The sequence below is a fragment of the Schistocerca cancellata genome, chromosome 8 (assembly GCF_023864275.1).
Source record: "Schistocerca cancellata isolate TAMUIC-IGC-003103 chromosome 8, iqSchCanc2.1, whole genome shotgun sequence".
Lineage (NCBI taxonomy): Eukaryota > Metazoa > Arthropoda > Insecta > Orthoptera > Acrididae > Schistocerca > Schistocerca cancellata.
The window spans coordinates 521,182,588-521,326,766 of NC_064633.1; the positions used below are offsets into that span (position 1 = coordinate 521,182,588).

Below are 144,179 nucleotides of genomic sequence, written 5' to 3' on the forward strand. Positions count from 1 at the left end.
ACGGCAACCACAGAGGGCAACGCGCAGCTAGTGCAGCAGGTGATCCAACAGCGGCCTCGGGTTTCCGTTCACCGTGTTGCAGCTGCGGTCCAAATGACGCCAATGTCCACGTATCGTCTCATGCGCCAGAGTTTACACCTCTATCCATACAAAATTCAAACGCGGCAACCCCTCAGCGCCGCTACCATTGCTGCACAGGATTGATGACGGCAATATGCATGTGGGCAGCATTTGGTTTACTGATGAAGCTTATTTTTACCTGGACGGCTTCGTCAATAAACAGAACTGGCGCATATGGGGAACCGAAAAGCCCCATGTTGCAGTCCCATCGTCCCTGCATCCTCAAAAAGTACTGGTCTGGGCCGCCATTTCTTCCAAAGGAATCATTGGCCCATTTTTCAGATCCGAAACGATTACTGCATTACGCTATCTGGACATTCTTCGTGAATTTGTGGCGGTGCAAACTGCCTTAGACGACACTGCGAACACCTCGTGGTTTATGCAAGATGGTGCCCGGCCACATTGCACGGCCGACGTCTTTAATTTCCTGAATGAATATTTCGATGATCGTGTGAGTGCTTTGGGCTATCCGAAACATACAGGAGGCGGCGTGGATTGGCCTCCCTATTCGCCAGACCTGAACCCCTGTGACTTCTTTCTGTGGGGACACTTGAAAGACCAGGTGTACCGCCAGAATCCAGAAACAATTGAACAGCTGAAGCAGTACATCTCATCTGCATGTGAAGCCATTCCGCCAGACACGTTGTCAAAGGTTTTGGGTAATTTCATTCAGAGACTACGCCATATTATTGCTACGCATGGTGGATATGTGGAAAATATCGTACTATAGAGTTTCCCAGACCGCAGCGCCATCTGTTGTTGAAAATTGTAACTACTGTAATTTCGAAAGTTTGTCTGCCTGAAAATGTACTGTTGTCCCAAGCATATTGCAACAAACGGTGTATTTCTATCGCTGCTCGTTTAGTTTTTATTGCCATTTCAAATGTACCGGTCATTTTTGAAACACCCTGTAATTTCCAGACAAATCCTTTAAATAAATAGATAAGCTATGTTCCACACACTGACTTGTATCTCATTTATTACTTAAACAGACAATATTTCACACATTACCCTGTCTACTGGAAATTTTGTAAACAATATTTCATACACTAGGTAGCCAATCAGTCAATATTTCCAGTAGAGGGCATTATCCTCCAAGGAAATCTGTCCCACATAAAAGGTTATCGATTTTGTTAATTAGTCAATAAAACTGATAGAGTGGGAGAGGGCTAATCGAATAACTCGGTCCTGAAAGTGTGGTTGTACTGGTGAGGGGGAGGGGGTAGGGTTGGAGGTTTCCCAGAAGGGTGGGGGAGCTGGAGGGGGAGGGTTGGGGGGGGGGGTTCTCAGAAGGACAGTTTATCCCCTGGTGGTCATAAATCAAGTAGCATAACAATAGGTTTGCCCCTGAATGTATGCTTGCTTCTGAATGTATGCAGCCAACAATATGGGGTGACACCCTCTTGCCCTACTACTCCTGTGGTCATCCACTGTACACCTCATTCCAAAGAAAGAGGGAGTTTGGCGCCCATATGGTGATTATCATGTACTCAATGTTAGAACTGTACTTCATCACCATCCCAGGCCTTTGGTATGTGACTACAATTACACTTTACATTGAGTTACAATATTCACCATTTTAGAGTGCACCAAAGCTTACATGCAGATTCCTGTGGCGGAATAAGACTTTCTGAAAACAGCAGTTATCACTCTGTTTGGACTTTTTGTGAGCAAGTTCATGACTTTTGGTTTACAGAATGCAGCTCAAATCTGCCAAAGGTTTATCAATTCTGTCCTGTAAGTTCTATCATTTTGTTTTGCCCATGTCAATGATGTACACATGTAGTCATCTTCCAAAGACCAACACCACCAGCATCTTAAAGAGGTATTTAAACATTTGGAGCAGTATGGTGTGGTGCTGAATGCGACCAAATGCATGTTTGGGTAACCTGAAGTCGCATTCCTAGGCCACCAGATATGATATGCAGGCTCCTTACTATTAACAGAGAAGGTCAAAGCCATCCCGTAAACACTAAGACCGACCACAATTAAATAATTACCGCAGTTCTTCGGGAAGGTAAACTTTTACTGCTACTGTCTACCACATGGTGTGGAACTGCAGATACCTTTAAATGTGACACTTACCGTCCCAAAGGTCAGAGGGGGTACCCCAGTAGTGGTATGAGAAGATGTGCTCTGCTTTTGAGGCTGCAATGCAGGATATGGCGAATGCAGCACTCCTTGTACACGCAAAGCTTGACCCACTTTTGGAATTGGTGGCAGACAGAAGCCAAACAGCTGTTGGCATGGTATTACAGCACTTGTCAGATGGCTCATGGCAACTGCCTGAATACTTCAAGTGGAAATTGTCACAAGCATAACAGAAGTGGAGAGCATATGACCATGAACTGCTGACTGTATACAAGATGGTTAAATACTTCTGGGCACAGATTGAAAAGAGAGAATTTACGGTTTACACAGACCACAAGCTGCTAATCTATGCTGTCAGGCAGAGTAGCAACAAATGGTCTCCTAGGCAATACAATCACTGGACTTTATAAATTGGAAATTTGTGGTAAGTTCCTATGGGACCAAACTACTGAGGTCATCGGTCCCTAGGGCTACACACTACTTAATCTATCTTAAACTATCTTACGCCAAGGACGACACACACACCCATGCCCGAGGGAGGACTCGGACCTCCGACGGGGGGAGCCGCATGGATCGTGGCAACGTGCCTTAGACCACACGGCTACACTGCGTGGCTAGAGTTTATAAACCAATTTACTGTGGACATTAAACACATTTCTGGCATCGACAATGTAGTAGCCAATTGTCTCTCGCACATTAATAGTGTGACAAGAACTGAAGACTTTTCAGAACTGTCCAAGGCTGAGTGGGACGACCAGCAGCTCCAGACCTTTATCAGAAACGCCACATCAGGTTTGGAATTACAACTTTTCAATGTTTCCGGTGACGATGACCAAATATACTGTGATGGTTTGCAAGGAAGATGGCGCCCATACCTACGGACCGTGATTCTACAGCAAGTTTTCGACAATTTTCACAATCTGTGCCATTGTGAAACCCATCCAACCTTCTCTCTAATGTCGCAATGGCCTAGGATGGAAAAAGACTGCCGGGAGTGAACACAGATGTGTCACTAATGTCAGCATTATAATGTGACCTGCCACGTTCACGCACTACAGTCCGCGTCATGTTAAAAGGCGGCCCAAATTTCAGCCGTTCTGCGCATCCCCCTCCACTAGCCACTGGCAGCCAATAATATTCACTCTCTTTCCGTGCGGCTAGCAGCGAGTTACAGCCATACAGCGAGAATCTCGCGCCTACGTGCTGCACTGTTGCTGTACTTTGTGACAACTGAATTATTCATTCAACTGACAGTTCTTTTTTGTATTTTTTCTTCTTGTAGCAGTATAGGTGTGAAGGTGTATCTGTGAATGTTTAAGTGGAATTTAAAAAAAGCCAGGTGATGGCAATAAATGTGAAGTACTCACAAGCAGGCGAGGGGGATTATTTACCGCATTTATGCCTTTTTCAAACGTGAATCTGAAAGCAGGTCTTCTACTGTTGACATTTGAAGACGCAAGAATGGACTCCAGAACCAAGAGAACTGTAAAAGAAAGTTTCAGAGCTCTAGGAACCATAGAAAAAGTTGGTTTCCTGTCGTCTGGAAAGCTTTGAAATCGCAAGGAACCTGTAACACAAATGGATAGTTTTAATAACGATGTTTTAAAATGCTCCATGTGACTGATGGATGCACGACATCACAAAAACGTGTTACAGTTATATAGGAGAAAATTACTTCAATCGTAAGCGCTTCTTCAACGTAAAGAATTTTAAAAAAAACGTGTGTTCCTGATATGTTAAGACGAGACTTTTAGTTCAAAGAAGTGACACAGGTGCAGCACGAACTACATCCCATATAAAGATTCATGATACAAGAGAAAGAGATAATTCAACAGTATACACTCCTGGAAATTGAAATAAGAACACCGTGAATTCATTGTCCCAGGAAGGGGAAACTTTATTGACACATTCCTGGGGTCAGATACATCACATGATCACACTGACAGAACCACAGGCACATAGACACAGGCAACAGAGCATGCACAATGTTGGCACTAGTACAGTGTATATCCACCTTTCGCAGCAATGCAGGCTGCTATTCTCCCATGGAGACGATCGTAGAGATGCTGGATGTAGTCCTGTGGAACGGCTTGCCATGCCATTTCCACCTGGCGCCTCAGTTGGACCAGCGTTCGTGCTGGACGAGCAGACCGCGTGAGACGACGCTTCATCCAGTCCCAAACATGCTCAATGGGGGACAGATCCGGAGATCTTGCTGGCCAGGGTAGTTGACTTACACCTTCTAGAGCACGTTGGGTGGCACGGGATACATGCGGACGTGCATTGTCCTGTTGGAACAGCAAGTTCCCTTGCCGGTCTAGGAATGGTAGAACAATGGGTTCGATGACGGTTCGGATGTACCGTGCACTATTCAGTGTCCCCTCGACGATCACCACTGGTGTACGGCCAGTGTAGGAGATCGCTCCCCACACCATGATGCCGGGTGTTGGCCCTGTGTGCCTCGGTCGTATGCAGTCCTGATTGTGGCGCTCACCTGCACGGCGCCAAACACGCATACGACCATCATTGGCACCAAGGCAGAAGCGACTCTCATCGCTGAAGACGACACGTCTCCATTCGTCCCTCCATTCACGCCTGTCGCGACACCACTGGAGGCGGGCTGCACGATGTTGGGGCGTGAGCGGAAGACGGCCTAACGGTGTGCGGGACCGTAGCCCAGCTTCATGGAGACGGTTGCGAATGGTCCTCGCCGATACCCCAGGAGCAACAGTGTCCCTAATTTGCTGGGAAGTGGCGGTGCGGTCCCCTACGGCACTGCGTAGGATCCTACGGTCTTGGCGTGCATCCGTGCGTCACTGCGGTCCGGTGCCAGGTCGACGGGCACGTGCACCTTCCGCCGACCACTGGCGACAACATCGATGTACTGTGGAGACCTCACGCCGCACGTGTTGAGCAATTCGGCGGTACGTCCACCCGGCCTCCCGCATGCCCACTATACGCCCTCGCTCAAAGTCCGTCAACTGCACATACGGTTCACGTCCACGCTGTCGCGCCATGCTACCAGTGTTAAAGACTGCGATGGAGCTCCGTATGCCACGGCAAACTGGCTGACACTGATGGCGGCGGTGCACAAATGCTGCGCAGCTAGCGCCATTCGACGGCCAACACCGCGGTTCCTGGTGTGTCCGCTGTGCCGTGCGTGTGATCATTGCTTGTACAGCCCTCTCGCAGTGTCCGGAGCAAGTATGGTGGGTCTGACACACCGGTGTCAATGTGTTCTTTTTTCCATTTCCAGGAGTGTATTACCATGAACAAACATGGTCAATTAGAATAATTCCAGGAAGATCTGCTGGAAAATGAGTGATGATATTGGCAGTTTTAAAGTTTTCATACGAATAGGTTCTTCGATAATTATTCTGCATGCTCATTCTTCTTCTGGTTTTGTTTCTGAGAGTAAACTTGTAAGCCGGCCGCGGTGGCCGAGCGGTTCTAGGCGCTTCAGTCCGGAACCGCGCGACTGCTACGGTCGCAGGTTCGAATCCTGCCTCGGGCATGGATGTGTGTGATGTCCTTAGGTTAGTTAGGTTTAAGTAGTTCTAAGTTCTAGGGGACTGATGACCTCAGATGTTAAGTCCCATAGTGCTCAGAGCCATTTGAACCATTTTTGAAGTAAACTTGTATTTACGTGTAAGAAAAACAGCAGTGACTACCATTCGAAAATGAGAGCTGTCAGTTTCGTGACGTGATTCACAATTCTTGTCATACCTTGCTTTGAAGTCGGTCAAGGCCAGTTATAATTCTACTGCTACAGAGAACACATCAAGTATAAACACCAGAAAAGCGGATATTTTTCCCTAGCTTAAAAATAAAAATATTGAATACAGTATAAACCAGATTGGTGCCTATCCCTTGCAGCTCGTTAATTTATACAAGTCAAGTGCAGAATGTACAAACTTGACTTCCTTGCACGTAATGGGGCCACAGAATTATGCGTTTAGCCGTGTGTCACTGTCAGTTTAGCCCTATTGAACTAATTTTGGCAAAGGATATGGCTGTATTGGAGGGAAAAAACCATTCAAGAAAACATTCGCTGAATCGCTTGTGCATGAGGCAATAAGCAACATCCCACCTGTAGCGTGGGCACAATCTGTGTGGCATGCTGAAAAGCTTCAGAAAGAATAATTTGACAGGGAAGTGATGATGGATATAAGCCTTGAACCTATCATCGTAAATTTACAGTCAGATTGTTCGGAAACAGATTCATATAGAAGTGACGGTGGTATTGTGATGCAGACTTTGGAACAAAGTAATAATATATCTTAGTTTTAAAGACATATGGTTTAACAAATGTGTTTGTGAATATATCTGTTGCGTACATAAAAATGAGAACTTCCTAGCCTTTTAGATTGGGACTTTGTATCCTTTGAATTATGCAGATTATAATGTTCAACATATTGTCCAAGGAGACGTTTCCCAATATGTTGTATTGTAACTAACCTGTTACTACGGGTTATTCCTTATTATTGGGAATGGAAATACTTATTGCTTATGAAATTAACGTGAGAAGAGTAGGGTCGCCACCGACTCTAACCATACAACTAATCAAAGATTTGGTCGAGTCGGAAAATAAATTAATTTGATCACAGACCAAAAACTCACAAAAATGCATATGTTGTGATGTCGCTCATAGGGGATACGATGTAATTAATAGTGTTCCCCGTGCATTGTTCACGATAATCAAACATTTAAAATAAAATAGCACATGCAAGAACACTGTGCAGAATATCAGCTCCCAGCAACACACCTGAAAATAAGACTTAATCTAAAGCATTTGCTATAAAATACAAGGGGAGACTAATCACTGGACCTGTGCATAAGGAAACGCATTGGATGTGCTAACGGGAAAGCTACGAGGTGAGTGGCTTAGGTGCAAAAACGTAATCTCGGAACACAAGAGAAAATTGTAGATAAAATCATTTATTCCTAAGATAAGGATGTGAGGCATGTACACGATTCCTGATAACCCATGGTTTGTGGAGACACAATTTCTAGGTATAGTTCCAAAATTCCAACAATATCACATCACACAATCATGTTAACATTATCTAAAACAAACATGCGATCGGACAGTTAGTGATGCCAGTAGCCCAACAACTATAATGTTCTACCACGTGGTTGGCTCCCCACGGACGAAAGACACATAAAGCAAGGAAAATTTACTCGAAGGCAAAGCTCTAAATATTTAGAAAGGTGAAAGCTTATGCAGCCACAGCTGAAGGCAAACAGACATTCATACAGAAGCGAGTGCTCACTTCTTATCGACAACTTTGTGTGTGGCGCTCTTCCGGCGGATCCAAGTCTGCTACAGAAATTTGCTAAAAGAAAAATCTGCCAAAGTTTTGCATTCCTTGCTGCGACAAGGCAAAGCAATCTTCCAGATTTGAAAAGCGAGACCAAAAGCTAGCAGCTCTCCCCTCGCCAAGTAACAGCGCGCCATGCGGTCAGTCTAACTCACCCTTCTTCGACTGGAGCACAGCTGTGGACGCTTCCCGTACCGGCGGCAGACTGCCTCCCGCTTCTCCAGCCTCTTCCACCCTCTGCGTGGCCCGGAAAACCCAAAGATGCCATTTCCGCCACCAACCTAACGCAGGTGGATTTCTCACAAGTAGCGAAAACCTCTTTGCCGACTTGACCACTACGAGAGTTGGCTATTCTGTACCACTGCTGCTGAATCTGTACGACTATCGCAGACTTTCTGCAGCAGACTACGCCACCGTCTAGCAACTTGACACACAACCACATTCATTCAATCACACCACTATGATAATTATGGGAAAAGAGAAACAAGGAAGGAAAGAGAAATACTAGCGAAAATGGGCTACCGGAGTAATGAAATCTGGGTACAGGACCGTTTCAGTATACTCTATTAATGTGCGAGAATGCAGCTGGATGAATTTGTCAAAAGTCAGATATTTCCACATGTAAACCCCTGTCATTTTCAAGGCACAAACTGGGTAAGGCCCTAACATGACAGTAACTGTTTATCGGTGGTTTTCGATGTTATCGGTCATCATTCCTCCAGAGTTATTCGCAGATGACGGTTAATTGTTTGCTTGTTCAATAGAGTATAACTTTGGTCTCTCACTGTGATGTCGGACCAGTTAGTTTACACTCATTATGCCTGTTGATAGCAAAAATATGACAATTTACTAACCATTTTTATGGCAGACTTTTCATTAGTCTTTTCTACCGCAAATTATTTTTTATGCGCAGTGATTACACTAAACTACAGTCAAACACATCAACACACACACCTTATCCACAGTTTTAAAAATTCTATTGAGTAGAAACAGTTGTCAAGCAAATATAATGACTTCGGTTTGTACTTGAAGTTAATTTTGTTGTGCATTAAATTTTTACTTATAATATTGTACTTGAAGTTAATTTTGATGTGCATTATATTTTTATTTATAATAAAGTTCATATCGCAATAAATGATAATTATTACAAACAGTTTCAATGATCTTGTCGTTAGACAATTGTCATTTTGAGAAAAAATGTACTTCACGTCTTCACAAAGCTGTGTCAGCTGTTCACGCCTCCCGACTTCAGGCACACCAAATCTCTGGAGCAGTGGATGCAACATTGTCACAATGCCAATTAATATTTCTCTGATGACGACTGATCGAAATTGGTTTCAATATTTACTGTTCGCCCGCATCTCGTGGTCGTGCGGTAGCGTTCTCGCTTCCCACGCCCGGGTTCCCGGGTTCGATTCCTGGTGGGGTCAGGGATTTTCTCTGCCTCGTGATGGCTGGGTGTTGTGTGCTGTCCTTAGGTTAGTTAGGTTTAAGTAGTTCTAAGTTCTAGGGGACTGATGACCATAGATGTTAAGTCCCATAGTGCTCAGAGCCATTTGAACCATTTTTTGATTTACTGTTCCCCTCATAGATTTGATCGTATAATACGATGTACCATAGGCAAATGAGCCTACCTGTTGTTCACAGCAACGCAGTTTGGCAACGTGGACTTTGTTCGCCCGCTATCTTTAGCCACACATGCGCAGTTCTCGTCCCTTCACTGTCCCTTCACTGTTCTTCTTACGTGATGCATGCTGTAGTCAACGATTTTCTGGAGGGAACTGTACGTTTTGCGTATGAACACCTTGACATTGTAGGTTTGCTTCCTCTGTCAGATGGTTAGTGGTTTTTGGTGACCATGACTGATCACTTTATGGGCTGGCCGGAGGCAGTGCTGGTGGACAGTATCTCTGTGGTAACCTTAGCCTCCAAGTTTGCATCAGCATTGTTAGCAAGAGTCGGCTGCCCATTGCTCTTAACTACTGACTGCAGCTAGCAGTTCGGATCTGATGTGTTCACACAGCTGGCAAAGTTCTGTGTGTATATACTTCACAAGACAAACGCCTACATCCTGCCAGTAATACTATTACTGTTAGCATCGTTCCCTGAAGGCGGTGCTCATGTGCCATCAAACCACCTGGACGTCTGCCCATCTGACAGATCTCCTTGGCCTACAAACCACTTGTAAGCTGGACATTGACTCCTTGGCTGTGGAACTGGTCTATGGCGAAACGTTGCTCTTTCCTGGGAACTTTTTCGATGCTAATTCTCTACAGAAGTCAATGCAAGACCAAAAGGATTCTCTTTGCTGGCTAAGAGACCACATTGCTCAGATCCAACATCCCAAGGCCTCCTGACATGCTACGCCAACCACTTATATGCATCGCGATTTAGACAACTGCTCGCACTTAACGCTCCAAACTGCCAGTGTCACGCCACCTCCACAACCCCTCTCTCACTGCCCATATCGTGTCTTAAGAAAAAGATACGCAGACACTAGACATCGCCATAAAAAACAAGTCCACAACTGCATCAAGACCGCATCATCTCCCTGCACTAGCGCCATAGCCTCCACCAGAGTTGCAAACACTGGCAGCTAGCTGACAAAGAACAACGACAAGCTTGCACAGCCCAGTCCTGGTGACGTGTGTTTTCCTGCCCATTTCCAAGACAATGCACTGCTTACACGAAAGAAGGTGATGTAGCGTCTGCTACGTGGGTCGCAGCGTCAGACAAGATTCACGCCAGCCAGTGATGCTACGTGTATTCAGTGGTGTAGTGTCACATGTGCTCGGCGACAAGTAAATAGTGACGAGATAAATCTCGCGTGAACAGCCTGGTGTGAGTGTACAAAGGACACAATATTTAGACAATCGACCTTGTTGCCATCATCAGCACAACTGATGATGGCAACAAGGTCGATTGCCGAAATATTGTGTCCTTGTGTCCTGGCGACATGTGCGTTTTCCTGCACAACTGATGATGGCTACAAGGTCGATTGCCGAAATATTGTGTCCTTTGTACACTCACACCAGGCTGTTCACTCGAGATCTATTTCGTCATGAAATACGCCTGGAGAAATTGAAGAATCACAAGTGAATCGTAGATATCAGGCAGTTCCGCGCCTGCAGCCAGGGGAACTGTGTTTTGTATATGCCTTTATGATTTCTGCATGTTGTTAATTCTTGATGTGTGAATTTTGATATGCTTTTGTTTGTTCCATGTGTAGTTGCTCTGTACTTATTATCTGTCGTTCCTCGTTACAGTAGTAACAACTCTCCTGCTTTTCATGGAATATTCTTAAGCTCAGGAACGTTATTGGTATCACTGAATCGTTTGTGATCTTCTGCTGACCTCCTGTTGCGATTGTTTTTCGAGCTAGTAAATATATTCAGTTATTCATCAACATAGAATTTTAATCCAGTTCAGTTACTACTCTCAGACTGAATATGTCATTTCAAAGGTCAGTCGGCCCAAATTAAATTGACCCTGACAAGGTTTTCATATATCTCCAGCTGATTTTGGAATGTTTTGTATTGAATGTCCTCTTATTCTGAATGCAATGCAGTAGATCGTCTGGGAATAGAGTATTTGTATGTATATCTTACAGCCGCTGCTGAAAGACTATATGTATTATGTGTTTATCCATCATAACCAGAGCTAGTTTCACTTTGACTGTAACTGTTGAACATTAACAGCTGCATTTTATTTTGTAGTTGCTTTGGACATTATCTGCCACTACCTTATACCACGGCCGTTTCTTTGATGACGTAAAACATGTCAGAAAGTTGTCTGGTTTGCTTCTCTGTTGCTTCAGTGTTGTCTGTCTGTGGTATTCTATTTCTTTGGGTATATCAATTGTGAATTAATCTTGGGTCAGTTGTTGCAGCATATACCTTGGCTCCTCTTGGGGACAGAGGTAACATCATACTGTAAAATCTACAGCAGAGTCGTTTAGCTAAGATCTTAAACTACAGTATGGCATAAAGGTATTGTAGTACTTGTATCACTTCTTGTACAAAAAATGCAGCATAAACAAAATAATTTTCGTAATGAAAACTTGTGGGACATGTGTCTTTTTGGACGAATCATCACTACCTCAAAATATTTTACCACCTTATTAGCATATGGGAGGTATTGATAGAATATAAGAACACTTTTAAAGACAAATTAAAATATCTTTGTTTGACAACTGTTTCCTCTCCATACAAGAAGTTTAATTTTTCAGTAGGTAGTCGCTCTTATTGTTAATTTATCTCTCACTCTTTTTCACGCCCATGATATTTTTATAAGGAAAACCTGCAATCAAAGCAATTGTGTGCAGAGTATGGAATCATTTTATGGCCACAAATCAAGTGAAAACAAATTACTCCTATAAAAGTAGACAATAGACTCACAGATCACAGTGCCTTGCAGTTCAGTGAAATGTGTGTTTGTGTGGACAGTGAACAGTGTTGTGATACAAATGAATAAAGTTTGATGATTTTTATAGGATAATATTCTTGTATGGATAAAGTAGATTTTTAAAAATTGTTTCCATTTTTAATTAAGATAACATGTTTGACATCATTTTGTAAATCATCTATGGATGGATTAACAACTAACTAACTACAAGAAAGCCAAAACAGACTTTCAGTGTGGTTTTCGATGCTGTGTTAATGTATTTATGGTGAATCTCTGATAGTTCTACGAGTATGATTGTAACATTTGCTATTTTTAAGGTTTTTTATCAAGCACTGGACACATATGTGGCTGAAGCTTCAAGTTGCAGAAAGCTATTGAATCTTAAAGTAGAGACCTCATCACTGAATAATGCTAGCTGTTGGGATGTAGACACAGTGCCAGACTTATCCGTACACAGCTACATAATGGTACAGCAATTCCAAAGACTTAATTCACTGAAAAATGTATACTTTAGTGCTGATACTACTGTCAGTGTGATTATTTTAATGCTCTATTTGGAGAAGGAACATGATCATAAATTGTACGAAATTCAGCCACATTAAAAATTATGCAAGAAAAGGAAGACTAAAGGGATTCTTCCAGTGATATTGGATGGTGTCTCTGTGCTAAGCTCAAAGAGATAGAGAGTCCATAGAGAGGCTGTGGCATGTTATTTAGCGCTCCCTGCGGTGTCACATGGTACTAGTTGTAGTAATTTTTCAGGAAGCCATTCTGCAGGTGTTTTAAATGTTAGAGAGTTCGTTTATGGTTTCATAAGCTACACAGTTGCTGAGTTTCTTTTCAGAGTCGCGTGTGCAGTGTGCACAGAGTATAAATGGACGCATATATATATATATATATATATATATATATATATATATATATATATATAATATTGAAAATTCAAGTAATTATTCTTACGATTGTGCTCTGTAACTTTTGATTTCGTGTACAGTGATGTATTTGTTTACTTGTGTAATAAAGCTCGTTTCATCTAAGTTCTTCAAAGCATATGATATTCCGAAAATTTTGTGATGATGGAGAAGCTAACAAAGGCCTGAATCATACTTAGTAACATTGCTGATACGTCAGGACCATGAAATTGTACCGGTAAGCATTTTTGTTTTGTTTTTTGTGACTACTAACTTAGTTGCTGGTTGGAATGTGTGGTCAATTACGTCCGTTTTACATGACTCAGTTTCTTGACAGTTGCAATGGGCATTACTGCAGTAACTGTTTTTGTTGCTTTCTGAAAACTGAAACATGCTTTCAAATTAGAAAATATAGATTACAGGAGGCAAGCTCTTTAATTCCCTGTGAACAAACAGTTATTTGTTTTAAATTATAGCTTCAGCTTATAATAGAAGCCCTTCATATGCAAGTATAAAGTACAAATTACTCCATTAGTAAATATTGGTGCGACTTTATACAGTGATAGTTGTTCTCCAACGCTTCGATCTATAACAGGTAGCTAGATATTTTAATTTATAGCTTCCAATCATTATGTAGATAAGGTACAATGTGCAATGTGTAAATTAATCTGGTACTGAATCTTAGAAATCGATATGTGGAAGGGTAGTCATGGGACTAAAGTACGATATTCGCCCCTCACCCTCCCACTACCTCCCTCCCTGATAGTGAGACTGACCTGTAGCAAAGCTTGATTTTACATTCACCCCTTATTTAACGGCATTTTGCCATATTTAACGCATTTTCCTCATAAAAACTAAAACTGCAGTGCAAGTACGGAAAACGTATATTAGATAATGGGCAAGTTTCCAAGTGTTTTGCTGCAATTATAAAAATATATCAAAAATAAACTACGAAAAATATAAGGGGAGTCTTCTACGCAACTTCGCAAAATTTGGTTCTTTACGTAACTTCATGTAAGCAGAGTAATCTGATTCATGGAAAAGAGAAAGGCGTATTTTGCCTATTATTTTAGTAAATATACATTCAACTATAAACTTCATTGCGTATTCGACTGCCTGTGTGGCTTAGATCGCAGTATACCTACAGTGTGGGGAGGTGTCTCCATGCTCAGTGCAACACAGTTTTTACTGTGAAAGTGAAATGAACAACACATACGACCGAAATTAACGTAATATTCTGTAGAACGTTCTTCTCTGAAATGACTGTTATTCTTCGAAAGCTCTCTGTAGAAAAGGCTTCACTGAAGCACATGAAGATGGATACTAAACTAAATTTTACAGACCGCATCTCTTACTTGTAAATGCTCTGCTAGTGACCATCTGGGTTTTCAGTATTTAAATGCAAGTTACAGACACTGATAACAGATGATGTGTATAAACTGTAATTGCGCTATACGTAAAGAAAATACTGTTAATAAACGCTAATAGATGCAAGTCGTAATTTCCTTACGCACTGTCATGTACCATGCCCTTTCATTTGACTTCCGGAAACATGGCGGAGCCTTCATCAGTTTTCTTCATTCTGGTCGTGGCATTGCCTCTTTACGGTATTCTATCTCCATGGCTAAGCTCTACTGGAAAAATATTGTTTCAAAGACTGGAAATTCAGACCATACGAATCTTCTCTGAGTCACAAGGTGGTTTTCATACCGGATATTAATTCTCGGCTGTCTTCATATGGAATGCCATGAATATGATTTATCACTTTGGCAAGATGGCGGCGACTGTAAAAGTAATTCGTGTATCCTCGCGAAAAAAAGTAAATTTCTGTAGTAAAAAGAATACGACTGTAAATTGTAAGGACGAGATCTCGAAGCTAAACGAACGAATATCCAGTTTACAAATTATAGTCGGTGTAGCTGGACATAAAGAAACTTCATGCGGAAAAATGTGAGTCGCTGAAGAAGCAAGGAGACTGGACCTCTGGAAACAAGTGGCAAACAAAGACGGGAGAAAATTGCACTCAGAAAGTATAATCCCAAAATAGCAGTGAAACTTCAGTATGTATAAACAGTGGGGATAAAAACTGCACTCAGAAATTACAATCTCAAAGCAGCAGTGAAACTTCAATGTGTATAAACAGTGAAACTTTAATGCATAAAAACTGTCAAACTAGTACATATAACGACCTTGTGGGAGTATTCACTACAGAAGATGCAATGAACACACCAGCCGAAGTCGAAAAGTTACGAAATGAACCACAAAAAGTGAACAAACCGTTGCTCGATGAACTTTCGACTGCTAACATTGTAAAATACGGAAAAATATGTGTGTTAGGCGATAGCCACGGCCGTGGAATTGCCGCAGTGCTGACGGAAAAATACAATTACAGGGCAAACGGTTTCGTGAAGCCTGGGGCTCCATTAAGTGAACTGAAAAACCTTACAAAATTACCTGGAGTAAATAGTCTGTGTAAGGATGGCTTTGTTGTATTACTGGGAGGATGAAATGACGTATATAGAAATGAGTCGTTCAAGGCTAGCACAGAATTGAGAAAATGCCTCAATAATTTATCTCACACGAATGTACTCGTTGTAAATATCCCGCATCGTCACGATTTACCGAAGTGGTTGTGTGTAAACAGTGAAACTCATGCTGCAAATAAGAGTTTCAGTGAAACATGTACTCACTTCGTAAATGCAGACGTTATTGACATAAACAGTTTGGAGCGAAGGCTCCATACAGTTCACAGTCTTCATTTAAATGCTTTAGGAAAGGAGGTACTTACGGAAAAAATTTTTACTCGTATTTTGCGGTGCAATGAAGTACCCAGGACAAGTGGAAATCGATCACAAGTAACAAAGCGTTCTTTTCATGCAGCGAACAATATAGCCATCAATCAGTGTCAAATCACAAAATCGTTTAAAACCAATAGGCCAGAAAATAACATTCAAGCTGGGAAACAAACTCAAATTATGAAATGGTTCAAACCAAAAAGAGATGAAGCACAAATTTTGCAAGCTCCAAAAATACTGAGAGACAAACAAGCTGCTGTATGTGTGTCTTCCAGAGAGGAACAGTGACTTTTTTATGGCTGGCACCAGGGAAATCACTTCAGCACCATCTAGATCCAGTGCCATCAAGAATGTAACTGTGGATGTAAGTACACAATATCAAAGTGACAAAGAAATGTACAAGCCAAGTGAGCAAGCTGATGGGCTGCTACAGAAGAATCCAGACCTACCCATTTGTGTAGATGGCTCATTATTAAATATTAGGTCTTAAAAAAATAAAATTGATGATCTTAGTAGTAACTATAGAATGTATTGTAATATAAATGGTTTAAGTGCTGAATACTCATATAACAGGAGCTCTAAGTTTTTTATCTGAATTTCTAAATGTTAAAGTAATTTGTTTAAATGATCACTGGCTTAGTAGTGATACCATAAAAATCTTAAATAATATTGAAAACTTCAAGGTAGCTACCAGCTTTTATAGGATAAATAAGTCACGAGGAGGTTCATGCATGCTCATCCATTCTGATTTAGATTACCATGTAAGATGTGACTTCAATTGTTTTAATAAAGAGTGTATTTTTGAGAGTTGCTGTGTTGAGTTAAAGGACTTAAATGTTGTTATAATATCAACTTATAGAATCCCAGTGAAGAGTGACAACTGAGCATTTCCTACATAAATTTCAGAGTTTGTTAGAATACCTCAGTAAAGAAAAGAGGAAAAAAATTATAGTTGCTGCTGATTTCAACATCAGTGTGTTGAATGAAACATGTGAGGTATCAAAATTTATTTAAAAAAAAATATGGCTTCAAATTAAATTTTTCTGAATCTACAAGAGAGAATGCTCAGTCAGCTACATGCATTGACAATATTTTAACGAATTATGTATTTGAAGATGGATATAAATTTTGTCTAGATCTAGGAATTTCTGATCATTCAGCATTATTCATTGAGCTACCCAGAGCAGGTAGAGAAGTCCCATGTAAAAAAGCTTATGTAAAAAGGATCTTCAACCAACAAACTTTGACTCTCTTCCATTATAAGCTGAAGGAGACAGAACGGCACCTTGATAAAAAGTTATCATGCACAGCAAATTTTGAAGCATTTCTAAGGGATTTTCTAAGTGTTTTCAATAAAATGTTTCCACAAATAATTATTTTAATAAAATGAGAAAATTAAAATGGATCACTAAAGGTATAAAAATCTCCAGTGCTAAGGAAATACAGCTACCTAAAGAACTAAGACATAATAAAAAAAATTGAATTTATTGAATATGTTAAACGATACAAAAGTACATTTAAGAAAGTTGTCAAAGCAGCAAAGCAAATGACAAATAATAAATTGATCTTAAAACATGAGGATAAATCAAAGGCATTGTGATCAGATGTAAAACATAAATTAAGTATCAAAGCCTCTAGATATGGAATTAGTATAATTAAGCTTGAAGATGAGATCATTGGAAATCTGGCTAAAATTTCAGAATGATTCAATGACTTCTTCATTAATGTAGTGAAACCAGAGATTAATGTTGCAGATTATGAGAACAATGTATGACGATTTGAACTAAATCATAGTTCTGAATGCCTCACAAAATTAAAAACAGTTTCAACAATAGATGTAAAAAAAATTATATTAAAACTAAAAAACAAAAATTCTGCTGGTTGGGATGGAATACCAGCAAAAGTCCTTACATTTGTGTGTAAAATAATAGGATACCCACTATCTAAAATAATAAACCAATCCTTTGAACAAGGAAGCTTCCCAGAGGTGCTGAAGTATGCAGAAGTAAAACTGTTGCACAAAAAAGGGTCAAGAGAGGATATGGGGAATTACCGTCCCATCTCCGTCCTTCCAGTTCTATCCAAAATCTTTGAAAATGTAGCTGCTATGCACATTCGAAATTTTATGGAGAACTATGATATTATTACATAAAACCAATTTGGTTTCCAGCGTGCCAAAAGTACTATTGATGCAATTAACAAGTTTATCGACAAGATCAGCACATCATTAGACAACCATAATAAAGTTGAAGGAATCTTTTGTGATCTCAAAAAAAACCTTTGACTCTGTAAATCATGCACTGCTCATCTATAAGCTGGACACATATGGGGTCAAGGGTAATGTTCTAAATTGGCTTACTTCATACTTATCAAATAGGAAATAAAGAGTGATTCTCTCATCAAATGCAGCAAATTACTATTCAAAATGGAAAACAGTAGCCCAAGGTGTCCCTCAAGGCTCGATTCTAGGACCTATTTTGTTTTTGTTCTATGTTAATGATTTGCCGAACAATATAAATACTCCATCGATTTTATTTGCAGATGACACATCTGTATTAATTGAAAACCAGGAGCCAGAATACATCTGTCTCTACATAATAAATACAATGAACAAACTAGAAACATGGTTCCAACTGAATGGTTTAAGACTGAACATCCCCAAAAACCACATGGTCCAAATCAGAACAAAACAGTCAAAGCCCCAAGAAATTAAAATAACTCATAAAAATCAGGATATAGAAGAAATGAACTCTGTGAAGCTTTTAGGGTTAAACCTAGATAAAAATTTAATTTGGAATAAACATGTTGACTACCTGTAAAACAAATTATGTAGCTTTGCATTTACTATGCAAATATTAGCTGCTGCAACAGACATGAATACAAGGAAAATTGCATACCACAGCTACTTTCAATCAGTTGTAAGGTATGGTATTATTTTTTGGGGAAATTCAAGCAATATATTGTGCATATGAAAGTTACAGAAAAGAATAACAAGGGAAATGTTTACTGCCCATCCAAGGACATCATGTCGCCCACTATTTGAAAAACAACAGTTATTAACAGTTCTCTCCTTATACATCTATGATATTATCATCTTTCTACACTGCAATTTTGAGTTCTTCGAGAAAAACTGTTGCAATCACACTTTTAACACGAGAAACAAAGACAATTTTAAGCTTCCCACTCATCGCTTAAACCTCTATACGCAGTCTCCTTAGTATATGGCAATGAAAATTCATACCAAGCAAAAAGGAAAGAATGTTCTGAGTATGAACCTAGAGACACTGAAAACAAAGCTATATGATATACTTGTCAAACGCTGCTGCTACGCTGTTGAGGAGTTCATGAAGGATGAACTGAACATTGAGCAGGATAAATTTACATATAGTCTTATGTAAATGTAGCTGTCCTTCTCAAAAGTGAGGAAAGAAAAACAAAAGTTTATATTAATGTTAAAATTCTTTGTACCAATTAGGCCTAAGTTGTGTGATCCATTGTTTGATGTGTCTCCTGTACACTAATCATATGATTAGAAATTGTATGTTATAAAACGAATAAAACACTATTCGCTATTGTTTATGACATTCGTATTTTTCATTGCAGTTTTTGATAGTGTTATCAGGCAAAGCCTTTACAGTTTTTCCATTCAATATTATTCCTCATTGTTACATAAGTCCTCTTGTCATGAGAGCTGAAAGACCCAATATAGTGTCATCGCAACAGTTCTGAAACAGAGAAGACGCTGATGGTCCATAAACACTCATAAATGGGATACAGACAGTCTGCCTTATGGAGCTGAGGTCTGACAAAGTGAGCCCACAAAAAGACACATAGGCAATCTGTGCCTGCAAAAAGACTCATAGGATGCAGTGTCCTCAGACTCAAGAGTGAGTCACAGAGTTTGACCGAACACAAGTAAATGGAAGAAGTAAATCGCGCGACTGCTGGGATAGCAGAGCTGGATGATATTTGGCTGCACAGTTTGATGGGTACCCTTAAACCTCACTATTCACGTGCGGAAACATTATAGAAAATATCGTATTGCCATGAGATTGACCAGGCACAGTCATTAATGTGGCAACTCCAGTAGCGTAAAGAAGCTGTGTTCAGGAAATGAATATTACGATGACTGTCGTCAACAAAAAACTTATATTTAATTCTAATTACAAACAAAAACTTCTTAAAAGTGTAATTTTGCGTTCCAAATCTATAGTGTAGCCTTAAATTTATCTTGTAAAATATTCAGTCTGAGGACGCTGGTCACAGTAATAGTGAAATGCCAAGAGTAATATGCCGGCAACGACTGATAGTGACTGCGTCAGCGATTACAGAGACGCACAGAACGGTACAACAGTCACACCCTACTACTGTCACTGCCGAAAACCAGTTATTGTAGTTAGAAACAAATCAACATTTCCAATTAACATCTAGCAGTGCATGATACACTACATGTGCTAATTTGTTCGAATTTGAAACATTACAGTGGGCTACTACAATGCAATTGAAAATACCGTACGACAACGAAGTAAAGGTACAACTCACTGGAGAGACAGTAGAAATGCAGAGAAACTGCAAAGCACATTATGGAAAATCGGATTAACTGGTGGAATTTGTGCTGATTAATATCGAGTGCCTTCCGTTAATCGTTTCTAGGACCGGTACATTTTTACTAATATCAGTCGAAATTTGTATGACCTGCGATATTGCTGCATCTTTGTTATTGTATAATGTCTGTGGCTGTCAGCCATCGATTTGGGAAGGGAAGTGGTTGTTATTTATAGTTTTGTTTTAGTGTCACTTGTAATAAAAATTAGTAGTTTTTTAAATTAGTGTAGCTAAAGAGATTGTCATGGAAGTAAACAATACATATGGCACAGTGAGTAAATGTTACCTCAAATCCTTATTTCGGAAGCGAAGGTTCCTTTATTGAGCTTTCGTGGCTATCAAATATTTACCATATCTTGTCCCCATATCTATATATGAAACATTGTCAACCTATTGTCCGCCCATATAAATGGTTTTCTAGTTGACGTAACTTGCTTGAGCGATGCTTTGTCTTCGAACAATGTATTGTATTTGACACAATTTCTTTCTAAATACCAACAGGCTTCGGCTCCTAGCGACGCTCAGCATCCGACAGTACACATTAATTTGAGTACTTCATTACCTACCAGTAATATATTACATGATGACACCACGCTGAATGCAGCATCAGCACCGCTATACAACGATGATATGGTAAGGTGTCAACCACTTTTCTTCATTTGGTTATTTTAGCTGCACATGAATCAAGACGTATCTAGTAAACATCTATATAATGGAAAAATATTAAATGAATGTATCAGCTAAACATATCAAGTTTTCGAAGCACATTGTGTGTAGGAATAGCTCATTCATTCACTCATCGTGTTCTGTAAATCCTATCATGAAGAACAGTTTTTAAGGGATGTGGCACAAATTAAGTTATATAGTGAAAGCCAGGCAACTATAGCTTGCTATGTCTGTAAAGTATGCTCACAACAGATGAACTGACTAGCACATATGTACCCACTAATCATGGTAGTTAGGTAGGCCTACATACACTTGTTCGTCTTCGCGCATACCACCATCAGCTGTCTGTATACTGATAAAGTCAGGATATCGCTAATACAAATATTGGACTTGTAATTTATATTCATCAGTATTCTGATAAATTTTAGGAGTGCTTAATGATCTATTCTCTTACTTTGTTTTTAAATATTTAGGGATATTCAATTTTCTTTCTGATTTTCACTAACAACCTGTTATATATTTTTGGGTCAAACTGAAATGTTGAATACTGCTTCATCAGCCGACTGTCAAACTGTGACATTCCAACCTAACCGAGACCAAGGCTATTCTATAGATCAGTCTGTCATTAGAACCTATGTTTCAAAAAGTAATATAGATAGACACAAAATAAGTTTGGCCAATGTTCAATTCTCTTTATGTTTGCACACATGTGGCGTCACAAGCCACATCATCGTCTTGCTTTGAGACAATGCCATCTTCAGGTATTGGCAGGTCCAGACAACCTAATTTTTGCATCTGGATACAAAACTCCATTTTGAGAAAGAGACACAAAGTCTGTATGGAAGTTATTCCTACTACTAGTATTGAGGTTGTGAGTTACTGAGTTCATCCTAAATTCACTCTTGTTATTAAACACAAATAGTATTAGGGACTTTACCGAACGAGGTGGTGCAGTGGTTAGACACTGGACTCGCATTCGGGAGGACGACGGTTCAATCCCGCGTCCGGCCATCCTGATTTAGGTTTTCCGTGATTTCCCTAAATCGCTCCAGGCAAATGCCGGGATGGTTCCTTTCAAAGGGCACGGCCGACTTCCTTCGCTGTCCTTTCCTAATCCGATGAGACCGATGACCTCGCTGTCTGGTCTCCTTCCCCGAAACAACCAACCAACCAACTATTAGGGACTTTAAGTATTGGTGTGCAAGTGTACAAATCCCTATGTCACCTAAAAGGCTTCTGCAAGATATTCAGTTATCAGCTGTGCACAATATTCTTATTGCATTCTTCTCTCACATAAAAACTCTCTTCGCATTAGCTGCAATGCTCCAGAAGATTGTCGTAAGACAGAACTCAGAGCAAATATGCGAGAGATTTCGGAGTGCAAAAAGGGGGAACTGAGCTTTTTGGTTAACTTGTCCAGATGCTGTTGCCATGTATGTTTATAAGTGGAAGCCCCTGAAGTATGTACATGGAGCCTCAACCAATGTGTGCACATTGATTTCTACTTTTTTTTAAATCTTTTTCATTTGTTTCATAAAACAAAGGATTAAGCTGTTTTGCTGTGAACCAGTTTTAAATCTGTTTCATTATTCTCATGGCAGTATCAGTTATGATGAGTTCAAGTCCTTTTTGAATATAGCGTACCTATCAGCAAGTTTTTGAAGAGCCCTCCAGTATCATGGGTAAATCATTTAAGATGATCAAGAACAGGAATGGGCCAAGCACCAAACCTTTTGGCACACCATATGTAGGCCTAATGTTTCCTTTCTCTGAATTGAATCTTATTCCTGTTGTCATTTGCTAAAGTGACCCTGTTTTTTTTCAGTTGCTAAGAGATGACTTGATCCATGCAAGGGCAGACATCTAATGCTATAGGCCTACCATATTAGTTTCATTATCCGAATTCCATGACCTACCATCGATTTTACAAGATCAAAGAAAATTACTTTTTTTTATTGATTTGTAAGATCATACATTGCCTTATTTCTTTACAGAAGTGAAATTAAGCTGTTGTTAGAGGTAATTCTCAGAAAGAAGGGTCGGGTCAATCTAAAGTTTTCTGCTTTGACCCATGATGTAACTGTGTTATGTTGTGTCATGCCATAATGACATGGTGTTTTTCAGACAGATTGTATTTGTAAATGGCGTGTTGTAGTATTTATGGTGCTCTCTTGTCTTGGATGTTTGTTTCAAATCTTTTTGTTAGGTATGTTGGCGAGTCATTTGGCGTTGAGAGTGGAGTGTGTCAGGTCATTATCAGAAGAGTTAGTGCTGTTTTGCATGTGAGTTGCTTCGATTTTGCATATTATGGCTGATGGATTCATGTTTGAGTTTGGAATGATCAGTGCCATGTGTTTCTTATGGTCGAAATTTAATGTTTGTTTTCTTTTTTTTTTGCCAGTCACAGATACTACAGAAATTAACTTCTAGGTTGGCCATTTGTGAAGCTGTTTTCGTGATGTATTATTTTCGTTATTGTTCTTTTTGCAGGGAAGTTTGCTTGCAATTAATTGTTTTTAGGGGGAAATGGGGAGGGGGAGGAGAGAGTTCTGGTGGAAATAGATGCGTCACAATTTGGGGAAAGCAAATTTGGGAGAGATGGTCCTTGTATGGATTATGGTGGGGTGGGGAGCTACGTCAGGGGGCGGGTTTTCAGATGTTTTTCAGATTTAGAGATAGACTAAAAGGGTATTAGTGGGTTTGATTGAGGATTATATTTAGAGGGGTAGAACTAGTTTCTGATGATGGTTTTTTTTCTTCATTTCTAGGTATTTAGGGAAAAGAGGGTATCAACAGTTAGGAGTTAATCACAATATTCAGTTGAAGGATTGCAGTACTGGGGCTTGTACAAATATATTAGAGGGGTATTGTGGGTCTGTTAAACCCATTGTAGAGAAAGGGCAGAGGCACTGTTCCACTTTGCAGTCTCATCTAGTTGAATACTTTTGGCAGAAGAATGTTACGGATGATTTTTGTCCATTTCATTGAGTACTAAGGGCTATAGGGTAAATGTTTAGGCCAAGGGTCATTAGTCGAAGAGCTTTTTTTGTGAGGGGGGGGGGGCATATAATGTGGTTAATGTGGGAAGAGGGTGAATTAGGAGTGATTTAGCTCTTCTTTTGTTTGGAGGGGGTTTATTCGGAGAGCATTGGGTTTGGAAGTATGGATGTAATTATGGATTTCGTTTTGCTTTTTAGATTGGGGTAGGGAGGGGGTTGACCAGTCTAGATTTGAGATGGTGTCTTTGGTTGGTAAGTATTTTTGTGATTTTTATTTTTTATGTGGAATGTATAGTGGGTGTGTTTATACTTGTAGTTGTACGTATACATAGAAATGTGATTATGCAAGTTTTCATGAATTTCAGGGTTTTGTTGTTAGTGTTTGGTAATTGTGTTGGATTGTGGTTGGTAGGTGTTGTGTACATTGGTTATGATCATTGGTTACATTACTTTTTGTCATTATGTGAACGACTTTTGGTTTATTGTACTGTAGACTTCGTTTTAGATGGGTGGGTGAAGGTTTCAGTAATGGATTTGATGAGTTAAGTGTGTTGGTTTGTGGTACTGAGGGCTTTGTTTTAACTGTCATGGAAGTGAAGTGAAAATTGCAGTATTGTGTTTTGTGCAGGTTCGCAGTATCAAGGGCTTCATTTGACCTATACAGACCAAGTCAAATTAGCAGCTCTGGGTTTTTCTGCTGTGTGGGGGTTACTGATATCGTAACCCACATATAAAGGGCATGCGAATTTCAGAATACTTACCTTTTTTTTTTCCAAGAACTTTGAACACTGTGCGCTTTATTTTTTGATTATATTTGTTTTGCAATTGTGTCACTATTCTTATTGTCATATATTTAGTTTCTCCCTGCCCAAAACCCCCTACTGCCCACGTAGTTGTCCTGTTAGTTTCATTTTTATTGCTGCGGTTAAATATTTAGCATGTTATTTATGTTTGTTCATGGGTTTAATGAGTGACGCCATGTTCATCATATTATATATGCTTCGCACTATTGATGATGTCAAGAGTTGAAGATCATGGGTGGAACTGCAATTTTCGGGTTTGCTGAACATTCAGTATTCTCGTGTAAATTTGTGAACACAGAGGGCTCACCACCTGGATAGAAAGGTAACACAAGGGTGTTACTACCAAGTCAGCATAAAATTGTAATACTTCGGTTGAGATATCATCATAACCGGTTACTACTCTAGAGTATTTTTGTGATATCTTTCAACAGGTGGCGTGGCAAATCTGATGTTTGGTGATGGAGTATGCATTACGTGTATAATTTAGTTTATGGGATCTGCTTTTGATACCATTTTCATCCATGTGTTATAAATTTCTGTTGGGGAGAATCCACTGAATTTAGCAGCTAGTGATTTGAATTTCATATCACCTTAGGATTGACCATTTCCTCCAGTTCCATTCATTGGCGTTGACCTATGTCATAACTCTTTTGTGTTGTGTGATGCCAAGGAGGTGCGATGTTTTTGAAATAGTTCGTGCTTGTAGAGGGCGTTTTGTAGTAAGCAGTGGTGCATTGTAGTGTGGAATGTTTATCTTCCTAAATTGTTTGCGAGTGGTATTAGGGTGTCATTGGACCTGAATAAGTTATTTTAATGCCATTATTTATTGGCTACTAATGTTTTTCCATTTTGAAATTATTAGTTCATTGTGTTGTTCATTGTTGGAAATTTTTTACTAAGTATGCATCTTACAATAAAGTTTACTAGTTGTTCATTGTTGCTGCTGCTGGTACTGATATGGTATCTAAAATAAAATATCTCCAGTTATATTGTCTCTGGTTGGAATGAGTGACATATCAGTATTGCGTGGAAATTGTGAAACTGAGCAAAGTCTTTGCATCTCAAACCAAGAATGAGTATATATCACGGTGTTCTCATTGAGTTTCAGTAATTATATTTTTGGGTTTTGTGTGTGTGTGTGTGGGGGGGGGGGGGGGGGGGGGGGTGCATGCATGCATGTGTGCCCCAATTAGATTCATTTATTAGGTGATTTTGGGTGTAAGTACATTTTTATGCACTTTTGGTCCTTATTGTAAAAAGTGTATTGTGTTTCTTTAAGTTCATAATTTTCTTTGAGATGAGATGTGGGTATCAAAATTGGTGTTGGAGTACTTTTTTTGATTTTGTGGTTTGTAGCTGAAGTTCATATTTAATAGTTTACCGTGGTGCATATTGTGGAATGTGTTGTTATTATTTTGTCTTGTTAGTTTTTTATAATAGCTTTGCTACTTACGGGTTGTTGGTGCGTGGTCTTCATTTGAGCTGAGCTACATTGGTGAAGCAAAATTTACAGTACCAGGTTTTCAAGCTGTGTGGGAGATCCTGGTATCACTTTCACCATTCGAGCTGTATAGGTCAAGTGAAATTTCAAATTATGTTTCTTGTGCACTCTTTTTGTTTGGTTTATTCTTGAGGATTTCTTTTTTTGGGTTTTGGGTTTGTTTTGGAGTGATATTATTCTTATTGGTATATTTTTAGTTTGTCATCACACCAAAGTCCCTAATTCCTACAGTTCTCCCTTTAGTTTCGTTTTATTGGTAAACTGAAATACTCCAGATGTTACTTATATTTGTTTGCGAGCATTACGATCTATCTTGTGGTTGCCATCTCAAATGTGCGTGAAACCTGGGTGGCCACCGTGTTGATGGCATAATGGGACAAAGCATGCAGGTAGATTTGTATTGCAGTTACTGTCAAGTTGGACTTACGTTCATTTGTGTTCCACTGTTTCATGCCCAATAATGTTCCAAAATGCTTGAATTTTTGGTGCATAGTACGTGGTTTTTTGTCTTTCTGATGACATGCTGAATGTTGTAAATGAGAATCTGTGCCTCTGTAAATTATGTATTCTTTGCAGTTAATTTCCATGCATGTTCTTTTTTCTTGTATATATGCATGTGTTCTGAATATTACATGCATGCATTAGTACAATAAACTTATCACTATTGAAAAGTACCTTTCCCAGCATCCTTCGGACTCCAAATCTGCTACCTCATTCCTCATATACCTTAATGCCTTTATCCTAATTCACAACTACTTCTCCTTTGAAGGGAAGGTACACAAACAAATCTGCGGCACAGCCATGGATGCTCAGTGAGACCCTACTATGCAACCTGTTTATGAGCTATCTAGAGGAGACCTCCCTAGCCTCCCAAAACGGCAATCATGTAGTCTGGTTCAGGTTCATTAATGATATCTTCATGATCTCGACTTGGGGCCAAGATGTCCTATCCTCATTCCTTCACAATCTCAACACTTTTTCTCGCATCTGCTTTATCTGGTCCTCCTCAACCCAGCCTGCTACCTTCTGTGACATGGACCTCTTCCTCTCTGATGGCTCCATTCACACCTCTGCCCACATTAAACCCACCAACCACACCTGCATTTTGACAACTGTCATCCCTTACACTCCAAAAAATTCCTCCCATGCAGCCTGACCTGAATGTCTGCAATGAAGAACTCCATTGCCCAGTATGCTGAATGTCGCATCAGGGCCTGCACAGTCCGCAAACAGATCTTCTGTGCTATTGCCTCACACACCCCCAATCCTTCCATGAACCAGCTACAGAGGAGTGCTCCCTTAATCACCATATACCACCGTGGTCTGGAACAAAAGAACCACACCCTTCATCAGGCCTTTGATTACCTATCACCACCTCCCCTCCTAAAATTATGTTTTGTCACCTAACTAACCTCCACAACATTCTAGTCCCTATGCCAATCCCAGTCCCTGGCCACAAGGATGACATCCCTGTGGAAGACCCACAAGCAAGACCTGCCCAATTGACGCACCCAGCACTTCCCATTGCACAGTTGGGAGTTATCATTACAACACATTCTCTGCTCCCGAAATTATCCCTGCCTCAACCTATGGTAACCTACTGTCCCAGCACCATCCACCTAACAGTTTCCACCCCGTCCGTCCTATCACCTCCTCCCTATTCTCGTACTCCCATACTTTTTGTGTGCCGCCATCATCCAACGCACCCTTCCCCATTCCTTTCCTTTTGCCCTCCCTGTCCCCCCCCCCCCTCCTCCCCCACCCCATGCCCCACAGCCTCCGGACACTGCACCTGTTGGCAATCTAGTCACTACATGCTTCGACAAACAGTGCTCTTCTCTTTCCCCACCCTGCTATCACTAGCTCACCCCCTCCAGATTGCTGCTTCCATTCTACATCACAGTTGCATTCTGGTCTGAGCTGCCAGAGATGGCAGTCACATGTGCATGAGGGGTGTGTGTGTGTGTGTGTGTGTGTGTGTGTGTGTGTGTGTGTTTTCCTTTTCTGAAGAACGTTTTGGCAGAAAGCTATTATGTAAGTGTCTTTTTTTTTTGCCTGTCTGCAACTCAACATGTCACCTTTATGTGAGTAGCAAACTGTCTTTCCTCATATCGTTAATATTCCAACCTGGAGTTACTTTTGTTAGATGCAGACTTAGTAAGATAGTGGAAAAGGGACATTTCATCGCCACTGAAATGAAACTGTTGATTAATGATAAACAAAAGAAACTATTTGAAACAGCAATGCTTGATAGTGGCATGTACAAATTGGATAAACCAGATAATTGTTTAGTGAAAGTCACATGCATATCACTAATGAACAATACAAACTTGTGGTATAATAGATTAGGACATTTAAGCCCTGACAGAATGGAAACTTTGCAAAAAGGTGTGGCTGAGGGCAGTAATTAGAGAGTAGCTATTGCTTTTCCATGTGTTATGTGCTTGGAAGGTAAATAGAGAAGATTACCTTTCGAGCATTCTGCGTTGAGAGCAAAAGGTATCCATGAATTAAAACATTGTGACTTGCGTGGACTGGAGGAAACAATATCAGTTGGAGTTACTAGATATTTCCTGCATCTAGTAGATGATTATTCAAAGAAGATATTTTTATATGTACTAAATGACCAACATCGCATACCAGAAAGTATTAGTAATTTCAAGGAGCCAGGGGAAAAATAGACTGGTTGTAAAATTTACACATTGTGCTCAAACAACAGGAATGAATAGGTGAACCAAAAACTAGCATACTTCTTAAAGAATGAAGGAATAATTCATCAAACTACAATATCCTAAACACCGCAATAAACAGACTAGCAGGAAGGTGTAACGGAACATTAGTAGAAAAAGATAGGCACTTGTTATTTGCTGCAAGCGTACCATTAAAGCATCATTGAGAGGCAGTCACAACAACTGTTTATTTCATTAATAGATCACCTAGAAAATTTTTAAAAGGCATGACATCAGAAGAAAATCAAACCTTCAGCATTTAAGAATATTTGGCAGCAAGTCCTTAATCAGTCTACTTAAAGCAAGTATGCATAAATGGGATAAGAACAACATTGAATGTGTATTTTACTGGTAGGATACTCTGAACAGAGCAAGGCATGTTGGCTATTTCAACCCAACTAACAAAAATTAATAAAGACATAAGAAGTGATACATAACAAAAATATTGTACAGTGCAAGTTCTTAGGAGCAGTTATTTCTGAAATTAAGCAGAGTGAACTAGAAGTAATTGAATCTGAACCCATTACTGATGAGAATATGATGGCTCAAGATGTACTTTATCCAATCAAAGCAGCTGAGAAAATTGAAATTCATGAGAGACAAATAAAAATTCTGTTTCTTCGCAGCAAAGTCAAATTCTTAGAAGATTATCAAGAATTCCAAAACCAATAAGAGTGAATCATTACTTGATCTGCTATCCTATGGACACAATTGGGTTCAAGCAATTAAAGAAGAATTGCAGTCACCTGCTGAAAATCGGACATGGAAATGGAATTTTTACCCTCAGATATAAAGCTAATCGACACCACATGGTTTTTCAAAACTAAAAAGACTCTCCAAGGATACATTTTTAGGTATGAAGCACAGCTGGTAGTTCAAGGATGCATATAAACAAAGGGTTTAAACTGTGGAGAGACGTGTGCTCCAGTGCTCCACAATAATTCAGTAAGCTGTCTGTTTGGTTTAGGTACTAAACATGACCAAAATATAGATCACTTAGGCATAAAGAGGAAGTTTATATCAAAAGCCAAAGAAATTGATATTAACACTACAACTGTTCACGATAGATGTATCATGAGGCTTAAGAAAACAGATTAAGGATTACAACAAGGTAGTCGCAACTGGAATTTTAAGCTAAATGAAGCAATCTTAAATTTTAACTTTACAAGTAGTATATAATGGAACAGTATTACTTCAAATTGTTCACAGTGTGTTATAATAATACACTCCTGGAAATTGAAATAAGAACACCGTGAATTCATTGTCCCAGGAAGGGGAAACTTTATTGACACATTCCTGGGGTCAGATACATCACATGATCACACTGACAGAACCACAGGCACATAGACACAGGCAACAGAGCATGCACAATGTCGGCACTAGTACAGTGTATATCCACCTTTTGCAGCAATGCAGGCTGCTATTCTCCCATGGAGACGATCGTAGAGATGCTGGATGTAGTCCTGTGGAACGGCTTGCCATGCCATTTCCACCTGGCGCCTCAGTTGGACCAGCGTTCGTGCTGGACGTGCAGACCGCGTGAGACGACACTTCAGCCAGTCCCAAACATGCTCAATGGGGGACAGATCCGGAGATCTTGCTGGCCAGGGTAGTTGACTTACACCTTCTAGAGCACGTTGGGTGGCACGGGATACATGCGGACGTGCATTGTCCTGTTGGAACAGCAAGTTCCCTTGCCGGTCTAGGAATGGTAGAATGATGGGTTCGATGACGGTTTGGATGTACCGTGCACTATTCAGTGTCCCCTCGACGATCACCACTGGTGTACGGCCAGTGTAGGAGATCGCTCCCCACACCATGATGCCGGGTGTTGGCCCTGTGTGCCTCGGTCGTATGCAGTCCTGATTGTGGCGCTCACCTGCACGGCGCCAAACACGCATACGACCATCATTAGCACCAAGGCAGAAGCGACTCTCATCGCTGAAGGCGACACGTCTCCATTCGTCCCTCCATTCACGCCTGTCGCGACACCACTGGAGGCGGGCTGCACGATGTTGGGGCGTGAGCGGAAGACGGCCTAACGGTGTGCGGGACCGTAGCCCAGCTTCATGGAGACGGTTGCGAATGGTCCTCGCCGATACCCCAGGAGCAACAGTGTCCCTAATTTGCTGGGAAGTGGCGGTGCGGTCCCCTACGGCACTGCGTAGGATCCTACGGTCTTGGCGTGCATCCGTGCGTCGCTGCGGTCCAGTCCCAGGTCGACGGGCACGTGCACCTTCCGCCGACCACTGGCGACAACATCGATGTACTGTGGAGACCTCACGCCCCACGTGTTGAGCAATTCGGCGGTACGTCCACCCGGCTTCCCGCTTGCCCACTATACGCCCTCGCTCAAAGTCCGTCAACTGCACATACGGTTCACGTCCACACTGTCGCGCCATGCTACCAGTGTTAAAGACTGCGATGGAGCTCCGTATGCCACGGCAAACTGGCTGACACTGACGGCGGCGGTGGACAAATGCTGCGCAGCTAGCGCCATTCGACGGCCAACACCGCGGTTCCTGGTGTGTCCGCTGTGCCGTGCGTGTGATCATTGCTTGTACAGCCCTCTCGTAGTGTCCGGAGCAAGTATGGTGGGTCTGACACACCGGTGTCAATGTGTTCTTTTTTCCATTTCCAGGAGTGTATTATTTGATTGATTTATGAATATTTGATAATGCTAATATGTAGAGAGAGGTAATCAACACCTTGTGAAACTATAAGATGATTTGATAACATCTGTTTATCTATTGTTCTAGCCGTAAGCATATACACAAACATTAAATGTATAGCAGCTATTAGGCTGGAAGGCAGCCAAGCCATTCCCCTTCTTGTTGTGTTCTGGAGCACTTTCTCTACAAAGAGAATTATGTAGTAGGTTGGCACAGCAAACAGCGCTGAGAAAGGGTAGTATATAGGCCTTCCCACTTTCAGTTTTGTGAATACCATTTAGGCAGTATGTGGTATAGTGCAGCCTTGAGCTGTGGGGAGTAGCCTGCTGACAGTGATAATGGCAGGTCATGTGACATGTTTTGAAAGACATTTGTGCTGTCCTTGGTACAGTTGATGGCAACATGGGTAGTAACCAATATTTCTGCAAATGAAAGTTGTCTCTCTAATATCGTTATTTTGAGTGCAAGAGTTTTCCCGGCAAAATAAGATGTGTCTAATGTAGCACCATATTGCTTCAAGTGTGCTAATCAAGGGTAGCTATTATGGTCTTTTGATTACCCTGTTTATTAGAGATGAGAAGAATATGCAGGAATATATTAGCACCATGTCCTCATCTGCACTACATCAGCAAAGGAAAGGTGCAGACAGTTTACGCTATATTACTATGTAGGAGAGCCAGACTCATGCTGATTAAAACTGTGTGAAAAGTGATTTTGATTTAAATACATAGATTGTGAACTGTAATGAGTGTTACCATTTTATTTCAAGCACCTATTTCATTTCATTTAAATCCTGTGTTAAAGTTACTAATTTTTGGTTGGAAAGTTGCACCGTTTGAAGCAACAGTGTTGGTGTGCATTAATGCGAGAAAATGAGTCTCACAAATTTGATGGGTCATATTGTTTCATCCTTTGCCTGACTCTTATTGTCTTAAATTCATTCACTCAAAATTCCATATGAAAGTAAATGATGCCTAAAGACCAGTAGTAACTTCAGTTTTGCTTTCAAGTTTTTAAAGTAATTTTGTATGTGAAGTAATTTAGTCTGTAGATTTCATTTTGGCACCACAAACATCACTTTCATGAAACAGTAAATTCAGTATCGGTTCTAAGTTGAATTAATAAGTTGACTCTACCCAATTCATGCCTTCAGGACTTTGTGACTCTTTGTAGCAAGTGTTCAATTGTTTTTCAGAAGGACCATTCGCAAGGTGAGTCAGTATTGATCCTAACCTAATAGTGTGTGATGCACTGTACTTTAGTGGAAAACATCATTTGTCGAAACAATTTGTTTCACAATGACTCGTAGTTTGTCCAATTAACGATTCAGATGCAGCAAGTTTCCATAGTTAATTTTCAAAGAGGTACAAATGCAGTTAATTACAGTATGAGTGTGCATGTTATATGAAAGTAGTGTTCAAAATGTATGTATTGTTGGTTTAGTTGCAAGTCGAAAGTTATGGGTTAGGAAAGGTAACCAAAGTGGTGACACGGTCACACTGCTTTGCAGGAACAGCCAAAAACTCGTCACATAAGACGGTTTTAGAACGCTATCTTTTACAAATAGGAGGAGGTTGGTAGGGTTGTGACAAGATCAGCAGAGCCACATGTTTATCTAAGGAATAATGGAATAATATATTAATTAAATATTTTTGGAAGGTGACTATCAACAGCCATCAAGTAATGTATAAAATGCATGTTTGACCGTCAGCTGCTTTTATTTTAAACCCAAATATCAACCAATTTCAGTCATGGGCCATCTTCACAGATAAGTGTTACAATGGTTTAAGCCACAACATTACATTTGTCACTATTTAAATAATGTCTAGTGCATGTCATGAGTATCAATGTATCACACAGGACTTTTAGAAGCAAACATACAAACACTAGTGTACACAGAGCAGACTGCTCTGTGTACATCTGCTGATTGATTTGAAGAACATTCTGGACAATTCAAGCAAATGATTTGGCCACCCGGATTGCCCAACGTGAATCCCATCGAGCATTTGTGGGACATAATTGAGAGATCAGCTCATACACAAAATCCTGTGCTGGCAACACTTCCGCAACTATGGACAGCTATAGAGGCAGCATGGCTGAATATTTTTCCAGGTGACTACCAACGGCTAGTTGAGTCCATATCACATAGAGGTACTGCACTTTGCCGGGGAAAAAGAGATTCAATACGATATTGGGAGGTGTCCCATGACTTTTGTCACCAGACCAACTTAAAGACAGTGTATGGGGCCAGGTCCACCAACCAAGGCAGCAAGAAACAAGACTAATTGAACTCCAAAGTATGACCTGATGCTACAGAGGCAGATAGAAACTGTGACACTCTAGTAGGCGTAGGCATGCTCTACAAAGTTGACATCCACCATCCAAATTCGGTGAGTGGACCTACATGGCTTGCAAACTGGAAACTCAGACTACTATCCAGACAGACACTTTCACTAATGGTCAACCCACAACTGACCTCTGCCGCCACCTACCGTGACACCACACAAGCCAATGAGAATGTATACATGGCTCATTTCTCCCCCCACTTCCCCCCTCACCCCCCCCCCCCCCACACTCCACTCTCTCTTATACGAAAATGGGGGTGGGAGGGGGTGATAGTGGCAAGACCCCAAAATTTGAAGGTCTACCTGTGTTTCAGCATCTCAATCACTGGGATTACCTTTGCGCTAACTTAAATGTGCCATGAACTGTCTCTGACCTGAACAAGAAACATGATTGAGCAGATCACCTTTGATGGTGTATGCCTCCACAAAGTGAGGGTGCATCTTAGTAGTAACTGTACTACTTTGTAGGAGCCCAGAAATTCTTTAAGAAAATAACACCAGCCTTTAATGAGGAAGGCTGCCTGCCCGTCATACCCGATAGTCTCCCTCTGGTTTGCAAAACAAATGTTGTTCCTTGCAGCATCCCAGTTTTCTCTAATGACATTGGGATTAATGTCCTCAGGAAGGTGGTCAATAATCGACCACAGGGTTTGATATAGGTGAGTTAACTGGAAGCAAAAAACATTAATTCGGCAGGTGCTGTTTTGTGGGTTTCATGCATCTCTGTATTAAATGTGAATTTAAAGCTAGATGATTGACTGCTCCCACTTCAGCTGAGACTGTGCACGGAAAATAATTGGGGGTGATTTCGAGATACAATAACTTGTTACACAAATTATGGCTGTGGGTAATAGGTGGTGATCATGGTGTGAGATCACACTATTAAAAGAAAAACCATCTTAATTCAGAGGACAAAAATATTGGCACAGCTCTAGATTTCACATTGTGTCTGTTCTTTTGGACATATCTGAAAGAACAGACGGCATACATCCATGTAAATTGTCAGCAGCTTATCGCTTACTGAACTGAAAATATTTTGGCCAGGTGCTGAATAGTAACTGCAGATTTCACAGATTGAGTCGAAAGCAACCGAACAAAACGAGTAAATGCATCAACCACAACAAATATGTATCAGTTACAGTTTTTAATATGGGGAGAGGCCCCAGATAGTTGATAAACACTTTATCCATAGGGTTTAGGGTTTTCTAGCTGACTGGAAGCCAGACTGCAGCAGCAGGTACTACAATTGGGTTTAGCCATTCTGCATTCTTGATGTTGAGTGATTCACTTCCCTATGTCAGCATTTAAATTCGGCCAAGTTAAATGCCCTGTAATGCTTATGACAATTTTTTGGTACCTAGATATCCTCACATACAGAATAGTGAAAGCGCCTAAAAACTGCTGGAACCAATTCCTTCAGAAGACAAATCTTCACTTTACCATCACAGTGGGTATGGTAACACAAGAAGCTTTTAGTGATGTAATATTTTGACACCTGTTGACTGTCAAGTTGTTGCTTTGTGTTATTTAATGGAGCATCTTCATCTTGTTTCTCTGTTAAGTCGTCAAATAATCTAGGTTTCTCACCTAGGACTGCAGAAGCACAAACGTGTTGGTGGTTAATTTGTGGGGGGCTCAACAATTTACAGGTCCACTGGAACATGCAACTAAGAGCGTCAGCAACTTCATTGTCTGCGTCTCTGACATGCTTCACTTAAAAATGGAAGATGGAATTTCAGACTGCTCGGTGGACAATACTGCTTGTTTTACAAGGCCTAGCCAGTACCCAGGTCAGAGCCTGGTTATCCGTTTCGAGCTGGAATAGTTTGCGCTCGAGGTAGCACTTAAATTTCTTGAGTCCAAACAAGACAATCAAGGCCTCCAGCTCATATAAAGAGTACTTAACTTCGCAGATAAGGACTTTGAAGCATAGGTGACCGACTTCAGCTGTACAGCACACTCTTGGGGTAACACAGTAGCAGTCTGCAAGATAAACCCGTGACTGAAATCAGGAACAACCAAGTCAGGAGCACTAGCCAAGGCCATTTTTAGGGCATCGAACAAAGATTGGTGGATGTTGGTCTAATGAAATTTTTTGCCTTTTCTGGGCAAGTGATACAAAGGTGTGGCAAATTGGGCAAACTTAGTGATAAATTTGTAAAAAAAACTTACCTTTCCTATAATCCTAGTCACACTCTTCTTGTGACTGGGTGGAGTGAACTGACACCCTTAGTGCAATCCTGATCAATCCCGATTCCATTAGACCCGATTTCTCCCAAAAAGGAAATCTACTGACAGTCCAAATTTGCCGAGGAGGTTCTGCAGTCAGTCTGGCTGAGGTCAAGAATGGTAAAATAACAAGCTCCTGAAAACTGGGTAAAATACTTATGAAGGGCAGATAAAGCCATTGATTCTAATACCGCCTTTCAAGTAATGGAACGCTAATCAACCACTGATTAATAACCATTGCCACTGAGCCCAGGAACTAGAAAAATAGACAAGGCATATGGTGACACTGATGCCTAGTCACACCACCCTCCAAAAGTTTATCAATAATCTTACGTAGTTTCTTCATTTTAAGAGGAGAGAATCGATGGAGCTGTGGTCACCAAACTTTTTTTCACAGCAGGCCAGATAACTGACAAAATTATGAGCGTGTGTCACATCATCACCACATGTAAAATACTTGCAAGCCTAAAAGAAAGTTCTGGGAAAAAGAAGAAAAACTGAAGTTCAGCATTCCATGTTAATCATGGGTGAAGTGGCATGTAATGCACAAAAAACAACTAACATATTTATTTACTAAAATAGTTGTCAAATAAGGTAAAATAAGCAAAAGGATAGTTACATCAGACCTAGTATATGCATATTCGAATATCACAAACTATCCAGCAAAAAACGTTACTGAGATTTGTGAACCTGTGTTTAGCTTTTGAGATGTCGTCAATGGTTGGTTTGGTATTGGTGCATCCAATCAAGAGAATTGCTCTCAAATCTTCATCATCAATTTCATTCAATGTGCCGACTTCACATACTTCATTTTTAAAAATGTTTGCTCAGAGGCATAACTTGTTCCAAATGCTGATACCATACCAGCAGCAAATTTCTTCAATTTAGGAAACTCAGCATCAGGTAAGCAGCGATAAAATTCAACAAATTTTCTTTGTCTGTGCTTATCTTTTCAGTAAGTTGTTTGCTTGAAAATCAGTCAGCTCTACCTGTAGGTAAACTGGCACATCAAACTAATTGTGGAACAGAAGAATGTTATTCTCAATTTTGTTAAGGTCTAAAAATGTCTCCAAATGCTTCTTCAAGTCACATGTTTTTTAAATTCAAGATGGACGTATTAAGGAATGTAGCTACAAACTCTTTGAAACAGTGAAAATAGAAAAGTTTTCTCCTTCCAGTTGTTTTTCAAACAATGACAACTTTCTCCTAAATCCTTTGATAATTCTGCAGAGATCAAAGATGGCATTACCCTTTTATAAACGAACCCACCAATATCCCATTTCAGCTACCTGTTAAATTCTTACTAAACTGATCATGTGGAGCCGAACACAGAATTTTTTTGTAATTGGTATTAAACTTTTTAATTATGAAATAACAAGTATGAGTTGATTGGAATTATTTGCTTTTGCTTGCAGCAACGTTTAAATATTGCACAGGATCACACTGTTAATGTCTGGAAACACAGTCTATCTTGCTGGCTGTGGCTTGCAAATCAGTTGGGACAACGTGTGGTTCATCTGCATGTGTGTTGTAACAAAAACCACTGTTTGTGACATACACTGTCCCTCGTTTCAGGGCTTATGATAGGTCATCAGAACCCTGATAAAGAGCTTTGATTATCTATTATGGTGTCCTGAAATGAGGGACATCCTACCCAAGATTCTCCCCCCCCCCCCTCCTAAAGCGGTGTACTGTTGCCCACCTAACCTCTGAAACATCCTAGTTCATCCTTGTGCCAGTCCCAATCCCATCCTCTTGCCGCAGGGATCATATACGTGTGGAAGACCCATGTGTCAGACTTGCCCAATCCAACCAGCCAGTACTTTCTATTCCAGCCCCGATATAGGCTTATCCTGCCCCATCAGAGGCCCTCCGCCTGTGAAACCAGCCATGTCATATACCAGATCTACGGCAATCATTGCAGAGCTTTTTATGTTGGTATGACTTCCGACAAGCTGACATGCTCAATATCAATAGCTGTCTCACAATCTGGATCATCTCGATCCTCCCCTCCTCCACCAGGTTTCTGAACTGTGCAGATGGGAATCATCCTGGCCTCATACAATTACCTACTGTTTCCACACCAGTTACTGTTCCCACACCTTTCACCCAACAGTTTTCACCCCCGTTTCCTATCACCTCCTTCCAATTCACATCCCCTCACCCTCATTGTGGGCAGCTCTCTGCCAGTGCACCCAGTGGTCTTTTCCTTTCCTTTCCAGCTCCCCTTTCCTCACCCACAGCTTTCTGACACTGCACCTGGCAGCCTTGTCTTGCCACCTTCTACTCCCTATACAGTCTGATGGGAGCGCTCGCTTTTCTCCCCCCCACCTGTTTCCTGCTATCTCTCCCCCTTTCCCTCCCCACTCCAGACTGCTGCTCCCATTCAACACAGTTGCATTCTGGATGGAGTGGCTGGAGGTAGTGGGCATTTGTGCGTGAGAGGTGTTTGCATGTCTGAATATATGTGCATGCTTTCTGAAGAATGCTTTGGCCAAAAACTCAATGTGTAACAGTCTTTTTCATCATTCCATGGAGGAAATTCAAGTAAATCTTCCACTAGCCTTTTTGATTTTTCATTTCTCAGTATCTTTTCTGGAGTAAAACCTGTACTCTCATTGTTTAAAATATACTAATAATAAATCTATAAAACTGTCGCGTCTGTCTTGTCTGTCTGTCTTTGAACATGCTAATCTCCAAAAGTACTTGATGAATTTTAATAGCATTTTCGCAGGTAACTTGAGTGTAGTTGTGCACCATTTACCAAAATCGGATCAGGTAAAGAAAGGTATTCATACATACTATAAAAATGTATATATGTTCCACATCTACCCAAAACCTCTGGTCTTATTTCAGTCATATGTGATACGCGTATCACTTACTGTCTGGAAAGAATCACTGTGGTGGTGAGGACCACCTACCTATCAAAGGGGTAAGGGTGGGGGTGAAAAAGAAGTGTAGGCCACGGCACATGAATACTCAGGTTTCCTGCATCCAGTATTTGAGAATGAGAGCACTTGGTAACTTGTAACAAACACTACAAATATTTTTGAACCTTTACAAAACTTTTTTTCATGGGTGCCACCACGTAATGATGAAAGGAAACAATTCTATCAGGTACTACATTGTTCGCATCTGGCATGGCATTTTAATTTATTACTCCTTTACTATTAAGTGTGTTCATGATGCAGTATGCAGACAGTGTTCGCATATACCACTGAGTGTACCTTCAAGATTATATTGTTATATCAGAATAACACAACAATATCCAAAATACTAAAATGATTTATTCACAATGGTACCGGTTCACAATAGCACTTCACAATTTGTAGCAATTACACAAGTCCAGGGCACTCCAGTTCACACCCAAGATAGTTGAGACAGTATCCTAAGTTCCACAGGCTTCGTAGTACGTGGGTTCACTAGTCACAAGACATAGGACTGCCTGTACGGTGCTGCTACAGTGGCCTATATATCATCCTGGTAGTCCAGGAATACAGTATGTGGTGGCACCAGGGGCCGAGTGGAGGCTAGCTTCCATCTCTGCACGCTGGCCTTGTAGTGCTCATCTCGAAATGGACTACACTGCCAGTCGGGGAATCTTTATGCCTGGCCCGCGTGTATTATTTTTGCAGCTGCACGGCTGGCCTCGCGTTGGCACCTGCCGCTGTCTGCCGTTGGCTGAGTGATGGTGGATACCATATATATCATTGTAAGACACATAGTTCAGGAAGCACTAGGTCATAAACAGTGAGATGCGTGAAGAACTACTGCATCATGCATCATCTTTAAATGTATTATTACTAACTTGCTCAACCAATTTTGATGATATTTGGTAAGGAGATAGCATGAACCCTTAGAAACTTTAGAAAGTTTGTGTCACAAGGTATTCATTGAGTTAAAGAATATTACATGAACTAGAAAAAAATGCTTCCTCTTTGAAAAAGTATTTACTCTTTGAATTTTGAACTTCATTATATTTGTGAAAATGCTTTTCTTGGTTGATGTGTGCTGTGTGATATTATTCAAAATAATAAATACAATGCTTATACAGTCTTCAGTGTATTTAATCCATGCTTTTACAGTAAGAGTTCCACACTTATTTGTTGCATAATGTAAAACTTGCACAATGTATAGCTACTACACAGGCTACCTAGTATTTGAAAGAGAGGCTACTTAGTGACTTGCAATAAACTTTACACACAATCTGAAATCTGTAGGAAAATTTTTCCCCCTTACAACTCAGACAAAATGATTAAAGAAAAAATTGTATCACATATTACATTTTTGCTCTTCATGCAGTAAAACTGTTGTATCAGGCATGACATTTTAATTTATTACTTCTTTACTAATTACTGCATTCACGACACATTTTGCAGACAGTTTTCATATATAGCACTGAATATATATGCAAAATATCATCGTACGGCGCATAGGTCAAGCTACATGATGTAATAAACATGAATAGTTTGAAAAACTATCGCATCGTGCATGACATTTTAATTTGTGACTTCTTGGCTACGAACTGTATTCACTACACATTTAGCACACTGTATCCACATATGCCACTGAATGTACCTACAAAAGGGGGGGGGGAGACAGAGAAAGGGCAGAGGAGAAGATAAACTAATAGAATTGAAATAAATAAATAAATACCTGGGCAACACCGGGTACTCAGCTAGTGTGTTCATAATTTTCACAACAGTCTTCTTGTCTTCCGCATGTATCTCTCTGCTGTATTACTTGAAGGACAGTAAACGGATATATGAACAACCTGTACATGGTTATCAGCCTTTCCATCTTTTAGAGCAAACTTGAGTGCCGTTAACAGATAACACACTCTGAATTCATGAAGTAATCCATGGCCAGTTTACTACATACTGCTCTATCAGTTGCTTTTGTCAATGACTACAGTTTTATAAATTTGGAAGAGAGCTCCAGAGCTACTAAAGTATATGAAAAGTTACCCAATGCCTTTGTTAATGGGCTGAAATTATCCAAGGTGACCACACACTAACATCATCTAGTGTAAATTGTTTGCATTGGCCATCTGTTGGTAGCATTTGACAGTTTGGCCTTTTTGACAAGTGTTGCATGATCTAATTCTTTGCACGTTCTCATCAAATTGTTAAATGTTATGTACTCTAGAACTTTTTCAAACTTTTTCAGGGCATTTTTAAGCACCACAGTGCGTATACGCCAAATGAAAATGATCCACAATTTCATTAACAAACTGTGAAGGCCATCAAATCCCCTATGTACCAGAATCAATTGCACTCTTTAAATACAACCCCCCCCCCCCTCCCTCCCACGTATAAGGTACTCTAATATTGATGGCATCAGCATTGTCAAATTTGACCTTTACCGGTTTCAGGTCCTTTTCTGCATTCTGGTATCATCTCACATTATGACAAAAATCCATGATGACATCCAGCCATTCTATAACTTTAAATTAGCTAAGCTGGAAAGTTCTGTCATTTTCCGCAATCTTATATGGCACATCAGCATATTCCAGTAAACTTTATAATGCATAAGGTACATAATTGTCAATACTATTGTTATATCTAATTTCCACATCAAACTGTTGAAGAAACAGCGCCCATCTAGTGAGTCTGTAGCACAACAGTCAACAATCCTTTAAAAAAGTCAGAGCCCTGTAGTTGGTATGTATGATGATCTTATGTCCCATGAATTATTTATGAATTTGTTGAATCCCCACAGTATAGCTAAAGCCTCTTCCTCAGATCCTGCGTAAATCTTTTTAAAATTTACTAAGGATATGTCTAACAAAAGCAATCGGTTTATGTTTTGCCTTTCCATCTGTTTCTGTTTCCTGAAATACTGAAATTACCAACCCATAATCTGAATTATTTGTAGCCAAGTGAAATGGTATCCTTAAATCTGGATGGAATAATGAAATACCCTTAGCCAAACTATCTTTCAACTTTTTGAAAGCTACAGTGCACTACTGAGTCCGTAAAAATGCACTGATCTTTCTGAGAAAATTACTAAAATTTGGATCGTGAAATACTTGGTGGTCTATATACTTGTGATAAAATGAACACATGTCTGAAAAGTTTTACTGTTGGTTTTGAGATTTTTGTCTCTGACAGTTTTATATGGCTTTCAGCTTTTCGGGACTTTTTTCAGTACCTTTGATGGTAACAATGTATCCCAGGAACTTTATCTCTTTCCTTACAAAATCACACTCCTTTAATCTGTGTGTCATTCCCCCTTCTATTAGTGCTTTAAATATCTTACTCAATAAAGTTACATTTAATTTCCATGTGTTTATTGCAGTTCTCAAATCACCAATATACATGGAAATTTGAGAGTTTATTTTACTATCTAAAATTTGACTCTATGCTTTAATACACACAAATAGGGATTTTTACCTTCAGCTAGTAGTGCCTTTGCTAATATGCCTGCAAGCCACTTGGCACTTGTAGATCATCCAACCAGTCAGATGTAAAACCCGAAATGGACCCCTGCCTTCCATATGTTTCATCAAAAAAGAATATTAATACATAATTATAGACCCATTAACCATAGATCTAGCCGTTGGTGGGTTTCAGTAGGTGCAAGGACAACAGTCTGGATGATTGACTGATCTGGCCTTGTAACATAAATCAAAATGGCCTTGCTGTGCTGGTACTGTGAATGGCTGAAAGCAAGGGCCTTGTAACATAAATCAAAATGGCCTTGCTGTGCTGGTACTGTGAATGGCTGAAAGCGAGGGGAAACTACTGCTATAATTTCTCTTGAGGACATGCAGCTGTACTGTATGGTTAAAGATGATGACGTCCTCTTGAGTAAAATATTCCAGAGGTAAAATAGTCCCCCAATTGGATCTCTGGGCAGGGACTACTCAGGAGGATGTCATTATCAGGAGAAATGAAACTGGCGTTTTACGGAACGCCCTGTGAAATGTCAGATCCCTTAATTGGGCAGGTAGATTAGACAATTTAAAAAAGGAAATGGGTGGGTCAAAGTTAGATATAGAAGGAATTAGTGAAGTTCGGTGGTAGGAGGAACAGGCCTTCTGGCCAGGCGAATAACAGGGCTATAAATACAAAATCCAATAGGGGTAATGCAGGAGTAGGTTTAAAAGAATAAAAAAATAGAAATGCGGATAAGCTACTATGAACAGCATGATGAAGGTATTATTGTAGCCAAGATAGGCACAAAGCCAACACCCACCACTGTAGCACAAGTTTATATGTTAACTAGCTCCACAGATGAGGAGGAAATTGAGTAAATGTATGATGAGATAAAAGAAATTATTCAGATAGTTAAGGGAGACAACAATTTAATAGTCATGGGGAACTGGAATTCAATAGTAGGAAAAGGAAGAGAAGGAAAAGTAACAGATGAATATGGACTGGGGAAAGGAATGAAAGAGGAAGCCGCCTGGTAGAATTTTGCACAGAGCGTAATTTAGTCATAGCTAACACTTTGCTTAGGAATCATGAAAGAAAGTTGTCTATGTGGAAGAGACCTGTAGACACTAGAAGGTTTCAGATTGATTATATAATGGTAAGACAGATTTCGGAACCAGATTTTCAATTGTAAGAAATTTCCAAGGGCAGATATGGACTCTGACCACAATTTATTATGAACTGCACAGTAAAACTGAAGGAATTTAAGGCGATGGGACCTGGATAAACTGAAAGAACCAGAGGTTGTCGAGTGTTTCAGAGGGAGCATTAGGGAATGATTGACAATAACAGGGGAAAGGAATACAGTAGAAGAAGAATGGGTAGCTTTGAGAGATGAAATAGTGCAGGCCGCAGAGGACCAAGTAGATAAAAAGATGGGGGCTAGTAGAAATCCTTGGGCAACACAAGAGATATTGAATTTAATCAATGAAATGAGCAAATATAAAAATGTAGTGAATGAAGCAGACAAAAGGGAATACAAATCTCTGAAAAATGAGATCAGCAGGAAGTGCAAAATGGCTTAGCAGGAATGGGTAGAGGACAGATGTAAGGATGTAGAAGCATATATCACTAGGGCTAAGCCAAATGCTGCCTACGGGAAAATTAAAGAGATCTTTGGAGAAAAGAGAACCACATGTATGAATATCAAGAGCTTAGATGGAAAACCAGTCCTAAGCAAAGAAGGGAAAGCGGAAAGGTGGAATTATATAGGGGCTTATACAATGGATATGTACTTGAGGGCAACATTATGGAAATGGAAGAGGACACAGATAAAGATGAGAAGGGCGATATGAGGGTTGTACCAAAAGTAAGTTTCCCATTAAGCTACAGCATCAAGGGAAGGTGCTAGGCTAAATCTGACAACAGTTCCGTGTACAGTGGTTCCCCTACTTGAGCTTGCTCATCCACAATTTGCTATGTTGCTCAGTGTTGGATTGGCAGCCATCAGAGATGGAAGTGTTGATTGCTGCTTCCTCCAAGTATGAGGTTCGAGCAGTAATCCAGTTTCTCCACGCAAGGAAGTTCCCACCCATGGAGATTCATTGGCAACCAACTGTGGTTTATGGTGGAGAGTGCAGGTCCATCCAACATGTCCGCAAATGGTGCAGGGCTTTTGCTGAGGGTCGCACAGAAGTTCAGGATGAAGAATGGAGTAGAAGACAGCCGGTTTCAGGTGCGATTGTCCAGAAGGTCAACAGTGAGCTGCTCAAAGATTGGAGGGTCACTGCCTGTGAACTTGTTGAACGCAATGCTGAAGCTTCCCATGGCACAATCGAAAGAGCTTTAACAGAAATGTTGGGTTATTGCAAGGTGTTTTCTCGCTGGGTCCCCCAGATGCTGACTGACGGACACAAGGAGCAATGCCTTGACTGTGCTCGAAGTTTCTTCAACAGTGTCAGGGGTGAGGCAACAAGAAAAAGTTGTTGGACTATATTGTCATGGGAGATGAAAGGTGTTTCACCACACCCCCAAAACAAAACAACAACAGTTTCGTCAGTGGTGTCATTCTGGTTCAGTGCCACCAAAGAAATTCAAACAAATGCAGTTGGCTGGAAAGGTCATGGTGACTGTGTTTATGATCGGAAGGGGGTACTCCTCGTCGATTTCATGCAACCTGGGATGACAATGAACTCAGACAGATATTGTGAAACATTGACCAAACTCCGGCGAGCAATCCAGTTACCTGAGAGGATGACTGCAGGAGGAAATAGTGCTTCTTCACGACAACGCTTGACCCCACGTCGCTCGTCGAACACAGAAGCTTTTGAAGAAATTTGGGTGGACTGTTATCCCCCGTACAGCCCGGACTTAGCCCCCAGCGATTATCACCTCTTCCCCAAGCTAAAGGAACACTTACGTGGCTAACACTTCAAAAGTGACCCTGAAGTCCGTGCAGCGGTCACTTGCTTCCTCAACGGGGGAGAGCAGGGTGTATACGATCCGGGAAAGACCCGGGAATTTTTCGTTGTTTTAGTTTTCAGTTAAATTTTTGTAATTTTGACCTGTAACTACTGTATCCCGCAACTGCAGAATAATACTGCAGCAATAAAACACGAACGAGAAAAAAAGAAAATAAAACATAAATTGAAAAGGACATGTGCCATCCATATACAACAACAAAACACAGTGCTCATACAAGTGTCTGCCAACAGTGAAATGTGTCAAAGGCATTAGGAAGACTATGCAATGCTTCATAACAACAATTTGGTTCCGATTAGCGTGACGTCACAACTGTTTACATTAGATTCGTTTTAGCAGTTACGAGAGGGCGCATGCGCAGTTGAGTCGCGTATGAGTAGTACCCTTTCCCGCCTCTGGCTACTGGAATGTGGTTGTTGACTGTGTAAGCAGCTGGATACAACCGGGAAAATTTTACTGCCGCGCCCAAGCTACCAGATTCACGCATGCGCAGCAGGCCCGTATCTATGAGTGAGGGAGGGGTGATGCGGGGGGAGGTCCCAAATTCTTATTCTTGAGGAGAAAAAACCTTATTTCACAAAGCGCCTAGCATCAAGCGCACGTTGGTCTATCGATTGGTCTTATGATTTTTAAACGCATCCCTGTTGGTTTTTGAATACACTCTGTAAGTCGATTTCTGAATTAATCATAAGTTGATTTTTGAATGCGTGCGTAGTATACGTGATGCCCCTATGAAGGGAATCCTCGTCGCATCTAGAAATAAATTTTCCTGCAGGCAAAAGGCGGCCGGCTATACGAGCTGAGCGGAGTAAATCCGAACGAGTGAACGCCAATCGCTGTCTGATTATGTGGTTGAATGGGCTTGCGAATGATCAGCGTTGTTATAATTATTAGTGAAATCCATAGATTCAGACTACCAGAGTGGAAATAAACGACTAACAGGAGTAACAGGTAAGAAAGATTACGTATTATCTTCTCGGTGTATCCAAGAAAATGAAATTTTGTCAGAAATTTTTTGAGCTGCCGCTATCTAGTATCGTCTCGGTTCGGAAATATCGTGGCTGATGCGCAGAGCAGTGAGTTATAGTGGGGAAATGTGTAGTCTCCACGTGACCCCTGTTTACATTTAGTGATTTTGCTGTTTCCTCTTCGTTTACTGCCCTCACGTCAAATGAAAACAAAACGGATTTCTGTGACTGGGAGCTATCAAGTGAATTAAAATATAGTCACATAATTACGGAAGGCTAATATATGTTATTAGTTTCAGATTTTATTTTATTTCCACGTTTCTGACAGTGATGGATTAATCGCCTTGTAGAACAATGAAGTTATTTTTGTCGGTTTGCTATAGAAATCTGGTTTTTATTAATCTTTTACGCTGAGGCAGTAAATGTATTTGAAACGAAGTGTTTATTTCCACACTATTGGCTAATTTCAACTGCTCGTTGCATTCCAAGTGCACTTTGTCGTTTTCTAGCAAGTGTGGCATAATAATCAAATATGAGTTAATACAGTACTGGAACTGCAAGAAAATTTACATCTCGAAACCCACACTGAAAAGCATATATCAGGTCGAGGCCTACTTCATACGGAATCTGGAAATACCAATGTGCTCTTTTAGTATGCACTTTAAATGTGCCATTTTAATATGTTTCAAGAAATTCCGATGCTCTTGGATGATGTCTTTTTTCTTTTATGACGTAAGATCTTTTAATGCTTTACACGTACGAACATACGGGCTTCCTGGGTCATAGTAGCTCTTAAAGCGCGGTGGCGCCTGTTACCTAGCGCTCTCTCACAACTACTGAAACGAACCTATTTGCCGGCCGCGATGGTCTAGCGGTTCTGGCGCTGCAGTCCGGAACCGCGGGACTGCTACGGTCGCAGGTTCGAATCCTGCCTCGGGCATGGGTGTGTGTGATGTCCTTAGGTTAGTTAGGTTTAAGTAGTTCTAAGTTCTAGGGGACTTATGACCTAAGATGTTGAGTCCCATAGTGCTCAGAGCCATTTGAACCATTTTCGAACCTATTTCTAACAGGGCGCGGGAAAATATTGCGAATGGTGGTTTGAAAATCGTTACTTTCAAAGTAAATTTCCTTTTACGCAAATTGAAATATGGCGCGAATGTACGATGAATTTCTTAAATCACAGAGCGTTTGATGACTAGCCATTTAGGAGTATTTAGAGCCCAGAAGATAAGACATTCAGGTTGTTATTATGAGCAAATTGATGTAGTGCTGCGGGAAGCTCGCTCTCTTCTGCGGTAGTTAATTTATTTGTGGAAAACTTTGAGGACAGGTCCCTGGACTCGGCTAAAGATTTTACTGGCACATTTGTGTGACTTACCTTGAAGTGTAACGCCGGCCGGAGTGGCCGAGCGGTTCTAGGCGCTACAGTCTGGAACCGTGCGACCGCTACGGTCGCAGGTTCGAATCCTGCCTCGGGCCTGGATGTGTGTGACGTCCTTAGGTTAGTTAGGTTAAAATAGTGTACAGAAACCAGATGGCAGTTATAAGAGTCAAGGACACAAAAGGGAAGCAGTAATTGAGAAGGGAATGAGACAGGGTTGTACACTATCCCCCACATTATTCAATCGGTATATTGAGCAAGCAGTAAAGGAACAAAGAAAAATCTGGAGTGAGACTTAAAATCCATGAAGGAGAAATAAAAACTTTGAGGTTTGCTGATGACATTATAATTCTGTCATAGACAGCACGGGACTTTGAAGAGCAGTTGAATGGAATGAACGGTGTCTTGAAAAGATATAAGACAAACATCAACAAAACCAAAATGGGTATAATTGAATGTAGTCGAATTAAATCAGGTGATGCCAAGGGAATTAGATTAGGAAATGTGACACTTAAAGTAGTGGATAAGTTTTGCTATTTGGGAATCAAAATAACTGATGATCGAAATAGGGAGGACATTGTGTCAGAAAGTCCTTTCTGAAAGTAACTGTATGGAATGTAGCCATGTATGGAAGTGAAACATGGATGATAAACAGTTTGTACATAGGTTGGAACTTAAATAGTGGCAACACTGCTGTGGAGACACTATGCAGTGTAATCTATTATTGTCGCTGATAGCACATGACGTTGACATACCTACCTCACCTCCGAGCAAATGGACTCATGCGTCCCATGTCCCCGGCAATCGCACAATCGAGGGGAACACAGTCACTTATGAGCGAGCCGTTTTAACGTAATGGGTGTCACTATGTTTTCAAAACAGGAACAACGAAGTTGGCTCATGATTGAATGTGCCACAGCAGATCGTCAATGCAGAGTATTACTGTTAATTTTTGGAGCATCACCTGCAACCAGCTTTATGAAAGAAGCAGCAACACTTTCTGCGCAACCCACCCATCATTTTGCACGACAGTGTGCGGGCGCATACAGCACAAGCTGTGGCTGCTCTGTTTGGTTGATGGGACTGGGAAGTACCGTACCATCCACCACACTCCTCGGACTTAAATCCTTGTGACTTTGATTTGATTCTGAAGATGAAGGAACCACTTTGTGGCATTCGCTTCAGAATTGTTCCAGAGATTTGACAGGCAGTAGACCGCTCCATTCGCACCATCAACAGAACAGGCTCTGCTAACAGTATACTACACCTCCCACGCCGCTGGCAACAGGTTCTACACAACACTGGTAACTACTTTGATGGACAGTAACAGGTGCAAACAGGTAATTCTTTTGTATTGGTTGTGAATAAATAGTTGCCACTATTTAAGTTGCAACCCTCATATAAGAGGAGAATATAAGTTTTTATATGTGGTGCTACAAAAGAATTCTGAGTATTAAATGGATAGATCACATAACTAATGAGGAGGTACTGAATAGAATGAGGAGAAGAGAAATTTGTGGTACAACCTGACCAGAAGAAGGGATCGGTTGATAGGGCACATTCTAAGGCAGCAAGGGGTCACCAGCTTAGTATTGAAGGGAAAATTGCAGAGGTAGACCAAGAGATGAATACAGTAAGCAGATTAAGAAGGATATAGGTTGCAATAGTTACTCGGAGATGAAGAGGCTTGCGGAGGATAGAGTAGCATGGAAAGCTGCATCAAACCACTCTTTGGATTGAAGTCCACAACAACACGAATACAACAACAACAACAAAAAAACAGTGTTAGTGATACATACTAAATTGAACATTCATGATATAATAGTTATTACCAAATAGTTGTTTATGCACCTTCATTTATGTGGTATTATAGACCTTAAACTGGTCTGTAAAGTCTATATTTCTTTGTCAACTTTCGTGTTTGCAGATTTTTTAAAATAGATTTTAGGCTCAATTTAATCTGTTACCTTGCACTTTCCCTGAAGTTTCAAGCAAGGTTCATTCATGTGGAAGCTAGTATCTAACAGGTGTGCACCAGCTTTATCTTTTCCAGTGAGAAAAACACGTATTTCGTTTCGGACCTTATAAAAATGGAACAGGACTTTGTGGCAGCTGAGCCTCCTCACTGCATCATGATAAGGCAAGTCACAGAGTTCAAATCAGTTTCTTCAAGAAAGGCTTGGAACTGATGGTGATTGAGTGCCTATTTCTGAATGTAGTTCACCACTGAAACAACTGGTTTCACTATGCAAGAAATATCTCAGGCCTTCTCACAGAGTGCTTGCTGATGTATGATGCAGTGTATGAACAGACAACCTAGAATTTACAAACCTTCCAACTGAGTTCTGATCTACCCCACCAGACCCTTCCTCACGACAACCATTTTTTTGTTCATCAACTGTAACATCTCAAAGCTGATACCTTTTAATTTTATAGTTTTGCATTTGTTTTTTTTTTTTTTTTTTTTTTCTTTTCTTCCTTAAAAATGTGTCTTTCCAGTTGTCATCCCACACATGCTGCAAATAGATGCCAATTCTTGTATTATCTGAAATTTAAATTGACACCATGAACACGAGAGGTTGTGACATACTTGAGAGGTCAGCAGACATAAACAGTGTCAGAGAATATTCAAATAGTTCCTAACTTCCTCGCATATCTGTAGCATAATGTTCTCTCCAATTTTCTGTATTCTCCAAACAAGTTAACTTGCCGGAAGCTGTCACTTTCAAACAAACGGGCTTTCTTAGGACACACATGTTCTGCTTCCATCACACACTCTATGATGAAGTGGCCATCAGTAAATGGTTTTCCTCATTGTGCCATCTTGTGCACTATTTTGTAACTTGCTCAAGCAACGGATTCGTTTCCAGCAAACTTTTTCATCAAGAGAATTTTTTCTTTTTTAGTTTTGTTTCATAGAGGACATACGTTCCGCAAGGCATAACTTTTGAAAAATCTTTTAGTATGTTGATAGATGCCAAAGATTCTTCAAAGCGGCAACACTTTTGCTGCATACCTCGTAAATAGTTTTCTGGTCCTTTGTTTCCTCAAAAAATTACTCCACTCATCATTCTTCATTGAAAAAGTAACACTTGGTGCCCACTTTTCCTTTCTTAGGAGCAAAAGTGAAGGATGAAGTAAATGCAGTCTGAACATGCAAAATACATTGCATTATGAATGTAATTAAAGTCTTGGGAAGGAGCAAAATAAGCAAACAGTTCTGTGAACAAGAAAAAGTAGATATAGTAATTAAAAATGTAACACTGTAAGTTTAGGCATGTAGCAGCTGGGAGGTTCTGCTTGTATGAAGCTCTCCTAGTATTTTAAATGTTATGTTTAAATTTCAGTTGTACCACAGTATCTAATGTTCCATACATTTTATTAAGCAGATTAAAGTACCATTTCAGGTTGTACTTTGGTGACCCCTTTCACTAGGGGAGAATGGTGACAGGTAATTGATCAGTGAGCTGAATTTTGACTGAGTTTTATCCTTGACCCTTAATTTATCAGTAAGGACATCAGTAAATTTTCCAAGTACTTGAAGACATTGATGGGCCTCAGTTTTGCTTAGATGAGCTACATTAAAAGTAACAACTCCGTCTTTTAACATTACATGCCATTCAACAGAAAATATCTTTCATTAGGCTGAAACTTAAAAAGAAACTCTGTACTTGGATAATCCAAAATGCATTCTGTCTTCTTTCAAAAATCATAACCAAACAGTACATTAGTTGACAGATCCTTGACAAGTGGCTATGACGGCATGTGAATCCCTAATAAACATGAATCTCACCTAACACAGAAAACAACTCACCAACAACCATGCAACATTTCTCAGTTACTTCCTGTGAAGAAGGAAGTTTACAAATGTGAAGATGCTTGCTATACCAATGATAATCTAGCAAAGAGATAAAAATGGAAATGAACGTGTGGCACTGTTGGCCAGGAGGCCCCATCCGGTGAAGTTCGGCTGCCGAGTGCAAGTCTTGTTTCCGTCGATGCCATATTGGTTGACTTGTGTGCCAGTGATGAGGATGAAATGATGTTGAGGACAACACAACACCCAATCCACGAGTGGAGAAAATCTCCAACATGACTGGGAATCGAACCCGGGCCTGCTGCATGGGAGGCAAGCATGTAACCAACCAGCTAAGCAGGTGGACTAGCAAAGAGATGTTTCTACCAGAGTCAAGTAAAGCACGTGTTGGATCATGATTTACAGTGGTACAAACAAATGGTAAAGTTGAGCTAGAAATGCCATTTACCTTATTGCAGCTCTTGAACTGCCCACAGCACTTCTTACCGAGAACCACCATCCAATAGTGTCAGTTTCATTTGACCATGCTTATGGTACTGGACAGTCTCGCACTAGGTGAACTGGTTCATTGCACCAAAAACTAGTTGCACTGTCAGATGCTACATGTTTTATTATCAGGGTGCATGTTTTTGCTATAAAGATCTCCAACCTAGGTTCGCGAATGCTGCACTTTCATCATGAACTGGGTGTTTTCTATACTCGCCACTGCTTTATCTAACCCAGCAAAGGTCTCCAGTTTATTAGTGAAGGTGCTACATGGCTAGACTTCTGAACACATACCTGTAGAATATTATTTGCTGCCACCAATATTGAAACCCTAAAGCAAAACTCATTTTTAATTCTACTTGAAAAGTTTCCCTCTAGCAATTTTTTTACAGAAGCCAACAAATGGCTCACCCATATCAAGGGGCTCAGCTACTATTCTGCTCCATTTACCACAAGCTAACAAGAAATTAATTTGAAATATGACAGAATAGGTAATTTGCGGGACTTTTGCCTGATTTTACAAACAAATGGTTAACCATAAAATATCTACAATCTCACTGTTCATGTCTATTAATAACTTATCAATGCTCTGTACTATTGGCTGAAGTGCATTATTTAATTTGTTAAAGATTTTCCATTTACCCAAACAATTCCTACCTGATGTTTCTAACCTCTCACCGAGAGTGAGGAAGCGAACCATCTTCGTTCCGCAAAGTAGTATCTTGCCAACTCAGCAAACTGGCATCAAGTTGTAACTGAATGATTTTACTATGCAGCTATTCAATAAGAGGGACTTGTTTAGAATCTGTATTTATCATAGTGAAAGCCTGAATGCGCTTACACAAATAGTTCCTATAGCCCTGAATTCTAAAGACCTGTGAACAAGAAGGTACAGTTCCCTGCAGTAACTCAATATTTGCCTGCAAACCAGACAGCAAACTACCACATAAAGTTCAGGCATCACCCACCTCACCAGTATTGAGGTAGTAGTCCAGTGGACTGTGCAAACATCGACTTAACTTGGCCACATTGCTTTGTACAGGTAGGCAACATGTCGTGAGCTCGTATTGGATTTTGCCCTTGATCAGATAAGGTATCCCCAGTACAGTTCTCATGTCCACAGCCAGTACCACCTTAGTCATTTGAAATCAACCAAACAAGAAGTACACTTTGCCAACACTGAACGAAATTATTCCCCACTAAAAATTGATAATTTATTTATAATATCAGCACTACATTCTGCTATCATTGAAATGGCATGGTGCTTGGATCTGGAAGTGATAAGGTGCTGAGAATTAAGAAAGTGATCATTTTCAGTATTTTTATTTGTCATAGAGGCTGAATTGAACATGAACAACGACAAGCTTGCCACGGAGGCCAAATGTAACGTAAAAATGGTGAACAGTCAAGCTCAAGGAAACACCACAAAAAGTTAGCAAAACCTTAAATTACTGTCCTTTGTATATTCCAGAGAATTCCCTTTTTATTTTATAACAAATCAGATCATCTCAATTTGAAAAGCATCATAAAATCAGGCACTCAGTGGATTTAACAATTATTTTGGCTGCTTGAAAATCACTTCAGACATTTAATAAAAAATTTAATGAAAGCAGAACATGTAACTTTTATATTATTGACCAACAAAGGATAAATTCAAAGAAAATAAAGGAGCTAAAATGCACGGATTAGGCAATGCACGATAGCCAGCTTTCGCATCCAGGCCCCAAATGATTGGTCAGTTCAGTAAAGATTTAAAATACACACATAGAATATATTAGATTTGCATAACAAATAAATGTAAAATAGCACATGGGCCTCCAACCATGACAGAGAAAATCAGGGTGACAACTGAGTGTGCTTGACCTTCAGATACTTTCAACAGAGTTAAATTTATACAACAAAATAAATTACAATATTTACATGTGACTTTTAATACTGATGGAGGAACTCGGAAATAAGTAACTAAGCCTGTTTTTCCTACAAGTTTTTAAAGTTAACTGATGATGAAACATATTAAAGATGCCTAAACATAGAAAATACGTGCACCAGTAATGCAGATAAAAGCAAATCTTCCTGGATCAGGTACTCACAAACCAGAACTAGGTAAAATGCAAGACCTGTTATAATCAAATCCATGTTCAACTCAGGTATGCTCTTAATGCTGAAATGCTGATCCACATTAAGAGCACTGGCCACAATAGTGGCCGGTAGTATACTAATATTTTTGGAGCATCTTTCATATAGTACTTCATTATAGATAACTGCATTCTCTGCAAGGTGTTTGATTTTACTATTAAGTAATAGGTGAATATGGACTGGGGGTGCGTAATGAAAGTGTGTGGTAGAATTTTGCACGGAGCATAACCTAATCATAGCTAACACTTGGTTTAAGAATTATAGTTGGTGGTACTTTGTCATTTAAATATTTTATTATGTGGCTGCAAAATTGATAACTGAGCCTTGAAGTGGAAAAATCTTTCAGGACCAATTGCTTGGTCTCAAATACAGTGGTGTGATGGGCTGGACTTCATCATATTATTTGGGATGTTGGCTATAGTGACAAACTGAACTATAGTGTGGCACAAGTCTGGATTATGTTGAAAGGAGGTAGTTTGGGTGGGAGTCAGCAAAGCTACAAATCTGTTGATGGGATAATAACTATATTATTTTTATGCCATCCATTTTATGCACAGTGAATTTCAGTGAGTTGTTTAGGTCACTGTAATATCGGCTAGAGCATATGAGTAGTGTTGGCAGATTCTACATTCACTTAACTTAATATATGAGAATGAGCATGTACTTCGTAGACCTAAAAGAGAGTTAAGAGTCAGGGTGAAATAAACTTTATTGCATTAGCAGTGTTACTTTATTTGAAAATATTTTACTTCTGTTCCAGATTTTTATGTGATAGATTGCTTTTCACACACTAATATTGTGATAGTTGTGTGTAGCTAAGTGTTTAAGTGTCATAATATAAATCCAAGGGATGAGATTTGATCATCAGTTGGCCCTGTTCTTGCACTCCTCCCTCCTATTTCTACATATTGCTTCTTTCCCCTCTGGAAATGACTTTCATATGTGAAAATGCTGAGTTTTATTTTGTTTCAAGTCCACATTAAACTGTAGGTCTCTCTTTAACTGGCTGAGTGAGTCAGTTTTAAGGTAGAAATATGGCTACATCATACCACATAACCTACAGCAGGACCATGCCTGGTGAAGCACTGGGGTTTTCAGGCCAGCTTTTGCCTTGAAGACAGCCTTCCCTTACTAGTGTTGATGACTGTTTCAAAGTTGTTGGTTCCCAGTATACCAATGTGAAGAACAGGCAGTAAAGTGTGATGCAAAAAGAACACATGGATTTCAAACTAGTATAATTGGCTGTATTTCGCTCACATACAATATGTACTCACATCACTACAGTTGGTAATGTACCCAATGTACAAATTGTCACTTTTTCACATTTCAAAGATAATGCCAGGCAGATAGAGACCTCCTTCCTGAATACATGTTAACAGTCTTTCTTCAAAGTTCACCATCACTTTCGTCTATAAATAATGTGAAACAGCAGTAATTTGTTGATGTATTGTAACTTTCAGGTCATTGCATGTGTGAGGTTTGTTGCAGTACACTTTATTTTTTAGGTAACCCCATAAGAAGAAGCCACAAACCAGCAGATCTGGTATGCGTGTTGGCCAGTGGACATTGCCTAAACATGAGATCATGTTTTGGGGAAATGTTTCTTGAACAGCTGCCATCAAATCATTAACCATGTGAGCTGTGGTGCCATCTTGTTGGAACCACATGTCTACTATGTTTATCCCTATAGTGTCCAGTTGTGGTCACACAAAATTGTGTAGCATTGCAACATAACATGCAGCACTCACTATTACACTAACACTGCCTACTTCAAAAACATAATACTCAACGATTCCCACTTTGGACACTCCACACCACACTGTCACTTTTGCAGTGTGCAGTATTTTTTACTGCACTTGTTTTGGGTTGTCTGCTGCTCAATAGTGACAGTTTTGTTTGTTTACATAACCCCATACATGAAGGTGCGCTTCATTGCTCATCATCAATACATCATCAGCAGTAATAACAACAAGCATTCTCTCACAAAACTGTCTCTGTTCATCATAATCACAATCGTGAATCTTCTGCATGATCATAATTTTGTAAGGATGAAAATGTAACTCATCCTTCAGGATGTGGTGCAGTGAGTGACGAGACGAGCCCAGAGTTGGAGCTCGCTGCGTAGTGGAGCAGCAAGGACTTTCGAAAAGAGGCAAGCCAATGCAGTATTGTGTTGCGATCAAGTATCGAACCATTTCACAGAACATGTGAAGTGCGTATGGAAAAGCCATTGAACTGTGATCGTGGACTCATTACTTTTGAAGAAATGTTCAACAGCAAAGAGGTGGTAGTGAACTCTTCATTACGCCACTGTTACTGAAACTGGGCACTGTAACCTACAAAACAAGACGTCGCACACCCTGCCATTCCACTCCCACCACTGGTACTACGCAAGACAAATTCGTGCATTCTTTTTGTGCCACCGTGTATTTATTTGTAGTATGAGATCTGCTGGAGAGGACATAGACTTACTAATTTTAAGTTCTCTTTTGTATAATAATATTAATTTTTTTATGGAATCATTTTTGTCAGAACATTCACTCTTAAGAAGAGTTACTGCACATAGGCTAAGGGAAGTAGCTGTACCAATAGAAATCGAATTGCCTTGGTCAATGCTGACAGCATTTTCGGTGCAGCCAATGTAGTAACACATATTTAACAGATATGATAGTGTTTCCAGTATGTCTGTGTACTCTTAAATAAAAGTGAATGTAATATGAAAAAATCACAGAAGTGTTGCATGTAATTGAGTTTGAAATAGTTTAAAATTATTGATATGTGTAATGAAGTTACTATTTGCCCACAATATTGAAAACTAATGTTGGTAGGGAGCAGAATCAAATGAATATTGATCTGAAATAGTCTTTCAACTTTTATCACAACATCTACTACTATGAGCCACCACATAATGGCAAACAAAGAGGAATGTTTAGTATTAGTTGGCAGTTTTGACCAGTGACACAGGAAACATGCAACAAATGTCGTAAAGAACATGGTTATATAATATGATATCAGTGGTGATTTTTTCAAACAGGGTAAACTGCAGATCAGTCTGTCACTGTAACTAGGCAATTGGTTTTCACATTTATTGGCTTTGCCAACTAACAACCGAACTGTTAAAGTATGCACCAAGAGATGACTTTGCCACATTTGTTAACATTACATCACAGGTCAAAGCCAGTGCCTGTTATTAGATAAGCCTCTTGACCCTTGTGGCTATTCTTAGTGAACAGTTAATAATTACTTCTCATTGCAGTCTGAGCTCAGCCTATATTAATTGAGCTTTTCTTAAGGGTCTGAAGGTTAGGTTGACCCAGATCTCGATTCCTCACATTTCTCAGTTAACCTCTTCACAACATAACAGCAGTATCCCACATCCTTGACGATTTGCTGTGTGTACTCATATCACAGCCTGCTCCTAATATTATATCAACCATTCCTTCAACTACTATTATGTCTATCCATCCGATCTTTAAGTCTCCTGTAAAACTATATTTCAAAGCCTTATAATTATTTCATTTATGAATTTCTCACTGTTCATGTTTTAAACCCATGCAGAACTATGTCCCTAACACAATATTTCAAACCATTTGTTTATTATGTTTCTGAATGGTATGAAGATATACAAGGGAGACATGATGAAAATGAATGAAGGTAAGTGATCACTGAAGAAATAGTCATTGGAACTTAATGAGGCGAAGGGGTTGACTGAATGCAGAGAAGAAACCAGTTGATAACAAATGGGTCTTCAAAATTAAACATAATCAAGGTGGAGATACTTAAAGATATCAGGTAGGCTTGTAATCAGAGGCTGTCCTGAGAGAGAGGGTTATGATTATGATGAAATGTGTGTGCCTATTTCACATTTGGCTGCGTTAGAACACTGGTGTTAATCATTGTTGAAGAGGATCTATATATACACCAAATGGATGTCAAAAATGCTGTTCTGTATGAGGAACTAAATAAAGATCCCTCAAGGTGTCACAGATAAAAAAAAAAGTCTTCACACATTCAAAAAGGTCATATATGGTTGAAACAGGTTCTTCATGCATGGAATGCAACATTTGATAATTTTGTCAAGAGAATTGAACTGTTTGTATATATACAGCTTGGAAGATATAAGAGTGCAGCTTCTATTATATGTATGTGCCATTATAATTGATTAGATTAGATTCAGTTTTCATTCCGTAGACCCAAAAAAATGAGATTATTCTCATGGGGTGTGGAACATTGCGGTGGCCCAGTGTAATGTTAAGCATTTTCGTGGACTTACTTGTTGAAGTATGCTGGTTCTGCTTTCTTGCAGCACCGATGTCTTCTACTAGCACTGGATGCTTCTCCGAAGATTTCACTGCTAGGAAGGGGAAATTTTCACTCTCTCGCTCTCTCTCTTCTTATTTAAAAAATGCGCTACTCTTGGAATATCCTTCAATGCAGCAGAACATATTTATTTCCACTTTCTACAAAAAACAACTAAACTTTATAATGTAAGCCCACACATTACCAGGCACCCAGAATCAGTTAATTACCCATTTTTGAACACAATTAATACATAAGCTTTTATCGTGACTGACTACCCACGTTCAGTCCACGTACTCTCAACAGCAGTTCAACGTCTAATGAACAGTCACTATCTCGAGTCACTCCGTTTGTTTTTCAACGATACAAAGCTACATTACTCTTTGCAGCCGGCCACGGAGCTTCTGGGCCATATTTAATTATTCTTGGCAGGTTGCGCTGAACACTTGCCAGCGCCGATGAATTATCTCCCTTCCAGTTTCGCCTGCACAAACAATAAATGGGTGCAGTATCCCATGCTCATCCTTACGCCCTGCTTTAAAATAATGCGTGTTCGAAACGGCTTGAACACAAGTGTCTTCAGACTTTCGTAAAATTCTGGGGGCACTACAACATGTCAGAAACTATAACATAAAAACATAAAACATTTAAATATAATACTTACTATCCTGATCGTTTGTCAGGAGATTGTCAAAATAGGTGAATACTATGCGGTAAACTGGAACAGCTAATATTTACAGAGTAAGCATGCTGTCAGAACAAAACATTGTTATGCACTATTAATAAATCTATCATACACAAAATACCCGTTGTGAAGAAGTGCTGTCAAAACTGAAATTTTTACTTAAGCTGGCTTAACAGTCTCTGTTAAGGTATTCATCTATAGAGTAGAAGGAGTTGCCTATCAAAACATCTTTCAAACTCTGTTTAAACCATGCTTTATCTGAGACCAAGTTTTTAATGGTTGCCGGCAATTTATTAAAAATGTGCGTTCCTGAATATTGGACCCCTTTTTTTGACCAGGGTAAGTGATTTTAGGTCTTTATGTACATTATTCTTATTCCTAGTATTGACACTATGTATTGAGGTATTGGTTGGAAATAGAGATATATTACTTGCAACAAATTTCATTATGGAATAAATATATTGAGACACAGTGGTTAGATACAAAGTTCCTTGAACAGGTTTCTGTATGATCATCTTGAATTTACGCCACAAATTATTTTTATCACATAAAATTGGTTTGATGAGTTACCCCAGAATATGATCCTGTACAACATAATAGAATGAAAGTAAGCAGAGTATTCGAGTTTTTTTATATTTATGTCTCCTACATCTGACATCATTCTCACTATAAATACGGACTTGTTTAGGTGCTTAAGCAATTATGTAATATGCCCTTCCCCAACTGAATTTATTATCGAGTTGAAATCCCAGAAATTTAACACTTTGAGTCTCTTTGATCTGCACATCTTATGTTATACACATGCTGGAAGGAAATCTCTTACAGATTCTGAACTGCATATAATGGGTCTTTTCAAAGTTTAACGGCAGTGAATTATCTTCAAACCATCTAGTAATGTTAGTGAAAAATTGATTAGCAGCTGTTTCTTAATCTGTGTACTTGAGTTGCTACTTATTTCAATGTTAGTATCATCTGCAAGTAACTCTGATGAGAGAAACAAGAATAAAAATAATCTGGAAAATAAGTTTTCTGTGTGAGATAAGAGGTAACTTAAATCATTTATGTAGTTTATTGTTGGTTATCAAGTGTTAAAAGTTTCTTGAGCTCATTCAGAAATCAATAAATTTTATCAGAAGTTCATCATATAAATCATTATTACTAAAAGTAAAATGGTAATTTGTGTGCTGGAGAGCTGCCTGCAGCTTTCTAAATTTATCAGTGTCTGTATTGAGTAGTGTAAAATTTCTTATTTGTTACATAAAGAAAATACATGCCTGCAGTTTTTATATTTTCACATTTTTAGGAGTACTTTCTAAATTTGTGATCACGTGAGAGGAAATATCAGTTGAACAGCAACTTTTGGTTCACTTCTCCCAATATCATCAATTGTAGGTAACTGTTTCGTCCAGCCATCTTTTTGAGAAGCTTCTACCACTGTGTTCTACAGGGGACTCTCACTGCAAACAAAACTAGAGCAGTACAGTTTATTGTTAGCAAGTTCATAAATTTGCTTGTGTTACATTATCAAACAGGTGTGATTATAAATATACAAAAGTGAAAAGAGAGAAGATTTTGTACTCTCTTGTCAGGAAGCAGTAAGAACAATATTCATCTGTTTGTACCTTGTATTTGCAGTGCAATTATTATTCTTTTCAGACTGATGACATCCCTCCACCAAAGGCTGATTTCTCTGCGCCTCCTCCGTATGATGCAGGAGCAAAGCTACCTACATATGAAGAAGTTCAGCGAGAGAAAAGTTTACAGGGGGAATCCAGCAGAGTACCTTTGGCATTTCTTGCTATTGACACTGAAGCAGCTGACAACGAAAATGGGTCAGGTCTTCTTGGAACAGACTTCATGTTTTTCACATCTTTCTTAGGTGAGCTGTACTTTTCATTGATATCTTAGACATAGTGCTTGCATTTTGATTAGTAGTTGGAGACAGCTGCGAAAAGGCTGAATATGTTGACTGCTGACATCATCGGAAGTTACCGTACTCTTGCTGTGCTCACTTGTGCTATAGTATTGGATATCATGCTTTTGTCTCTTCATCTTGGTTTTGTTCATAAATGATACCACAAATTGCTGAAAGAATTTTCATTAAATAACCTTTTTACCAATAAGGATTCAGCACTGTTAAAGGAGAGTATTTCGATACAGCAGTTCATGATATTATTTGATACTTAGAAGTAAACTAGGAATAAGGTAAAATGGTTCTTTATATTGCCTTCCAAATATTGTTTGCAGTTTTTGTGTATCTATATTTTCTCAAGCAAATAACGTCTATATTTGGACAATATTCTCCCTGTTTGTCTTCTCATCCATTAATGATACAAACTTTGTAAAGAACATCCATTTTTTAAGTTTTCTTTGGTCATTAAGAAACTGTTCTTATTTGTTTCAGCATATTCAGGCTTTTGGTGCTGTGGATGGTATCTCGTGATGTCACTTTCATCATTTGGTACTGAGCTAAACAAGGTGGCATCTTGTTGACATTTCGTCTTGTATGAGCACACCTCCCTTTGATGATGACATTGCCTTCCATTTTGTTCTGTTGATATCCAGAGTGAACTGACATTTAGTCTTTCTGTTTATCATAGTAGAAAGCAAACATTACCATTTCCACTCTCAGCTAGTCAGTCTTCAGAGTAGCTTCAAGTGCATACTTACCATTGCAAAAACAGTGATGACATCCATATCTCTAGTATGAAAATAGTTTTATTTCACACTTTTATCCTAAAAATAAAATAAAACACTGAGCATTACTTATGGGATATCTACTATAATTTTGGCAGTTGTTTTTCAAAATTTGATGTGCTATATCTTAGTCATATTTCCTTATAATTTTAATATTAATGATCAATGAAAAGCGTGATAACCCTACTGATATACATTTATTTTGGCACAACCTGTATCATTCATTAGCTCAACATGAGGTAGCCTAGTTATGTCAATACCATGTCATGTATAATATTAGAGGCAAAATCTGGAAAAGACAATCACACAAACATTCTACCAACCTGCTGGCAGAAGTATAGCAGGCTCACAGAGTCTGGTGTATACAACATGCCGTGTCACACGCACCTACTGCTCGCCATGCTTTTCCAGGCAGTTGGCAGAATATTATAGGTGATTGTCACATAGATTTTGTGTCTGATGTTACACAAAAAGGCTAGACCTCTTAAAACATGGTTTTGACACAACTTGGCAACATGATGATGGTGGTGGTGATGATGATGTAACCAATGAAAGCAGTTGCGACAATAAATGTGTATTAATATGGCTATGGTGTTTCTCATTAATCATTAATATTAGTACCTGTCAGCTGTGGAGCTCAAAATGATCAAGATTATTACTCGTTTTATCATATAACCAAACACAATTCAAAAAATGGCATGAAATGCTCCTGCTTGCAGAGATATGTTAACTTAGATAATGCAGCATCTGGTTAATGTGAGGATACTGATCTTACAAATATCTGTATTTCTTACTATAAGACGAACATTCCTAGCATCATTCTAAAGATTTTCTCTTCTGGAAGGTAGGTAATAAGCAGTGCATGGTGCTATAGAAAACAGTTTTCAGGAAAATGAAAAGGAGAGTAAATGCTTGAAAGTAATTGGCATTTATGCAAATTATAGGCACACATTCTATGCACAGCTCCAGGACATAACAATTGAATTGACTGTTTCCCTTGAGTCCTCATAACAAGAAACTGTGTGAAAGAAACTCTCAGCTGCTGCACAAAACTGAATCTGACCATGATTTTCATTCTTCCATACTCTTGTCTTTGAATACAATGCACAATTTTGACAGAGCTTTGCATTTTGATAGAGCTTTGCATTTTGATCGAGACATGTCACCAAACTTTTGAGGGATTCCAAGTCCTGATGATGGTCCAAGATAGAACAGCCAATGTGGTTTATGCTCAGGTCACTGGTGACATCTTTTATTTGTGTGACACAATTCAGGTACTGTCTGAGATAGACCATTCTGCAAGCCATTGGACATTGTTGGTATCCAGAATGTGTGTGCTGGACCGTGACTCATAACTGGGACCTTTGCCTTTCACAAGAGAGTGCTGTACTGACTGAGCTACTCAAGCATGATTCATAACTTGTCCTTACAGCTTTACTTCCACTAGTACCTTGTCTCCTATCTTCCCAACTTCACAGAAGTTCTCCTGCAAAACTTGCAAGACTAGCACTCCTGGAAGAAAGTATATTGTGGAGACATGGCTTTGCCTTAGCCTGGGGGATGTTTCCAGAAATGAAGTGTTCATACAAGCTGTGACCAATGTAGTAAAGTTGTTAGAGGCAGGTTCATAATCTCTAACATGGGTGCAAAATGAAACATCCCACACGCTGTGGCTAAGCCATGTGTCCACAATATCCTTTCTTCCAGTAGTGTTAGTCTTGCAAGTTTTGCATGAAAAATGGAAATGAGCATGTGGCATCATCGGCCAGGAGGCGCCATTCAGGAAAGTTGGGTCGCCAAGTGCAAGTCTTACTTCAGATGATGCCACATTGGGCGACTTGCGCGCCAGTGATGAGGATGAAATGATGATGAGGACAACACAGCACCCAGTCCCCAAATGGAGAAAATCTCCAACCCACCCAGGAATCGAATCCGGGCCCGCTTGCATGGGAGGCGAGCACTTTACCACTCAGCTAAGCAGGTGGACTGTTTTGCAAGAGAATTATGTGAAGTTTGGAAAGTAGGATACAAGGTATTGGCAGAAGTAAAACTCTGATGACAGGTTGTGCGTGGGTAGCTCAATTTGTAGAGTACTTTACCACAAATGGCAAAGGTCCACAAGTTTGAATCTCAGTCTGGCAGACAGTTTTAATCTGCTAAGAAGTTTCATCCCCGGGGTGATGTAAAAGACATCTGCACAATATCAGTGACTTTTAATGGGAGGGGAGTACACCCAGCATCATTATCTCATTCATACTCTGCATCAACTTGCTCTCTCTCTCTCTCTCTCTCTCTCTCTCTGTCTGTGTGTGTGTGTGTGTGTGTGTGTGTGTGTGTGTGTGTGTGTGTGTGTGTGTGGTTTTTTTTCTAGCAGTGGTTACACACACACTGAAGGATTCTGTGACTCCTGCACAGACCTGAGATTCCATTATGTTAATCATATGGATGATGAACAGATCTGGTGTCAGGTAGTGTGCTGCGTTCTTAGTCCTTGTCCTTACAACCGGTGCGTCAGTATCTGTTCATCTATTCCATGGGCACATTTCCTTGTTTGGTTTTGTGTGGTTATATGTGCTATTGTATCCGGTCAATTTTCATTTTAGTTACTCTTTTCTGTATGTTATGATTGGATAATATTGATGATAGTCTTACTGTTTTGTATGTGGAGCAAATTTGAGAAGAAGTGTTCAAATAAATTGTGACCTATGTAGTAAAGTTTTTAGGAGTAGGTTCATAATCTCTAACATGTGTGCATGTTATTACATAACAGTACAAACATTTCCGTTTCAGAAACCATTAGTGGATTTTTCATTAGCACACTGAACTCGCATTTGGGAGAATGAAGGCTCAAACCTCCTCCATCCGGCCATCCAGATTTGTATTTTCCGTGATTGTCCTAAATTGCTCCAGGCAAATGCCAGGATGGTTCCTTTGAAAGCACATGGCTGATTTTCTTCCCCATTCTTGTCACAATTCGAGCTTACGCTCTGTTTCTAATGACATCGATGTCATTGGAACATTAAGTTCCATCTTCCTTTCATTTTTCTTTCCTCACAACTGTTATTTCTTTCTTTCCCATATATCTCATTCTCCTCTTTCCTTTCAATCTCGTATATGCACTTTTACACAGTATCAAATGTTTCTTTATAAATGTTTATGCAGTTAATGGATGTTTATTGCAACAGAATACTTGTCTTTTTCAGTTGCTTTTTTATTCAACTGGATTGGATTTTTGTTGCTGATGTGCTTCTGTCACACAATTGCTGCAAGATATGGAGCTCTTTCCGGTTTTGGTCTTTCACTTGCCAAGTGGACCTTGATTGTGAAACACTCAACAGACTTGGCTTCACGTGAGAATAGTTGGTTGTGGTGGATAATCATGACTTTTGGTAAGCTACTTTTTGTATAGAGTTTGAATCTTTCTGTACTGTTAAATAGAATATTGTAGAAAAACTGTAAAATTCTTTGATTCCATTTAATAGAGAGGGCTGGAGTAATTTGTAGCTTGTATTACCCAGGATTTGCAGTGCTTCAGATACAGTAACTGACAAAAAAAAGTGGAGCACCCAAAAGACATGGCTGGATGTTAACATAACTTCGTACAAGTACACACTATTGTCTGATATGTAAATGATTAGAATTCAACTCTCTGTGACAGGTAGAACATCCACTGGAGTGGATTATTATTTCTAATGTTTAGTGTTGTTACCAGATCTGGTAGGGTATATGAAAGGCAAGAACAGTGTCAGATGTTGTGTGGTCATATTGAATGACATGGAGATGCCACATATTTGTGTAGGATATAGATAGTGAAGTTCCAGATTCTGGTACCAGACAGGCAAATCTGGCCCGTGTCATCCTCTGCCAATGGCATCATCGCCATTGGCATCATTGGATGCCAATGGCATCATCGCCATTGGCATCATTGGATTAGGTGTGGAGGTGCATGTTCAGCACACCGTTTTCCCAGTCATTGTCAGGTTTCTTGATGTCAGAACTGCTACTGATCAGTTGAGTAGCTCCTTGTTGGCCTCATGGGGCTGAGTGCACCCCTTCCCACCAAGGAAAAAATCCCTTGTGGTATGGGGAATCAAACCAGGATCCCCCATACGGACATGTTTGTTTATGACTGCATTATCAGCACCTGAGAGAGTTTGAAGGGGCCCTCAAACTGTGTCTCCAAATGGTCAGAAATTGTCAGCTGGTTGAATCATGAAATATGCCGATCTGTGGGGCATTCAGGTGTGACAGTGGCATGGGAATGTGAGAACAGGCACACTCATCATCAAGATTCTGGTTGACCTAGTCTGATCACCAGGAGAGAATCACCTTATTGTGCAGCAAGCACATTGTAGGCCGTTCACATCACTGCATGCCATGAGAGAACAAGTAATAGACTCCGTCCAGTATTCTGTGTCATCCCACACCATTAGTCAGTGACTGTCTGTAACCAGACTAGAGAATTACTGCCCCACATGTAAATTGCCATTGACAACCCAACATGAATGGATGCAGTCGGAGTGGTCCTGTGACCGAGAAGCAAGGACTGTTTATGTGTGGCGTGTGTTGAGTTCAGTAACAAATCACAGTTCCGCACTACCCTAGATAACCATTTTCAGCAAATATGGCAGCGATCTGGGGAGAAATCCTATTCTTCTAATGTTTTGGATAGGTGCAGCGGTATTACTTGTGGTGTAGGGAGACATAGCATATGACTTCAGGTCATGACTGGTAATGACTGATGGTGCTAAGATGGCATAACAGTACATCACGGACATCCCGCGTCCTCAAGTGTTTCTTCCCATGCAACAATGTAGTGTCATTTTTCAACAGGACAGTGCTCATCCACACGTGATAGTTGTCTCTACGAGCTATCTGTGTGATGTTGAGGTACTCTCGTGACCAGCAAGGTCCCTAGATCCATTCCCGATAGAGCATGTGTGAGACCAGATTGGACGTCATCTCCATGCCAGTGCCAGTATCCAGGATATCGAGGACCAGTCACAGTAGTTGTGGGGTCAACTTGCCTCAGAAGATGATACAACAGCTTTATGTTACCCTTCCCAACCAAATCAGTGTGTGCATCCAGTCTAGAGGCATGCAACGTCATAGCGATAAGTTGGCTCATACTGCCAAGTTCTTTGTAAATTTAACTCAGTTTTGTAACCACTGAATAACATCATATATCCTCTCACAGATGAAGTTTCATTTTATGCCCTTTTCCCCTTCTGGGTGCTTCTGTTTTTTTGGTCAGGCAGTGTATTTTGCAGCCACTATTTGAAGTTTATGTGGATGTATCGTTAAGTTCTCTGTATTTATTAATTTTTTGCAGGTTTGTTGATATGCGTACGTGCCATAATTCAATATCTGAAGATTAAAAGAGGTTGGCGACTTTTGTCTGGCAGTGCGCAGGAACGGCTGCTCTTCTTCTATTAATTTTTAATTTCTTTTTAGCTCTACGTAAAATCCTTCACTGCAGCATCTTTGCCTCAGTAATGATTATAATTGTTCCCAGTTTTCGTGTGAGTGTCGTACAGTTTTAGTTTCTGCAATGAGCCATACTTTTTTAATTTTATGTTTAAAGGAAAGTGGCAACTGCTTTCAATAAATTAAGTGACCCAAGTCTCAGATCAACAATATGTTGTGCTGCAGTAATTATTCTTGACACACTATGGCTTTTATTTTGCTATGAAATATTGGAGCATAATTAAAGTCTGTGTCACAGTGTCACACAAGGGCCACACAGAAAGCATACAAAAACTGTGTGCCACGAGTAAGAATTTTTTAGAGGTGCTTTTTAAGTAGAAAAATTATCCTCCACAAAAAAAAGGGAAACAGCTTGCCTATAAATGTAAAATGTGGTTTCAGGCATCATAGAATATTGGCTTTAGTGACTGTAGGCACAACACATGAAATAAAAATTTGTGGTGATATTTAGATGCTGGGACACTTTTGTAAAATGAATTTAAAAAATGCAACTTTAGTCCTATAATAAGGTTGATTTCTAGGCTGTAAGCAATTTATATCTAAGGGTATGACTAAAAGCAGTGACAACATTTTGCACAGTTGTGTTGTTTTTGTGCACCATGCTCTTATTGTGTTTATTTTTCAATGGTACTTAACAAGTATATAGGACTTTTTTTGTTAGTATTTGCACACAGTGTTAAAAATGCTGTGTGTTTGACGCTTATTGTCAAGCATTTCCCGGTGTTTATACTTAAAATACATTCCTCTAAGTAACCATGAATGTATAAAGTAGATGATGTGAAGGTTGCAACAACTCTCACAGTATTTGGGGCTAGGCCTAAAATTAAAATTTAACTTATGAAGTTTGAAAATGTGATTTGTATCTCCAGTCATATAATTTTAGGGAGCACTTTTTGTAAGTAATAAAACAGGTTTTTTTTCTGTTTTGTTAGTTGTCACAGCAGTCATAAAGTTGTACTTAACACGTCTTATTTTTTAAAAAATTTGTAGAGAAGTGTAATAGGCTTTTCCTGAAAGGAAAAATAAAAAACTTTGTTTATTATTAGTCATGAAAAATACACAATTGAGACATCAGAGTCTCTTCTAATAATGATGTGAATATATTTTATTGTTCTCATTAAACTCTTTCCTCAACATTTTGTCTAAGAGTAATGACTTTTTACTTATCACATCTCCATACCTTTTCCCCTCAACCGTGTATAAATGATTCATAATTTGGCTTGTGTGCAGTTGATCCATGAAGTTGCAAGTGTAATTGTTTCATGGTGCAATGCACGGTCCTCTCCAAGAGCTGATATTGATTTCAATATGTATATATAACATACCCTTTCAATAGATATATAAGAAACACCTGTCCAAAATTTGGGTTTTTCAGGCTTCATTAAAAAGATGGTAGAGAAGATAAGATGCTGTACATTTTGTCGTCACGAGTTATCACAATGGATATAAAAACTGAGATTAGTGTTCTACAGTTCGAAAAATACAAAATTGATTATTTGGAATATATTTATGCATAGTTGCATGCTTGAATAGACTGTAAATTAAGCCATGAAATAAAAATACTCCATACGTATGTTACATAAAGGGGCGAGAATTACTCACATTTGAGACTCTAAAGAAAAATATCCACATACTTTGGAATCTCATAAAACACCTCAAAAATGTTTGAACTGCGCTGCCCTCTTTTTATGTATGTCTATACAGATATTTTGCAATTCATTAACTTCCCGTGGTTGGGGTTCACAGTCAAGTAGAATTTTTTAAAGGACGTCTTATTCACTGCTGACTAGAAATTATTTATTTCACAATTGCAGTTTCAGCCTTTGAGACATTTTTGAGTTGTACTACAAAAGATAAAAGAATACAAAAATGAGGCACAGAGTGTATATAGAGAACTGCAGAAACATGTCATGTAGGCAGTAGTACATTACAAAAATAGTGAATATAATCCATCACTAACATTTTGCTTTGGCACATAAGACTTGAAAATCCTCCAACATGTATACATGTCACTGTCAAAACTAAGTTTTTTCACTGTAGGAATACAGTAACATCAAATGAGGACAAAGCCCCTTATGTTGTAAAATGATGAAAATTATGTGAACTGTTACCAATGTTAACAACATTCATATAAATTACTACAAATCAATGCTCTTAGGCCCTGTTTACATGTTAACTAAGGCCATTGGTGCTAAAATTCATTCACAACTTGGACTGTCTGTGCACTTACCAGAGATACCAGATTCCAGCAATAACAGTTGTAAGCTTCTTATCATAACATCTTTTTACATCTGTTGATAACATGCAGCTTTCTGTATGATAATATAGTTGTAAGGTACAAGGGGACACAACAGGAAAATTTATTTGTAGCAGAGTAGTGTAAAAATACATATAAAAACAAAAATAATCAATTTTTGACAGTATAATGTAACTGGATAGTTCCGCACCCACCTCCCTACTCAATGGCTCCTTTCCCTGTGACCATCCCCTCTGCAAGACTTGCCCTAAACACCCTTTCTTGCCACCTTCTCCAGCCCTGTAAATAGCAAAACATATACTATCAAAGGGATACTCGCCTGTCATTTAACAGGTATATACTAGCTGTTATGGAAACACTGCTCAGCCTTTTACATTGGCATGACTGACTGCCACCCAGTTGTCAGTCAGGATGAATGGGCATAGGCAAAGGGTGTATACCGGCAACACACAATATCCTGTTGCAGAGCACGCTGTACAGCATGACAGTCATTACCTCAGTGCCTGATTCATCACGTGCCATCTGGATTCTTCCCAGGTGGGAACTAATGCAACAACATGTCCTTGGTTCTCACCACCCACCTGGCCTTAATCTACGTTAATTCCTTCCATCTCAGCATTTCTTCACAGTAACTACTCCTCTCTTCAGTCCATTTTAGTTTTCTACATCTTTCATTTCCTGACCTGTCCATATTTCAGTGTCTCCCACCCTCCCCCTCCCCTCCCCCCACCTCTGTTACATACAATGCACTTAGCATTTCACTCTTATTAACTCATGCATGATGTTTTAGTAGTAATCTCTGTCTTGCATACTACCCTGTCTTCCACCTTTAAGCTCTCAGGTTTTCAAATCTTGTCCGGTGCAGTCCCTAACAATCTGAACAATCTGTATTTCCTTCTCATCCTGTTCAGTAAGTCTTCCCCGACACAGGGTTCTGGGTGACTTTTCTAAACTGCACCACTTTTCCTAAATCTCTCCATTCCTTTTCCTTCACTCCTCTTCCTTCCCGTCAGCTCTTCTGCCAGGAGGAGGACCACTGGCTCCAAAAGCCTGCATAAGTTAAACGTTTGTGTGTGTGTGTGTTTGTTTTTGTCTCCTGCCGTCACTTGGTAAGGAAAAGTACTTACGTCAAAAGGTCTCTCACTGGTTAAGGTACTCGCACAGAACATAGCAACAGTAATCTCACATATTACTTTGTTTGCATATCTATTGCAACTGATAAAAAACCAGAAGGCACAAAAAAACTTGCCACTGATACAGCCAATAGTGCAGCGTAACAAATTGACTCAATACATCACAAGATGCTACCTCATAAATAAAAGATCTGTCTTTTAACAAAGCCATGATCAGGGAAACATAGTTACGTAGAAAAATATGTATATGTACTAATAAATTTAAAGTACTTAAAATGCTATTGAAAGAAGTGTGAAAGGTAATTATACAGTATTATGATGCAATGATAGATGAGACAAACACTGTAAAGATAAAATGAAATGTATAGGATAAAATTAATTTACAAAAATAAAATGTGTGGGGATAACTTGACTCTCTCTGTTATCATGTATAAAAATTACAACCAATATAAAACATAGGCAGCACTTACAAAACATGTTACATAAAATTTATGAAGAATGGTAAAATACCTCACATAAGAGATTCTAAAAATGAATAAAATAAAAGTGATAGTGCATATGATTCTTCTATGTTACCAAATAAAAACCTTATAATCCCATACATATTATGAAACCTAGGTACATACATTTCTATAGAAAATATATCTAAAAACAAAGAAGATGTGACTTACCAAACGAAAGTGCTGGCAGGTCGATAGACACACAAACAACCACAAACATACACACAAAATTTAAGCTTTCGCAACCAACGGTTGCTTCGTCAGGAAAGAGGGAAGGAGAGGGAAAGACGAAAGGATGTGGGTTTTAAGGGAGAGGGTAAGGAGTCATTCCAATCCCCGGAGCGGAAAGACTTACCTTAGGGGGAAAAAAAGGAGAGGTATACACTCGCGGACACACACACACATCCATCTGCACATACACAGACACAAGCAGACATTTGTAAAGGCAAAGAGTTTGGGCAGAGATGTCAGTTGAGGCGGAAGTACAAAGGCAAAGATGTTGTTGAAAGACAGGTGAGGTATGAGCGGCGGCAAATGGAAATTAGAAATTAGCGGAGGTTGAGGCCTGGCGGATAACGAGAAGAGAGGATATGCTGAAGGGCAAGTTCCCATCTCCGGAGTTCTGACAGGTTGGTGTTAGTGGGAAGTATCCAGATAACCCAGACTGTGTAACACTGTGCCAAGATGTGCTGGCCGTGCACCAAAGCATGTTTAGCCACAGGGTGATCCTCATTACCAACAAACACTGTCTGCCTGTGTTCATCCATGCGAATGGACAGTTTGTTGCTGGTCATTCCCACATAGAAAGCTTCACAGTGTAGGCAGGTCAGTTGGTAAATCACGTGGGTGCTTTCACACGTGGCTCTGCCTTTGATCGTGTACACCTTCCGGGTTACAGGACTGGAGTAGGTGGTGGTGGGAGGGTGCATGGGACAGGTTTTACACCGCGGGCGGTTCCAAGGGTAGGAGCCAGACGGTAGGGAAGGTGGTTTGGGGTTTTCATGGGGATGAACTAAGAGGTTACGAAGGTTAGGTGGACGGCGGAAAGACACAATTGGTGGAGTGGGGAGGATTTCATGAAGGATGGATCTCATTTCAGGGCAGGATTTGAGGAAGTCGTATCCCTGCTGGAGAGCCACATTCAGAGTCTGATCCAGTCCCGGAAAGTATCCTGTAACAAGTGGGGCACTTTTGGGGTTCTTCTGTGGGAGGTTCTGGGTTTGAGGAGATGAGGAAGTGGCTTTGGTTATTTGCTTCTGTACCAGGTTGGGAGGGTAGTTGCGGGATGCGAAAGCTGTTTTCAGGTTGTTGGTGTAATGGTTCAGGGATTCCGGACTGGAGCAGATTCGTTTGCCACGAAGACCTAGACTGTAGGGAAGGGACCGTTTGATGTGGAATGGGTGTCAGCTGTCATAATGGAGGTACTTTTGCTTGTTGGTGGGTTTGATGTGGACAGACGTGTGAAGCTGGCCATTGGACTGGTGGAGGTCAACATCAAGGAAAGTGGCATGGGATTTGGAGTAGGACCAGGTGAATCTGATGGAACCAAAGGAGTTGAGGTTGGAGAGGAAATTCTGGAGTTCTTCTTCACTGTGAGTCCAGATCATGAAAATGTCATTAATAAATCTGTACCAAACTTTGGGTTGGCAGGCCTGGGTAACCAAGAAGGCTTCCTCTAAGCGACCCATGAATAGGTTGGCGTACGAGGGGGCTATCCTGGTACCCATGGCTGTTCCCTTTAATTGTCGGTATGTCTGGCCTTCGAAAGTGAAGAAGTTGTGGGTCAGGATGAAGCTGGCTAAGGTAATAAAGAAAGAGGTTTTAGGTAGGGAGGCAGGTGATCGGTGTGAAAGGAAGTGCTCCATCGCAGCGAGGCCCTGGACGTGCGGAATATTTGTGTATAAGGAAGTGGCATCAATGGTTACAAGGATGGTTTCCAGGGGTAACAGACTGGGTAAGGATTCCAGGCGTTCGAGAAAGTGGTTGGTGTCTTTGATGAAGGATGGGAGACTGCATGTAATGGGTTGAAGGTTGCTGCGATGGAGCACTTCCTTTCACGCCGATCACCTGCCACCCTACCTAAAACCTCTTTCTTCATTACCTTAGCCAGCTTTATCCTGACCCACAACTTCTTCACTTTCGAAGGCCAGACATACCAACAATTAAAGGGAAGAGCCATGGGTACCAGGATGGCCCCCTCGTACACCAACCTATTCATGGGTCGCTTAGAGGAAGCCTTCTTGGTTACCCAGGCCTGCCAACCCAAGGTTTGGTACAGATTTATTGATGACATCTTCATGATCTGGACTCACAGTGAAGAACAACTCCAGAATTTCCTCTCCAACCTCAACTCCTTTAGTTCCATCAGATTCACCTGGTCCTACTCCAAATCCCATGCCACTTTCCTTGACGTTGACCTCCACCTGTCCAATGGCCAGCTTCACACGTCCGTCCACATCAAACCCACCAACAAGCAACAGTACCTCCATTATGACAGCTGCCACACATTCCACATCAAACGGTCCCTTCCCTACAGCCTAGGTCTTCGTGGCAAACGAATCTGCTCCAGTCCGGAATCCCTGAACCATTACACCAACAACCTGAAAACAGCTTTCGCATCCCGCAACTACCCTCCCAACCTGGTACAGAAGCAAATAACCAGAGCCACTTCCTCATCTCCTCAAACCCAGAACCTCCCACAGAAGAACCCCAAAAGTGCCCCACTTGTTACAGGATACTTTCCGGGACTGGATCAGACTCTGAATGTGGCTCTCCAGCAGGGATACGACTTCCTCAAATCCTGCCCTTAAATGAGATCCGTCCTTCATGAAATTCTCCCCACTCCACCAATTGTGTCTTTCTGCCGTCCACCTAACCTTCGTAACCTCTTAGTTCATCCCTATGAAATTCCCAAACCACCTTCCCTACCCTCTGGCTCCTACCCTTGGAACTGCCCACGGTGTAAAACCTGTCCCATGCACCCTCCCACCACCACCTACTCCAGTACTGTAACCCGGAAGGTGTACACGATCAAAGGCAGAGCCACGTGTGAAAGCACCCACGTGATTTACCAACTGACCTGCCTACACTGTGAAGCTTTCTATGTGGGAATGACCAGCAACAAACTGTCCATTCGCATGAATGGACACAGGCAGACAGTGTTTGTTGGTAATGAGGATCACCCTGTGGCTAAACATGCCTTGGTGCACGGCCAGCACATCTTGGCACTGTGTTACACAGTCAGGGTTATCTGGATATTTCCCACTAACACCAACCTGTCAGAACTCCGGAGATGGGAACTTGCCCTTCAGCATATCCTCTCTTCTCGTTATCCGCCAGGCCTCAATCTCCGCTAATTTCTAATTTCAATTTGCCGCCGCTCATACCTCACCTGTTTTTCAACAATATCTTTGCCTCTGTACTTCCGCCTCGACTGATATCTCTGCCCAAACTCTTTGCCTCTGTATATGTCTGCTTGTGTCTGTGTATGTGCAGATGGATATGTGAGTGTGTGCACGAGTGTATACCAGTCCTTTTTTCCCCCTAAGGTAAGTCTTTCTGCTCGCGGGATTGGAATGACTCCTTACCCTCTCCCTTAAAACCAACATCCTTTCGTCTTTCCCTCTCCTTCCCTCTTTCCTGACGAAGCAACCGTTGGTTGTGAAAGCTTGAATTTTGTGTGTGTGTTTGTGGTTGTTTGTGTGTCTATCGACCTGCCAGCACTTTCGTTTGGTAAGTCACATCTTCTTTGTTTTTAGGTATATTTTTCCCACGTGGAATGTTTCCCTCTATTATATTTCTATAGAAAATGTTAGAGCAGTAAACCCATATAAGATGCAAAGTAATGTGTCCTTATGACATGTTCTTTTCTATCATTTTCATGTAGAATAGCCTGGAAATCTTCCATTTCTTAAATCAGTCTGTCTCTAAGCATGTCATTAGTATCATTTTTAATGTAGTTGTAAATTTCCATTGCTTTTAGAATGTACATAATTCTAATTTTAGGCACTGAATGTCATACTATAATGATTGAATTGCTGAAATAGCAGTTGTGGTGTATATGATTTGTACAGTCAGTGATGAATATGATGATGTCCTTAGAAAAATAAAAAAGAAATTAGAATTGGACAATAGAAAATCACAAATGGGATAGTGACAGTATTACAAAGATGATAGATTGTTATTCACTAAGTAGTTGAGATGTTGAGTTTCAGACAGACACAACAAAGAGACTGCTAAACAAGTAAGCTTTCGTCCAAAAGGCCTTCTTCTGAATACACACACACATTCACACAAAAGCAACTCGTGCATGACCACTACTGACTCTGGCTGATGAGGCCAAACTGTGAGCATCAAAGTGTGATGGAGAAACAGTCTGAGTGGTGGGGTTAGGGGGGAGGAGGAGGCATAGGAGGGTAGGAGTGGAGGACAGTATAGTTCTGCTTGTGAGAGGAGATAGGGACTAGATGGGAGATCATAGAGCACCCAGGTGCAGTTGAGAGGGCAGGGTGGAAAAGGAGGGAAGTAAAAAGAATGTGGGCGCAGTGGTGGAAAAGAAGGCTGTGTAGTGCCGGAGTGGAACCAAGGAAGAGGATATATTGCAGGGATAGTTCCCATCTCCACAGTTCAGAATAAATGGAGTTGGTGGGAAGGTTCCAGATGTCACAGGCTGTGAAGCAGTCATTTAAATGACTAACATTGTATTGGGCAGTGTGCTCAGCAACTAGGAGGTCCAGCTGCTTTTTGTCAGTAGCCATTTGTGTGGACCGACATCTTATTGGTTGTCATGCCCATGTAAATGCAGCACAGAGGTTGCAGCATAGCTTGTAGATCACATGACTGGTTTGACAGATAGCCCGCCCTCTGATTGGATAGGTGATGCTTGTTACTGGACTGGAGTAGGCGGTAGTAGAATGTATGAGACAGGATCTAGCATCTAGGTCTGTTACAGGGATATGAGCAGAGGTTGACTAGGTCAGCAACTGGAAGCAGTTAATTTTATAAATTATCTGGGAGTAAGCATTAGGAGTGATTTGAAATGGAATGACCATACAAAATTAATCGTCGGTAAAGCAGATGCCAGACAGATTCATTGGAAGAATCCTAAGGACATGCAATACGAATACAAAGGAAGTAGGTTACAGTATACTTGTTCGCCCACTGCTTGAATACTGTTCACCGGTGTGGGATCTGTGCCATATAGGGTTGATAGAAGAGATCGAGAAGATCCAACGGAGAGCAGTGCGCTTTGTTACAGGATCATTCAGTAATCATGAAAGCGTTACGGAGATGATAGATAAACTTCAGTGGAAGACTCTGCAAGAGAGATGCTCAGTAGCTCGGTACGAGCTTTTGTTGAAGTTTTGAGAACATACCTTCACCGAGGAGTCAAGCAATATATTGCTCCCTCCTACATATGTCTCGCGAAGAGACCATGAGGATAAAATCAGAGAGACTAGAGCCCACACAGAGGCATACCGACAATCTTTCTTTCCACGAACAATACAAGACTGGAATAGAAGAGAGAACCAATAGAGGTACTCAAAGTACCCTCCGCCACACAACGCCAGGTGGCTTGCGGAGTATGGATGTAGATGCAGATGTAGAATACAGAAAAGTTTTCATATCCCTAGCCAGAACCCAGCCCCAAATACGTTCCCGAGTTGTTGCTTGGAATCCCCCCTAATGGCCTTACCATCAAATTACCCATCTCCAACTGCAACTCTTCCTTCCACAATGGCCTCCATCTGTTCTGATTCCACCAGTGCTTAACCCTTACCAACATAGTCTTGCAAAACCATGTAAATCAGGCTCAAATTTCCTTGCAATGCCTCTTCTCCATCCATATAATTCCCCTGCTTTGCAATGCCAAATTCCTGGATGCCATGTCACACATTGAAACTCTTGCCCTCGAGGAACTAGAGCAGCATGCACAATGCCATCTCAAGAAAACTCTCCAATCTGTCCACATACTTTCACCACCTTTACAATAACCTCCAAACCTCTCCCACACCCTCTCATAGTTGAGAAACTGTGCCTCACAGACCTATTACATTTACCTCACCCTCAAAAGCTCACTCCCACCACCATACAGAGTCCAGAATGTAAAAAGACCCAAAACACAGTCCTTTCCAAACACCTTACCTTTTTTCCCACTGACAAATTCAATCATACTGGATTTCCTAAATACCTTCTCTCTTTCTCCAGGTTCCTACAGTGGAAACACTGTTTTGCTACCAACACTACCAATCAGACTCAATCTAAGATTGTGCTTTACCCCCTGTTAACTTTCCAGAATTTCTTAATCATGAATCTTACTCACCATCATTCCCTGAAGCCCTCAACATGCAAGCTAACGTTACATCCACAGAAAGAAGCACAATCTACCACCTAAAAGCTGATCCCAGCCTTATAATTCTACCTGCTGACAAAGGCTCCACCGCTGTGATTTTGAACTGCAAGGATCACCTGGCAGAAGGACTCCACCAGCTCTCAGATTCATCCACCTGCAAACCCTGTCGAAGTGACTCCATTCCAGAAATGCAGCAAGATCACCTGTCGTTCCTCAAATTCTAAGCCCTATCCTAGGACCTCTTCCCAGAGTCTTGTTTGTCTCCTCACCCCCTACCACTCCCAGCACTCCTACATTCTATGTGATTCCTAAAATCAACAAACCCAACCACCAAGGATGCCCTATTGTGACCTGTTACTGTGCCCCCACTGAAAGAATTTCTGCTGTTGTAGACCAACACCTTCAGCTTATTACTCACAACCTACCCTCTTGTATAAATGATACGAACCATTTCCTTCTCTGACTCTCCACAATTCCTGTTCTATTACTTACCACATAGTGTCCTGCCCATCACTATTGATGCCACCTCCCTTTACACTAACACCCCTAATGCCCATGGCCTTGCTGCTGCTGCTGAACACTACCTTTCTCAACACCTAATGGATTACAAAGCTACAACCTCCTCCTTGGTCACCATGACCAACTATGTCTTCACCCACAGCTACTTCTCCTTTGAAGGCATCACCTACAAAAAAATCTGGGGTACGGCAATGGGCAGCTGCATGGCACCATCCTATGCCAACCTATTCATGGACCATCTAGAGGAATCCTTTCTGACCACCCAGAATCCCAAACCCCTCACGTGGGTCTGATACACTGATGACATTGTCATGATCTGGATCGAGGATGAGGACACCCCATCCACATTCCTCCATAACCTCAGCATCACCCCCCTCCCCTCCCCATTTGCTTCACCTTGTCGTCCTCACCCAACAAGGCACCTTCCTTGATATTGGCCTCCACCTTAAAGATGGCTACATCACTACCGTATCCATATCAAACCTACCAACCACCAGCAGTACATCTGCTTCAACAGCTGCCACCCATTCCACACAAAGAAGTTCCTTCCATTAGTCTTTCCACCTGTAGCCGTCACATCTATAGTGACAAGCAGTCCCTCTTAAAATACACCAAGGGTTTCACTGACGCTGACACTTACACAGACCATAATTACTGTTCCAACCTTGTACAGAAGCATATCCCCTGTGCCTTATCTCTCCAGTCACCCACCACCTCCTCCCACAGTTCCACCATCCGCCCACAGAGGACATTGCCTCTTTAACTCAGTACAACCCAGGAATGGAGCAACTAAATCACATTCTCCACCTGTTTTGACTACCTCTTGTCATTTCCTGAAATGAGGAATATCCTACCCCCTATCCTACCCACCCCTCCCACAGTGATATTCCAACACCCATCGAACCTATACAATATCCTTGTCCAACCTACTGAACCCCTGTTCCAAACCCGTAGCCTCATGGTTCATAGTCCTGTAATAGACCTAGGTGCAAGACCTGTCCAATACATCCTCCTACCGCTATCCACTTGTGCCCAATCACAAGCATCACGTATCCTATCAAAGGCAGGGCTACCTGTTAAACCATTTATTTGGTCTACAAGCTAAGTTGCAACAACTGTGCTTCATTCTGCGTGGGCATGACAACCAACAAGCTGTCCATCCACAGGAATAGCCACTGACAAACTGTGGCCAAGAAATGCCGTCTGGATCCTTCCTACCAACACCAGCTTTTCTAAATTGAGCAGATGGGAACTTTCCCTGTAATATGTCCTACATTCCTGTAACCCTCCTAGCCTCAATCTTTGTTAGACACTATCCCTCACCCATCTATCCCCTTCCCTGTTCCCTGTTCCCACCTATGCAGCCACAATCTTTTTACTTCCCTTCTTTTCTCCCCTTGCCCTCTGTCTAACCTCCCGAACTGCACCTAGCTGCTCTACCCTCCCCCACCTCCGCACTGTATCCTCCCACAAGCAGCACTTTACCATCCTCCACCACTACCCTGCTAACCCTCCTCCTCCTGCCCTAGCCTCTTCCTTATTCTCACCATCCAGGTGCTTCCCTTTTGTGTGTGTGTGTGTGTGTGTGTGTGTGTGTGTGTGCGCGCGCGCATGTGTTTGTGTTGGTTAATTCACAAGAAGGCATTTTGCCAAAAGCTTACTTGGTTAGCAGTCTTTTTGTTGTGCTTGCCTGCGACTCAACATCTCAAGTGTATGGTGAGTAGTGATCTATCCTTTTCATGATATAGTAAAAATTACAAATGTTTTTATTATTCTGTTGTTCCTGACATTTCAAAATTATTCAGTATTAATATAATAGAGGGAAACATTCCACATGGGAAAAAAATATATATTATTCAGCATTAAGATGGACCTACAGGAACTACGTTGCATCAATGTACTGAAGTTGAAGTTCTCTCTTGCATTGTTTAAAATAAACTGAAGAGAAGATGAAGACTACACTAAATAGCTGCTGCCTTCCCTTAACTGGCTATGAAAAACATTATACTGTTTGTGTAAGAAGTTCTCACTAAGATTACATCAGTCAGGTTAAGCTGTCTTGTCAGTTAATTGTGACTGTTTGTCATGCACACAAACTGAACTGTTACGTGAGACAGTTGGGTGCATCAATGCACAGGTTTAAATGGCTGCATGTTTGCTTCATCTGCTAGAGCATGTGTTTTAAGTTAATAAGGAAACAACTGACTACCTATGAAAAGCAATGGCTACAACCAACCCCAGTTTCACTGATATTGAGAAGCAAACTCATGCCATTGTTTCCCACTGAATAAAGCTGAGTTTATTCTGCCATTAATTTAACCTGTGATCTGTTTTTGTTTTAAGCTTTGGATTTGAAGTCATTAACACCTATCTGGAAAAAAGAAGTGTAAAAATTAACTGAACTGACAATATGGTGAATAAGACAAAGCAAAACAATACAATATTTCTCTGTATCAAGGATTAGTTTATTTGCTGGTTGCCCTTATATTTTTAGCTTTAGAATTAGTGTGTACACAGTTGCAACCCAAATATGTGCAGTAATTTCCACCATTAAATTACTAGTGTAGGGATGCTTAGGAAGTTGTACTAGAGCAGGAGTACTGCATTTCACAGAAGCAGTACTGGGCAGCATAATGTATTTATATACTGAAGGCAAATCTGAATGTGGAAAAAAACTGTGTCTGGAGTGGAAGCACAATACATAATAAACCCTCTGCTACACAGTTTGGCATCTTGCAGAATATACATAAAAAATGGTTTTATTTTCCAGTAGGACAGTGGTATTTTGCACATTAGTTTGGCTTGTTAATGATAAACCCAGGGTATTTTTGAAGCACAAGCAACACAAGGCACTGCTTGAGGCACCAAGCTGAGAGGGGTGCAGGGGAGAGACCAAGTGTAAGATTTGTGTACAGTGTTTATCACAATTAGTGAAAGTATAAAAGGGAAATGGGGGTACCAAACAATAAGTTGCTTGTGTGGAAAAATGTTCTCAAACCAACTGTAGGTAAACCACGTATCTCAAAACTGAAAGTTTGCAGGGTTGAATCCTTGCCAGATGTTGAAATTTTTCAGCCTGTTTTATTCTAGCCTTCACCTCTCAATGATGTGAAGGTATGCCAGGAACTACAGATAGTTCCGATCCTACCTTATACTGTAGGTCCTCTTTCCCCAGTAAGATTACTGAAGTGGGTTAGGGGTACACAAGGTACCAAAGTGGCTGCCAGTGGAAAGACTTACCACTAGGTCTCTGAGCATCCCTCTTACCAGAATCCCAGCCAATGATGCTGTACAACTGTGTTTATTAGGCCTTCTAGCACAAAACTACAATGGGGTCTCTATGTAACACTCCAAAATCATTAATACAGTCTAGTCCCCTGCTTTACATGTGTGGAAAACCTTAGAATCCTGCTCCTGGAACAGTCATATTGCAAGTAAAGTTGACATGACCTACAGAAAAATATCAACATTAGAGAAAAAAATCTAATAGAATCAAATAATAACTGCTTCCAAAGAGTATTTATGCAGAACATATGTTTACAATGTAACATGATGTACACTACTTTCTTTCTGCAACTGTTTTGTAAATAGCTCATAATTTCGAATTTGCAGCCTTGTCTGTATTTTGATACTATCACATTAATCTGCCTCCACACAACCTTCAGTATCGAATTGCATTCATAATGAAAACACTGTACTGTCTTGTTTTCGATATTTCAGTCAATGTTAGCACAATAATTTGACTACAGAAACTAATGAATGATAAAATTAGGTTCAGGTACTTGTTGAGTGTCTAAAACAGACAACTGATTAATGTATTTTTACATATGTACTATAAGACATTAAAAAGAGTGCACCACGAAGGAATTACTGAATGAGACATAAATCTGTAGATGTGATATACATGTAAAGATGAAGAAGTGATTGCAGTTGCAAAAAAATTGGATGATTTATTCAAGAGAGAAAGCTTCACAGTTGAGCAAGTAAGTAATGCATTGGTCCACCTCTGGCCCCTTATGCAAGCAATTATTCGACTTGGCGCTGACTGATAAGAGTTGTTGAATATCTTTGTGGGGGGTATTGTGTCAAATTCAGTCCAATTGGTGCATAGGATTGTCAAAATCCTGAGATGGTTGGAGGACCCTGCCTATAACGTTCCAAACCTTCTCAATGGGGGAGACATTGGTGCCCCTGCTGGCCAAAGTAAGGGGTGACAAGCACAGAGACAAGCAATAAAAACTCTTTCTGTATGTGGGCAAGCATTATCTTGCAGAAATGCAAGTCCAGGATGGCTTCCCATAAATAAGTAAAACAGGGTGTAGAATATCATCGACCTACCGCTGTGTTGTAATGGTGCCACAGATAACAATCAAAAGGGTCCGGCTATCAAAATAAATGGCACCCCAGACCATCACTCCTGGTTGTCAGGCCAAATGCTGGGTGACAGTTAGGTTGGTATCCCACCGCTGTCTGGGGGATCTCCAGAAACACCTTTGCTGGTCATCAGGGCTCAGTTTGAAGCTGGACTCACCACTGAAGACAATGCTACTCAATAAATGAGATTACAGGCTGAGGACATGTCTGGAGATGCCCCAGACAGCAGTGGAATACTGACCTGACTGTTGCCCACCATATGGCTTGACAGCCAGGAGTGAAGGTCTAGGGTGTCATTTCTTTTCATAGCAGGACCTCTTTTGTTGTCATCTGTTGTGGGTACTTTGATGGTATTTTACACCCTGTTTTGTTGCCCTTCATGGCAAGCCATCCAGGGCTTCCTTTTCAACAAGATAATGCCTGATCGCATACAGGAAGTGTTTCTACTGATTGTCTTTTACTAAGGCCAGCATGGTTGCCAGATCCCTCCCCAATTGAGAAAGTTTGAAGCATTATAGGGAGCGCCCTCCAACCATCCCGGGATTTTGATGATCTAACGCAGCAGTTAGACAGAATTTGGCACGATATCCCTCAGGATGACATCCAACAACTCTGTCAATCAGTGACAAGCTGAACAACTGCTTGCATAAGACCCCTAGGCGGGCCAACACATTACTGACTTGCTGAGTTTGTGTACCTCTTTCTCGTGAATAAATCATCCAATTTTTTCTGAAACTGTTTTCATTCATTTGTTTGTTCATGTACATCATATTTACCGATTTTCATCATATTCAGATAAATCCTTTGTGTGTATTCACAAGTAAAATAAATTTTATAGGACCTACACTTTTTATAGGACAAGTTCTTGTTAGCCCAATGATTCATCTCCTAAACAAACTCTAAAGGCAAAACATATAGGTGTACACTGAGTGCAGGTGAAGACAGAGTAAAGATGGTTAAACAAGAGAGAAATTATGGAAGGATACTGAAAGAAAACCACTCCACTACATACCATACTTAGGCTGACACCTTCACACACAACCTACAAAGACAAAGCACCATCAGTTGATGCCTGACTACCTTGAAATATTTTACAGTTCTTCAAATGATGAATCATGCCTATTATATTTGGCCTTTTGAAACTTAATTTAACCAAGAACAGATATGACAGTCTACTTTTATTTCTGTGATATCCACTAAATATTTCCAGGGCAATGATTTGCTCTTCGTGGTCATCAGTATTCACTAAAATTATTGTTTTTAGTTTGCTTGCAACTTTTTCCCTCAATGGCTGCCAAAATAGCATCTTCAACATGTTGAAAGAGACCCCTGACATACACACTAAATACACCTGTAGGCCTTTCCTGTCCTTTGCTGCCATTTCCTTAAGGGATACCATTGTTCACCGTACTAAAGAACTCCTGACAATTAACAGACCCCCTACCCTTTTGCATTTGCCTTCTCCTGACACTGGACAAAACAGGTTTCCCCAAAATAGGTGAAGTGAGTCTCAGTGCCTCAGTTTCACTTTCATTGAAAAAGAGCAACTCAGACTTGTTAGTTAAGGGGATCAGTACAACAGCCTGATTCCTCCCTGGTCCCCATCAACCTTGTACAGTGGCATCACTGCAGAGGTAATGGTCACATGTGGTCAGGCTCTGTGGAAGGGACATCTCACTGCGGAATGAGTAGCAGTTGTTGAAATTGAGGTATTGTTGGTAGTTGGAAGGTTTAGCGTGGTTGGAGATACTGATGGAGCCACATGTGAGTTGGGAGGTCGACACAGGGGAAAGTGGCTTATTGGCCTGAGGAGGGCCAGGTGAAGTGAATGAGGGGGGAAGTATTGAAGAGTGCATATAAAGTGTCCTAAATTTACATCATGAATCAGTTGAACTAGGTGAGAGGGATATGAGATTCTAGGTGGCTAGTAAACATTCCTATAGATGGGCCATGAATAGGTTGGCATAAGGTGGTGCCGTGTGGGTGCTCCTGACCATGCAATGGATTTGTTTTTAGTAATTGTGGGTGAGGACATAGTTGGTCATACTGACCAGGAAGGAGGTTGTATGTCTGTAGTCATTAGGGCTTTGGGATGGGTCCTGCTCAATATCAGCATGGCCATGGGCATTGGGGATGCTCATGTAGAGGGAAGTAAGTGGCATCAAGAGTGATGAGCAGGACATCTGTTGGTAAAGGGACAGGAACTGTGGAGAATCAGAGGAAGAAATGGTTAGTTCCTCTTAAATAGGAGGGTATGCTATGGATAATAGGCTGAAGGTGTCAGTCCAAAATGGCAGAGATTGTTTCTGTGGGGTCAAGCATCCAGCCACAACGGTGTGTCCTAGGTGACTGATTTTATGTATTTTAGGAAGCATATATCGGGTAATTCTATGATGCTGTTCCCAACTTTCAGGTACGATGGAGAAGAGTAAACACATCAATTTCAAATAAGGGGCCTTGGTCTGGAAATGACCAAGTCAAAAATTATAAACAAAAATTGTTCCAATACCTCTGACAGTGGAATACATGTATCAGTACTGTTGTTAAGGCTGAGGAACACATAGATGTAGAGGTTCTAATATCACGGAGCCCCCCCCCCCTTCCTGACACTCTCTCTCTCTCTCTCTCTCTCTCTCTCTCTCTCTCTCTCTCCCTCCCTCCCTCCCTCCCTCTCTCTCTCTCTCTCTCTCTCTCTCACACACACACACACACACACACACACACACACTCTCTCTCTCTCTCTCTCTCTCTCTCTCTCTCTTTGAGACGTGTGAACATGTGGACCAGACTTTCCTTGAAAAGTGGATAGGCAAAGGAGCCTGTTTCGTGGCCAGCACATCCTCCTGCTCTCACCCCACTTGATATTTTCTTTTATGTATGAGATGCCACCTGTTGATACTGAAGAGGATCTTCTGCTAATAATTCTCATTGCCTGTGATATTGTTCGAAACCACAATATTGGGACAGGTATCACAGAAATTTGTGTGATGATGACATGCATGCATCGATGCTGGGGAATGCCATATTGAACAACTGTTATACATTTAGCAGCTTGTGAAACTTGTTTAAGTATGAGATCTGTTCAAAAAATTCCCAAACTGTGTCCACAAAATTTTTCTACACTTACCTCATACTTAATGCGCATGGTCTTCTTCGAAATACTCTCCTCCACAGTTGATACACTGCTCCCAATGCTGTTTCCCCTTCCAGGAGCATTCTCGGTACGACTCTTCTTGGAGCACATGAAGTATTGTCTTATTGCAGACAGAGGCCCTTTAACCAAGCAATTACTGCAGTTCATAAAAAGAGTGGTAAAGCCTGGACAGCAGGTAGGATCATAAGACTGGGATTGGTTATTAGATGTTAGATTGCAGTTCTTTCTTTACATGTGAGGTTTCCGTTCTGAGAGATTCCAGTAATGATGGCTAGGCACCATGAAGCAACAGTAACCAGGTGCTGGTATGCCATTGGCTACCTCTGACATTTTAACTGACCTACAGTTTAATGTGCAATGTGAACCACAGTGCAATTTGTCATTTTTCACATTAATAAATATTGCCAGAGAAGAAAGAAATGAAAATTAACAGATAAAAATCCGTGGACTGATGGAGGATCGAAACTGAGACCTTTGGATCTTTAGTCTGCCACTTTCTTGAATTTTATGTATTTTTGCATGTTTCATCTGATCCATACAACAGTGAATTTGCCCTGGATGTGGAATGAGACAAGATTATGATTACACATATGTACTTGTATATTAAATTACAAATGTGGACCCTAGAAGTCAAGGGGCCTGAATGAAATTTTTAAAAAAATGAGTTAGCTGCAGGAATGGGATGTGCGATAGTAATCTTTTAGGTGGTAACGAGATTCTAATGATTTTCTTGATAGTCTGTGCTACCTAGTGTGATGTACCTTAACTACTTAGTTAGCTATAGTTCAACATTGGAACACTACAGATCCAATACCACTAGGACTGCCTCACCACCAAACAGAGCAAATGATTCTGTTAGTAGAAACAGACATCAATGTTATTTAAAAAAACTTTTCAGCATATTGTCTCTGTTATAAGACTAGCTGACAAATGAGCTTTTAATGTCATGTTTAGTCATATTTTAGTGTTTCATAAAAGTTAGTAGTTGAAATTAAATACATAAGTTGTCAAAATGAATGGGTTTTCATCCATGTCGCAATATGCTTTGATCTTCAATAGATGATGCCAACACCAATTGCAACAAACTCGAAAGCCTACTATTTGTGACAGCTGTGAACATACAACCTCAATATTCACAATGTAATCAGCTGCCCATATGTTTATGCGGCATGAAGGATGGGAAAGTAGGGTTTGCCAAGAGACAGCATCTTGTCTGTTGAAGCATATCCAGAGTCCTCCTCACACTGTAAAGTACACCTCAGCTTTCAGTGACAACTGTGGAGGGCAGAACAAAAGACATATAGTAGAAAAATTATGGTGTTATATTGTTAAGAACACCCAAACTGAAACTGTTGATTACCATTTGCTAGTTTCTGGACATTCATACAGTGTATGTGGTCAGGACTTGTATGTACCAGAAGACTGGATGAATCTGGCTGCTGCAAGAATCAAATATTTTTTTGTTACTAAGATGACAGACGAAGACTTTATTGATCTTCAACCACTACAACAGTACTGCAAGAAAACTGTGCCAGGTATACAAGCAATTCATTACGAAAATACAAACCCAAATACTCTTTTTTTGTAAGATGACATCAGCTGGAGGTATTCTACCTTACCAGGACCTGGTTTGAACAGGTATATGCCTGCACAACTTCCCATCCTTCAACCCAACAAAAAAATGTGAAGACATGATGAAACTTCTGCAGTTTGTATCATCAATACACCACCAATCTTATTGTAGCCTATCCCATGAACCAAAGACCAGTGAACCATTACCCCTGGTACTCATGCCAATGATGAAGTTACTGCTGTCTTGGATAACAACATCCATGGCACAGATGATTTTACTAAATAATGAAATTTTCAGTATTTTGATGCAATACTGTTCTTCTTTATAACAATTTTGATTGTATGCTCTGTGCATTATCATTTTGTTTTATTTTAAATAAAATATATGCGAACTGTCCATTTTTTTATACATACTAACCATAAATCTGATGTTCTGCCTATTTGTTATCACTGGTAATAAAAAGCTGAGGACATGAGAATTTGTCTGATATGGTTGAAATGGTGAAATTTTAATTTTTGTGATTACCAAAACTAGTCAACTTTGAGCTGAGTTTTCTCAAAAATATGATTTTGTTATTTAGACCCCATGACTTCTGGGGTCCTCAAATAAAATTACAAGTGATTGTTCCACGTGGGAAAAATATATCTAAAAACAAAGATGATGTGACTTACCAAACGAAAGCGCTGGCACGTCGATAGACACACAAACAAACACAAACATACACACAAAATTCTAGCTTTCGCAACCAGCGGTTGCTTCGTCAGGAAAGAGGGAAGGAGAGGGAAAGGCGAAAGGATGTGGGTTTTAAGGGAGAGGGTAAGGAGTCATTCCAATCCCGGGAGCGGAAAGACTTACCTTAGGGGGAAAAAGGACAGGTGTACACTCGCACACACACACACACACACATATCCATCCACACATATACAGACACAAGCAGACATATACAGAGGCAAAGAGTTTGGGCAGAGATGTCAGTCGAGGCGAAAGTGCAGAGGCAAAGATGATGTTGAATGACAGGTGAGATGTGAGTGGCGGCAACTTGAAATTAGAGGAGATTGAGGCCTGGTGGATAACGGGAAGAGAGGATATATTGAAGAGCAAGTTCCCATCTCCGGAGTTCGGATAGGTTGGTGTTAGTGGGAAGTATCCAGATAACCCTGACTGTGTAACACTGTGCCAAGATGTGCTGGCCGTGCACCAAGGCATGTTTAGCCACAGGGTGATCCTCATTACCAACAAACACTGTCTGCCTGTGTCCATTCATGCGAATGGACAGTTTGTTGCTGGTCATTCCCACATAGAATGCGTCACAGTGTAGGCAGGTCAGTTGGTAAATCACGTGGGTGCTTTCACACGTGGCTCTGCCTTTGATCGTGTACACCTTCCGGGTTACAGAACTGGAGTAGGTGGTGGTGGGAGGGTGCATGGGACAGGTTTTACACGGGGGGTGGTTCCAAGGGTAGGAGCCAGAGGGTAGGGAAGGTGGTTTGGGGTTTTCATGGGGATGAACTAAGAGGTTACAAAGGTTAGGTGAACGGCGGAAAGACAAAATTGGTGGAGTGGGGAGGATTTCATGAAGGATGGATCTCATTTCAGGGCAGGATTTGAGGAAGTCGTATCCCTGCTGGAGAGCCACATTCAGAGTCTGATCCAGTCCCGGAAAGTATCCTGTCACAAGTGGGGCTCTTTTGGGGTTCTTCTGTGGGAGGTTCTGGGTTTGAAGGGATGAGGAAGTGGCTCTGGTTATTTGCTTCTGTACCAGGTCGGGAGGGTAGTTGCGGGATGTGAAAGCTGTTTTCAGGTTGTTGGTGTAATGGTTCAGGGATTCCAGACTGGAGCAGATTCGTTTGCCGCGAAGACCTAGGCTGTAGGGAAGGGACCGTTTGATGTGGAATGGGTGGCAGCTGTCATAATGGAGGTACTGTTGCTTGTTGGTGGGTTTGATGTGGACGGACGTGTGAAGCTGGCCATTGGACAGGTGGAGGTCAACATCAAGGAAAGTGGCATGGGATTTGGAGTAGGACCAGGTGAATCTGATGGAACCAAAGGAGTTGAGGTTGGAGAGGAAATTATTGAGTTCTTCTTCACTGTGAGTCCAGATCATGAAGATGTCATCAATAAATCTGTACCAAACTTTGGGTTGCCAGGCCTGGGTAACCAAGAAGGCTTCCTCTAAGCCATGAATAGGTTGGTGTACGAGGGGGCCATCCTGGTACCCATGGCTGTTCCCTTTAATTGTTATACACAAATATCTCGCACGTCCAGGGCCTCGCTGCGATGGAGCACTTCCTTTCACGCCGATCACCTGCCACCCTACGTAAAACCTCTTTCCTCATTACCTTAGCCAGCTTCATCCTGACCCACAACTTCTTCACTTTTGAAGGCCAGACATACCAACAAGCTGCTTGTGTCTGTATATGTGTGGATGGATATGTGTGTGTGTGCAAGTGTATACCCATCCTTTTTTCCCCCTAAGGTAAGTCTTTCCACTCCCGGGATTGGAATGACTCCTTACCCTCTCCCTTAAAACCCAAATCCTCTCGTCTTTCCCTCTCCTTCCCTCTTTCCTGATGAGGCAACCGTTGGTTGCGAAAGCTCCTGGAAATGGAAAAAAGAACACATTGACACCGGTGTGTCAGACCCACCATACTTGCTCCGGACACTGCGAGAGGGCTGTACAAGCAATGATCACACGCACGGCACAGCGGACACACCAGGAACCGCGGTGTTGGCCGCCGAATGGCGCTAGCTGCGCAGCATTTGTGCACCGCCGCCGTCAGTGTCAGCCAGTTTGCTGTGGCATACGGAGCTCCATCGCAGTCTTTAACACTGGTAGCATGCCGTGACAGCGTGGACGTGAACCGTATGTGCAGTTGACGGACTTTGAGCGAGGGCGTATAGTGGGCATGCGGGAGGCCGGGTGGACGTACCGCCGAATTGCTCAACACGTGGGGCGTGAGGTCTCCACAGTACATCGATGTTGTCGCCAGTGGTCGGCGGAAGGTGCATGTGCCCGTCGACCTGGGACCGGACCGCAGCGACGCACGGATGCACGCCAAGACCGTAGGATCCTACGCAGTGTCGTAGGGGACCGCACCGCCACTTCCCAGCAAATTAGGGACACTGTTGCTCCTGGGGTATCGGCGAGGACCATTCGCAACCGTCTCCATGAAGCTGGGCTACGGTCCCACACACCGTTAGGCCGTCTTCCACTCACGCCCCAACATCGTGCAGCCCGCCTCCAGTGGTGTCGCGACAGGCGTGAATGGAGGGACGAATGGAGACGTGTCGTCTTCAGCGATGAGAGTCACTTCTGCCTTGGTGCCAATGATGGTCGTATGCGTGTTTGGCGCCGTGCAGGTGAGCGCCACAATCAGGACTGCATACGACCGAGGCACACAGGGCCAACACCCGGCATCGTGGTGTGGGGAGCGATCTCCTACACTGGCCGTACACCACTGGTGATCGTCGAGGGGACACTGAATAGTGCACGGTACATCCAAACCGTCATCGAACCCATCGTTCTACCATTCCTAGACCGGCAAGGGAACTTGCTGTTCCAACAGGACAATGCACGTCCACATGTATCCCGTGCCACCCAACGTGCTCTAGAAGGTGTAAGTCAACTACCCTGGCCAGCAAGATCTCCGGATCTGTCCCCCATTGAGCATGTTTGGGACTGGATGAAGCGTCGTCTCACGCGGTCTGCACGTCCAGCACGAACGCTGGTCCAACTGAGGCGCCAGGTGGAAATGGCATGGCAAGCCGTTCCACAGGACTACATCCAGCATCTCTGCGATCGTCTCCATGGGAGAATAGCAGCCTGCATTGCTGCGAAAGGTGGATATACACTGTACTAGTGCCGACATTGTGCATGCTCTGTTGCCTGTGTCTATGTGCCTGTGGTTCTGTCAGTGTGATCATGTGATGTATCTGACCCCAGGAATGTGTCAATAAAGTTTCCCCTTCCTGGGACAATGAATTCACGGTGTTCTTATTTCAATTTCCAGGAGTATATATATATATATATATATATATATATATATATATATATATATATATATATAGTGTGGGTGGGTGGGTGGGATTTTTTTTTTTTTTTCACTCTGAATAAATGCAGTGTACAATAGCTTAGTCCACTTTTGAATGTGACTGTCTGCCCCTCAATGTGTCCTCTATGTGGTGAGTGGTAATCTATCTACATTTACATGATTACTTTGCAATTCACACTTAAGTGCGTAGCAGAGGGTTCATCGAACCATTTTCATACTACTTCTCTACCATTCCACTCTTCATTTGTGTGCGGGAAAAAGGAACACCTAAATCTTTCCGTTTGAACTCTGATTTCTCTTACTTTATTATGATGATCATTTCTCCCCACGTAGGTGGGTGTCAACAAAATATTTTTGCATGCGGGAGAGAAAGCTGGTACTTGAAATTTCGTACGTAGATCTCGCCACAAAGAAAACTGCCTTTGTTTCAGTGACTGCCACCCCAACCCGCGTATCATATCAGTGACACTCTCACCCCTATTGCATGATAACATGAAACGAGCTGCCCTTCTTTGCACTTTTTCGATGTCCTCCGTCAATCCTACCTGGTAAGGATCCCATACCATGCAGCAATATTCCAGCAGAGGACGGACAAGTGTAATGTAGGCTGTCTCTTTAGTGAGTTTGTCGCATCTTCCAAGTATTCTGCCAACAAAGCGCAGTCTTTGTTTTGCCTTCCGCACAATATTACCTATGCGGTCTTCCAATTTAAGTTGCTCGTAATTGTAATTCCTAGGTATTAATCTATATTAATCCTAGGTACTAATCCATAATGTAATCCATATTGTTATTCCACCCCAAATCTTCCATAGTTTGAAAATAACCTAATGTACACTCATGAAACTGTTTTGCTAAATTTCTTTGGTAAGCTTGTAATGACCGTATCACCCTATTTGTTGTTTTAATAAAATACTGTGTTCTATGATCTTTTTATGACAAGTTTTTTGGTTGCACCTGCAAAGCACCATGACCTTGCCACCACTTTGCTTAGCTTTTGTAACTTATAATTTTGGATTCACAACCATATCAACAATGCAGACACTCTGAATGTAGCATTTTCGTAACCTGCAAACTCAGAATACAATTAACCACTTTTTTGCCTCTTTGAAAATTAACTAGGCAATCTTACATTGTTAGAATCATTTAGTGGAGAAATTAAGAGGTCATTGTGAAAGAAAGTTATGAACTTCACTTCTTACATTCAGCTATCTTTCTGATACAGGTTGATTGCCACTAGAATGCAGTGGCAGTTGTAAGCTCTTCCCCCATAATTTTAAGAGGTCTGACGGTATGGCAGTTGGACTATGGGAAAAGAGAGAGAGAGAGAGAGATGCAACTGTAATTATTTGCTACCAAATTAATCATAAAAAAGGTCACATTGCTATGAAATAAAAGATGATGTATTTTAACTTAATAGCACCCTTAACTCTTTGATGATACTGACAAATTTTAAAGTTCATATACTCCAGAAAGTTCATATACTCCAGAACCTCCCCCCATGAACCATGGACCTTGCCGTTGGTGGGGAGGCTTGCGTGCCTCAGCGATACAGATGGCCGTACCATAGGTGCAACCACAACGGAGGGGTATCTGTTGAGAGGCCAGACAAATGTGTGGTTCCTGAAGAGGGGCAGCAGCCTTTTCAGTAGTTGCAGGGGCAACAGTCTGGATGATTGACTGATCTGGCCTTGTAACATTAACCAAAACGGCCTTGCTGTGCTGGTACTGCGAACGGCTGAAAGCAAGGGGAAACTACGGCCGTAATTTTTCCCGAGGACATGCAGCTCCACTGTATGATTAAATGATGATGGCGTCCTCTTGGGTAAAATATTCCGGAGGTAAAATAGTCCCCCATTCGGATCTCCGGGCGGGGACTACTCAGGAGGACGTTGTTATCAGGAGAAAGAAAACTGGCGTTCTACAGATCGGAGCGTGGAATGTCAGATCCCTTAATCGGGCAGGTAGGTTAGAAAATTTAAAAAGGGAAATGGATAGGTTAAAGTTAGATATAGTGGGAATGAGTGAAGTTCGGTGGCAGGAGGAACAAGACTTTTGGTCAGGTAATTACTGGGTTATAAATACAAAATCAAGTAGGGGTAATGCAGGAGTAGGTTTAATAATGAATAAAAAAATAGGAGTGCAGGTTAGCTACTACAAACAGCATAGTGAACGCATTATTGTGGCCAAGATAGACACAAAGCCCATGCCTACTACAGTAGTACAAGTTTATATGCCAACTACCTCTGCAGATGATGAAGAAATAGATGAAATGTATGACGAGATAAAAGAAATTATTCAGGTAGTGAAGGGAGACGAAAATTTAATAGTCATGGGTGACTGGAATTCGTCAGTAGGAAAAGGGAGAGAAGGAAACATAGTAGGTGAATATGGATTGGGGGGAAGGAATGAAAGAGGAAGCCGCCTTGTAGAATTTTGCACAGAGCATAACTTAATCATAGCCAACACTTGGTTCAAGAACCATAAAAGAAGGTTGTATACCTGGAAGAATCCTGGAGATACTAAAAGGTATCAGATAGATTATATAATGGTAAGACAGAGATTTAGGAACCAGGTTTTAAATTGTAAGACATTTCCTGGGGCAGATGTGGATTCTGACCACAATCTATTGGTTATGAACTGCAGATTGAAACTGAAGAAACTGCAAAAAGGTGGGAATTTAAGGAGATGGGACCTGGATAAACTGAAAGAACCAGAGGTTGTAGAGAGTTTCAGGGAGAGCATAAGGGAACAATTGCCAGGAATGGGGGAAAGAAATACAGTAGAAGAAGAATGGGTAGCTCTGAGGGATGAAGTAGTGAAGGCAGCAGAGGATCAAGTAGGTAAAAAGACGAGGGCTAGTAGAAATCCTTGGGTAACAGAAGAAATATTGAATTTAATTGATGAAAGGAGAAAATATAAAAATGCAGTAAATGAAGCAGGCAAAAAGGAATACAAACGTCTCAAAAATGATATCGACAGGAAGTGCAAAATGGCTAAGCAGGGATGGCTAGAGGACAAATGTAAGGATGTAGAGGCTTGTCTCACTAGGGGTAAGATAGATACTGCCTACAGGAAAATTAAAGAGACCTTTGGAGAGAAGAGAACCACTTGTATGAATATCAAGAGCTCAGATGGCAACCCAGTTCTAAGCAAAGAAGGAAAGGCAGAAAGGTGGAAGGAGTATATAGAGGGTTTATACAAGGGCGATGTACTTGAGGACAATATTATGGAAATGGAAGAGGATGTAGATGAAGACGAAATGGGAGATAAGATACTGCGTGAAGAGTTTGACAGAGCACTGAAAGACCTGAGTCGAAACAAGGCCCCGGGAGTAGACAACATTCCATTTGAACTACTGATGGCCTCGGGAGAGCCAGTCATGAAAAAACTCTACCATCTGGTGAGCACGATGTATGAGACAGGCGAAATACCCTCAGACTTCAAGAAGAATATAATAATTCCAATCCCAAAGAAAGCAGGTGTTGACAGATGTGAAAATTACCGAACTATCAGTTTAATAAGTCACAGCTGCAAAATTCTAACGCAAATTCTTTACAGATGAATGGAAAAACTGGTAGAAGCCGACCTCGGGGAAGATCAGTTTGGATTCCGTAGAAATGTTGGAACACGTGAGGCAATACTGACCTTACGACTTATCTTAGAAGAAAGATTAAGAAAAGGCAAACCTACGTTTCTAGCATTTGTAGACTTAGAGAAAGCTTTTGACAATGTTAACTGGAATACTCTCTTTCAAATTCTGAAGGTGGCAGGGGTAAAATACAGGGAGCGAAAGGCTATTTACAGTTTGTACAGAAACCAGATGGCAGTTATAAGAGTCGAGGGGCATGAATGGGAAGCAGTGGTTGGGAAAGGAGTAAGACAGGGTTGTAGCCTCTCCCCGATGTTATTCAATCTGTATATTGAGCAAGCAGTAAAGGAAACAAAAGAAAAATTCGGAGTAGGTATTAAAATTCATGGAGAAGAAGTAAAAACTTTGAGGTTCGCCGATGGCATTGTAATTCTGTCAGAGACAGCAAAGGACTTGGAAGAGCAGTTGAACGGAATGGACAGTGTCTTGAAAGGAGGATATAAGATGAACATCAACAAAATCAAAACGAGGATAATGGAATGTAGTCAAATTAAGTCGGGTGATGCTGAGGGAATTAGATTAGGAAATGAGACACTTAAAGTAGTAAAGGAGTTTTGCTATTTAGGGAGTAAAATAACCGATGATGGTCGAAGTAGAGAGGATATAAAATGTAGACTGGCAATGGCAAGGAAAGCGTTTCTCAAGAAGAGGAATTTGTTAACATCAAGTATAGATTTAAGTGTCAGGAAGTTGTTTCTGAAAGTATTTGTATGGAGTGTAGCCATGTATGGAAGTGAAACATGGATGATAACTAGTTTGGACAAGAAGAGAATAGAAGCTTTCGAAATGTGGTGCTACAGAAGAATGCTGAAGATAAGGTGGGTAGATCACGTAACTAATGAGGAGGTATTGAATAGGATTGGGGAGAAGAGAAGTTTGTGGCACAACTTGACTAGAAGAAGGGATCGTTTGGTAGGACATGTTTTGAGGCATCAAGGGATCACAAATTTAGCATTGGAGGGCAGTGTGGAGGGTAAAAATCGTAGAGGGAGACCAAGAGATGAATACACTAAGCAGATTCAGAAGGATGTAGGTTGCAGTAGATACTGAGAGATGAAGAAGCTTGCACAGGATAGAGTAGCATGGAGAGCTGCATCAAACCAGTCTCAGGACTGAAGACCACAACAACAACAACAACATACTCCAAAAAGCAACAGATGATTCCACATTCCTATTTCAACAAAATGTTTCCCTCATTGTGTTTCTAAACACTGGCTGACAACTCTTTCTTGGCATGTTCATTTAACTAAATCAGCCTCACTAGTGCTTTCATGTGCTTGCTAGCTACTTGTACTGTTGATGCAACATGACAATGCCCTGTCCACTGGACTAAAACATAGGAAACTGCAGAAAGCTCTAGAAGGTAATACTCACCAGCTAGTGCTTGCTACCGCGTAACTCACTGACAAGCATATCGATCATGGTACCCTTATTCCCAACCTTAATTATTTTGCGAAGTGCAAATTTTTTAAAAATAACATCTCAAAAAGCCCATGACGATTACAAATTCCCTGTGTAGGTAAAAAGAACATGAAACAACTAACAAAACATCTGTGGCTTTGCTTCAGTTTTCCGTGGGAGAGCACTCCCACTCATTCATACACTAGAAGATTACAGCTACTATGACTTGTATTGACTTAGGTTATTGAGATCTAAGCCTACATGGAATTATTATTAGTACCAGATTATTTAAACAAATCTGTACTATTGTGTCACCTGATCAATAGTAACTGACAACACATGAACTATTCAATACCATACATATTATGATGATGTATTTTTGAAAACTATATCTTATTTTCAGTGTGGGAGTTTTTGGGAGCATTATTGTTTGATTATTATTTAAATTTTAATTTACTTTTCCATATTTTTTCATTATATTTGGAAAAGCCATTAGTTCCACTTCCATGTTATTTATGAATACTTTAATTATCCTACCACAGCAGGTAGTGCTAGGAGAAAACTGAATGTCGGCGATGAATCAGCTTTGCAAGGCCCCTTTCACTTTCCAGTCAGAAAGAAAATTAATTAAATGAGTTGAATTACACATTAATAATAATTATGCACGAATTTTATTATTATACTATACAAGGCTTATTGAAATGACAAAAATTACATTAAACAAACCCACATTACTGAATTTTCTAAGATTACATCGCACATAATACCAGCTGCTTTCTTTGCTTAAATTGATAGTACTGACAATGCAATGGTCATTCTTGACACATCATGCTTCGTAAGTATGTCTTAATCAATTTTAACCTTAAGAAACGTCTCTGGCAGAAGCTGTGCTGACCAAAAGTGTGAGCATTATTTTGATTGTTATGTAAAGATTAGGATATACTTATTCCAAATTATTTTCTAATATGTGCTAAATAAGTTGTTATTTGAATATTTTGAACGATTTGGTTTTATTTACGATAAGAATTATTTGAAATAGTTATCCAAGGACGACCTTCGCAAACGTAATGATTTAGGTACAATACTTCGAGAAGGCAAAAATAGCCTTTCGAACTTTATGATGAACTCCAACTTTTACAATCCAACCTACAAGACTCAATCAAAGATGAAAAACAACTTACTGTTATTCAGCATATATTAGAAAATAATTTGGAAGAAGTGTATCCAAATCTTTACGTAACAATCAGAATAATGTTCACAGTTCCGGTCAGTACAGCTTCTGCCAATATAAGGTTCCCAAAGTTAAAATTGATTAAGGCCGACCGCACACACAACGACTGAAAAGCAACTCAATGGATCTGCAATGCCTGGTTGCAGACTGGCTTGCAACGCAGCTCCGCACATGGTGCAACTCTGCAATGAGAAACTGCAATTGCTATTTGCGAGCGTGTAACAGAAGGAGTATTGTTTGTTGTGCTTGAGCATCTTTTGATTACACAGGACTTGTCGAGTACAGATTTGAGCACAGAAGAAGATGTGGTCCTCTATTATTTTTACTTTTGAATGAAAAAATGAAGAAAATCTGGATTCATCCACACATTCACAGAAATGTAAACTGCAGGCTGTTTGTAGCAGCAAACTGCAACAAACAGATTCTAAATTCATAAGTTTTTATAGAATGAGTAAACATTGCTACAGTGATTTGGTACAATTGATTTCTCCCGCCGTAACAAAGCAGAATATGAAAATGAAGGAAAGCGTCAGTGCAGAAGAATCTCTTTGAGGTAAGAGTGTTCTCATTTATTTTATACACAAATAACAACATTTCATTGAATGTAAATACTGATTACTGTGTTTTATAATTCAGTGTGTCATTCTCTGTGTGAATGAACATTGGATTAAAAGTGCAGAAATAAGCTTATTTGTACCATTTGACTACTCACTGTCAACAGCTACTGTAGATCAGACAATGCCCATGGTGGAGTATCCATTTATATCAACAAAAAGTTGAATCTAAAATATGCAATCATAGACTTCACAAGCCTGTCTGTTGAAGGACTTTTTGAATCATCTACCTTGGTTATACACACTCAGAAACTCATTATTGTAACAGTTTACTGACCACCAACTTCTGATGAGGAAATATTCTCAGAAAAACTCTCTGAATTAATCTTACTGACTGCCAAATATAAGTAATATAACTCATTTATCACAGGAGACAGTAATATAGATGTAAGAGTAAAGAGAAAAACTGTGGTACGCATCCTAAATGTCTTAAGATCAATGAATTACTACTGCTTAAATGAAAAACCAACCAGAATGGAGGCATGCCTTCACAATATAATTAGCAATGTAAGTAGGAATCAAGTAGAGTGGGATACCATCAAATTGGGACTATCTGATCATGATGGTATATGGCTCAAAATTGGAAATATGACACTTGATGATACCAGGATGCTAACTACATATAGAGCTCTCAAGGAAGAGAACATTGAAGTAATGAGAAATGAACTGAGTAGAACAGAATGGGATAGAATACTAACCATAGACAAAGATATAAATGAAAACTTTTCTGCATTAACATCCAAAATAAAAAATACATTAGACAGTAACTGCCCTCTTATTACTAAGAGACATAACCCCAGCAATAGGCATAAACCACAACGTACAAAAAGTGGTACATCTCTCACCTCAGTAAAACCAGGATCCTTCTACTCATGCTGAAGGACAAAATTGAAGGCTGCTAAGAAAACAAGAATAGATATATAAACTCAAGAAAATATACAAATCTTAAAATGTTGTTGTTGTGGTCTTCAGTCCAGAGACTGGTTTGATGCAGCTCTCCACGCTATCCTATCCTGTGCAGGCTTCTTCATCTCCCAGTACCCACTGCAACCTACATCCTTCTGAATCTGCTTAGTGTATTCATCTCTTGGTCTCCCTCTACAATTTTTACCCTCCACTCTGCCCTCAAATATTAAATTGGTGATCCCTTGATGCCTCAGAACATGTCCTACCAAATGATCCCTTCTTCTAGTCAAGTTGTGCCACAAATTTCTCTTCACCCCAATGCTGTTCAATACCTCCTCATTAGTTATGTGATCTACCCATTTAATCTTAATCATTCTTCTGTAGCACCACACTTAGAAAGCATCTATTCTCTTCTTGCCTAAACTATTTATCGTCCATATTTCACTTCCAAACATGGCTACACTCCATACAAATGCTTTCAGGAAAGAGTTCCTGATACTTAAATCTATACTCGATGTTAACAAATTTCTCTTCTTCAGACATGCTTTCCTTGCCATTGCCAGTCTACATTTTATATCCTCTGTACTTCGACCATCGTCAGTTATTTTGCTCTCCAAATAGCAAAACACCTTTACTAGTTTAAGTGTCTCATTTCCTAATCTAATTCCCTCATCATCACCCGATTTAATTCAACTACATTCCATTACCCTCATTTTGCTTTTGTTGATCTTCATCTTATATCCTGTCCATTCCATTCAGCTGCTCTTCCAAGTCCTTTGCTGTCTCTGACGGAATTATAATGTCATTGGCGAACCTCAAAGTTTTAATTTCTTCTCCATGGATTTTAATTCCTACTCCAAATTTTTCTTTTGTTTCCCTTACTGCTTGATCAATATACAGATTGAATAAAATTGGGGCCAGCCAGGGTGGCCGAGCAGTTCTAGGCGCTACAGTCTGGAACCGCGTGATCGCTACGGTCACAGGTTCGAATCTTGCCTAGGGCATGGATATGTGTGATGTCCTTAGGTTAGTTAGGTTTAAGTAGTTCTAAGTTCTAGGGGACTGATGACCTCAGAAGTTAAGTCCCATAGTGCTCAGAGCCATTTGAATAAAATCGGGGATAGGCTACAACCCTGTCTCACTCCATTCCCAACCACTGCTTCCCTTTCATGCCCCTCGACTCTTATAACTGCCTTCTTGTTTCTGTACAAATTGTAAATAGCCTTTCACTCCTTGTATTTTACCCCTGCCACCTTCAGAATTTGAAAGAGAGTATTCCAGTCGACATTGTCAAAAGCTTTCTCTAAGTCTACAAATGCTAAAAACGTAGGTTTGCCTTTCCTTAATCTATCTTCTAAGATAAGTCCTAGGGTCAGTATTGCCTCACATGTTCCAACATTTCTATGGAATCCAAACTGATCTTCCCTGAAGTCGGCTTCTACCAGTTTTTCCATTTGTCTGTAAAGAATTCGTGTTAGTATTTTGCAGCCGTGACTTATTAAACTGATAGTTCAAAAATTTTCACATCTGTAAACATATGCTTTCTTTGGGATTGGAAGTAAAGCAGCAAAAATGAAATCAAATGACGAGTATATTTTAAATTTTATTTATTTATTTATTTAGTCCTTCAAATCCTACATGTATAGAATATATACAAGGATATTTACAAGATAAAATACAGTTTGTATTGCAATCCTAAGGACTAGATGCTGAAGTAATTTAGCAAAGAATCATACATACAACAAAGATTGAGGCAACATACAAAGTAGAATATTCATAAAAAAAATGCATCTTTATTTTTGATGTTAGGCTTCTATGTGCTCTCTCAGACCATAAAAGCAATGATCAACTAAATATGCCTTTACTTCAGCCTTAAAACTACAGAGTTTACCTGCTGATTTAGTATGGTAAGGCATATTATTGTAAATCTTTATCCCAGTATGTAGTGTGCCTTTTTGGCACAATGATGTTCTCACCTGTTTCATATGAAGGTCAGACTTTGCCTTGTATTGTATGCATGTATATCTTCATTTTTTAATAAGATATCTGGGTGTCTATCAATATGTTGTTTGATGAAAATTGATGTTTCATAGATAAAAATGCAAGGAAGAGGAAGAACTGACAGTTTTTTAAATATGGGTCTGCATGATTCCGTATTGTTTATCCTTTCAATAATTCTTAATATTCTCTTTTGCATCCTGAAAAGTTTAATATTTGTTGTTGCATTGCCCCAGAAGATTATGCCATATTTAATTACAGAATGCAGTAGTCATATAAGCAAGATGGCGCCTAGTGTAGATCGGGAGTATGTTAGTTCCGTACAAAAGTAAAAAAATAACGAGGAAAAGTGTTCGATATGCAACAAATTCTGTGTGTATTATGACAATACATGTATGCCATGTTATATTATCGCAAAAGTAGACGCCAAAAAAAACCTGGTAACAGGAAAATGTTATAATCAGGCATCTCATCCAGCAAGTACTTCGACTCATTCGTGGGAAATGGTGAACTCTGATACAACATGCCATTGCAAGAAACGTGCTGTAAAAGGTATAATGTGCTTAAATTGTAAAACGGTTTTTCATTATTCGTGTGTTAATGTGAGTCCTAAAAGGAAACTATGGTTCTGCAATAGCTGTTTCAAAGGCGACTTAGGCCAAAAACCTAATATGAGAAACACCAAAGACGAAGTTATCAGTGCTCTACTGGAAGAGTTTTCAGTTATAAAACATCACGAACACGAACAGTATGAAAAAGACGCAAAGAGGCTTAGCGTTTTACCTCAAGATACTGTAACTTTTGTTAATAACAGTTCTGTTGTTTATGTTTGTAGAAAGTGCGGGAAAAACACAAACGGTGGTATAACCTGTTGCGAGTGCGAAAGAAAACATCAGTCTAAAACTCCCGACCATGTTCCAAAACTTTACATTTTAGGCGATAGCCACAGCCGCGGTATTGTCTCACGCATTAATAAAGCTTCAAATGTGAAATCGATGAGCTTTGTAAAGCCTGGGGCGCCCCTCTCAGAAATAAGAAAACTAGTTTTTTCTGAAGAAATAAAAAAGCTGTCTTCGAAAGATTTTGTTGTCCTCTTTGGTGGATCTAATGACATTTATCAAAATGATACATCTAAAGCCTGTTGCGAATTAGACAAGTGTTTATCTGAACTAAGTCATACAAACGTTATCCTCGTAAATATACCACAAAGGTACGACTTGATGTCCTGGTCGTGTGTCAACAAGGAAATTAGTGCCGCCAATGAACTTTTTTCCAGTATATGCAAACAATATAGAAATGTTTCTGTTGTTAATATTAATACCATTGGACGCAGATTCCACACTACTCACGGGCTGCACCTAAATGGCCTTGGAAAGCAACTTGTTACATTAAAGCTAATGGAAATTATTCAGAGACTGCAATACTTACCAACAACATCATCAGTGGTACCTATATCATCATCACAGAAAGTATCTCTAGGAGTGACTAATGCAGAATCAGATACAGTAGCAGAAAATGCAGCAGAAGTGCCTAAAGAAGCAATACTAACAGAAGTAGAATCAACAGCAGCGTCAGAAGAACCACACTCAGTAACAGCAGAAGTAACTCCTCCAGCATTAGAACCAGCTCCTACAGCAGTAACACCATCTCCCTCACCAGCAGTAGCAGCACAAACTACTTCACCAGCAATAGCAGAAGAAACACCATCAGCAACAGCAGAAGCAACTCCTCCAGCAGTAGAACCAGTTCCTATAGCAGCAGCACCATCTCCCACACCAGCAGTAGCAGAACCAACTCCTTTACCAGTAATAACAGAAACAACTCCTCCACCAGCAGCAACTAAACCTACTTCACCAACAGCAGAAACATTACCAGCTCCTCCTCCATCACCTTCAAGAGTAGCGGAAAAGAATAGACCAGTCACAGTAAGTAAAGTATCATCTTTGTCTCATGATGAAGTGATACCAAATGATTTGGGAAAACATGTTCCTATAAAACTTGTGGACAGTAAAGTGAAACAAACTTCCAACCGTGTTTCAAACAGACCCAAAAAATTACCAAAGAGAAATGAAGATTTTTTATGGTTTATCCCAAGGAAGTCCAACCGCCACCTAACATAGATTCCAGGGCTGAAAAAACAATTAAATGTTCTCCATTGCCCCATAATACTGTACTCCTCCCCTCCTGTGACAGTAACTGTATCTTATTTCTGCACTTAAATGTCAGGTCTCTGAAAAATAAAGCTGATGAGCTTGGTATACTATTCAAAAGTAACAAGAGAATGATTTTATGTATAAATGAACATTGGTTAAAGGAAGAGGATATAAAACTGTATGTACCATCAGGCTTCAGATTAGCTACATACTTCTGCAGACCCAGTGAATCCTATGGGGGTTCATCCATATATATTAGCAATGATCTAGACCTAAAGTTTTCTGTTCTTGAAGTTAGTGACCTATGCATTAAAGGTGTTTTTGAAGCAGCTGCTTTTATTATACCTAGTATACAGCTCATAACTGTGTCTTTATATCACACTCCTGAAAGTAATGTAGAACAATTTATAGAACGTTTAGAAAAACTTGTGATCAGTGTACAAAAATATACTAAATACAAAATTTTAATCTTTGGGGATCTAAACATAGACATTAGGAAAATGACAGCCAGAAATGTTAATTTAGTAAACATGTTAAGATCCTATAATCTCTTTTGTGCTAATGAAAGTCCTACAAGGCACTCCTCCTGTCTTGACAATCTAATAACAAATGTATACAAATGTGATTTTGAGCTAGGCTTATTTAATGTCGATTACCTGTCAGACCATAGAGGTATATGGGTGAAACTAATTGCTATAAAACCAAAAGAAGACGAGGAACAAACTCAGTGTGTCAGACTATCTACAGATACAAATATTAGCAAGTATAGAGAAGAACTTAAGTCTATAGATTGGAATACTGTTATACATTCCTCCAGAAATGTTGATGAAGCCTTCAGCACATTCCTCAAAATCATTTCTGAAATCTTCCACACATGCTGTCCACTGGTTAAAAAACAAAAAAACAAAAAAGTTAGGAAACCTAGCCACTCAACTTTACAGAAGTGGTTTTCACCCCAATTACAAAAACTGAGACTATTGGTAATTACTTGTCACGATAAGGTCAAAAAGGGAGCAGTAGATAAAGAAACTTACAAAAACCTGAAAAGAAAATATAGATCTGAAATTAAAATAGCCAAGTGTAAGGCAAATGGTGATTTCATTAAAAAATCACACAATAAATGTAAGGCTGCATGGAAAGTAATAAAAGCAGAGCTAGGTATGGATATAAACTACAAAGACAACACAAATGCTGCTAACGTCACTGCTGATGATTTCAATCACTTTTTTGTCAACTCTGCCAATCTCAGCCTTCCAACCCACAGCAACCAGAATTCCAATTCAACACACACACCTATTTCTCACCCCATATCTGGCAGAAATTTTCAACAAAACATTACAAACATAGTGTCAGCTTTTAAATGGAGAGAAGTACAAGTAACTGATATAATTAAAGCAACCTCTAAATTAGGATACTCTAGATCTGAAGATGTGTATGGTCTGTCAAACTATGTAATTAAAAAAGTTGTAGATCTCATAACATACCCTCTTTGCATACTGATAAACTGGATGCTCTCGAGTGGACACTTTCCAGAATGTCTCAAAAAAACAGTTGTCATACCATTATACAAAAAGGGTGACAAGTCCTGTATCAATAATTATAGACCAATTTCACTTGTGCCTATTCTCTCAAAAATAATAGAACATTGCATAATGCAGCAAATATGCATACACCTATCAGACAATAATATATTAAATGATTCTCAGTATGGATTCAGGTCAAACTTATCAACAGTCAAAGCAGTTGAAAACCTTATCTCTTTTGTACTAAGTGCATTTGAGTCAGAATTATCTGCTGAAGCCATTCTAATTGACTTGAGTAAGGCTTTCGACTCAGTTAACCACAAATTATTATTAGATAAACTGTGTTGCTATGGAATCAAACACTTGGAACTCTCACTAATTGAATCATACCTCAGCAATAGAAAACAAATAGTAAAGCATAATGACCAACAGTCACAGACTTTAAGTATAAAACGAGGTGTTCCTCAGGGCTCAGTGCTTGGCCCTCTACTATTTATATTGTTTATAAATGACTTTCCGAACAACTTACCCTGTAAATCTATCCTCTATGCTGATGACACAACATTAGCTAATTCTGGAAAGGATATAAACATATTGAAGGAGGAAAGTGAAGAGTGTCTCAAAATATCTAATATTTGGTTTAAAGCTAATGACTTATCTATGAACCATGAAAAGACTGTCAAGATAATCTTCAGTTTATCAAACAGTAACATGGAGTTATCATCTGTTAAACTACTAGGAATACACATTGACTCAAAATTAACTTGGGACACACATACAGATTATGTATGTCGAAAGCTATCACGAGTTATTTACCTACTAGCCAAACTACACACATGTGTTACACAAGATTTATTGCTTCAGTCATACTATGCCTTCTTTCATTGCCACCTACAATATGGCATTCTTTTATGGGGTAACTCTCCAGGAGCCAAAAAAATTTTCACTTGGCAGAAGAAAGCAATTAGACGTTTGCACGGAATCACTGACAACAAGACCTCATGTAGACCTTATTTTAGAGACTTAAAAATTCTCACAGTCCCATCTCTTTACATATATTGTTGCCTATTAAACATAAAAGAAAACTTAAACCACTACACTATAAGGAAATCAGTTCATCAACACAATACTCGACAAACAAATATGATTGATATACCCACAACCAGGCTTAAGAAAACCCAATCTAGCTATGAATACATAGGCATAAAATTATTCAACACTTTACCCGTACAGGCTCAATTGGTTCCAATGGATATTTTCAAAACTAAAACCAAAGTGTGGATGAAGAAAAATACTTTCTACAGTGTAGAAGAATTTCAGAATAGTTGTAAAGATGATCTAATTTATTGATAAACTAAGGCTTACTGTTATGTATAGTTATGGATGTAGAGGCACCTAGCTATAAGCTAATAGGGTACAACGCTATCTTTTTTTTCTCCATGTAATATTTTTGTTGTATGAAACATAATGTACAAATAGCTATAATACTTCTGATAATATTGATTGCATGTTAATGCTGATAAATTATGGCTTACTGTTATGTATGGATCTAGGTGTTGAGGCTGTTGTAAGCTAATAGTTTACAACATTGCTATATTTTTACTATGTAATATTTTGGTATGTAAAACACAATGTACAAATAGCTGTAACTCTTCTGACGACATCGATTGCACGTTAGTGCTGAAAGATGGATAAAAAAAAAAAAGAATACATTTAACAGGCTGGCTTTGCTGCAACAAGTTTTTAAGATCCTTATCATGTAGCAGGTTTTGCTTAGTTTTCTTTGCAAATAGTCAATGTGTACCTCCCAATTTGTGTTGTTCTGGAGCCAGAGTCCCAGAAATTTTGCACTGTCAACACTTTCAAGAACTCTGTCCCTAAGTTCTATTTGTATGTTTGGGTGGTGTCTTCCTTTTACATTATAGAAGTTCAATGCTACTGCCTTTTCTGTGTTTATAATTAGCTTGAAATTACAATTAAATGAACACCCTTAGCTGCTTACAGGTGTTGACATGCATCAACGGGGACAGATGAAAATGTGTGCCCCGACGGGGACTCAAACCCGGAATCTCTTGCTTACATGGCAGATGCTCTATCCATCTGAGCCACCGAGGACACAGAGGATAGTGCAACTGCAGGGATTTGTCTCTGGCATGCCTCCCACGAAAGAACAGATACCATCTTAGAATATATATATGTATATAGTTAAGGCTCTCTGGCCACTTGACCATCTTCTTCTTCTGTGCGAATGCACAAACAGTGCCCGAACTCTTAGGGAATCGGCAACGCGCCGCGAGTAATGAGTATAATGGGCAGGAGCACTACGAATGTAGTGCGGTACAATATGTTGAGAATGTGGGTTCCGCGGGAGGCATGCCAGAGAGAAATCCCTGCAGTCGCACTATCCTCTGTGTCCTCGGTGGCTCAGATGGATAGAGCGTCTGCCATGTAAGCAGGAGATTCCGGGTTCGAGTCCCGGTCGGGGCACACATTTTCATCTGCCCCGTTGATGTATGTCAACATCTGTAAGCAGCTAAGGGTGTTCATCTCTTTGTAATTTCATTCTAATGAGCTGCTTGGTCACCAATGGTATCTGTTCTTTTGGACATGTCCGAAAGAACAGATACCATCTTAGTATATATATATAATTAGCTTGTTACAGCTGATCCACTGTTCTACACTGTTTATTGTTTGGATATTGGAGTCTTTTAGTTTTTCTTCTGTTTTACCACTAATAAGCAAGCTTGTATCGTCTGCAAATTGGAAGGTAGTTTGGCAATGCTTGTTGTACATAAGATCATTGACATAGAGGAGAAACAGCATGGATCCTAACACTGATCCTTGAGGGACGCCATATTTCACATTTTTCTTATCCTGAATAGTAGTAGCTGATTTTGTTATGGTCAGTATATTGCACTTCAACCACCTGTTTGTGACCACATAGATATGTCCTGAGCCACTCATTGGATATACAAATCAAGACATATGCCCGTCACAAACTCACTTGCATCCAGTTTAGTATAGATTTCATTAAGAAATTCAAATATTGCACTTTCAGTTGAATAGCCTTTCCTGAAGCCATGCTGTGAGGGAGAGAGAATTTTATTTTTATTTAGAAAAATCAGACAATATCATAAAAAAAAATTTCTAAAATTTTTGAAAATGCAGGCAGTAGGGCTATTGGTCTATAATTTGAAACACATTCTGTATTTCCTTTTTTGAGCAGTTGTTTCAGTTTTGCTGTTTTTAAGCATGAAGGGAAGGTTCCTGATGCCAGTGAGCTGTTGCACAAGTGTGTCAAGGGTTCAGCTAAGGCAAGACAGCATTTTTTAATAATTGCATCTGGTATTCCATCAATTCCACATGAGTACCCTGTTTTTAAGGTTTTTATAACTGATAAAATTTCTTCAGTATTTGTGGGTGAAAGGAACAATGATGTAGACACATTTCTCATGCTATTGGATGATGGAGGTGATACTTTGTTGTGTTCTTCCAGTCCATTCATCAACTGTTCACTTACGTTTGCAAAATATTTATTGAAGGTCCCTGCAATTTTTGTTGGGCAAGAAATCATTTGTCCTTCATACATAAGTTTATATTTTTTCACTTGTTCGTTTTTTTTATAACTTCTCATATAGCTTTAGATTTGTTTTTTGAATTTTCAATGTATTTGTCATTTGCCATTGTTTTAGCTTTCCTTACAATATTTTTGAGGATCCTCTTGTAATTCTTCAGGTACAAATGAAATTCATGAGGCATGTTCTGTGTCTTTGCTATATTGTGTAATGTTCTTTTCTCTGCACAAGAGATTCCAAAGTATGACATGAAGATTTCTGTGAATTTTTCAAACTTTATGTTAGTATTTTCACAAGTATACACTTCATAACAGGTTTCTTCAATTAGTCTCTGTATAAAATAGTTTATTTGTTTGTTAGTAAATTTTCTTGTTTCTTTTACAAATCCCTCTTTCTCAGTTGTTTCACTTGGGGTGTGTAAAGCAATAAACTGTGCATAGTGATCACTGAAGCCAGTATTAAGATTCCCGGCACAGAAATTGTGATTTACATATGTGTTTATTAATATCTGATCAATTGTTGAGCTAGTTGTTGGTGTAACTCTTGTAGAAGAATCTATGGTGGCTTTTATGTTGTATGTTTCCAGTAGGGCCATTAAGCTTTACTGGTCTTTTGAGATTTCTTGAAAATCAATATTAAAATCTCCACATATGATCACTGTTTTGTTGAAGTTTTTTTATAGTATTTAAAGCTGCTTCTAGTTGATGACAGAAATCATTTAAGTTCCCATCAGGGCTCCTATATGCACAGATGATTATTAAGTTTAATGCAGAGAGTTCAAGTGCAGATACTTCAAAAACTCTCTCTTCAGCTAATGGTTCAATGGGTTTTGTGTTACAATAATCAATGCCACTTTTAACAAATATACATGACCCTCCATGACTGGATGTAATTCTAGAGAATGATGATGAAAGATTGAAGTCTGCAAGTTTTGTGACTGACATTGCAGCCAGTGTTCAGTTATACACATTACAGAAGCGTTATTTAGCCCATCAGTACATAAAATTTCAACTTCACTTAATTTGTTTAGCAATGATTGGACATTTTGATGAATCAGCATGAAATTAAAGGATTTGTTAGGCTTTGGCATATTGTTAGACTTTGGCATAATAATAATAATAATAATAATAATAATAATGTTTATTTGTCCATGTTAACTTTACAGTCTTGGACATCGTCATTTTTTGTACAATTATATCAAAATCATGTCATTCCAAGAATGAATATATACATCAAGTAGCACATTATATATCATTACATGCAATAATGTTATAAACACATTAGCACATTATATATCACTCCATACATATAATGATTATATACATCAATTAGCCAATTATAACAATACCACCACTAATACCCTGCAGTATGTAAAAGAATAAACTAACAGTACTGCAGCTCAAAATTCTTTTAATGAGTATAAACATCTTTCTACTAAGAAATTTTTCAACTTGCCCTTGAAAAGATTGCCTTGGAGTTGCTTTATATTTTTTGGCAACTTATTATAGAATTGTCTCCCAGTTACATATGGACTGTGGTATGTAGCTTTCTTGTCAGTCTGTATCCTATGATAGCCACTTTTGGCTCGAGTATTGTAATTACAGTCGAGCCAAAAGTGGCTATCATAGGATCCAGACTAACAAGAAAGCTACATACCACAGTCCATATGTAACTGGGAGACAATTCTATAATAAGTTTGGCTCGAGTATTGTAATTATCTCCTCAGGCAGTCACACCTAGTGATACGTGGCTGGCGACCGCGGGGCCCTGAGCTGAGTCCTGGCATTGCTTCCACTTACTTATGCCAGGCTCCTCACTTTTATCTTTCCTATCTGGCCACCCTCAGCCAGCTCTTGTTCTTTTCCGACCCTGACGCTATTAGGTTTCGAGGGCTAGGGGTCTTTCATTGTCCAACCTATACTTCTCATGCAGCGTCTGACCCAGAGCGGGTGGCTGCAAAAGGCATCTGTATCCCATGTTAAGGGTGGCCTCCAGAACTGTGGAAGGCAATGGAGTACCACCGCAGATTATCTTCCCTGCATAATGCAGTCTCCATTTAATGCACAAAAAATGGCTTCCTCTCATGTTAAATCAGTGTCCGGAGGTAAAATAGTCCCCCATTCGGATCTCCGGGGGGGGGGGGGGGGGGGACAACTTGAAAGGAGGCAAAAAATCAAAACGAGAATTGGTACCTGGAATGTCAGAACTCTGCTACAAGCAGGAAAACTAGAAAACCTTAAAAGAGAGGTGGAAAAGAATCATATGGACCTCGTAGGAGTTGCTGAGGTAAGATGGAATGGACATGGAGAGTTTCAGTCAGATGAATATGTATTCTACTACTCAGGAGGAGAAGTAAAAGGAATTAATGGAGTAGGAATGATTATGACAAAGGAATTGGCTAAATGTGTGGAATATGTAGACTATGCAAATGACCGGGTTATTGGTGTAAGGCTGAAAGGAGCACAAAAAGATTTACTGATTGTCCAGGTGTATATGCCAACTTCAGAACATGATGACCAAATTGTAGAGGAAACATACAATGTAATAGAGAGAATAATGGACGAAAATAAAAAATGCTGCAAAATAGTGATGGGAGACTGGAACGCCATTGTGGGAGAAGGGAAAGAGGGAAACATAGTAGACAGTCATGGTCTTGGAAAGAGAAATGACAGAGGTAAATGGTTAATTGACTTCTGCAGGGAAAGGCAGCTGATAGCGGCAAACACATGGTTCAAGAACCATAAGAGGAGGCTCTACACTTGGAAATCACCAGGGGATAAATACAGAAACCAAATCGATTTTATACTGGTAGAAGAAAGATACAGGAATGGAATCAAGAAGGTGCACACATTACCAGGTGCAGATATTAATAGTGACCATAACTTACTTATGGCAGAAATAGAAATAAGAATGAAAAAACTGAAAAAGGCGACAATGGTGAAGAAGTGGGATCTAGAGAAGATAAGGTCCAACAAAGAACAAATTACAGAAATGCTGTCTCGGGACTTTCTAAACACATTACGAGACAAAGAAGCACCTGATAATGCCAACGAGTACTGGAATATGCTGAAAGAAGGAATCATTAAAGCAAGACAGCAAAATATAGGATATGTAAAAGGGAAAAGGTAAAAAAAAAAAAAAAACCATGGGTCACACAAGAAATGATTTCCAAGATGGACGAGAGAAGAAAATTGAAAAACAAGAACACTGAAGATGCAAGAAAGATATACCGAAGGTTAAATAACGAACTGCGAAGAGAAACAGAGCAGGCTAGGAAAAATGGGTAAAAGAGGAATGTGATGAAATTGAAGAACTGGACAGGAAGGGAAGATACGACTTACTATACAACAGAGTAAAGACTATGACATGGGAACAAAACAGAGCAGGAAGCGCTACTATGGAAATTTTGAGTAAAGACGAAGAGGCAGTGTACAAAGATCGTGATGATGTCCTCCAGAGATGGGAAGAATATCTAAAAGACCTATATGACACAAATAGCAAACCAGAAACTCTGGAACTTGAATCACACAACAGTGTAAGTGATGAAGAGAAAGAACTGACCATCATAATGGAAGAAGTAAAGTCTGCCATTGCTGCAATGAAAAATGGCAAAGCAGCAGGTACAGATACAATACCGGGAGAAATACTAAAATGCTTGAACCACAATGGAATAAGAGAAATATTGAGGTTATGTACTAAAATATATGACAGTGGTGAATGGCCTGAGGACTTTTTGACAACAGTAATGATTCCATTACCGAAAAAACAAGGAACCAAGAAATGCAGTGAGCACAGGACAATCAGCCTCATTTCACATGCAGCCAAAGTGATGTTAAGAATAATTAATAAAAGACTTGAAAAAGTAATAGAGGAGAATCTCGTCGAGGAGCAGTTTGGCTTTAGATGGAATACGGGCACCAGAGATGCAATAGGGCTCCTACGAATCTTGGGAGAAAGGTTTATTGAAAAAGGAAGAGACCTATATATGTGCTTCATCGATTTAGAAAAGGCATTTGACAATGTGGTTTGGGACAAGCTGGCGACTATTATGAGGGAAAAGAGAGTGGACTGGAAAACCAGAAGACTTATAAACTCACTATACCTTAATCAAAAAGTTTCAGTTAAAGTGAGAGGAGAAAGTACAAACTGGATCAGACCAGGGAAAGGAGTAAGACAAGGATGCTGTTTATCACCTACTCTTTTCAACCTGTACTTGGAAAATATGATTGACCAATGCTCATTAGATGACAAAGGAGTAGAAATTGGAGGAAGAAGAGTAGGGTGCTTGAGATTTGCTGATGACATGGTCCTTCTAGCCACAGGGGAAAAAGAATTACAGGATTTGGTGGACACCATTGCAACTAACGGAAAAAAATATGGAATGAAAATTAACACAAATAAAACAAAAGTATTGGCAATAGGAGGAAATAAGGAAATAAAAATTGTGCTGAATGGAGAAACACTAGAACAGGTGCAAAATTTTAAGTATCTTGGAAGCAGGATAGACACCGACTGGAAGTGCACCACAGAAATTAAAACAAGGATAGCAATGGCAAAAGAGGCGTTTTATAAGAAAAGGAGAATCTTCTGCAGCGGTCTGGACAGAGAACTCAGAAAGAGACTCATAAAATGTCTTGTATGGAGTGTTCTTCTATATGGCGCTGAAACATGGACTATGAGGAAAAAAGACAGAGAAAGGCTGGAGGCTTTTGAGATCTGGACATGGCAGAAGATGGAAAGAATAAGTTGGATGGACAGAGAAAAAAATGAAGAGGTACTGAGAAGAGTGGGAGAGAAAATGCAGTTACTAGATGTAATAAAGAGTAGAAAAAGAAATTGGATTGGGCATATATTAAGAAAGAATGACGGACTGATAAAAACAGTTTTAGAAGGTTATGTAGAAGAGAAAATGAAGCGAGGAAGGAAGAGATTCCAGATACTGGATGACATGATGGGCGGTACAACATACAGCAGCCTTAAGAAGGAAGCAATGGATCGCAGAAAATGGAGAGGCAAAGGACCTGCTAATATAGCAGATAACTGATGATGATGATGATGATTGTAATTATGGCTTTCACTGTTCTTTACACTATTTTCCTTGTTCTCTTTTACAAACATTATGGTCTTAAATACATACAATGAGTACACAGTCAGTAATTTATAATTTTTGAAATAGTCCCTACTGGACTGGCGTTTGCTTATATTAGCAAGTATTCTAACTGCTCTCTTTTGGAGCCTGAAAATGCGATCCTTATAGATAGTGGGTGCCCCACCCCGGACCTCAATCCCATATTGCAGATGTGAGTGTATTAACCCATAATACACTTGTTTAAGGACAAGGGGAGCTATTATATTTGCAAGATGTTTTAGTAACTAAATGTTACTAGAAACCTTTTTACAGGTGGAGCCGATATGCTCTTTCCAAGTGAGATGTTCATCAATCAATATGCCTAAAAACTTATGTTTGTCAGATGTTTCAACTGTAGAAAGTGACTGAGTATGGGTATTATTAAAATGTAGCAAGAATTTTATTACTACAGTCTTGACCTTATTCAGTGTAAGCTTATTCACTGTTAGATATTCTGTGATCATTTCAAAGTTCTCTGGAAACTTTACAGGACAAAAATACAGACATGGTAGAAAACTCCACCACATGGTTTCAAAGCAATAAATTGGTCATAAATGGAAATAAAACAGAGACAATACATTTTCATTTGAGTAAGTTGAAACCAGAAGGGATGGTAAACACATCTGTCAAACTGCTAGGAATTTATTTAGACCCGAATTTGAACTGGGGCGAACATACGCATCAACTATGCAAGAAACTGTCCAGAGTAATTTTTTTACTGCGCGAACTTAGGACTTGTGTCGGTAAGAGCCAAATGTTAGAGGCATACTATGCCTTTTTCCACTCGCACCTGGTCTATGGCATAATACTTTGGGGGAACTTTTCAGGGACTCAGGAAGTTTTTAAGTGGCAGAAGAGGGTAGTTAGGGGTGAGGCACCGATGAAATTGACACCAACATCGATATGCATTCATCTTTGGACTCTAAGCTTTATCCTTGGCTGTTCCGCCATGTTCTGTTCAGTTCTTTGTGATCCTTGTATGTGTTAAGGTTAATAAATGAACTATTGCTAAATGGGTGTGATTATTGGTGCAACCAACCCGGTAATTCTCCTCACTGGTGACCCCGAGTTGTAACGTCTTACATTTTCGCCATTTTACTGTGTCCACGACCTCCACGTCAGTTCTTTTCGCGTGTATTACATCGACACAGCATTCGAACAATGACTTCGGCCCAGCACCTAACGCCAGATTTTGTGATCAACATGCATCGTGTTGCAGGTGATGTACACCCGCCAGGACTGCAACACGATGCCTCCCACTCGATGATTCCGCCGATTTCGCCAGACGTTTTCGAGCCTGCAACAATAAGTGAGGTTAGGAGTGTGCATGACTCCGGCTATCAAACGCCTTTGTTTCCGCCATATGTGCCCTCCCTCATTGACTGTGCAGTTACCTCTTACGGATCTTCGTGCAGTGCGGGACCAATGCTGATTTCTGAAAATGCTTCGCTGGAAAACCTACTACCGCCAGGACAACGATTTGCCACGCCACAATCTGGTGCAGTACCACGCGGATACCTGTTACCTGCCACGTGGCCAGAACTGCTTCGTTCACAGGTCTACCTCCTCAGCATCCGACCACGCCTGCACCTGCCTCGGTTCAGCATCAGCACATGCCTTCCTACTTCGATACCTCGGCCTGCAACAGGAACAATAACTTGTTATCTGTGCCTGACCTCCACCTCCGTCCCACTGCTATACCTCAGTGTTTTGTGCCACGAGATTCACCTTATCCGCACACCGTTTTGAGGGGAGTCACTATGAACAGTGAACATTCACACATTCCGTCCCACATTTGACATCATTTCCCACACTGTGTTTCTGGACAACCCGCACCTCTGCAGCCTCCCTGCAACACAGGTGGCCTTGGCTCTGATCATACGTCAAACTTTCCATGGACTAACACGCATTCTCAAACTTTGAACTTTTTCTCACCTGTCACCCCCACGCCGGCTCTAGTTGAGCTTCCGCTACCATTCTCGACACGTCTCAGTGCCTCATCCGCGTCGGTCTTCGCGACGCGTCAATCCGAACACACCTGCAATGTGTTGAGCTTCCACAACTGCAATTGACACATTACAGTGTCTCACCCGTGTCGGCCTTCCGCATCGCGACGGATTGTGCTCAACCACAATGTGTCACCTTCACGCTGCCACCTGAACAGCCGTTGTTGCCACATCCCCTGGAGGCACGCTCTCCTGGAATACTACAGCAACAACATCTCGATTCAGCCAGTGCCCTAATGAACTCAATTCAACCTGTTCTTCCGGACATTCAACAATGCTTACCAACGCTGCCGCCATTTAATCCCAACACAGCAACAACCTGGTTCAAAATTGTAGACGAAGTGTTCAATCATTACAAACTCGACGAGTCAACCAGATTTCTGTGCCTCATCACCCACCTGCACGACCAGGAGGACTTGATTGCTGACCTGGTCGACGCCCTGGACTCATCTAACTGGTACACTGTAGCGAAAAAGACAGTTCTACATCAGCTTGCACGCTTAACTGAGGTAGCAATACGGCAAGTGCTCCACGTCAAGCACCTAGGCAACGAAAAACCTTCCCAGCTCTGGAGATGGCTACGTGCCCTGGTCAGCTGGACACAAGTGTGCATGCGTGACGAGCGTCACATGTTCCCGAACTGACAGTTCCAACCCTGCCCCTCGCGGACAGCACCTCAAACTATGCAACTTCGGCTCCTGTGCACTGCCGTGCGACCACCACTGACATCACAAACAGTACACTCGCGCCAAGCGTTTCGCCCACGACTGTGCTGCCACAGGCCATGCCCTCAGACAATGGACTTACTAACAGCTCAAAAGCTCTACAGAGCTCACCTGACCACGGTGCCACTGCTTAGTGCCAGCGGCCATCTTGTCGCATTGACTCCTGGTACACTTTGCCGCCTCGATTCCCGTCGGATCCGCCGAGTGGCCCCGAACACCACGACCACACCTCGCCTCCCGTGTGCAGGCAACATTTCCGTCGTCACCCATGGCACGGTTCACAAGCTTCACCTCACACCAGGTCCCCCGATCTCCAGTAAACTACGTCGACTTTATTCCGAGCACCTCTCCGACCTTAAAAATCATAATTCTGAACTACTAAGCACCAGCGTCATTGAATCCTCTGCCAGTAGCTGGTCTACGTCCATACAAATGACACCCAAGAAAGACAGGTCCTGATGTATGTGCGGAGACTACCGTCAACTAAATGCACGAACAATTATGGACACCTACCCCATACCCAACATTGCCGACTTTACCAGTTCCCTCTTAGGTGCAACCACATTCTCTGTTATTAATTGCAAACGGGCCTACCACCAGATCCCCATGGCTCCTGAAGACATCGAGAAGACAGCAATCACCAGCCCGATTGGGTTATTTCAGTTTTGATTCATGCCCTTTGGTCTGAAAAACGCAACCCAGACCTGGCAACGCTTCATCAACGAAGTGCTATTCGACCTAAAATTCTGCTTTGCATATCTTGATGACATTCTTGTGTTCAGCTCCTCTGTTGAGGACAACATTCAACATGTGCAAACTGTTATGAGCACTCTCGCGGCAGCAGGCATCGAGACAAACCAGGACAAATTGCAGCTACATCAACCCGCTGTCACTTTTCTTGGTTTTCGGGTCTCTGCTGATGGCATTTCACCGCCCCCTGAAAAAGTACAAACTATACTAAACCTACCCACACCTTCGTCATTCAAAGAGCTCCAGCACTTTCTGGGGATGGTCAATTATTATCGCCGACATCTACCTCAGGCTGCAGAGATTCATGCTCCACTGACGGACACCTTGGCAGGCACCAACATTTCTGGATCTCAACCCGTTCCATGGCCCCTGCTATGACTGACTCTTTCACTGCCCTCAAAAATCTTCTTGCGGAGGCCTGCACCATCGCACATCCTCATCCCAATACGCAACGTTTCATCACCACAGATGTGAGCGATACTGCCATCGGCGCTGTCCTTAGCCAGACAATCGACGGCCAAACTTCGCATCTGCAGTTCTTCTCGTGCAAGCTCACCAATGCACAACGGAAATATTCTGCGTTTGACTGAGAGTTGCTCATGGTCTATGAAGCGATTAAGTATTTTAAGACTGATGTTGAGGGATGCTCTTTCTATGTTTTAATGGACCACAAACCCCTGGCTGCGGCCATTTCAAACCCGCCAGCTGACCCGCCTCCTCGCCACTTCAGATACATGGACTTCATATCTCAGCTCGCCACCGATGTCAGACACATAAAGGGTGCTGACAATATAGTTGCTGATTTCTTTTCACGATTCGACGCTGTGCATTTGCTGTTAGACCTCTCTGAACTGCCTAACCTCCAACTCGCTGACGAGGACACACAAAACATGATTTCAGACTCTACCTCTTCACTACACTTCGTCCGCACCACCTTCCCTAGCATTTCTGGTGAGATCTGGTGCGACAACAGTAGGGGCACGTTACACCCCCTCATCCCAACCACGCTCTGTCGAGCTGTCTTCAACGCATTGCATAATTTAGCCCACCCCGGTGTTGCTGCATCCGCCCACCTCGTAGCGAAGTGCTTTGTGTGGAGAAATGTCAACAAGAACTGCCAGCAATGGGCACGCTCCTGCGCCGCGTGCCAACGCTGCAAAGTACACAAGCACACCTCACCCTCCCTCGGCGCCTTTTCGATCCCTTCTGGGCGTTTCCAGCATATTCACATTGACACTGTCGGCCCTCTCTCCCCTTCTAACGGCTTTCGTTATATTCTCTCATCTATCGACCGAACAACTCGCTGGGTCGAGGCTGTTACCCTCCCCAATATTACGGCAGAAACTGTTGCTTGAGCTTTCGTCGAGTTATGGGTATTGCATTTCGGATGTCCAGTTATCATCACGACTGACCAGGGCAGACAATTTGAGTCGGCCCTGTTCAAAAGGATTTGTAACATTTGAGGCATCCAACGCATCTGTACCACAGCATATCACCCGCAAAGTAACGGGCTAGTTGAGTGCTGGCACCGCACTTTCAAGGAGGCTCTTCGATGCCACGACTCTCTATGGGCAGAGGCCCTTCCCCTTGTGCTACTCTATAAGGAAGACCTCAAATGCACAATAGCCAAGTTCATATATGGCCAGAACATTGTTCTCCCTGGCGAACTTGTGAGCCCTTCTGCTTCTCTCACTCAGTCTCACTTACCTTCCTTCGTGGACCGCATCAGACGCCACTTCATCAACCTCCATATCCCTCCGCCCCCCAGCCATTCCTGCCCTAAGGTTCACGTCCCAAAATCTCTGGACAATTGCGAGTACGCCATGTTCCGAGATGACACTGTCCATGCTCCCCTCCAACCTCCATAGACCAGCCTATACCGAGTTGTCTGGCGCTCAGCCACCACCTATGATATCCAGATGAAAGATTCAGCTGTTACAGTCTCTCTCAACAGACTTAAGCCTGCTCATTATGAGCCTTCTTATACCCCCCTTCAGGCCACAACCACACCACTCACTGTCGTGGCTCACTACACTCCGACCATTCCCTCCACGTCGGACTTACACACTCGATTGAGTGACTTCCAGCTCCAATCGTCGAGCTCTCCTCCAACCTCGCCCTCTACTCCGGTCTCACGCACTCCATCGAGTGACCACATGCTCCCCACATCGAGCTTACCTACGATCATGCCCTCGCCACCGGGCCCTTCGCCAGTCCCTTTGACATCTCCACCGTCACCTGCCTCGCCCTGTCGAGGTTTCTCACGCCCCCCCCCCCCCCATCTAGAATGTGCCCTCGCTCAAGTTGTTTGTGCCTGTCTCCCCAAAAATAATCCACAACATCACAATACTACTGCATGATTATACACTGTTCGTCATGTGTTTCTCTTCATCCAGTGCTCATGACACAACCTCCGCCGTTCCCTGCCACCTGGTGAAATGTGTTCCCCTCCTGCCGATGTTGACCTGGACATACTTCGTATGTTCGCCACGACCACCGGAGACATCGTCGTCGCTCCGTTCCACCCGCATACCGCTGGCTAACCTGTCACCGCACGACCAGCACGCCCAGTACGGCGCCAGGCTCACTTCAACGATTCCCAGGTTTAGTGGCCGAACCTTCCTTCACGGCATCTACCCACACAGCTCCCTGACGACACTATTGAGCTGACCGTGGTCCAGCTCCCCAGCTCCCACAGACCACCCCTGCCAACGCCATAGTCACCCCCCCCCCCGGCCTCTCAACTCTCAAGAGTACTCCTACTGCGGGGAGGGGGGGGGGGCTATGTGGTGCCGATGAAATCGACACCAACATCGTTATGTATTCATCTTTGGACTCTAAGCTTTATCTTTGGCTGTTCCGACATGATCAGTTCAGTTCTTTGTGATCCTTGTATGTGTTAAGGTTAATAAATGAATTATTGCTAAATGGGTGTGATTATTGGTGCAACCAACCCGGTAATCCTCCTCAGGGGTATAAAGGGCTTACCCGACAATGAATCATGCAGACCAGTATTCAGGGAGCTGAAAATAATGACTCTCTCTGCAACATTCATATACCACTGTCTCATAGACATCAAAGAAAACCAGAGTAACTTCACAATATGGGGGGAAGTACATTCACACAACACAAGAAATAAACATTACATTGACACACCCCAGGTAAGGCTAAGGAAAACCCAAAATGCCATAACTACATGGAGCTTAAGCTGTTCAGCAAACTGCCTATAACACTTAGGGAAATGCCAGTACAGCAACTAGGGAAGAAACTAAAAAATTGGCTGATTCTGAATACAGCCTACAACATTCTGGAATTTGAAGAAAACTTGAGACGCCTCCAGAAGGAATGATGATTATAGCATGTAGTGAAAATATAGGCGGTATCATATTCTGTGACAAATTTGATCCAAGGAGATGTACAACTGTAAATACTTTTCTTCTTTTCTTTTCTGTATATCTTTTTAAAAACTAATTGGTACCTTTTAAAAAAATACCTGTATGTATGTATTGTGTTTTGGTACCTTTCCTAGTATTTTTGACGCTGTCTATTACAACACTAAGTTGTTTAACGACAATAAAATTTGATTTGATTTGTTGCTTTGGAATGCTGCCTGCTCTGTACAGCTCCAGCTAATAAAAGATGTATCATCAGCATAGTTCACTAGTTTGGAGTTTTGTTGCTGTGTTATATCATTAATATATACTATAAACAAGAATGGTCCAAGTATACTTCCTTGGGGAACTCCACTATTGATAGTTCTTTGTGCTGACTTTACTGTTTGGATCTTACTTTCATTCTTCTAATTTTGTTTTTTGCACTTCTAACACGGAGATAAGAACTTACAAGGAAACCTCCCCATCGCACTCCCCTCAGATTTAGTTATAAATTGGCACAGTGGATAGGCCTTGAAAAAGTGAACACAGATCAATCGAGAAAACAGGACGAAGTTGTGTGGAACTATGAAAAAATAAGCAAAATATACAAACTGAGTAGTCCATGTGCAAGATAGGCAACATCAAGGACAATCTGAGCTGAAGAGTGCCATGGTCCTGTGGTTAGAGTGAGCAGCTGCGGAATGAGAGGTCTTTGGTTCGAGTCTTCCTTCGAGTGAAAATTTTGCTTTCTTTATTTTCGCAAAGTTACGATCTGTCCGTTCATTCATTGACGTCTCTGTTCACTGGAATAAGTTTAGTGTCTGTGTTTTGCGACCGCACCGCAAAACCGTGCGATTAGTAGACGAAAGGACGTGCCTCTCCCATAGGAACCAAAAACATTTCATCGCAAGGTCATAAATCAACCAATTCCTCCACAGGAAAACACGTCTGATATATTCTATACGACACTGGTGACGGCATGTGCGTCACATGACAGGAATATGTTGTCGACCCACCTAACTTGCATACCTGGCGAATGGGCAAAAAGATTCTTCTACCTTGCCCGATTTAGGTTTTCTTGTGGATGTGATAATCACTCCCAAAAAGTGATGAAAACATAAGAGTCTGTCACATAAACTGCAACAAATGAATGCAATAATTTCACAGTCGCACAGTTTTCCCTGTGCTCTGTCAAAACATATGTTTCTTACGTTTTCAAATGTTTCCGTGTGTAGACCGTCAAATCCTGCATATGTCCAAGCAAATCTGAACATGTCCTGGAATTTTGGAGAGCGAAGTTGATTATGTGTGAGTGCCTGAACTTTGATAATTGTCTGTAAACAAAAAATTAAACTTTTCACTCGAGAGAAGACTTGAACCAAGGACTTCTCGTTCCGGAACTGCTCACGCTAACTGCGGGACCACGGACCTCTCGTTCCGGAGCTGCTCATGCTAACCGCGGGACCACGGCGCTCGTAAGCTCATATTCTCCTCGGTGTTGCCTACCTTGCGCATGGACTATTCAGTTTGTATATTTTGCTTATTTTTTTCATAGTTCCACAAAACTTCTTCCTGTTTTCTCGATTGATCTGTGTTCAGTTTTTCAAGGCCTATCCCTGTGCCAACTTATAACTAAATCTGAGGGGGGTGCGATGGGGAGGTTCCCTTGTTAGCAACTTTAGAGCTACTCCTCTTATCCCATAATTTTCTAACTTGGATAACAGTACTGCATGATTCACAGAATCGAATGCTTTAGACAGATCTAGGAAAGTCCCTACAACTTTGTTTCTTTCATCCAGCCTGTTCAGTAGTTCATGGAAAAAAGTTGCTAATACTGTTATTGTAGATTGTCCTTTTCGAAACCCATGTTGTGTTTTGTTTAATAGTTTGTATTTACACAAGAAGGAATCCATTTGATCTAGAATTATTCTTTCAAGCAGCTTGCCAAGTGTTGAAGTCACTTGATCACTTACCTTTACCTTGTCAATAAAAAATCATTCTGGTGTGCTGGAAGTACTGCTTTTCTTTTCCCAACTGCACCTATTCTTCTGTTATCATCTGCAGCAGAATTTTCTTCTGTGTCTGGCTCCCCTGATAGTTGTTCAGCTGCTGATCCTACTGTTGATGATATTGCTACTGGTGTTAGAGCTGGGTCTGCAATTCATTGTTGTTACTGTGCCTGAATATTGGAGGCACCTTGTTCCTTCTTTTGTTGTTGATGTTGGTGAGTGAAGTCTTGCTGGCGTTGTTTCCTACGAATATTTGGGGGGGGGGGGGGGCAATCCAGGATGATTTTGCTTTTGAGCGTTTGATACCTCTTGATGGTAATTTCTTCAGTTTTTCCGACGAGCAGTTTTTTCCCCATGTTGTTAACATGCAATCCATGTAATGTGTGGAATCTGCGCCCAATATTGTTAACATTTACGAGTTCTACATTTCTGAAATGTTTGCAAAGCAATGAAATTTGTTGGTTGGCATTGATTATTTCTTTATTTACGCATGACCAAGACGGTAAGTCATGCCAATGTGGCATGTTCAGCACTAAAACATTTGTGTGTGTCAACTGTCCTAAGCACCTTTTTAGTACTTGTTTTGCTTTGTGAGTTTCATTTTTATGCACGTCATTTGACCCACCAAATATCACAACAAAGTCTTCAGAGTCAGCAACGTCTATGGATCGTACATGCTTGCAAACTTCCGACATAGAAGCACCATGCTTTATGTAAGTGATTGTCTGTAGACTGGACTGACCTTTCAGAAGGCAAACAAATCCACGGCCATGACTGTCTGCTATCACAACCACTTTTCTTCGTTCAGGTTTCTCTGCATGTTTAGAAGGCGCAACGGCGTTATAGCCAAAGCCAAACAATTTCGTATCAGCGCTGGACAAACACCTGATATTTAGGTCACGCAACTGTTCAGGTCTTTCAGACTCATTTCCTTTCATAACAGAAACAGAGTTGTTAGGCATCCTTTTGGATGTATCACTCTGCGTATTTGTAGTTTTATATTCAGCTCGGAAGTTAGTTTTATCACATGCACAATGTTTCTCATCTTGCACAGTTGATTGCACACTGAATCTGCTTGTAAACACGATATTAGGCTCATACAATAAGCTTCGTTTTTCACTTTGCCTGGAATTTCGTGGTTACTGTGAGGCAGGTTTGCTTTAGGTTCACACTTTCCGGAGAGCGGCGCGTTTCGTCACAGGGTTATTTGGTAACCGTGATAGCGTTACGGAGATGTTTAGCAAACTCAAGTGGCAGACACTGCACTCACCAAACCTCAGGCAAGTACCAGACACACACAGAACAATCATCACATTTCACAGACACCAAAAAGTACAGACATAATCACACACACAAGTACACAGGGGAGTAAAATCCGAAAGGCTACAAACTCACCCTCACACTTCCCCAAAGAGGGGAAAGTAAAAGATGAGAGCAGCAGGCAGACTCTGCAAGAGAGGCTCTCTGCATCGCGGTGTAGCTTGCTCGCCAGGTTTCGAGAGGGTGCGTTTCTGGATGAGGTATCGAATATATTGCTTCCTCCTACTTATACCTCCCGAGAAGATCACGAATGTAATATTAGAGAGATTCGAGAGCGCACGGAGGCTTTCAGACAGTCGTTCTTCCCGCGAACCATACGCGACTGGAACAGAAAAGAAAGGTAATGACAGTGGCACGTAAAGTGCCCTCCGCCACACACCGTTGGGTGGCTTGCGGAGTATAAAGGTAGATGTTAGGTTTTTAGTTCGTTCATCAGAATATTAATGGTTAGTTGCAGACTACTTACACGATCATTTAACTTTTTGATTTCATCACTACAATTCGTGCACACGCTGTTTTTATCGGTATAATTTTCACTTTTTTTCTAAAAACAAATGTAAAGCTGCCTGGAACATAGTTAAAAGTGAGATAAACATGGGAAAGGAAGAAATTAGTAACCCAATTAATTGTAACAATCTCAACGACCACTTCATAAATTCAATAAATGCCCATGTACCAAGTGACAATTTAACTGATGCGGAAGCTTTTCTGTCGCAATCACAGAATAAAACGGATAAAAGATTTAACTTGAGTAGAATAATTGCTACAGACATAAATAACTCTGTAAACAAGCTGAACAACTCTGGAACAGAAGACTACAATGGATTCAATAACTTCGTAATAAAGGCTATAATTAAGGAAATTAGAACTCCTTTACTTTACCATGAAAATAAAATGCTTGATGATGGCATTTTCCCTGACTGCCTTAAAATTATGGTTACACTCCCCACATACAAAAAGGATGACAGAGAAATGCCAGATAACTATAGACCAATATCAGTTGTCCTTGTACTGGCCAATATCATAGAGAGCTGCTCACATACTCAGATTTACATGTATTCTGAGAACAATAAATTAATAAAAGCTATTGAAAGCCTGATAACTGAAATCCATAACGCTTTTGAAAGGAAACTAACCATCTGTGCAACACCCATAGACTTGAGCAAAGCATTTGATTCACTCTCACATGAGATAATTGTTAAAAAATTAGAATACTATAGTATTGCAGACAAACCACTTAATTTGATTAAGTCATACCTGAATAACAGGCAACATTTAGTGTATGCGAACAAAGAAAGGTCACAACTAATGAAAATTAAGAGAGGAATTCCACAGTGCTCCATTCTTTGACCCTTCCTCTTCATTACCTATGTTAATGACTTCTCAATCTATATAGCCTGCAAAAATGTTTTATATGCTGATGATATGACCATGATTTCCACAGGTAAAAAATGAAATGATCGTATGGGATTTATTAGCCGGGGTATCCCCTTTGGGGTTTGGCCGCCGTATTATGATGAAAATGATGATGACGGACACGCAACACCCAGTCCCCTGCCGTGAATCGAACCTGGGCTGCTTTGCGTAGTAGGAGGTAATGCTACCACTGAGCTACAGAGGTGGACATCTCCACAGGTGAGAGTATGCAAGAGATGGTAAACAAAAATAATGAAATTTTTGAAAAATGTAGGGTGTGGTGTATTGCTAACCAGTTTGTATGAACAGCACAAAAATGGAGAAAAATTTTTTAATCTGAAGGTACAGAAAGAAGAAAATCACAGTGTCAAACTATTGGGACGAAAAATAGACTAAAGGCTCTCTTGAGATGACCATACAAGCTATCTGACAGGCAAACTTGCACACGTGATATTCCAGCTGTAGAAACTAAGATATTGTTTACGTCATACACAGTTCCCAGACAGTTTATTTTTTATTTCTTTTGATTCTCTGAATCATACGTTGTACAGAAATGCACATCATGATATAGGATAGGTCATTTGATACATATTAGGCATTTATCAGAAGTGGTAGATGTCTATGAATCTATAAAATGATTACATATTTATATCACATGTGTAATGTACTTAGGTCTTATACAGGGTTATTACAAATGATTGAAGCGATTTCACAGCTCTACAATAACTTTACTATTTGAGATATTTTCACAATGCTTTGCACACACATACAAAAACTCAAAAAGTTTTTTTAGGCATTCACAAATGTTCGATATGTGCCCCTTTAGTGATTCGGCAGACATCAAGCCGATAATCAAGTTCCTCCCACACTCGGTGCAGCATGTCCCCATCAATGAGTTCGAAAGCATCGTTGATGCGAGCTCGCAGTTCTGGCACGATTCTTGGTAGAGGAGGTTTAAACACTGAATCTTTCACATAACCACACAGAAAGAAATCGCATGGGTTTAATTCGGGAGGGCGTGGAGGCCATGACATGAATTGCTGATCATGATCTCCACCATGACCGATCCATCGGTTTTCCAATCTCCTGTTTAAGAAATGCCGAACATCATGATGGAAGTGCGGTGGAGCACCATCCTGTTGAAAGATGAAGTCGGCGCTGTCGGTCTCCAGTTGTGGCATGAGCCAATTTCCCAGCATGTCCAGATACACGTGTCCTGTAACGTTTTTTTCGCAGAAGAAAAAGGGGTCAACCGTTTCTTCGCTCACTGCAGGCCGACCCGTTGATTTCCCCTTACAGAGGCATCCAGAAGCTTTAAACTGCGCATACCATCGCCGAATGGAGTTAGCAGTTGGTGGATCTTTGTTGAACTTCGTCCTGAAGTGTCATTGCACTGTTATGACTGACTGATGTGAGTGCATTTCAAGCACAACATACGCTTTCTCGGCTCCTGTCGCCATTTTGTCTCAATGCGCTCTCGAGCGCTCTGGCGGCAGAAACGTGAAGTGCGGCTTCAGCCGAACAAAACTTTATGAGTTTTTCTACGTATCTGTAGTGTGTCGTGACCATATGTCAATGAATGGAGCTACAGTGAATTTATGAAATCGCTTCAATCATTTGTAATAGCCCTGTATTTATTCTGTACCAGAATTTAGAATTTATACCAATAAAACTTACATTCAGTTATGTTACGTAAGGTCAATAGTTCGGGATCCATTATCTGATGTTTCGTTGAGCAGTTCCTTATGGCAGTTCCTTATAGTAGGTTGTTTTCGAGAAATTCCTGTATGCCTTAGAGGCAGTGCTTCATTTGTAGTGACTGTAGCTTCACTTTAAAATCCTTTTCTTGTGTAATGTTCTTCACTGCTATTGGGAGATGATAGTAGAGTTTTATTCTAATATATTTGACAACTTTACTGTATACCTTTGTTGAATGGGGAATTACTCATAGGGAGTTCTTTGACCTTGTATCATGTTGGTGCAAGTTTGAGTTTATATCTAAGTTGCTGATATTTGTCTTGGTAAAACATAGTAGGTCCAATATGTACTGACACGGGAGGACTGACATGTTCAGACTCTGGAACAATGGTTTACAGGATTCTTTCTGCTGTTTGAATAATATTATTCTAATTCCTTTTTTTAAATTTTAAAGAGCCTCACTGCTTTTGCACTGTGACCCCAAAAGATAATTCCGTAGCTTAGTATAGAGTGGAAAAGAGCTAGTACATTGATATGAAGGTGCTGGTATTAACAATATTCCTTATTTGTCTAATCATGAAACATACTTTACTCAATTTGGTGCAGGTTATATCAATATGACTTTTCTATGTAAGTGTGTCAATAATGGTAACCCCCCCCCCCACCTCCCAAAATTTGGTTTCCTTTATATAGTTGATTTTATCATCACTCAGTGATATATTTGATACTGGTGGGTTTTTATTTTGGACTGTGTGGAAAGTAATACCAGCTGTCTTTTTTTATGTTTAGGAGTAATCTGTTTGAATGAAGCCGTGAGTTTAGTTGTGCTGTGCTCCTGTTTATTGCATCTTGAAGATGTTCGTTTGAGTCAAATATCATAATTGTGGTATCACCAGCAATGATGAAGGTTCTGTTATTGTGGAAATTTAAGGGGAGGTCATTTACATAAAGTAAGAATAATAAGCATCCCAACACTGGTCCTTGGGGAACTCCATTTACGTTATTTGGGTCGATGACTGTGCAGTGTTAGTGATTCCTGGTCGATTAGTTGCATTCATTTGGACGCATTGGTTTCTGTCTTTGAGGTAGCTTTTAAACCAGTCATGGCTAGTGCCCCTTATGCCATGGGAGTAAATCTTTTGCAGCAGTATATTGTGATTGACCATATCGAATGCCTTTGTTAGGTCAAGAAAAATGCCTATGGCTGGAAGATTAGATTAGATTAAAATTACTTTCGTTCCAATTGATTCGTAGTGAGGAAGTCCTCCAGGATATAGAAAATATCAGAAAAACAACAATACATGACAAATATTTACAACTAAAACAAATAAGCTAATGTACCATTCCACAGGTCCCAAGTGGAATGATCGTCATTTTTTAATGAACACTATATGAAACAGTCATTTTACAAATACTAATGCACTGAATCTAAGATAAAAAAGTTTTTTATTTATTTGTAAGGTGATAAACATGCAATACAACTACTATAATACTTATATACAATGAACACATAACTGCACTGAAATGGTGCAGATGTTAGATTGTACTTACGCACACACACACACACACACACATACACACACACACACACACACACACATGTAAGAAGCAACCTTGGGTTGAGAAAGCTTGAAATATGTGTGTGTGTTTGTGTTCGTTATTGTTTCTATCAACGTACCAACGCTTTCGTTTGGTAAGTTACAGAATCTCACACAACGAACAAATAACTGCACTGAAATGGTGCAGAATGACAAATTTCATTAAGGAATAAATATATTGGGAAGCAGTAGTTAGTATCCCTAGTTCCATAAACAGGCTTCTGCAGGATGTTCTTGAGTTCACACCACATATAACTCTTACTGCACGTTTTTGTGCCCAGAAAACTTTAGCATGGCTTGATGAATTACCCCAAAACATAATCCCATATGACATTATGGAATGAAAGTAAGCATAGTATGCCAGCTTTTTCATTTTTATTTCCCCTATGTCTGACACAATTTGCATTGCAAATAGAGATTTATTAAGACGCTTCAGCAGTTCTGTGGTGTGCTCCTCCCAGTTGAATTTATTATCAAGCTGTAATCCCAAGAATTTAACGCTGTCCACTTCTTCTATCTGCTTGTCATCATATATTAGGCATATACTCGTGGGACACCCCTCACAAGTTCTGAACTGCATTTAGTGTGTTTTTTCAAAGTTTAGTGACAAAGAATTGGCTAGGAACCAGTGATTAATGTCCACAAATATTAATGTCCATCGGCAAACAAAACGAACTTCGCATCTGGTAATGTTACTGATGCAAGGTCATTGATACACGCAAGAAAAAGTAAGGGCCCCAAAATGGAACCTTGTGGGACCCCACATGTAATTAGTTCCCAGTTGGATGATGCCTGATAGCTTATTACATGTCTCGTTCCTAATAACACCCTTAGTTTCCTGGCAGAGATATAAGATTTGAACCATTTTGCAGCATTTCCTGTTACACAGTAATATTCTAATTTACTTAAAAGGATATTGTGATTTACACAGTCAAATGCCTTTCACAGATCACAAAATATACCAGTTGCCTGCAAATATTTATCTAATGAATTAAGCACATTTTCAGTGTAAGTGTAGATAGTCTTCTCAATATCAGAACCCTTTAGAAATCCGAACTGTGACTTTGACAGTATGTTATTTGAGATAAGAAGGTTATAAAGCCGATTGTACATTACTTTTTCTAAAAATTTTGAGAATGCTGGCAAAAGTGCAATTGGATGGAAATTTGATACTATTTCTTTATCTCCCTTCTTAAACAGTGGCTTAATTTCAGCATATTCAACCATTCAGGAAATATTCCATTGATAAACGACTGGTTACACATATAGCTTAATATGTTACTTAGCTCAGAATAACATCCTTTAATTAACTTTGTTGAGATTTCATCATACCCACTAGATGTTTTTGATTTTAAAGGTTTAGTGATGGACATTATTTCTGCTAGGGTACTGAGGGTCAAATTCATATTATGGAAGATACTTGAAATGTCTGGTCTGAAGTATTCCATAGCAGCATCTACCGAACCTGACAACCCCATCTTTTCAGTAACAGTTATAAAATGTTTGTTAAAAAGTTCTGCAACACTATACACATCTGTCATCAATGTATCATTTACTCTTAATGCTACTCGGTCCTCTTCATGTCTGGTTCTACCGGTCTCCTCCTTCACTATATCCTATATTCTCTTTATTTTGTTATCTGATTGACAGATACAGTTTTCTTTTTGTTTTACAAGATACCCCTATTCCTTGAGTTATCCATGGCTTCTTTGTGGACTTTGCTCTAACCTTGGTAAGTTTTGGGGGAAAGCAGTGTTCGAATAAGGTAAGCACTTTATTAGCAAAAGTGTTATATTTTTCATTCATGCCATGAGCACTGTAAACATCAGTCCAGTGAATGTCTCTGAGGAGTGTCCTAAAATAATAATTTTTGGCTTATTGATTTCCCAGATTTAACAGATTTTATATCCTGTTCAGTATTAACATTTAACAGAAGGAATTGCATGTCATGGTCTGAGAGGCCATTGACTATTGGTTTTGTAATATAATTTTATTATCAATGGCTGTTTGTGAGCAATTGGCTGCCCTAGTGGGGAACTTTACAGTGGGAATTAAGTTGAATGATAGTGTTACTAACTCAAACAAGTTCTTATTGGGAGAGTCTTTAAGGAAATCTACACTGAAATCACCAGCAACCACTATTTCTTTGTTTTTGGTTGTTAAATGGGCCAGTACAGCTTCAAGGTGATTTACAAACAGATTAAAGTTACCTGCAGGTGCTAGATATACACTTAATATTATGGAGGATTTTTTGTGAAATTCTACTTCTCTTGCACATGCTTCCATATGCTGTTCTAGGCAAAATTTATGAATGTCTATGTTCTTAAATTTATGACAGTTCCTGATGAATCTGGCAACTCCTCCTTTTTCCATTTATGATCTACAAAAGTGAGAAGCTTCTTGTCTACTAGTGTTAAGGTGTAATCTAGGAGTTGCTGTATTGCATCAGTTGTGGTTTTTCCTCCTTGGAAACCTAACTGAGCAGGTGATATGGCATTTCTTTTTTTCAGAAATGAATTTAGTTTGTCTGCCATAATGCATTCAAATATTTTGCTGAATACTGAGCGTACTGCTTTTGGCCTGTAATTGTTGATATCACCTTTACTTCCTTTTTTATGAATGGATAGGATTTTTTCGGTCTTGAGTTTATTAGGAAATATACCGTTGAGGAATTAAGAGTGTATTATGTGGGACAGTGGTTTACTTATGAGGTTGCTGCAATTATGGAGAAGAAAGCAGGGGATCTGATCTTGACCTGCAGAGGATATTTTCTTGGTTTTTGTATGGATAATTTTTTCTATGTCTGCCAATGAGGTTAGAATATTTATTAATCGGCTTCAACGCCATAGACTTACTGAATAATAAGCTGATATAAGGCAATTATATCTTTGCCTTGGTTCGTGTCTTTGGCGGACAGTGTAAATTGCGAGTGTGCTAACTCTACAAATATAAACGTAAATTGAGCTAAAAATGTACGACATACGTAAAAATCAGTGATTACTGCAGTCTTAAATGCATTGTGAGTAATTATACCTAGAAATAGTGAATACCGGTATGTACATGAAATCAAATGAAACGGCTCATGATTGTGATGCGCGCAATGTTCTACCTCACGAAAGCCGTTGAAAGTCATAAGTTTGCAATCAGCGATTCATACTTTAAAGTGTGATCCAACGAAACTTCGAAATGAAAAATACTGAACTGTTAGTTTATCTGAAATCGACTGCACCACTGAAAACAGAACCTACAAAAACTATAAACAGCGAGAAAGAAAAGCAGAGTGAAGGGACCAGAAGCAAAATTACTACAGCCCTGATAAAAGCAACACCGTTAATACATATGAAAACTGTAAAAAAAGTGATCGACCGGTGCCTCAAAAAATGGTACACACTGAAAACAAGAGTCAGAACGTATTAATTCTTTCTTAAGGTCGTGGTCGTCACTGTGAAAAAATAATGATCAGTTTTGAAAATCAAAAACACTACATCTCTTCTGTTATAAAGTTAACGTTCATTTAAAGGACGTGGTATGTAACATAGACGGGAAGACGAAAGTATATACGAAAAATGACAGTAACGTCATTCTAGGTCGGATAAACGACATCCTAAAGAAATTTGAGGATTTAAAATGCACCTGAACAGATTCTCTTCAAACGACAGTCCACACAAAAGTAATTTTGTGCACAATTCCGTACAGATACGATGTGCCAAAACTGAACAACAGAATCTATGCTGCAAACGAATTCACAATGAGCACTGCAAAAAATTATGAGCATGTAATGGTAATAGGCATCAATATATTCCTCAGCAGAAGCGATTATACAAAGCATGGACTTCACTTGCGAATGGAAGGCAAAGAGAAATTATGTAGACATTTACAGCTAGAGTAAGTGCCAAACTGCAAATATCAGCTCTGACATACATGCAATGTGAACACCGTTCAGCAAACATAACAGTGAAAAGACAAGAAAAAATAACAGCAAAAACGGACTTATCCAACTCGATAGTGATGAAAGATAAACGAGGAGCTGCAAGAAAAAACTTTACTATACCTTAATCACTCAAAGGCTGTGATACCAGCAGAAGCATCTAACTCAAAAATAGCAACTCACCATTCAAGGTACAGAAGGAAGAACTGTGCACTGGAAACCAGACGCAGTACAACACCTTCAGTAGCTGTCTGTGCAGAAAATACAGAAACCACATCAACATCAACTACACAAGAAGAATGACCAAAGAGACAGAGAACTGCCCCTTTTCACTATCAGGCATTTTCTTATGACCGATAGAGAAAACAAACTCCCACTTAAAGATGAGAAGGAAGATTTCCCACACAATTTAAATTCAGGAAAAAAGTTATTGGTCAACCAAGTACAATCAGAGCAAACCTAAAGTCTCACCCGGTCACTCTTCTTCATCAGAATAAAGTAAGAGAGCTGGAAATCTTGCTATCAAGTGAACTCAGATATGTTAATATACTTTGTTAACTGAACACTGGCTGAAAGAAAATGAGTTAAAGACAATGAAAATAATGGATGATGTGTTAGCAGCACAAACTTCTAGAAATCAGTTTATACGTGGAGGGAACTGCATATATGAGTGTTAGAACTTTGATAGTGGCAACTATTTACTTACAGCTCGCACAAAATAGATACGTGTTTCAAAGTTTTAGTGACCTTCAAAGTAGTCACGAGCATTGTGTATAACCCGTCGCCAGCGATGTGGAAGTAGTAGGACACTCTTAGCAGTGCCAGTTGTGTTGACAGTTCGAGCGGCGCGGTCTATTGCCCGACGAATTCGTAGCAGTTCTGAATCGAATGGTGTGAAGAGTTTCCTTCAGTTTAGAAATCGAGTTGATTTTACGAGGGCTTAAGTCAGGGGACTGCAGAAAGTGTCATTACTTCTGTCTCTATGCTGTTCATTTTTGGAACACAGCTTATCACCAGCTTAGAGACAGAAGTGATGACCCTTTCTGCAGGACCTGACCATCATTTTGCAGAACAGTGCTCAAGCACGTACAATGCAAGCTGTTAGTGATTTGTTTGATTGATGGGGCTGCTAAGTGCTATACCACCTACTGCACTCCCCTGACTTAAGCCCTTGTAAGTTCAACTAGATTTTTAAACTGAAAGAAACACTTCACGGCATTTGCTTCAAAACTGTTAAAAATTCGTTGGGAAATAGACTGCGTCGCTCGAAATGTCAACGCAACTGGCACTGCTAAGAGTATCCTACGACTTCCACATCGCTGGCAACGCGTTATACACAATGCTAGTGACTACTTTGAAAGTCAATTAAATTTTGAAACACGAATTTATTTTGTACTAGCTGTAAATAAATAGTTGCCACTGTTAAAGTTCCAATCCTTGTACGTAAAGGAAGATGTCAAATTCAATAACTTAGACAATGTTGAATCCTTAAACACAGAGAGAGATTTTGAAATATCAGGCATAGAAATTCCAGCATTCAAGTTAATTGTAATATGTTTATATAGATCTCAAGTTAGCCACTTTAAAAAATTCAACACTCAGCTTGATACTTTACCAAATAAAGTAGTAATAAATCGAAAAACAGTTCTTATGTGTGGAGACCTAATTGTAGACAGTAAGCAGTTCAAAATCTGAGTTGATGAACACATTAACAGGCAATAATTTGGAGATTACAATCCACTCCCTTCCACGTGAAATGAATCATTCTGGTACTGCTATAGACCAAATAATAATTAGTTCCAAAACAAAATATAAATCAGTTTAATTCAAGCTGTACTGGCAGTCCATCACGCACAGGCTATAAGCTTTTATGTAAATAATAATAAATATCCATCCTATAATTATATGAGGAAGACTACACATATGGTCAGAACTTCAAGTAATGCTGCTGTACAAACATTCCAGAATCATCTCCAACAAGAATGATGGGAGCTAGTGTATAGTACAGAAAATATTTCTGATAAGTTTCAGACATTCATTAATACACTCCTGGAAACTGAAATAAGAACACCGTGAATTCATTGTCCCAGGAAGGGGAAACTTTATTGACACATTCCTGGGGTCAGATACATCACATGATCACACTGACAGAACCACAGGCACATAGACACAGGCAACAGAGCATGCACAATGTCGGCACTAGTACAGTGTATATCCACCTTTCGCAGCAATGCAGGCTGCTATTCTCCCATGGAGACGATCGTAGAGATGCTGGATGTAGTCCTGTGGAATGGCTTGCCATGCCATTTCCACCTGGCGCCTCAGTTGGACCAGCGTTCGTGCTGGACGTGCAGACCGCGTGAGACGACGCTTCATCCAGTCCCAAACATGCTCAATGGGGGACAGATCCGGAGATCTTGCTGACCAGGGTAGTTGTCTTACACCTTCTAGAGCACGTTGGGTGGCACGGGATACGTGCGGACGTGTATTGTCCTGTTGGAACAGCAAGTTCCCTTGCCGGTCTAGGAATGGTAGAACGATGGGTTCGATGACGGTTTGGATGTACTGTGCACTATTCAGTGTCCCCTCGACGATCACCAGTGGTGTACGGCCAGTGTAGGAGATCGCTCCCCACACCATGATGCCGGGTGTTGGCCCTGTGTGCCTCGGTCGTATGCAGTCCTGATTGTGGCGCTCACCTGCACGGCGCCAAACACGCATACGACCATCATTGGCACCAAGGCAGAAGCGACTCTCATCGCTGAAGACGACACGTCTCCATTCGTCCCTCCATTCACGCCTGTCGCGACACCACTGGAGGCGGGCTGCACGATGTTGGGGCGTGAGCGGAAGACGGCCTAACGGTGTGCGGGACCGTAGCCCAGCTTCATGGAGACGGTTGCGAATGGTCCTCGCCGATACCCCAGGAGCAACAGTGTCCCTAATTTGCTGGGAAGTGGCGGTGCGGTCCCCTACGGCACTGCGTAGGATCCTACGGTCTTGGCGTGCATCCGTGCGTCGCTGCGGTCCGGTCCCAGGTCGACGGGCACGTGCACCTTCCGCCGACCACTGGCGACAACATCGATGTACTGTGGAGACCTCACGCGCCACATGTTGAGCAATTCGGCGGTACGTCCACCCGGCCTCCCGCATGCCCACTATACGCCCTCGCTCAAAGTCCGTCAACTGCACATACGGTTCACGTCCACGCTGTCGCGGCATGCTACCAGTGTTAAAGACTGCGATGGAGCTCCGTATGCCACGGCAAACTGGCTGACACTGACGGCGGCGGTGCACAAATGCTGCGCAGCTAGCGCCATTCGACGGCCAACACCGCGGTTCCTGGTGTGTCCGCTGTGCCGTGCGTGTGATCATTGCTTGTACAGCCCTCTCGCAGTGTCCGGAGCAAGTATGGTGGGTCTGACACACCGGTGTCAATGTGTTCTTTTTTCCATTTCCAGGAGTGTAGCTTTCGGCCATTAAGGCCTTTGTCAACAATAGACACACATGCACACACTCCCACACACACTCACGCAAACGCAACTTGCTCACCCTTCTGCATTCTCAGATAACAGAGAATGCAGACATGTGTGTGTGTGTGTGTGTGTGTGTGTGTGTGTGTGTGTGTGTCTATTGCTGACAAAGGCCATAATGGCCGAAAGCTATAACTGTGTGAATCTTTTTGTTGTGCCTATCACAACTCAGCATCTCCGCTATATGGTGAGTAGCAACTTCCCTTCTTTAATATTGTTACATTCTGTCATGGTTTTTCCATTGTTTGATTTAATACATTTAATAACTGTTTTATAAAAATAGAAGAGAAACTACTACAACAGAGCTCCAATAGAAAACAGCATACAGAAACAGAGAAAAAAGTCACAAGAAAATCAATGTTTCTGTCCCCAACAAATGTAGAAGAAGTACAGGTTGCAATAAAAAGTCTCAAAATGAAACACTCTGCAGGCATAGATGATATAGCTGATTTCATTATAAAGAAATGTGGGGACTTGATTCCTGAGCCCTTAACTCACCTATCTAACCTATCTTTTGCTACAGGAACTTTTCCTTCATGTTTGTACAAGAAAGGAAACAAAGGTGATATTTCAAACTACAGACCATTGGAACTTCTATTTTCTCAAATATATTAGAAAGGATCTTCAATAAGATACTATCAGACTTCTTAGAGCATATTGGCATTCTGTCAGAATCTCAACATGGACTTAGAGCAAACCATTCAACTGAATCAACAGTTCACTCCTTTCTATTAGAGGCGCCGATAGCATTAGACAACAAAACACTTACCATGGGCATATTTTTAGATTTGTCAAAGGCATTTGACACCATAAATCATGGAAAATTGCTACACAAGCTGTCAAATCTTGGCATTAGGGGAACTGCTAACAATTGTCTCAGCTCTTATCTTAAGAGCAGGGAACAATATATGGAAATATATCAGAAAAGAGATAATGTCATTAGAAAATATAATTCCAAGCAACAATGGTTAAATATGGAGTGTCACAAGGATCAGTAATGGGTCTTGTTCTGTTCTTACTCTATGTAAATGACCTAAACATAAACAATGACAGCAGTAAAATATTCAATTTGCTGATGATATTAGCATTCTAATTACAGGAAACTCAGAAGAAACTCTTGTAAAAAACGTAAGAGAAGCCACTGACAGGCTAACATGCTACTTTGCTAACAATGATTTAATAATGAATACTAGGAAAACTGTTCCTATGGATATACACGCAGCACAAACAAAAAATCCAGTCTAGCACAAAAATCCAGTCTAGCACAAACATCCCTAGAGCTCTGTGGACAGACAATTACCATAACAGCCTGTACCAAATTTCTTGCACTTCATGAAATGGAAAGTACATATTGAGCAAATGAACAAAAAATTAAGTACTTCTTGTTTTGTGTTGTGTACATTAAAAATTTCTTCCACCTTCAACACTCTTCAGTGCGTATATTACGCAGTCGCAAATCTCACCTCCTGTATGGGATTATGTTCTGGGGAAATTGTGGAGATGCCACCAAAATACTCAAAATTTATATATATATATATATATATATAAAAGGATGACCCTGCCTCTTTCCTGTATATATATACTTGAAAATATAAAGTATTTAAAGCAAAACTTACACACTAAAAGACCACTCATAACTCAAAATCCCACAATACACAGCTATGATACAAGACAAAAATTGGATGTACATGTTCAAAGTGCAGCACAAAGTTATTTCAAAACAATCTTATCCATCCTAGTATCAAACTACACAGTGCCTTACCAGATACAATTAAACACAAACAAAACATTGGTCAGTTCAAATCTAAATTGAAGTTGGTTGATCACTGTGTTTAAACAGTAAATGAATATCTAAAAAAATAAATTTTTCTGTGTTAACCCAAAGTAGCCTCATACAGAGGAACATTTGTATATTATCTCTCTGTATATAATGTAACAACATTTATTTCAGTATTCATCATTAATTGATATATTAATGTGTGTTATTATGTTAATATCAACATAAAAATCCAAGTATCTCTTGCACATTGTGCAGCTATAGATGAAAATGGATCAGTAAAAAAATATTCTGTCAGTAAAAGTTTATTGATGCTTTGCTACTATGCATTCTTTCAGTCACAGCTACGATATGGGATTGTGTTAAAGGGTAATTCAACAGGCACAAACTGTGTATTTAAATGGCAAAAAAAAAAAAAATCAGTCAGATGTATAGAAGGATTGCATCCAAGAAAAACCTATAAGGCGCACTTCAGCCTATTAAACATAATAACCCTCTGAAGTCTCTGTATGTATAACTGTTTAATATATGTAAAAAATATACAACAATTTACACAGAGAATGAATTTACATTTGCACAGCACTAGAAACAACTGCATGGTTGCTATACCGTATTCTAGGCTGTCACAGACGCTCAACAGTCACAAACACCTAAGTCTAAAGTTATATAATAAACTGCCACAGTCAGTCAAAACCCTCACCCTCTGTAAATTTAAGGTGGTATTAGACGCATGGTTTAAAAATAAAGCATACTACTCAATTGAAGAATATCTTGGAAGTAATTTGTAAGGACTGTATAAACAATGAAATAATGTAACTTTCATTAACTAAATATGTAAAACTGTATAATTAATTCTTGAACAGGCTATTTCCCATTCCGATTAAAATAACGACGGTCATCGTTTTTGGAACTGTTTGTATCGATGGATGTTTTCCGAAGGGTTAGTAGTGTTTAGGCTGCAGCTTGGAACGTCCGTAAGCTGCATGTAGTAGAGGTTTGGGGGCGTGACTTCTACATAGTACTGCTCTTTATGGGCGACCCGAAGGCTCAGAGCTTGCAGCCTAAGGGTGTCATGCCAACCACCACACTTTTTTCACGTTCCACTATCTATGTAATAAAGGAATGTAGAGTGGCCGAAACTTCGCTATCCAATCTCTGTCTCTGCACATCTCTACTACGCTTCGATGCGTCATTAATCGACATTTAGTATTATTGTTTTGATAATGTTTTACATAGTTGTTTTGTTTCTGCCATTGGCTATTCTATCCACATTTAGAACAAATTTGCAAATATACCACCAGAGTGCACTAGACTACAATAACATAATAGTATTGCTATCTAGCGAGAGTTTCATAAGTGATAAGAGGACAAAATGCGCGAGATTTGTCACGTTACTTTACTTTCCTTGCTTGCTGATGCTGACTGCTTTTGTTGATACCGTGTGATATTAGCAAGTTTCTTTTTCGGAGTGTATTTTGCAAGATTTTAGTGAGTTTTAATTGCTTGTGAATATCTGCGACATACCACGAGTGTGAAACCAGCGCAATATGAATTCAGTGTGCAGTTTAATAGGTATAAACTTGGAACACGGCCGTAGGATGAAAGTGAAAGAACCTGGTGCACCCAGAACCGATCTAACGACCAATCAAGAACAGAAACAATGCAAATCTAGGCAAGGATACAAACGCAGTTTTAATAAAGCAATGTACGATGCAGCTGAGTGGTTGTGTGGTTGTGAAGTGAAAAATGCATTTTTCTGTTTCACCTGTCTTCTTACAAATAGTACTGATAGTACCTGGACTGAAACTGGTATCACTGACTTAAAGAATTTTCACGCAAAGGTGAAAAAACATAATTCCAGCGAAAAACATTTAAATGGTTGCATTGAGTTTTCAATGCTAGGGAAAGTGGACATTATGTGCCAATTACACAGTGCTTACCGCCATAATATTAAGATATATAATGTAAATGTATCAAAAAATCGGTATATACTAGGGAAACTGATACACTGTATTAAATTTTGCGGCAAATTCGAGCTTGCCTTAAGCGGCCACGACGAAACAGAAAATTCCAAAAACCCAGGAATTTTTCGAGGATTAGTCAGTCTTATGGCAGAACTGGAATGCGTCTTGAAGCAGCACATTGAGAAATCAGAAAACCGTGTTTTCTTAGGCCTATCGAAGACAATTCAAAATGAACTCCTGGAATCAATTTTGAGGTATGCCTCAATCTCATCAGGATTGCAAATCTGTCACAATTGGTCCTAATAATTCGCTATGAGCTACTGGGATAAATAAATGAAAGATTTATTTCCTTTGTACGCCCAAAAAGTCACAGTGCAGACGATGTAACTGCAGCTGTTCTCTGCGAGCTAGAGAAAATGAATGTACATGAAACACCTGAAAAACTGATAGCTCAGTGTTACGACGGTGCTCCTGTTATGAGTGGCCTTAAAAGTAGAGTTCAAACTAGAATTAGAGAAATGTACAGGAATCCTCACTTTATTCACTGTTACACCCATCAGTTAAATTTAATTGTTGAACGTTGTGTGACGGGCAATAAACAAGTGCGGATCTTTTTTCATGGTCTTCTAGCCGTACAGCCATTCTTGACGAAGTAGTGAAGAAGCATATTCTTACCTGTCCTCAATCCATCAGATGGAATTTTAAATCGCGGAGCGTAACCACTGTGTACAAATACCAAAAGGAAATTGTTGAGTGCCTTGAAAGGTTTATTGATGACGATGCCAGTGATTACAAGACAATAAACAAGGCCACGGGACTGAAGGGTTTCCTGCAAGACAATGATTTTCTCTTCTGGTTAATTTTTTTTTTTTAATACAACTGTAACAGAGGAATATTGATGCAGTGAAAACTGTTGAATATGTATCGCACTTTGCAGATTCTGTCCAGCAAATTAGGGCCTCACTTGAAACTGACGATCACTGGGAACAGGTAGAACCAACAGCAAAATGGGGACGTTTCACAAAATCAAGAATAGTGTGTGCACGAAACGTTTGCAACCTCATCACAACTCAGATCAGAGAACAAATCAGTTTCAATTATCACTTATCGATTGCACAGCTGTTTGATCCATCGTTGTCTGCAAAATATCAAACTATTTTTCCGAAAAAAGAGCTTAAAATAGCTGTTAATTTGGTCAATTTACAGTCTTCAGATCTACGTCATGAGCTGAACGTGTTGTACAGCCGAAAAGAGTTTATGAAGGCGTCAGGTGCTTTGACCTTGTTGAACTTTCTTTACGATAACAATCTGGCTAAAGCTTTTCCTGAAAGTGTAAAACTTCTGCAAATAATAGTAACCTTCCCTATGACGACCGGAAAGGCAGAGCGCTGCTTCTCTACGTTAAAGCGAGTGAAAACATTTATGTTCAACACTATGAATGAGGACAGACTTTGTGCGCTTGCAGTGTGTTCCCTAGAAAAAGAATTACTGAATCGGCCAAATTTCAATGAAATGGTCATAGAACATTTTGCTGCACAGAAGGGGAGACGAGCTGACTACGTCTATAAACAAATGAATTGAGGTAAGCAAAAGTACATTCATAATTGATAAGAGGTAATTTCTTTATATTAAGTCCTACTTAGCCTATTAAGTGAAGTGAGTAAAAAAGGGTAGTGTCATGTTTAGCCAGTCATAAACGTGATGACATTTTCCGAAACGAATCACTTTTGGTACCGGTACAGTGTGTGTCACATTTTGTGTACTTTAGCACAACAAACCGTACTAAAAATGACGTATTTCGGAGAGACCTTTAGTGTGCTATTTCACATAAATGCTTATTTTCATAATACACAATAAATACGAACTGTTCGCTTTCTCAAACATGTGAATTAATATGGCAGTTGCAGGGATTGCTCATGCCACCCAATCACAGCACAAGACCTGTGACGTCACCAAAACATTACAGTATCGTCATGCGAATTCGTAAACTTCGAGCTTTGGAGGTAAACCACAATAAACGCCTTAAGTTTAGAACTGAAAACACCAAAAATATTAAGCAGTGGCAAAGTTGACATTCATCGCATTAAAGATCTCTCCGAAACGAGTCTTTTCATATGATTCGCTGCAAAGTGTTAGAAAATGTAATGATGACGTATAAAAACACTAACCAAAGATTTTACCTCGAAGTTAACTTCTAATGATATTTAATACCTGATTATAGAAGATACAGTACGTAAAATTATGGGTAGAGAGTGATCTGCCCACCCCCCTCCCGCTGGATTCTTAGTTGTTTATGTCAGACTAATCTGTAGCGTAACCCGAGGTCTATGTTGGCTCCGATCGATAAATGCCGCAGCCTTCCCCAGTATAGAAACCACGAGCCGTGCATGTTCTTGAATGTAAACTGTATAACGATTATTACTGAAATCTTCTGATTAGTAGGTGGTTTATGTATTTATGTATATGTAAAATGATGATGTGTGTAATTGTACAAATTACTAACAACTAAAGAGATGTATATAATATATGTATGCATAATGTATAATGTATAATGCACAACGTAAAAATAAGTAACAATTATACTTTTATGAATATGTAAAATGTATTCTGAGAAAGCCAATTACATGGTAAACATGCTGAATGGATAATAAAGAAACATATGAAAAATATAAGTAATTTTCTGAACTAACTTTCAAGCTGCGTTCTCAGTAGAATCTTCCATTGATTGTTGACCAACTGCTTGGCGAACTACCTTGTAAAACTGACTGGCTGCACTATTGTCTTCAACACTGTTCTCTGTACCTTCGCCTGATTCAGTAGTGACATTGATTGATTGGGATCCCAATGACTGCATAACAGTTATAGGGACAAGCAGTGGTGGAGTAGGTGCCTGGTTCATGATTTAGTTGATTAACTGTAATACTCTATGCTTGAATATTTTTATTTGTTGCTCATTCATTTCATCCAGATCAGACAACAAGCTAAGAAGAAACAGTTTCATATCTTCTGTCCTCTGGTTGTGGGGCTAAGACTGCTGTGAGTCAATTTTGACCTTCTTGGCTTTAATAAACTCGAAGCAATTGTCAATTCCATCAGCTTTAGAACGTCGTTTCATAGGCTTTTATGCTTGTGGACAAGAATCAGATGCCGCATGGAAATTTCTGTCAGCTTGACAATCTTCAGAGTGTTTATATTGGTTGTCCTCAGTCAGCTCATTAGTCACTGTGTTTGGTAAGGTTGGTAATGGTGTTTCTGGCGGAGGTATTGGTATTAAGGAGGATGATGGTGGCGAAATGGAAGATGCTGAGAAGAGATTTCTTCACTGTTCACAGCATAAATTAAATTTTCTCCGACATTGGGGATATCATGTAAATTTCCAGTGGCAGCAGAGGTTAAGGATTTCACAAATGGTAATGCAAACTGCATCGCTTGCATCAAATAATAAAGCTTCATTGTCTTTGTCCCATTGCCACTTGAAGGAGGTTTGAGGTTCCAAACAAAGACCATTTGTAAATTCCTCCATTTCTCTTTGCATTCAGGCACTGAAACAAAAAGAAGGCGTATCTCTTAAGAGCCAAATAGGTAATAAAATGTAGAGAATCTCGAAATAAATTAATAAACTAAACTTATACATAGTTTTTCATTTACAGGTACTTGGCTATTGGCTGCATATTTGTATCACTTTCATGGTACTCTGCACGAGGAGGGACCAGTTTTGGATGTGTACCGGAAGTAGCACAGACCACAAAAATATTTTGGAATGTACTCAAAGAAATGTATATGCCAGTTCCAAAAGGAGAGGACTGGAAGAAGATTGCCGAACGTTTTTGTCATTTGTGGAATCTTCCAAACTGTGTTGGAGCACTGGATGGCAAGCATATCAGAATAGAAAAATTGGTGTACAGTGATTTAACTTACTTCAGTTACAAATCATTCCTCTCTGTTATGCTAATGGCCTGCTTGCTATGCTGGTGAGTTATTTACCTTAATAGAGATGGGTTATAGTGAAGGAAACAGTGACAGATGAATATTTCGTGCAAAAGCAATCAAACACTGGATAACACATGCTGGCCTTGATATTCCACCCCCTTCGAGATTAACATTACACACATCCATGACCAAGGCAGGATTCTAACCTGCGATTGTAGCGGTCACGCGGTTCCAGACTGTAGCGCCTAGAACCTCTTGGCCACCCCGGCCGGCCCATTCTCTAAAAAGTGATTCCATATTGTGAAAAGAATTTTCAACTACCACCTAAGCAGAGGAAAGAAAACAATTGAAAGTGCATTTGGAATGGCTTCAGAAACGTTTCCAGTTTCAGATGGCCTAATACGTTGCAAGAATCCTGACAGAGTGAGTGATGTTATCAAAGCCGTTTGTGTTCTCCCCAATTACCTACACAAACGTGAAGGTGTAGAATATGCATCAACACACTTACAAGGATATCATGAACCTGCTAATGATGCTGCAGTATTTCAAGCTA

The 144,179-nt window shown here is 40.3% G+C and overlaps 2 protein-coding genes and 1 non-coding gene across 3 annotated transcripts; all 3 read left to right on the forward strand.

The window, feature by feature from the left end:
* The first annotated feature begins 20,376 nt into the window (after nt 1-20,376).
* Nucleotides 20,377-68,642, forward strand: LOC126094717 (NEDD4 family-interacting protein 1-like). The gene is made up of 5 exons (XM_049909258.1): nt 20,377-20,518; nt 20,749-20,880; nt 60,979-61,201; nt 65,223-65,408; nt 67,352-68,642. Exons 1-5 carry the CDS (start codon nt 20,492-20,494, stop codon nt 67,453-67,455), a joined length of 672 nt encoding a protein of 223 aa, XP_049765215.1. The 5' UTR covers nt 20,377-20,491; the 3' UTR covers nt 67,456-68,642.
* A 33,974-nt stretch (nt 68,643-102,616) lies between these two features.
* LOC126095665 (calphotin-like) lies at nt 102,617-103,339 on the forward strand. The gene has a single exon (XM_049910422.1). The coding sequence runs from the start codon at nt 102,617-102,619 to the stop codon at nt 103,337-103,339; it is 723 nt and encodes a 240-aa protein (XP_049766379.1).
* A 3,969-nt stretch (nt 103,340-107,308) lies between these two features.
* On the forward strand, nt 107,309-107,382 carry Trnat-ugu (transfer RNA threonine (anticodon UGU)). The gene has a single exon. It is a non-coding gene; the product is annotated as a tRNA-Thr (tRNA).
* Nucleotides 107,383-144,179: the final 36,797 nt, after the last annotated feature.

Bases quoted from the DNA above. Each gene is read 5' to 3' on its own strand.
- LOC126095665 (XM_049910422.1), top strand. From the start codon at position 102,617: ATGGAAATTATTCAGAGACTGCAATACTTACCAACAACATCATCAGTG.
- LOC126094717 (XM_049909258.1), top strand. From the start codon at position 20,492: ATGGAAGTAAACAATACATATGGCACA. The intron at 20,519-20,748 runs GTGAGTAAATGT...AAATACCAACAG, and splicing joins TAAACAATACATATGGCACA to GCTTCGGCTCCTAGCGACGC. The intron at 65,409-67,351 runs GTAAGCTACTTT...AATTTTTTGCAG, and splicing joins GTGGATAATCATGACTTTTG to GTTTGTTGATATGCGTACGT.